At 47.2% G+C, this 144179-nt stretch overlaps 1 long non-coding RNA gene across 1 annotated transcript; it reads right to left on the reverse strand.

Moving 5' to 3' along the window:
- Positions 1-8411: 8411 nt before the first annotated feature.
- On the reverse strand, positions 8412-86438 carry LOC103878977. Its single transcript, XR_002517779.1, has 2 exons — positions 84768-86438; positions 8412-8543 (listed from the first exon to the last, which is right to left on the reverse strand). It is a non-coding gene; the product is annotated as an uncharacterized LOC103878977 (long non-coding RNA).
- Between the last annotated feature and the right edge of the window lie 57741 nt (positions 86439-144179).

Consider the following 144179-nt stretch of genomic DNA (forward strand, 5'->3'; position numbering starts at 1 on the left):
TTCTAAACATCTTAATTTCCTGCTGCTGGCTGTGTGAGGAATTGTTTACCACCATAAACCACAATACAATTCCATAAATATGTTATTTATCCTTCCTATTATTATTCCCCATTATTTATTTCTGAAACTCTATTATTAAATCTGTAAAGTGTTCGGTGATACACTGGCAATGAAAGACACTATATAAAGGCGAGTTTATTATTATTTTTACTCCGTGATTAAAACAAGGAAGAAAAATGAACCATATTAAATCAAACTGGATTTCCTTTTGCCTGCAGGGGCCCCTGCTTTGAGGTGAAGGACGGGCCCCTGGGGCCTGGGCTGGGTGAACGCTCTCTCCTCCATGCTGGCTGCTCTCCCAGCTTCTTTCTCGGCTGCCGTTGGTGACACTAGGGAGAACTGCAGATTTGAAGGAGGCTCCGTCGCCGGACGGAGTTTGTTCTGGGCAAAGCGAAAACGATTCCGTTTGCAATCTTACTTTTTGCCATCAGTCACTGCCAGTGACATGAAGAGGTAATAGAAATGCCCAGGAATCCTGCATTTTATTTCCATTCAGCAGCATTTCTCTTGCAGGGGAAACATAAATTCAGCCGATTTTTGTGCAGATTTTGCAAAATTAGTCTCTTTCCATCTAGCTCTGTGTATATATATATACACACGCCATCCAGGGGCGGAGGGCTGGTTCTGCCCTGTGATGAGAGAGAATCTCACATAGAAAAACTCATCCAGGGAGAGATGGAAGGAGGGAAGGAACAGGAGGCCCAGAGGAGAGACACCTGGTCAGCGCACAGGTGGGAGGATTAGGGGCAAGGGCGGGGAGACTCTCTGCATCACCTGGCAACGCCCCCGCCTTTAGTGCAGTGGTTCCCTGGACCAGCAGCATCAGCATCACCCGGGAAGCTGTTAGAAATGCAGTTTCTCAGGCTCCACTTCAGGCCTACTGAATCAGAAACTCTAGAGGTACAACCCAGCAATCTGTTTTAACAAGCTTGAGAGGTGATTCTGATGCCAGAGTTGGAGAATTGCTGCTTAACTGCCTTGCAACTCAAAGGGAGAGCAGGCAGCATCACCTGGGAGCTTCTCAGAAACGCAGAATCTTCAGCTTTCTCACGACCTGCTGAATCCGAATCAGCATTTTCACAAGTGTCCCAGGGGCTTCCCTCACCCATTAACGTTTAAGGAGCATGGCTTTGGTGTTTTGGCCGCTGGGTTCAGGTCCAGCAGGGCAGGGGTTACGAAAGAGCTTTTGAGGGTGGGAGCTTTGGCCTGGAGCTCTGGGGTGATAGAGAAATGGGTGGAACATTTAGGGATAAAGGAGCTGGGGCCATTGGAGCTGAGTACCCGGAGGCTAATGAGAAGGGCCCAAACAATCGAATCCAACTCTAACTTTTCACATGTCAGAGTTAAAGGCAAAAATCATCTCCACGGGCTGAACCGGAGATGTCTGAGTCCTTAGGAGCCAAACTGACATCCTGTCACTGTTGTCAAATCTTTATGACATGCTCACCAAGAGGGAGCACAGTTGAGCACGCGAGGCAACGACTGTGTGACGGCCTTCAGATACTTTTATATACTGTGGGGTGTCACAAAACCAAGCGTACTCACTGCCAAGTTGGGATTTGTTGCTATGGAAACCATTGGACTGAGCATGGAGAGACTGAAGTTTCAGACCTCAGTCCCCACGCTGACCCACCGTGTGGCTCGAGCCAAGTTACCCCACATTTCCACAGCTGGCTCCCACTTTTTAAATGTCTGTTCTGTCCCAGGCACATTCTTTTTTTGTGGCAAGAATATTGAAGATCTACTCTCTTAGCAATTTTCAACAACTTTCAAGTATGGCACACGCTATTACTAACTCTAGCCACCACACTGCATGCTAGGTCCCCAGAACTCATTCATCCTAATGAAAATTTTGAACTCCCCCGGCCCCTGGCAATCACCATGCTACTCTCCACCTCTACGAGGAGGCCTGGGACGTTTTATAACTCACTGTTATCTCTGACAGTGCATTGCATCGTCATTAACAATGCATCGCTTAATCATTACTCTGTTCTGCCTCAGTTTGCGCAGAAAGAATAATGTCCCCCTTGGTTTTTCTTCCCATGTGATCCACAGTTTGTTTTTTATTTTATTTATTTATTTTTTTTTAGATGGAGTCTTGCTCTATCACCCAGCCTGGAGAACAGCGGTGTGATAGCTCACTGCAACCTCTGCCTCCCAGGTTCAAGCGATTCTCCTGCCTCAGTCTCTTGAGTAGCTGGGATTACAGGTGTGCGCCACCACACCCAGCTAATTTTTGTATTTTTAGTAGAGGCAGGGTTTCATCATGTTGGCCAGGCTGGTCTTGAACTCTTGACTTCAGGCGATCCGCCCGCCTCAGCCTCCCAAAGTGCTGTGATGACAGGTGTGAGCCAGTGCGTCCGGCCTCATTTGTTTATCTTAAAAGAAGAACTGATCTTTGCACCTGTACCCTTGCTCATAAACTCCAAACACTTCGCAGTTCAGGCCAGCCTGGACTCAGCCCCCTACAGATGTGACTTTTCGTCACTCAGGACAGCCCTCTACCTTCCGCCCAGCTCGCTCCCCTCTGCTGGTGGCCACCCACGCATGGCGTGTTCACCTGCCTCTTCCACAGAACCATGTCCACCTTGGAGTATGGTCGGCCTGAAACCACAAGGGCCATGCTCAGGGGAGGCCACCCCTGAGCAGTTTGGGGGAGACTCTGGACTTCGGGACCCCTTGAGCAGCTTCCTGGGAGGAGGCTGAGTGGATCCTCCTTCTGTCTGTGAGCTGGAGTCAAAGGGGACCAGGAAAGAGCAGATCTGAGCAAACTACTTCCAGAAGCCTGATCTGAGAACAGACGGACATTTCTTGGAAAGGCCCACAACTCCCCAGTGAGTGGCAGCTGCTTCTGTACCCTCCACCCCGAGGAAGGAAAACAGCAGCTGCTGTTCCTGGGGACCAGCCTCAGGCCAGAACATGCACAGCGCTTTAGAGGCATCCCTCACCCCACTCAGTACTGAGTGTGCACACCTCCCTGAAGCCTCTCCTTGCCTATCCTGATCTCTGCTGGAGTCGCAGGATCTAATGGATGGAAGGCCTCTTACAGACCACGTGGTCTCATTTCACAAAGGAGCAGCTCAACTTGCTGGTACTCAGAGCTGGCTCATGCCACACCTGGGATTAAAACTCAGGCCGTGGGACTTGCTGTTGAGAGATTGTGTCCAAACCAACCACAGGGAGAGGAAGGAGTCACATGCCCCCAGGGAGGCCCTGCTGAGGCACCAGCCACCTGGAGAACTAGCACTTGATGGGGAGATGCAAGCATTCCTTTGTGCACTCACTGATTTGTTTATTCGTCCACCCGTTTGCTCGCTCATTCATTTATTCACCAGCTATTTGTGTCCTGCCACGTGCCAACCACCACTAGGCATGGGAGATACAGTTTGCATGCTAGAAGGGCTAACAGGTGAAATGGCTGCCCTATGCTCAGCCTGACTGACTGCAAGCAAAGCCCAAGGAAGTCAGGATTGCCTGGGGAAAGACCTGATAGGTCCCCGAATGTTTGCCGAATGAATGCATGACAAAAGAGAAGCCACTGCAAGCATAGGGATCTGTAAATTCTGGGAGGGGGTTTGCTTGATGGGTGAATAGGTGCCCTGAGGTTTGTGCTCTAAATGACCAGCAGTGTGGTCAATCTCTTTAGATGTCAACCCTTTTCAGAAATGAACTTTAATTTCCAAGCATTTGGGCCTCTTGACACCTGAGAGCCAAGTCCCTTCCCATGAACTCATCCCCCCAGGGAACCTGGTTGGATCTGTCACCCACCTTACCCTGCAACTCCTCTGCACAACTCTGGGTTCATGCCGGGGGTCATCTATGTCTTCCCTGGAAACATCTCAGTCATCAGCGTTAGTGATGAGTTATGAGGCTGGAGAGCCCTCGGTTTCTCTTGGGACGTATTTCAACCTGGGCAGCTCCTGCACAGGTTTCCCTGCAGCTCCTCTGGTATTTCTCTGTCCCAATTTGCCCCCTCTGCTCCGCCAGGAGGTACAGGGGTGCTGGGAATGAAACCTTAGGAAAGAGAGTTCTTCCTTGAGTCAAGTCCAACGAGCCTGTCTTTGCACAGGCACCTGATAAATGAAGTGGTCGGCCTTGTAATTAATGTTTCTGGCCTCTGACAAACCCTCTCCTCTTGGAACTGGGGCCTTGCTGGTAACCAGAGAGGTCCTGGGCCTACCCTTCTCTGCTGTTCTGGGAGGGAACTGTTTCTCCCACCTGGGCCTCTTTGGGAAAGGAGCAAGGGAAAAGGGCAAATCTCAACCCCAAAGACTTTATGGAGGAGGTTCCCTTTGCCTCTGAGTCTGCTGTCTTCCATCCACCTCTAAACCATTGCTGTCTCCTTCGTCCCCACCTACTTCTTCTCCACCCTCTTCATACCCTGTCACTTATTAACTCCAACCTGCAAAAATAGCCAAATGATTTCCAAGCCCTGCAAGAGGCAGATAGATAATGACAGAGCGACTTGGTGCGGCGGTAACAAATTGTCCGTATTATAGCACTTTACATCTTGATATCCATTCTCCTCAACGGGCTTATCTGTAAACCGACTGAATTCACACTGGGATGCTAAGAAAATAGCTGTCATATAATAGATGGGGTCTCCCAGAAAATGAACATTTACAAATGGCTGTAGCATTTACTTAAAATGTCATGCCAATTGCTTGCTGTTGTCTTTATGCAATGAGATTGATTTTACTGGTCCTTGGAGTCCTCAGCCTTGATGGGTAGTTTTTAATGCAGCAGGGAGATGCTTTTGCATTTAATTTATAAATATAGCATGCCAAGCCATGGGCTCTTTAAGGTGCAGCCTCAAGAACGGTCCAACCCTCTTTTGCCCAGATCCTCCTCTCCTCTCCTCTCCTTTCCTCCTCTTCCTCCCTAGAGGATAAGTTGGACCTGGGCAGGGTCTGAGTTGATCCTATTCATGTATTCAAATGTATGCAGATGTATGCATTTTGTTTAATAAGTTAATTCATTTGCCAGGCCAGGCAGTTAGGGGTTTTCACAGTGTAATTCCCACACTCCATTCTCCCTTTCATACCCGATTATGCCCTGGGGTTTTACTTGCAGAGTTTCTGGAGTTGGAGCCTAATATGAGCTGGGGAGAGGGGCTGCTTGCCTCTTGGAGAAGATGGCTTCGGGGTCTCCCCAGGATAAGACCAAGGGCTCTGCCCAGCCTCCCGGGTATCTAGAAGCCCTGGGAAGTCCAGTGCACCTGGAGAAGTGTGCCTCCTTGAGACCACAAAACAGGACCACTCATTTCTCCCTTATCTGCTGAAAAACTACTTACAACTATCCTTTGACTGGCAGCCCCAGATGGGGAAACAGAACTCCCTCCCACCCCCAGACCCAATGCCCCGTGTTCCCTGCAGCGTTTTGCATCCTCTTCCTTGAGGAGGTGAAAAGAAAGAGCCGAGGGAGGAAGAGACGGATGAGCTGCCAAGGCTAGACGGAATGGCCTGTTGCTTCTCCCTCCTATCTGCCCTGGGAAGATTTCCCACTGCACCTAGGAGTCTTGATAGAGCCCTTTCCGTCTCTAGAAGCCTGGCCGTGACTGTGAGGGAACGGCATTTTCATCCAAGGCATTCTCGGTGTGCAGACCTGGATAGGAGGTGGATTTCCTTTGGATGCAGGTGTGTCCTTCAGCCGAGGAGCGGCATCGGCTGCTTGTCATCATTATTGATACTAATAATGCCTCACCTGGGTCCCCCTCTGCAGGACGGCTCGCACATCCATCACGCCACCAGATCCTAGGAAGCAGAGGCGTTGGCATTCTCTCTATCAATCATTTCTTCAGCAACTATTTATTGAGCACCTACTACGAGCCTGAGGCTGTGTGAGGACCTGGGAACAGATCGGGGGACACAACAGATTTGGTGGCTTCTCTTGAAAGCAGCTCTATTCTGGCAGGGAATGGAGACACATCCATTGGAGCTATGATGGGCCGTGTGCCTGCTGCACCTGAGCCTGCAGCAGCAAGGAAGGGTTGAGGGTGGCCTTCCTGGAGGAAGTGTTATGGAAGCCAAGGCCTGTGGGATGCGTAGAAGCTGACAGGCTGGGACTGAGGGAGGAGTGAGGTACAAAGGCAGAGTGTTTTCCAGCAGAAGGGACAATATTTTCCAAGGAACTGAAGCTCAGAAAAGATGAGCTATTCTAAGTTACATGACTAGGAAATGAGTGGGAGACCAGTTTCTATACCTTTGGGGTCCCCTGGTGGGAAACTTCACAGGTGAGGAAACTGAGGCAATGGTCAACCCAAGTCTCCTGACTTTAGGGATCACCCCTCCCCTTAGGAGGATAAACACCAATGAACCAGCCCCTTTCATGGAAAATTATCACTTCTCAGATAGATTAGAGACAGCTGTGGTTATCAATGCCGGTCTAAAAAAGTGATTAGACAGAATCTAAATAATGATTTAGATTAATCATCTGCAAATGACCCTCAGTGGGGACAAGGAAATAACAAAGAAAGCCAATGTGTTCAGAGTGTTATTAATTACTTACATCCAAGGCCTAGCACGTTGTTAATGTTCAATAAATTGCTGAAGGAGAGACCCCCCACCAACTTCCTCTGTGGAGTCTCAGGCCTCTCCCTCCTCTTTGCACCAGGTAGTGAAACCCCCAAGATCAGATGCAGATCCCTCATGCAAAGCCGAGTCAAGATGTCAATTGATAGGGGCCGAGCTCAGTGGCTCATGCCTGTAATCCCAGGCTGAGGCGGATGGATCACTTGAGCCCAGAAGTTCAATATCAACTAGAACAACATAGTGAGATCTCATTTCTACAAAAATATAAAAATTAGCCAGGTGTGGTGGCGCATGCCTATAGTCCCAGCTACTCGGGAGGCTGAGAAGTGAGATAATGACTTGAGCCCAGGAGATCAAGGCATCAGTGAGCTGTAGTCGCACCACTGCACTCCAGCCTAAGTGACAGAGTGAGGCCCTGTCTCAACAAAAAAAAAAAAAAAAAAAAAAAGAAAGAAAAAGAAAAGAAAGAAAAACCAATAAGAAAAGAAGAGAAACCAACTGATAGAAGCCTGGAGCTGAGAGGGGCCTACGTTCACCTTGTCCAACCTGCTCCTTATGTAGAGAGGGAAATTGAAAGCTGCAGACAGATGAGGCTGTGTCTAAAGTCCCGAGAGAATTGGTGTCAGAGTACGAACTAGAAGGAAGAGCTTTAGATTCTTCTGCACTGGCCAGGCCTTGAAAATGCAAGTATTCTCTTCTAAGGAAAGCAGCCCCAGGCGCTTCCTTGAAAAGTCTGCTCCCACCCCTTGTGCCAGGGGACCTGGTTACCCTGGCAACCATGCTGGGCAGGGGAGACTGCACTCCAGCCAAAGGTAGTTTTGGGTAAGCCAGACACAAGGGACGCCAGCCAGGGTGTTCCATGTGGATGCTGACTGTATCGGTTATCTATTACTGGGTAACAGGTCATCCCAAAACTTAGCGGATTAAAACAATAATCACTTTATTATCTCTCATGATTTCTGTGGGTCAGGAATTTGAACAGGCTACAGTGGAAACTTATCTCTGTTCTCTGATGTCTGGGACCTTGGCTGGGAAGTTGAGAAGCTGGGAACAACTCAACAGTTTGAGGATGAAATCATCCGGAGGCATCTTCACTCATAAGTCAGGTGGTTGATGCCCATTACTGGCTGGGACCTCAGCTGGACTTTCAACCAGAACACCTCCACAGAGTCTCTCTAAGTGGGCTAGTTTGGGCTTCCCACCGTCATGGCCGCTGGGTTCCAAGAATGAGAGTCTCCAGGAGAGCTAGGTGGGATTGCGTGGCGTTTTTATAATCTAGCCTTAGAAGTCACTTCATGTCACTTCCATATATTCTATCGGTCAAGGCAATCACAGAGCTCCTTCCAGGACTGAGGCAGAATAATGTCAAGGTCAGATGTACATTGATATGGTTTGGCTGTGTCCCCAACCAAATCTCGTCTTGAACTGTAGCTTCCCTAATCCCCACATGTTGTGAGAGGGACCCCATGACACGTGGTCATTGAATCGTGGGGGCAGGTTTTTCCCGTGCTGCTCTTGTGACAGTGAGTAAGTCTCACAGGAGCTGACGGTTTTATAAAGGGCAGTTCCCCTGCACATCCTCTCTTGCCTGTGCCATGTAACACATGCCTTTGCTCCTCCTTCACCTTCCGCTGTGATTGTGAGGCCTCCCCAGCCATGTGGAACTGTGAGTCCATTAAACCTCCTTTTCTTTAGAAATTACCCAGTCTCAGGTATGTTTTTATTAGCAGCATGAGAATGGCCTAATACAGATATGGAACAGGAGATATTACTGGGGCCATCTTTGCTCCAGTAATCTGCGCCTAAGCAGGGCCTTGGCAATCTACTCAAATTCATTTATTTTAAGAAGAATATTTTTGAGTGCCTGTTATGTGCCAGACACTGCACTAGGGGATCTCCTGTGTCCTCTCTTGGGGAGTTTGAAGAAAAGTACACAGCAGCTGCTGAGTCACCCTAGGGAGAAGCAGACAAAAACAAGTTGATGGGTTGATGCGTGGCTGGGGAGTCCCTGCCTGCAGGCCTTTCCCTCAGCATCAGTCACCTCTGTACAAACACAGGTGTCCATCTCCACCCTGACCCCAGCAAGGTCGGTGCAAGGGCCACATCAGTGTGGGTGTGACAACCTGGGGTCTGGCTGACCCTGGGGTCTTGCTGTATCATGTGTGCAGCATCCGCTGCCCCTAAGTCCACAGGAGGGCAGGAGAGAAATTCTGTGTTTATAGCCTGCCATGGAGCAGAGTCATGGTTTCCCATTTGCTCCTCCTGCTGAGCATGACCCAAAGCCTGCCATCATCTTCCCTTTCCACATCCCCACCTGGGCTCCTGCCTCCCAGGCACAGAAGCCTTCTCAAGGTCCCTTCTGGTCCCAGCCTCCTTTCAACCAACTGAGTCTCACAGAAGCATGTGGGTTTGCTTTTCCCCTGTTCCAAAGATTTTCAATCTGCATTGCCATTTTTATTTTCAATGTACCCCCATTAACTCGTAAGGGTTCTCAGAGGCCACCTGATTCTTGCATACACCCAGGCATGGGCAGCTCACTCCAACTCATGTTGTTTGCAGACAGCTGAACCCCTTAGGAGGTTCTGCAATCTCATTGAAACAACACTAAACTCATCTCTAGATCCCACTGTGCCTCTCTCGCCCCACTGAAATAATTGTGGATTAAAGGAATCTCCCCAGGCAGAACTGGCATTTGTGCTTATCTATAAATAGGGAACCTTCTGAAAAGTTCATTGTGGTGGTGGATTATGGTGGTGACTTCCCAGAGAGAGACCAGGATTGCTTTAATGAAATGAATGTGTGCAGTGCAAGGGTTGAGTCTAGCTGAGGGGTTTGACAAGGGGCAGGGAGGAAGGGTGGTCTGATCCAGGAGGAGCTATTTAGGAAATGATGATTTCAGAGAGGAAGGAGGTCAGGGGAAGCTGAATAATTTGTGGCAGAGCAGATCTGATGAGGAGAAAGGCCAGAAGGAAGGGCAAGAGAAAGTAAAGATGAAGCCATTAGCATTCCTAGGGGCGGATGAAGGCCAGAGGGCTCTGGACGGTTAATGGGAAAGGTGGCTGCTGGGCAGCTGCTTCAGGCAGATGCCAAACTGGGGAGATCTGGGCTCAAAGCAGAAGAAGACCTGCTTCTCCAGTAGCCTTGAGGCAAACAAGTACAACTCTGAGTTGGACTGGAGGGTGGGAAGTAAGGGTGGAGCAGCAACAAAAGCTGTAACGTTCATTCATTCATTCATTCATTCATTCGTTTTTTCAACAGTGACTTACTTGGTTTCTACTGTGTGCAAAGCACTGAATTACGCAACCCCCTATCTGAGGGAATCCCCAGAGTCAACTGAGGAAGTGACCTTCTGCACAAAGGTCATCCTCAGCAGAGTGGACTAAAGGGTCCAGGGAGCCCCCAAGAATGCCACAAAATGAGAGGAAGGGTCTCATTTTGAGGTGCTTGGGACCTGAGGAGGACAGGTGGCTCTTATAGGGGGAAGGACCCTTTCTGTCTCACCTGCAACTTAGAAAAGCTGCATCCCTGCTTCCCTCTCCTGTGGCTCCCCAGTGCCATCCGCATCCTGTGCTCCTCCTCACTCTGGGTTTCCAAGTCCTCTGTGCATGCCTTCCTTCATCTGATGGTCATCTCATTGGTCTTCTGTCCCCTCTGTCATCGGAGCCTCTCTTGACCCACCCTCCTAAACCCCAAACCCCGGGCTAGACCTCTATCCGTTCAAGGAAGTTACCCCAAGGACTTTCCAACCTGTGCCTTGCCCACAAATGGTGGTGTAGGTGGGGAGTCACCATCCCCCTCCTCTTAGAACTCCATGACTCAGTGGCTGTCAGTTGGGGCAATACTGCCCATCTACCGGGCATTTGGAAATGGGGCAGGGGCAGTTGTTGCAATGGTCAGGGGGTGCTGCTGGCATTTGGAGCGTGGACACCAAGCATGACCAGCCCTGTGCAGTGCACTGCACAGACCCACAGGGTGACCATTCGCCACCCCCCAACCCCCAAGGTGCCCTACTGATAAATATGAAGTGGGGGGCCTCCTAGCCCCCCTCCTACCCCCATTCACTCCAGGCTATCAGGGAGCATGACCTAATCACACATATCCGGCTCAGCCCTTCTGGCCTCTTGCACTCTTTCTGAACTGTGGAAAGATTTCCATCCTTGTAGATGTCTTGCCCTGCCAGGAGCTGGCTGCCATTCTGGGGAATATTTTCAATTCGGCAGGGAGGATGCAGCAGCCCCGTGGCCCCACAGCTGTGCCAATCCAGCTTTTATGGTAATAAGGCTGCAATCTTTGAACTCCTGGGTCCAAAGGAGTTTGACACCTGAGTCCATCTCTCATCTGGCTCCAAACTCAGAGAAAGGACCACCATTGTGACTGATCACCAGTGCTCAAAGCCTAACAGACCCTGCTGGGGAGGGTAGAAGGGTCTGGGCCCAGAGCCTGCAAACCCAACCAGCCAAACCCATCCAGGGCATTTCCAGGAAACGGGCATTCCCGCCCCTGTCTCCAACATGAGCACTGGAAACACTTTTGTGTATCTTCATTACAACCTTCTCTGCCCTGCTGCTTCCCTTGTGCATTGGAGGTCAGGTTTCTGTAGAGGCCCAGGGAATCTTGGGTGCAGCCGTGAAGCCCCAGCACCTGAACTGGAAAAAGATTCCTTTTCCTTTGGTCTAAGGACAATGGGGGAAGGGAAGGCTAAAAACAGGCCTTTGATACACCTGATCGATGTGAGAAAATTGTTCTTTCGTTTTAAAACTGCTCTTGGCCATGAGGACATCTGCACCCCATGCACCTTTTTCAGTTGTTCTGTGTTTGGCTCCAAACCATTGGAGGACAGATTTGTTGGCAGTTCCCAGATGTCCAGGCCAGAACTGCCTCTTCTGACCTTAGTCAAGGTCAAGGGAAGAACTAGCCTGCCTTGCTCTCCCTTGCAGCTCTTTCTGCTTCTTCCTGGGCAACAGCAAGGCGCTGTAGTGTTTGGGAACTCACCTGGGAAGAGGTGACACCTGCCAGGGAGCTGTTGGTGGAGAGTGAGGCCTCACTGCTCCAGAGAGAGCGAGAAACCAGCCACTTCCAACTGCTCGGCCCTGGTGAGCTTGCCTGAGATTGGAGTGAGACATCCCTGCCCCCCTCCATGGCTGTTTGAAAGAGGACCTCACTTCGTAAAGAAGGCAAGTGACCTCTTCCTCGAACCTCCCACCCACAGAGGAATCCTGGCTATAGTTGGAGCAAGGCTGGGTCAGCTTCCAGAGCCTCCAGCTCCGACTCCAGCTCTGGACGTTGACCCAGCCTTGCTCCAACTGTAGCTTCCAATATACAAGTGTCCACCACGCATCCCAAGCAGGATCCGTACCATCTTCTAGCCACTACACCCCCACTGACTCTCACTCTCCCTGTGTACCTCACTCCAGCCCGGCCCATTCTCCCCGAGTGGGTGCTATCCCCAGACAGGAAGGAAGCCCCTCAAGGTGCCAGGTGAGTTCAGGTTCAGATCCCAGGCTGAGCTGCCCAGGCTATGTTGGGGAAACCCTTGGGGCACTGACCAGGAGCCCATTGCCCCCACAAGCCGCTCCCAGGGCTCCAGGTGGAAGAACAGACTTCTCCCCCTGGTCATGCTTTGTCTCCATGCTCTAAATGCCAGCAGCACCCCCTCCGCACCGCGACAACTCACCCCTGCCCCATTTCCAAATGCCTGGCACATGGGCAGTATTGCCCTAATTCCTCCCAATGCCTTGCTCTCAGTAGGTCCTCCGACCCTGTGCCCCAGGGGAGGAGAGGGCCGGCCAGGGGTGAAGGGCAGAGGGACAGACTGACCTCCAGAGCAACTCCTGAGTCCACAGGAACAATTCACCCATCCCGGGGGCTGGAGCCGCCCCCACACCCAGCAGGCCCTCTCCTGGCTCAGCACCACAAGGGGCTGCTCCAGGCACCTCCTCTCTCTCAGCCGGGGAGGCCCACAGCCTACAGCCGCCTGGGTCTTCAGGGGGTGTGTAGACACCAGACCACTCAGGCTACCCTGGAAGTGTTTTCAGCACCTGGACCAGCCCTGAATTTTTCTTTTTTCTTTTTTTTTTTAAATCACTGACGGCATCCTGTCCTCCCACAGCTCTGCGGAACAGGCAGGGCCAGTGTCACAGTCCCATTTTGCACATGGAGAAAACTGGAGACAGCCCCTTTACAATTTCCCTTTGTAAGGCCCACAGGAGCTGGCACAGACGGGAGCTCCTTTTCCACATGGTTCCTCCCAAAGCTGCGTTCTTCCGCCTCTGGCTGCCTCCCCTCGCAGTTGTGGCTGGGCTGGGAGGTGGTTGTGGGGCTGGCACTCCCAGAGAGCTCTAGGACTGTAGTCTCCTCATCTCTCTTCCCACCTGGCTCCAATCCCCACCATCTACGCCAGCACCAGAAAGGCCTGGACCAAAGGAGGTGGGTAAATACAAAGGAAGCAAGGCACATAAGCCGCTGAGGTGTGAAAACCTTCGGGATCCTGATGATATTCAAACCCGGAAAGGTCTCCAAGGAGGAAATGCAAGCCGTATGTTCCCTGAACCATTCTCCATCTTTGCCTGTGGCATTTGGCAAAAATCAGGTCAGACCGGACATCCCCGAGATGGAGAAAAAGAGGGGGAGGATTGGGTTTGGGTTCACTGGTTTTTTGGCAAAATCATAGGGCCAGGACAGCCTGTCTCCAGGTCACAGAGAGGAGGCACCCAGGCCCCGTGACAGAGGGTGGGAACTGAGGGTCACAGAATGCCCTTTCCTGAAGAGTCTGCCACGGCCTTCAGCCAGTCTTTGGGGGCTGCAAGACTCCGAGTCTCAAGGTGCCCAGCGGAGCCTACCACACCTGCCCTGCACGAGGAACTCTGGAGTCCAGGCCATGGACCAGGATCCCTGGCGCCCTGTGGTCTGTCCAACCCCTGGTTGGAAGGCGAGGCGACGTCACCTTGGGCATCAGGGAGGAGAATGATGCACGAGCCGACACAATAAATGGAGACAGATCTAGTTTGAGAGTCTCCAAAGATGATATTACTCAGCAGCCTCACGCTTTTCATCTGGAACTTATTGGAAAAGCTCGCTAAGGGGATCAGCTGCCTCCCAGGCTCCAACTCCCAGCTCCCATCCAATTGGCATTAAGGCCCTTTAAAGTATTACTTCTCAACACCATGAGCATTGTATGTTCCTGACAGGATAAGCCTGCCACAAATTAATACCTGGGGCAGATCCTAAAACACAATTCTTCCCGGCTGCAATAATTCCAGCCAACCCCTCTATCTGCGCTGACAGATGCAGTAAATCTTTCATCATTGCAATTCATACGTTGTTTTTTTCCTCTGGTACCCAAAATAGCCAAGACAATAAATGTTACCTCCTTTTATGATTATCGATGTGCTTATAGGGCGTCCCTGCTGCCTGCACCACCACTGACCCACCCGGGGTCTCATTGCGCTTGTAGGGAAGCGGCTCCCTTTATCCTGCAGGCTTACAAGCCCCAAGTAGAGGCTGGAAGAGTTGGTGGGCTGGTGTCTGGGAGAGACAGAAGTGAGAGGCTCCTGTCTCTGAGAAGCTGAGGGTGGTGGTCAAGGAGAAGGAAGGGGGACTCAGCCCTGAGGCTGCAGGGAGAGACCAGGGCCAGTGAGGACAGCAGGGAGAGCCTCAGGACACAGAGGTCCTCTGCCTGCCCTTGTGCCGGCCAAGGTGCACGAGGGACAAACTCTGCTAAGGTCCTCTGTGCAGGGGACTCTGAGAATTGCCATGTGACCTGCCTCATTCCACATTCTCCTTATTGACAAGCACATCACAGAGAGCCAGATCTGGGTACTAGCCCCATAGACCTTGATTTCTCCATCTGCAAAATGGGATTTGTGACACAAGCCCTGCCTGTTCCACAAAGCTGCAGGAGCACAGGATGCAGGCTGTACATGGTAAAAAGCCAAAACATGATGTCCAGGACTGGGCCCAGGTGCCCAGAATGCCTCCAGGGTAGCCTGCACAAAGGAAGTCTGCACATTGGCAGGTCAGCCCTGTAGGGCTTGGGGGCATGGAGGCTGCATCCAATTCCTAGGACTGCCACAATAAATCATCCCAAAGCAGGAAGCTGAAAACAACAGAAATGTGTTTTCTCCCAGTTCAGGAGGCCAGAAGTCCGAAATCAAAGTGTTGGCAGCATTGGTTCCCCGTGGAGGCCCCAGAGGAGAATCCATTCCGTGCCTCTCTCCTAGTGCCTCTCGCCTAGCTTTCGGAGGTTGCCAGCAATCCTTGTTATTTCCTGGCTTGCAGATGCATCACTCCCATCTCTGCCTCTGTCATCACATGATGTCTGTGAGTGGCCCTGTGTGTCTCTTTTTTCCTTTTCTGAGACAGGGTCTGGCTCTGTGGCCCAGGCTGGAGTGCAGTGGCACGATCATAGCTCACGGCAGTCTCTACCTCCTGGGCTCAAGTGATCCTCGCACCTCAGCCTACTGAGTAGCTGGGACTACAGGCGTGCACCACCATGTCTGGCTAAATTTTAATTGTTTTGTAAAAAGCAGGGTCTTGATATGTTGCCCAGGCTGTTCTTAAACTCCTGGGTTCAAGTGATCCTCCTGCTTCGGCCTCCCAAAGTGCTGGGATTACACCTGTGAGCCACCACGCCCGGCCTCTTCTCCTTGTCTTATAAGGACACTGGTCATTGGATTTAGGGCTCACTCTAACCCTGTTTGGCCTCATCCTAACTAATCATATCTGTGGAGCTCTTATTTCCAAACTAAGGTCATATTCTGAGGTTCTGGATGGTCATGAACTTTGGGGGATACCATTCAACCCTCCATAGGAGCTGGGGGATGACTCTGCCTGAGGGGCTCCTAACAGGGCCCACCCCCAGGCACCTTCAGGTCCCCTGCAGTCAGCACTCCCTCTAAGGACACTTCTCTATCTGTCTCATACCAAGAACTGCTCAGAGGCAAGACCATCACCTTGCCCAACTACTCCCTGAAGACTTGGGATTCCCTACGGAGTCCAGGGAAGCTCAGCTTAGCCCTGAAAATATGCCAGGTCCTCATTTGGCTGAGATGCAGCTGATCCCTATCCACACCTGGGTCACCTATTCTTAATGAACTAGCACCTGCTACCTGTAATCCCAGCAATTTCAGAGGCTGAGGCGGGCGGATCACTTGAGGTTAGGAGTTAGAGACCAGCCTGGCCAACATGGTGAAACGCCATCTCTACTAAGAATACAAAAATTAGACGGGTGTAGGGGTGTGCGCCTGTAGTCCTAGCTACTCATGAGGCTGAGGCATGAGAATCGCTTGAACCCGGGAGGCAGAGGTTGCAGTGAGCCGAGATCACACCACTGCACTCCAGCCTGGGCAACAGAGCGAGACTCTGTCTCAAAACAAAACAAAACAAAACAAAACAAAATAAACTAGCACCTGCTTTAACTTTACCCACCCACACCCCCTCTCACCCCTGACCCCCGCCATGTGGCTCATCCTCATCTTCCCTAGTCAATTCTAGAAGGATGACTCCTCTCCGACTGCCTTTTTGCCAAAGGTGGAGAGTCTTAGCTGTCACCCTATAGAAGTGCATTCCCAAATTGCAGTTAAATTATACATTCGCCTTTTAAGTAGCACTTTAAGCTGGCAGGGAAACAGATTTTTATCAGTGGTGAATGCCCACCTCGGGCTGCTAGATTTCATGCAGGGTTCATGTGACGGGTGATAACTCTCACCTCCCTCCCTTTATGAAGAGACATGGCTCTTGTCTTTCTGCACAGAGGGAACAATAACACAGACATCTTGCCCCGAGGTATCAGAGGCTGTGGGTCCCTCACCTCCTGGGTCTGGAGCCCACCCACCAGTGCCTTTTCTGCCATGGCAACTGCCCGTGGGGCCTGAAAAGATCCCATCATGTCTCCGGTCCGTGGTGCCTGTGCCAAAGCAGCTGACACTGTTGTTGTGCCCGAGAACACGAGGTTATTTGCTTTCCAGTAACTGTCCTCCTGTTTAATCGCTGGAGAGAGGTGCTTTTGTCAGCTGCTCTATAAGTAAATGGTCTTGACATTTTTGGCAACAGGCTCTTCTCAAAGGGGCAGATGCTTCCCCCTGGGCAGGGCTTCTCGAGAGAGGAGGCCAAGCTGGTTTGCAGAATTCTCCTGAGCATTTGTCCTTCCCGAGCTCCTCCCACACTTCCTCAATGGGAGGTGTCTGCTTTCCTAACCCCTATCCGGATCTCTGAACCTTGACAGTCCTGGATGACTTCCTTTCCCTCCCTAGCCAGGGCTGAACCCTCCTTCCATGCCATCTCCACTGTGCCCTGTCCTGGGACCCTGCTGAGGCTGGAGGCTCTGCCACCAGCCTGGGTGCTTAGGAGATGAAGTCTGTGGTTCTGCTCTCAAAAGCATGAGCACCCCAGGCTGTCTACCACGTGAAAAGCCTTCCCAGAGACTTCTCTGTCCTAGATAAGTTGTGAAAAGCCAAGATCAATTTGCTTCTGAAAATTAGGTAGATCAATATGAATAGCACCATCTGCTGAGGAGCGCGTGTGTCCGTGAGCAGTGTGTGTGTGCAGTGTGTGTGTCCGTGCTCACGCACCCTCGAGGGTGCCCACAGTCCTGCTCCCTTCCTCACTCTCCCACCCCCCGCATCCCCCACCCTCCCCATCTTATTTGTATCTGCTCACTATTTCCTGACTTACCTCTTGTTTTTTCATTTCAGAGGAGACAGGACAGAAAACCTAAATCCCAGGGAAGTGGGTGTGTGTTCACTCTGGTACAGGGGACATTGGGATGTGCCGTTTCTGGGAGGAGGGTCCCCTGCCCCGTGCACCCCCATCTCCAGCCCCACTCTTCTGCCTCCCAAGCCTCAGGCAAAATCATCAGCCTGTGACTAACTTTGGGGGACTAACATAGCAGCCACCAGGAGGCCAGAGGTCCCAATGGCTGGGCAGGTGTCACTGAAGTCCCACTGCCCATCTTAAATCACATCTCTGCCCTCAAGAAGGTATGTGACCTTGGATGTGGGTGATGAACCCCACCAAGCTTCAAGGTCTTCGTCTGTTCACCAGGGATGATGGGATCCTCCACGGGTTCCTGCTTGACACAGAGCAAGCACCCAGCTAATAACAACAACAGCCAGCGCATAGGCTGAGCATCCCTAATCCCCAAATCTGAACTCCGAATGATCCAAAATCCGAAACGCTCCAAAATCTGAAACTTTTTGAGCACCATCTTGATGCTCAAAGGAAATGCTCGTTGGAGCATTTCAGATTTTGGATTTTCAGATTAGGGATGCTGAACATAATGCAAATATTCCAAAAGCCAACATCCAAAAAAATTCAAAAGCCGAAACACTTTTGGTCCCCAGATTTTCAGATCATGGATACTCAACTGGTATTTGCCAGATGCTTGTCTAAGCACGTTATGCATATTAACTCATTGATTTCTTGCAATGGGCCCATGATTACCTGCCATTTTTATCTCTCTCATTTTAGAAATGAGGAAAGAGAGGCCCAGAGAGGTCAATAACATACCCAACGTTGCAGAGCTAGTAAGTATGGTGTCAGGATTTGAACCCGGGCAGTCTGGGTCTTGCACCTACAGGCTTTGTCCTGCCATTGGTACTATTTTTTTTTTTTTTTTTTGTGCTGGGTCAGGCTAGGAGCAGAGATGCAAGCCCAAAGCGCACTGGGCCAGCCCTTGTCCTCAAGAATCTTCCCCTTCCTCTAGGGCACCTCCAAGGTGAAAAGGGAAGACCCCGGGCTCCCTAAGGCTTTGTGCAGACAGAAGCTCCAGCCACTAACCACATCGAGCCTGTCTTTCCCGCTATGCTCAGCAGCTTTGCTTGGAAAACGATGACAGAGTAAGATTTAAAAGCCTGGAGAACGGACTATTATTCTTATCACTGCTAATAAAGGTGAAAGCGTTTTATTTCCTGGTGTGAGTGTGGCTCAGACGACAGAACGCCTTGCTCCCTCCTCCCCATGAACTCCCGGCCTCTTTGCCTCTGGCATCTTCTGAGACCCTCCCAGAGCCTGTGCTCCTGAGAGCCTCACCCCATCAGGAACCCCAGCTCTCTGCAGAATAATCTCCTAAAAGGCTAGCAGGGCAGGGTGATGGCAAAGTGGGGTGCATTGCTCCCCTTGGGGGTTCATTCAGCAAACATTCGTCACGTGCACATTTTGTCCTGGGCACCAAGGGTATTTCAGTGAGGCACTGCCTCACTCTGCCTTTATTTCAGTAGGGGAGACAGACTATAAAATAAACCAGGAAATAGATAATACAATGTAAGGTAATGAGCCATGCTTCAAAGCAAAATAAAGCAGGGAAGGGGGGCTACAGACTAAGGGGAGGAGAGTATATTAGTTAGCAACAAGGAGGGAAGCAGTCCCCTCCTCAACCGGTATGATGGGGACAATTAATAAAGGGACAAAGAGGTGGACAGAGTCAGAGGACCCACTCAGGGATGGCCAGTCATCCTGGACCCAGCATCATGGGAAGCTGCCTGGTGCCACTTCTAGACCTAGGAGCAAGGAAAGAGAGCAGTTGCCAGAGCTGGGAGTGGGCTGTCACTGTGAAAGTGACCCTGTGGCCCACTAATGAGAGAGCTGAGAGGTCAGTTCCCCAATCTGATTCTCCTCCCACCTTCTGGTCTCCTGTGGCTGTCTTGCATTGGCCAAACCCAACTGGAAGGCAGAGGGCAAGGGGGCTTGGTTGATGCAGCCCACTCAGTCAGCCTCCTGTGACACAGAGCAGGGTGGGAAGGATGGGGTGCTGGCCTGGAGGGTCAGGCAGAGACCGGGTAGCTACCGGTCACTGCTATTCCATATAGGATGGCCAGAGAAGACCCAGTAATGAGGGGCCTTTGGGCAGAAGCCTGAGATCTCCGTTCCCCATCTCCATCGACACGCTCTAGACACCTTCCTCTGCTTTATTTTTCTCTCCCTTTGTGACCAGCCACAGATCCATCCTTGACCCTTCAAAGGAACTAGAATGATTTCCCCCCAAGATCCAGCTACAGTGGGGACTGAACATAGCAGCCACCAGGAGGACAGAGGTCCCAATGGCTGGGCAGGTGACACTGAAGTCCCACTGCCCATCTTAAATCATGTCTCTGCCCACAAAAGGGTATGTGGCCTTGGATGTGGGTGATTAACCCCCCAAGCTTCAAGGTCTTTGCTTGAAGATGTGGGGGTCTGGCTTTTTAGGGCATCATGATGGCAAGACGATGCCACGTCTTGCAGTGGCAACTGCCAGTGGCCCAGTGTAGGGGCCACTCTCTACACTCTAGGCGAGTGGCAGTTTTTCTGAGGTGTGAGGGTCACCCTGGGCCAGTGGCAGTTTCTCTGGGTCAGTGGCAGTTTCTGTGAGGTGTGAGGGTCACCTTCACCCTCCCCCCCAACCCCGCTGCCACTATGCAGTCTTCACTAATTCATGAGAGAGGAGGAGAAGCCACTGAGGCAAGTGAACAAAGCTCAGATCACTCTGGTCCCTTCCTCCTCTGGCACATTCATGGAGAATGACAGGTGCAGAGGCTCCCAAAGGAAGGCTCCTCCCTGCTCTTTTGCACCCAGGAGAGGGCTCTCTGGCCACTCTGGGCCCTCCGTGCACCTCTCGAGCACCCGCCTTCACCTCTCCTCTCCTGCATGGGAATATGAAGGCGTTGGCTCACACACTCTACTGCATGAAGCCACGCGGTCCTCACCCACGCACAGCTTTTGCCATCACAGCCTCCATTTGTTTAAGACTTTTTAAGGTTCATCTTAAAAAGTTGAGTCAATGAGGCCACAAAATTAGACACAGGCGCACACACACACACACACACACACACACACACACACACACACATATGCATGCTGATTTCCACCACAGGCTTCCAATCTTATGTGGAGCAAAGTCAATGCTGTTGAGATTCCTGAGGCTAAGGGAAGGTCCTGGGAGATTCACACCCATTCTGCTCCTCCATTGCTCCATCTCAGGCCACACAGCAGCTGCCAGCAGGTCCTCTTTAAGACTCACATAACACACAGAGTGTACTCCAGGTCTGCAGAGAGAGTCTTAGATTCTTTTTCTTGCCTTTGTGACAGTCTCTCTGTTCTTCATCTATCCCTTTGACCCCAGAGTGCCTTCTTTTCTCTAAGAGGCCCTGTCCCCAGGGTGCACCCCTGCATGATAACTGGTTTTGTATAGGTTGGCTTTTAGACGCTCTGTGTGCTTCACGCTCATCACCTTTTCCCGTAGAGTTAGAATCAAATGCAATCAGTTGGCTGGATTTCCATTGTTCTTGGAATAAATTTCAAATTCCCTACTGTGACCTACAAAGCTATGCATGATGTGTCTGTCCAGCTCCATTGCATGACCCCTCCTTCTGGCTCACTATTTCCATTCATACCTGTTTCCTTTCTGCTCCTTGAACACACCAAGCCCCCTTCTCCTTTTTACTATGTACTTGCCATTCTATCTGCCTGGAATGATTTTACTCCAGCTCTTGTCATGCATGATGGTTCATTGTCATTTCTTCAGGTCTTAACTCCAAAGTTCCCTCTTCAGAGACGTCTTCCTTCCCTACCCTATCAATGAAGTCTCTCTCTGCGCTTCTAGGTCAGTGTCCTGCGACACCTCTGACTCTTTATTTCACAGCATTCATGACCATTTGTAGTTACATTGTTGGTTGAGTGTTGGTGGCAGTAGTAATGGTGGTGGCGGTGGTGTGTGTGTGTTGGGGTGGTGGGTGTGATCTGTCTTCCCCACTAGGAGCCATATTCTTTGAAGTCAGGAACCAAGTCTGTATTTGTGCAGTAAAGGATCAACTTTGCCCAAAGAAAGGTTTGGGTCTTTGGCCCTGGCTCCTGGGAGGGAACCTCTATGTCCTTGGAATGCTCTGATAAGGGCATCTTTGTTTACCTGGGGTCTTGGGCCACCCTAAATTGTCTATGCTAACAATGTGATATGTGGTGGGTTGGGTGGGGGGGTCTTGGACCACTTGGTATAAGTTTGACTTCTGGAGGGTCTAAAGGCTAAGGTCAACCTGGCAGGCAGTCAATCATGACTAAGTTACTGAGCCCCAGTAGAATCTCTGGACACCAAGGTTTGGGTGAGCATTTCTGGTTGGCCTGTGTGTGTTATCGCACATCACTGCTGGAAAAAGCAGGTGCTGTCCACAGTTCCACCCGGAAAGGACCAGATAAGTTCATGCCTGGTCTCTCCTGGACCTTTCCCCATGCACCACTTCCCTTGACTAATTTCCCTCTGTATCCTTTCACCGTAATAAATCGCAACCATGAGTATAATGACTTTGCTGAGTTCTGAGTCCTTCTAGTGAATTATTGAACCTGAGCCTGGTCTTGGATACCCCCGTAGACTTTTCCGTTGGTGTCAGAAGGGAAGTGGTCTCGGGAACCCCTGACCTTTTTCAGTGTTGTTTACTGCTATCTTCCCAGTGCCTAGAACCACAAGTGGTACACAGGAAGTGCTCATGAAGTATGTATTGATAGTGAATGTTCCTCTTGACACAAAGACTTTCCAAATGCAGCCAGTAGTGCTGGGACATTTTCTCAACCACCTGCAGCTTCCTCATCCCACCTCATTGAGTTTAGCACCCCCAGGCGCCTTCTAGTTCCCAGAAAGGGCTGAGCTCCCTCAAGCCTCTGGATTTTTCTAGAGGTTGTGTGTGTTGTCTGGGGATTCCTTCATCCACCACCTCCCTGATTCCTCATTGTCCTTCTAGATCCAGCTAATCTTGTCACCTCCCCCGGGGAAAATTCCATAGGCCCCACGTTTCCAAGCCTACCTGAGCTTACCCATGGCATCCTGTTATAACCTCTGCCATAACACATGGCATCTGGGTTGTAATGGAAAGGATTCTGAGCCTTCTTGTCCTGGAGCTATGTTGCATTTGCAAAGGATCTTCTGCTTAGATACCTCTTCTCTGTGGCAGGTGGACTCTAGGATTGTCTAAGCTGATCCCCACCTCGTGGCACTCACACGTTTGTGTCATCTTCTCTCTTTGAATGTGGGCCAGCCTGGCAACTTGTTCTAACCAAAGGAATATGGCTAAAATAATAAATGTCACTTGAGCTCTTTTAAATCCAGGAACTGTGCATTTTATCTGTAGGTCTTTACTAGCAGGTGCTGTGCCAATTGCATAGCAGTAAATATCTGCATTAACAAACGGATCAACCCCTCAATAAGGAGAGGTGGAAGGAAGGTTAGGAACATGGTGGAAAATTGTTTTTAAATGATGGTTGTATAGCAGATCTCAGCATCATTTTCAGAAACAAGATTCCATCTACTCATTCTGATATCTACAGAAAAGGATAGGAGATAAAACTATCAGGAGGTCATCCTCTCAACAAGCCTCTTTGGAGTAGAAGTGAACTGCTCTGCCCATAGGTAGGAAATCCATGCCTCTAAGCTTTGCAGAATGATCACCTAATCTTAGACTTGGGTCATGGGCACCGGAGCTGGCTACCCTCTTCTTCTCCGTGGCAGGCTGACTCTAAGGTGGTCTAAGATGATCCCTACTTCCTGGTATTCACATTCTTGTGTAATCTCCTTTCCTTGAACATAGTCTTGCCTGGTGACTTGTTCTAATCACAGGAATATGGCAAAAATAGTGATGGTCACTTCTGAGATCAGTTTTAAAAGATTGCAACTTCTCTCTTGCTAGTGGACTTTCTCTCTTGCTGACTTCTTTGTGTGACAAGAAACTGAGAGAAGCCTCCAGCCTACAGCCAGCTGGGAACTAAAGCCCTGAGCCCAACAACTGTCAAGGAACTGAATTTTGCCAACAGCCACAAAAGTGAACTTGGAAGTGAAGACTTTTCCAGTCAAGCCTTCACAAATGGCACAGGGTCTGCTCTCCAGCCCTGGCTAACACCTCGATTGCAGCCTGAGAGACAGTCCAAAGCAGTGGGCCCAGCCAGGCCATACCCAGAGGTCCCACCCACAAAGACTGAGATCACAGATGTGATCCCCTTAAGCTGTGAAGTTTTGGAGTGATTTGGGGTGATTTGCTAAATGCGGTAGATAACTACCATGCTCTCCCAAGCGCTGATCAACACCAGACCATACCTGACTCTGCTGTTAGCAGCACAGTAAGATAGTCAAGCCATAGATGCCAGAGCCATATGGCCTGGATTCAAATCTCAAGGCCTCTACTTTGTGCCTTTGTGACCTTAGACAAGTTACTTAGCATCAGCTCTCTCATCAGGGACATAGGAATATTACCTACCACTTAGGACTGTCATGAGGATTAGATTATACATGTACAATGCTTAGAACAGTGATAATATTTGTAACATTCATCCTGTCCATTATATCATATAAATGTTGATGGTATTTATTCTTCATGGCGTAAGTTTCTACTTACATTAGCACATGCAACTGACCACATGCCACCCATACAACCCAGCCCTACCACAAGCCAGTAGAAGGAAGACCTTGGGGCAGAGAGCAGCCTTCTGTAACCACAGCCTGGAAGGTCAAGGCCTGGTCCTGGAAACTCGAAGCCCACCTCCTCCTCTCTGCTCAGCATCCTGACCACCCCCACTTTTGGCATACCAAGAAAGAAGTTGCACACACAGGTCTAGTCTAATCATTCCACTATTTGCAAACACATTTAGAAACAGTCAGGATCCATTTCCCTTGAAAGTTAAGGGGAATTCAATACCAAATCATTACAATTCAATCCCATTATGGACAGTTGGAGCCTAAAACAGTTCTCTGCAAGAAAACAGCAACATAGCACAAGCAACAGCTCCACAGCCCCCAGGGCTCACAGCTGAGTGGTGCTTCCAGCCTGGAGGACTCCAGACTTGTACCTAGCAGCAGAGCCACTTGTGTCCAGGAAGAGGGTCTGTTAGGGGTGTGGTGGTCTAGGACAGGCTCAGTGCAAGAGTTTGCTCTGTAGTCAGAATGGTTCCTCCTCTAGCTCTCACCATAGAACCAGGACCACTTTGGCAAATCTCAAGGTGTGTGTTTGCTACAGCACATAGGCCTCTGTGGGTGGTGATAAATTGTGGAGGGGAGGGAGCTGGGGAGGGAAACCAGGAAGATTTCCATCCCTCCTCTGCAAGGGCCTGAGCACCTCTACCTGGGCTTCTGTAGCTTGGAGATTTTCCCAGTTTGCACTGGGAAGCTTGCTCTAGCCTACAGTCAAGCTACCTACAAAGTCAACGCAACATACGAGATTGTCTGCAGGCCAGCTGTTTGTATTAGAGAGAAGATGGAAATACTCTATGGCAGGATAAGACGAGAAGAAACATTCTAGAAGTGGGAGTCTGAGCACACTTTATGTCCTGGGCTATGGAGAGCCTGTCACTCACTTCCCCTGATAGGGTTTGACCCCCATTTACTTTGCAAAATTGCTTATGGGCATGCAGACACCTCTGAGGATTGGTATCACCAGTGTTCCCACCTGGGCCTCTCCTGGGATATGAAGCCTTGTGTCTTTGTTCTCTCATTCCCTCAAGGTGATGGTTGCAGAGACATTAGAAAATGCATGAAGCTGCAAGGGCCTGTTGCCTGCATGAGACCTGGTGTGTGCGTGAGTGCATATGAATGAATGTGCGTGTTATGGCTAATGAGCATCCACAGAGATTCTCAGGAAGACAGGATCAAATAATTGCCGTCAGAGCTATGCTTCTGATTAGCTTTCTCTTCCAAAAGCTAATTGTCCAATTTCATAGGCATCTGCTATTTTTCATAAATGTGTTTGAACTTCACAAGCCAAGTGATTTTTTAGCAGACAGTCAACAACTCAGAAAATAATACATCTTGTATCCTATCTTGTCCCTCTCAACTAAACAATGAAGTTATAGAAAGAAAGCTGAACAGAGGTTTGATGCACAAACTTGCCAATTAGCCCTCTCACACCAGAGTCAGGGACTGTTTTTCACTGGATGAATGTGTTGAACCCAGTGGGGGCAAAGAACAGCAGGATGTGCACAGGTACAGAATTTCTCTCCCTAACAGCCAGGGCATGCTCAAGGAGAGCCAGCATGCAGCAGCTGAGACTTCACACCTGTGTGGGGCTCCATTCAGATCTGCAGTGTGCATGCCATCTTCAGGCAGTCATGTTCTTTGAGGTGAGGATCTCGGTAGGTTTCATGCCATGTTCAGTGGGAAATGGGATTATACAGGTTTGCAGCTTGTTACCTCTGGCTTCCCACAGCCTTCATGCTGTGCATCTGTGTAAAGTAACTCTTGATGGAGCAAACATCTGTAGCCTTGCAAGTAAACATCCAATTTCCCTAGAATTTACCTATCTTCCCCTTCCCTCAATGGCAGAGCTACTAAAGAGTGGGAATAGGCCCATGCATGGTGGCTCATGCCTGTAATCCCAGCACTATGGGAGGCTGAGGTGAGTGGATCACCTGAGATCAAGCGTTCGAGACCAGCTTGGCCAACATGGTGAAACCTGGTCTCTACTAAAAATACAAAAGTTAGCCAGGTGTGGTGGTGGGTGCCTGTATTCCCTGCTACTCAGGGGGCTGAGGCAAGAGAATCACTTGAACCTGGGAGGTGGAGGTTGCAGTGAGTCAAGATCGTGCCACTGCACTCTAGCCTGGGTGATAGAGTGAGATTCAGTCTCAGAAAAAAAAAAAGAGTGAGAATGAGGAGAGTGTATCAGTCAGGATAGGATAGGAAGAGTTAGGCTCCAGTAACAAACAACACCAAAGTCTCAGCTGAAGAAACGTGAAAAGTCCCTTTCTAATTCCTGCTATGTTTCCATGGGGCTCTTCTCCTGCATAGTCATCATCCTTGCTCTGGAATCTAAGCTGATGGAGCAGCCACCACCAGGAAATTTGCTGATCACAACATTGAGGGAAAAGACAGCCATAGTAGGTCTTACCATCAGCACTTAAATGCCCAGCCCAAAGTGACACAATTCATTGGTCAGAAGTGGCCACATGATTCCATCCAACCAGTTACAGGGGGCCAGTTAGTGTAATTCTACCATATGCATGGAGTATGGAAGAGGCAGAGTATTTGGCAAAAGATGGCACTTATGACCATCACAAAGGTAGTTAAAGTGGCCCAGGGGCTCATTGGAGAAAGCAACAAGGAAGCAGATTTGATACCCTTAAGGGATAAACTTTCAAACTTCCAGAGACTTCTTTGAGTAAAATGAATTACCAGTGGAGGTGGCACAGACATTTGTAGAGGTGGTTCCAACAGTCATTAGGGGTGAAATTAAATATTTAAGATCACTTCCAAATGAATGAAATTAGCCTCCATCACTCATCTGGTCTTAAATAATCCTTGTGCTGTGATTTGAATGTGTTCCCTTCAAAATTTATGTAAAATGTAATCCCCATTGCAATAGTATTGCATGAATGGGATCAGTGACCTTCTAAAAGGGTTAGAGGGAAATAGCTGGACCCTTTGTGCTCTTTTTCATCCCTTCAGCAAGGTGAGGCCACAGCATTTGTCCTCTCAGGAGGACGTAGCAATAAGGTACCATCTTGGAGGCAGAGACCAAACCCTCACTAGACACTGAATCTGCTGGTACCTTGGTCTTGGACTTCCCATCCTCCAGAACTGTGAGAAATAAATTTCTGTTTTTTATAAATTATCTAGTCTCAGATATTTTGTTATAGTAGCACAAATGGTCTAGGACACTCTGTCACAAAGATTTGGTCATTCAGATTTGTGAAGGACTAGCAGTCTGAAAGAAAAACTGAAATCAAGAGACAGGGTTGAGGTTGGAGATTCAGGTGAGGCAGGTGAATACATGAACTCCTGCTGTGGGCTTAGTTCTCCCTTTGTTAGCTCTGTGTTTATATAAATGGTGCTCCTGAGGCTGATTATGGTTTTAGTTCCCAATCTGTGGTCACGTGAGCTTAGATGTGGATCTTCCCCCATTTGAGCCATCACATGAGACCTCAGCCCTGGGCAACATCTTTATTTTAGCTTGCAAGAGACTCTGAAACAGAGGACCTAGGTAAGCCACACCTAATTTCTTGACCCACAGATACTGTGAGATAATAAACATGTATTGTTTTAAACCACTATGTTTCATGGTAATTTGTCATGCAGCAATGGGTAACTAACGCAAGGAGGTCAATTGGAGGGGAGGGTGGCACAGGCATTAGCGTTTGAGATTTGTGGCTGGATCTAAGTCAGAGAGGAAAACCAGTAGGATCTGACCCAAGAAGCTTAGATAGAGAGTGGCAAGTGGGGTCTTAGGCAAAGGGGTTGGCTAGAACATTTGCTGAGCCTGGTGGGGGACCCCTAATACCTGCTGAAGATGTTGGTAAGGTGGAGAGGTCTGGAGCCAGATGGAGTAGTAGCTTAACCTTCAAAGAGCCCAGGCCAGCTGAGAGCCTCACCCTGTCCTACTCATAGACGATCAGTTGAATCATCCTCAAATATACATTCAGAACTGTATGAAAGGGGCTAATAATTGCTACCACTTATTACCCACCTGCTATAGCTCAGGCTCAGTTATTTTGCCAACATGATCTCTATTTATTCTCATGACTCTGAGAAGCAGGTGTCATTATTCCTATTTGAGGATTAGAAAGTGAAATTCAGACAGACCAATAACTTGCTGAAGGTCATTCAGCTTGTAAGTGCTGGGTTCAAACCCACATTGAGCCCCAAAGCCAGTCTTCCTTCTTAGAATTCATTCTCCCACCCACCCTCCAGGCAATCAGACGGGCCCCAGGAAAGCCCCACACCTAGCTGACTCTTTCCACCACCTTATCACGACCCACTTGCATAATCTCTCAGCCATTATTATTCCTCTCATAAAACCTCATCCCTATTAAAAAGTGTTTCCTCAACCATCAGCACCCTGATTGTAAAATATAACAAAAGAAACCTGTCTTTTGCTTAATTTCAAGATATTTATGTCACACTTTGAAATGTCAAACGTTTTCATTAAATCCTCTCACACTTGGGCTGACAAAGGGACACTGGGATCTTTGGGAGACACTTTAATCTCAATCAATTAGGAATAAAGTAGTCCTAGCAGTATGGTGATAAAAGCACACTTTAATTTTAGAGCTAATTAAATATCAACAATTGGAATGCAGCAACAGACACTTAACCTGCAGTAACCCATTATTTATTAGGAATATAATGCGTTGACTCTGGGTATGAAGTGAGTTGTAGTATTTTAATATCAGCTGTCACAGTCCAGCGGGTCCCTTTTGTTTCCCTCCAGCACAGTCATTTCCCAGGCTCTGCTGGGATCACTCCAGCACCCTCACTCAACACAAGATTAATTAAGCTGGAGATGCACACACACACACACACACACGATGGCCATGAGGGTGCCTTGCCCTAAGCAGCACAACCCTGAGCTGGCAGTGTGGCAGCCTAGGCAAGTAACAGTTGATCCAGGCCTGTCACAAGCCTGAGTCTTGGAATGGACCAATTAGGATGCTTTGGGCTGCAAGTAACAGAAAGAAAAAGACCCTGCCTAAAAGAATATTAACAATAAGGGTTTATTATCTTACATAAAGAAAAGCCTGGGAACAGATAGGGTTACAAAATTGGATAATTCTGAGGCTTGACGATATTGTCAGCTACTCAGCAGCTCTCTTCTGTCCACTCTGCCATCCTTCACAAGTGAGTGATGTCACTTGGTGGCAGCTGCAGTTCTCTCCCACATGCAGGGTGGGGTCTTGCAAACAGGAGGGCGCTTCTTTCTATGCATCTTTTATCCCTCATTCCTTTTTGTTACATTTTTTAGTTTGTAATACATTTAGATTTAATTAAAAGCTGCAAAGATAGCACACAGAGTTCCTGTATACTCCCCATTTAGTTTCTTCTCTTACTAACTAAAAGACAGGTTTTATTCCGATCTCACTAATTTTTCCACTTTCTTCCCTTTTTCTGATCCAGGGTCCCATCCAGGTTACTGCATTGCATTTAGTGGTCCTGTGTCCTCGGTCTCCTCTGGTCTATGAGAATTTCTCAGTCTTTTCTTAGTTTTGACAATGTTGACACTTTTGAGAAGTGCCAGTCAGGGATTTAGTAGAATATACTGTCATGTGGCTTTGTCTGATGTTTTTCTCACAGTTAACTGAGGTTATGAGCTGTTGGGGAAGGGACCACAGAGGAGAGGTGGTGCCTCCTCATCACACCCTATCGGGGGTACATGATATCCACATGACATTGCTGATGATGTTGGCCTTGGCCAACTGATCAAGTAGGGTTCACCAGATTTCTCCACTGTAGAGTTGCACTCCCTTCCTCTCTCTCTGCACCTCTTTATTAGTGACAAAAACCTTCCTCGAAGCCACCTAACTCTTGTCCCCTTGAACCCATGTCCACGCCTAGCCAAATACCAGCAAACAGAATCAAATAGGTTTTAACCCCCCATAATTCACACCCTGGAGCTGTGGGTGAGTGGGTGGGGTCATCATCACTGAACACACTTGCTCAAAACAGGTTCGACTAACGAGAAAGAAAGAGGGGTGGAGAGGGGAGTCAAACAGCAGGCGAGCATCCTACAGTGCCGGCCCCTGAAAGTCATCTGTGTGCACATCACTAACTGTCCCAGCAGCTTGCCTAATGCAGTACCAAAACGAATGAAGGGGCAGCTACAGGCACCAACAGACATAAGCAAGTCACCGAGGAATAGCTTCAGGATAACACTGCACTGCATCCCAGTGACAGGGCCGGCTCCAGAGCCGGACTGTTTGACTGATTCAAATCCTGCTTCTATCCCCTGCCAGTGGTGTGACCTTGGGTGAGTTCATTATGTTTCCCATATCTCAATGTCTTCATCTTAAAAATGGGGATGATTATCACACCTCCCTCATAAAGTACACATGAAGTTAAATAAACATATATAAGCCTGTGTCAGCGTTAGCTATGATTCCATTTATATTGAGCTCAATAATGTGTAAAACTAAACAACCTATTGTTAGGAACACAATTGGGCATGTTAAGACTATATCAAGGAGTGAGAATGTTATACCCAAAAATCAGCACAGGGCTTCTCTCTTAGGGGAGAACTGAAAGGAAGACAGATACCAGGGGTCCTCCCAGCTCCTGTAATCACCTGTTTCATAAGCAGGGCTCATGGGAACTCGCTTTATTAATTTTTATAACTTACACACACACGGCTCATTCTTTCTGCATGTGAGAATTATTTCATAATAAAAGTAACCTGTCAGGCTCCTCTGTTCCCTGTCTTCAGAGGTGAAGTGGAGCTCCCTGGAGCCAGAGCCAAGCTGGACTGCTGGTTGGTAGTTGCAGGATAAAACCTTCCACTGACGATCCACAGAGATAACCTGCCCTCTGGGTGCTGGAGTTGGAGTCAGGCCCACCTAGGTCCAACTCAGTCATTTTTCAGCAGTGTGACCTTGATCAAGTTACTTCTCCTGGTCTCACTGTTTTCAGCAATAACATGGAAATACAAAGGTTTTAACCCTCCAACTAATCAGGGTTTGGAGGAGGATCTAGAAGCAAGGTCAATGAAGATGCTACTTCTTGAGTTATTGTGTTTAAAGCCTCCAGCAATAGACTTGTGGGCTGGCTACTCCAGACCTCCCCTGTATCCCTATTTCACCATGCAAAGGTCTGATTTCCTCCCCTCCCCTAACAGCCATAGGTTTGCCCTTGGATCTATGGCTCTGACATTTGGTCTCCGTCAGCATTTGCAGTTCCCATTTCTTGGTCTTTGCTCCTGGTGTCACTTCCCCTAACCTACCCTGATGGCTGGTCAGGATGCTAGACGATCATTCATTTCTAGCATGGTCTGCTAGACCCTAGACCCTAGACCCTTGTTCATGTCTGGAAATGCTAAAGCACTGAAGGAGTAGAAAGAATTGAAACATATGGCTCACTTCTTACTAGATGTAAGATTTTGGACACATCCCCATCTGTTCAACGAAGATGACAGTCACTATCTTGCAAGAAGTTTTGTGAAGACTGCATGAAATAATGGATGTGGAGTATTTAAAGAACCTGGAGCAGCATGATACATTACATACCTGGTGGATATTAGGTAGGCAATAAACCGGAGTAATAATTACTACAGTACCCAGCAAATATAGTTTACACTTAAAAAGAATTGGCTGCATTTTTCTTTCACTTTTTTCCATTGATTTTTACAAGTAAATGTAACCAAGGTCATAGGTTGATATCACAGTTTGCATCGCTAATTTGCTGGAAGCCTTCTGACCATGTACCTAGACCTTGATCTGTGATTTACCGCTGTAGAAATAGTAACAGAGAGAAAGAAAGAGGGAAGAGGTGACAATCTACTTTAAAAATTTCAGGATAAAGAAAATAGCTGGTCTGGCGTCAAAATGAAGGTTGTCATGACGGCTGATTCTCACAGCAAAATACGTGCCTTCTTAAGGGGAGAGAGAAACGTGTTTAACCCAATCCTGTTCTCTGCTCTCATCAAAGAGAACAGGGCACTGGCTCGGGAATGGATAGTATGAGCAAATACAGATAGAAGGCATGAAATAAATGTTAGGATAGCACCTTTAGAGACTATTTACTCCATCGCCCTACTTAGAAAAACTTTGCCTAAATTAAGTATGGCCAGGAGGTTCCTTTTCAAGACCAGCTTTCATTTGGAGAGTGATTGACAGGAACACTGTGTTAAGAAGGACTCTGCAGCACATTACTGGCTGAGCTGGAAAGATGCCATGATGGGTGGTTATATCTACTCTGGGTGCAGGAGGAGAGTCATGGCTGCACTTATGGGTCTATGATCAGTTTGCCACGTCCTTGAACCTTTCCTAGTTCTCTAAGTTAGAATTTGGAAACATGGTCGAGCCACATGGTCACCAGTCAGCTGGGTAAGATGCAATAGCTGCAGGCATCAGACAAGACAGGTTAACGCTGAAAACCAGGCAGCCCTGGAAGAGCTCCAAACCCACATTAACCTCTTTATAACCAAATTATTTGTCCTACGGCCCTTGCCGAAAAAAAGCAGAAGGGCCTCATGCCATGTGTGATTTTTTTTCTTTTTTTTTTTTTTTGAGACTGAATCTTGCTCTGTCGCCCAGGCTGGAGTGCAGTGGTGTGATCTTGGGTCAATGCAACCTCCGCCTCCTAGGTTCAAGCGATTCTCCTGCCTCAGCCTCCCGAGTAGCTGGGATTACAGGCATGTGCCACCAAGGCCGGCTAATTTTTGTATTTTTAGTAGAGACGCAGTTTCACCAACTTGGTCAGGCTGGTCTCAAACTCCTGACCTCAAGTGATCCACCTGCCTTGGCCTCCCAAAGTTCTGAATTACAGGCATGGGCCAACGCACCCGGCCACCATGTGTGATTTTAAGGGGAGATTCTATTACCCCTACCCCATGCTCAGCTATTGCCTAACCCTTTCATGTGCCTAGAGGGATTCATTTCTGCTTCTTTTGTCTGCTGTTGTGCTCAGAACCACATTTCCACCCACGGGGATTCAGGGTAAAGGACTTGGAATTGCAGGCCTTGTTTTATTTACTAGCTCTCCAATCATGGGCCTCTTACTTTACCTCTCTAAGCCTCAGTGTTCTCATCTGTAAAATGGGGATAAAAATAGTACCTGCAGGCCGGGCATAGTGACTCACGCCTGTAATCCCAACACTTTGAGAGGCCGAGGCAGGTGAACTGCTTGAGCTCAGGAGTTCAAGACCAGCCTGGGCAACATGGTAAAATCCCGTCACTATCAAAAATACAAAAAATTAGCCAGGTGTGGTGGTGCACGCCTGTAGTCCCAGCTACTCAGGAGGCTGAGGCAGGAGGATCAAGTAAGGCTGGGAGACAGAGGTTGCAGTGAGTTGAGATTGTATCACTGCACTCCAGCCTGGACAACAGAGAGAGACCCTGTCTCAAAAAAAAACAAAAAACAAAAAAAAAAAACCCAAAAAACTACCTACCTCATAGATAGAATGACCACCTAATTTATTGCCCAAACTGGGACACTTAAGAAAATTCTTCATAATTACATCAGGAAAAAGGCATCTTTGGGAATCATCCCACAAAAACCTCAGTGCGTGGTCACCCTCCAAAAGGGGACATTGTACAGATGCAAGCAGGAAACGTAGATAGGTTCCTGGAACAGGCGGCAGGAGCACGTGGGCTGTTTCTGGCTCTTCTTGTCTACACAGAGCTTTCTACTATAATTGTCCCCCTCTCTTTGGCGTCATTGTTGTCTTCCTCTCTCCTGGGCCATTTCCCCAACCCATAAACATGCATTAATAGCTCCCTCTTTTTTCTTTTTCTTTTTTTTTTTTTAAGATGGAGTCTTGCTCTGTCACCCAGGCTGGAGTGCAGTGGTGTGATCCCGGCTCACTGCAACCTCCACTCCTAGGTTCAAGTGATTCTCCTGCCTCAGTCTCCTAAGTAGCTGGGGCTACATAGAGCCCACCACCACACCCGGCTAATTTTTGTATTTTTAGTAGAGATGGGGTTTCACCATGTTGGTCAGGTTGGTCTTGAACTCCTGACCTCGTGATCCACCTGCCTCGGCCTCCCAAAATGCTAGGATTACAGGCATGAGCCACCACGCCTGGCCCAGCTCCCTCTTTAAAAATAAAAACAAAGTTAAAAAAATAAAAAACAATTTCTTCCCAGCCCTCTCCCCTCTCTGGCCAGTACCGCATCTTTCTGCTCCTCTATAGAAAAACTCCTCCAAAACTGCTTATGTGCTCAAGCTCCATTTCCCTCCTCCAAGGGCTTCTTCCTGACTCAATGACAGCTGAAGACCTTCCATAGCCTCTACACTCTGTGTGACCTGTCCCCTGCTGATTTCTGTACCTCCTCTCCCATTGCCCCCAGACGGCCCACTCTGTTCCCATGTTCCTCAGACACACCAAGCTCTTCCCAAACTCATGGCCTTCACATTGACCGTTCCCTCTGCCTGGAACACTTTTCCCTATGTTTTTGCATGATTACTCCTTTGCTTTCCTCAGGTCTTGGCTCTAGCCCCTTCCCTGCCTGGTTCTTCCTAATACTTCTGCATCCTGCAATTAGATCATAAGTTATTTGGATGCAGTGGGATGTTTGGTCTCCCTTTCTGGAAGGTAATTTTCAGAGTCAAGGACTTGTTTGCTCACGACTGTGTCCTCCAAGACCAGAATGGTGCCTGGCATGTGGTAGGTGTCCAGACAGCACTTCCTGAATGAATGAAATGATATGTAATTTTATAGTTTATGATGATTCACAGTATACACTAACATCATTAGCAATAGCATATGGAGTTAACTGGCCAGGATAACCAAGCACATTGGAGGTTTTTTTTTGAGTTGACTCTCACTCCCTGCAACCTATCCCTTTTGCCAGGCTGCATGTTTTGGGAGGGCAGTTGTTTCCCACCTGGGAGGTGCTTCAGCCCCCCAGTTTTCCAGATGGACTCATTGCATTTCCTGGGTTCCAAGCTCCTCGGATGTGATTACCACCAGCAGGAGTGCCAACACAGCCCGCGAGCCCTGCCTGTCCGTCAGGAATGGGAGGCAGGCAGTCCCTGTTGTCCTTGCTCTCACCCTCTGCCCTCTCAGGCTTCCACTGAGCATTAATCACACAGCCTGAAGGAATGCCTGAAGCAAATTCCAGTTCAGAGGAGGCCCGCTGGCCTGAAAGAGGAGTGGACGAGAATACAGGGAAACCTGCCAGCCTCCACCCACAGGCCTGCTTTGGCTGGCTCTAGGTTCATGGAGCCCCACTCCAGCCTCCAGGAGTGGGTGCTGCAAGAGCTGAGATCTTAGTCTGTCATTCTCCAGCCAAAAAAGGCTGAGTCCTGGCAGTAGGGCTGCTGCTGAACAGTTAAGATAACCATGCTTCCCGTACATCACCCCACAGGGCCTGGGTCCTAGGCACCTGCCCCTCTCACCATCCAGCATTGAGGTGCACCAGGCCAGCTGGTTGACTGCTTCCCTCCCCCTAGTACACTGTGCTCCCTGTCCTGACCCGTTTGGGGCCTTTTAAGGCTCCCCATTGTTGCAGAACTTCAGGGGAAAAAAAGCTGGATCGGGCACCCGGTCTGTCTCTTTCTGCTTCCGTAATTGAACAGGCTGTTTAATCCAGGGATCGGCAAACATATTCTGCCAAGAGCTGGATAGTAAATATTTTAAGCTTTATGGACCACATAGTCTCAGTCGTAGCTACTCAACTCTGCCCTTGTAACTCAAACACAGCCATAGACTATCTATAAAGGAGTGGGTGTGGCTGTATGCCAATAAAACTTTATTGACACACACAGGAGGTGGGCCACATTTAGCCCATGGACCATAGGTTGCTGACCCTGATTTACCCGTCTGACTCAGTTTCACCTATAATATAGGAACACTAATGCCTTAAGATGACCACTGGGAGTTGATACGAACAAAAGTACTTAAAACTACGCAGTCATGTTGGGGTTTTTTTGTTTGTTTTACAGCAACCCCTCACCTTGCATCCTTGCCCAGAGGAGCCCCCCGGCTCGGGGCAGGTCCCAGCCGTGCCTCGCTGGGTGCTGTGGCCAAGCACATCACTTTGACTTCGTGGCTGGGAGCCTGTGAACCTCGGACTGCCTGCGTTGTAATTTATTTCAGCGTGACTATTACACATCTTGGTTCTGCAGCAAGTGGCAGGGATGAGGAGGGCCTTTCAAGGGAGGCGGGATTGCATTCGCTCCTGATTAGGCTGCACCGACACAATAGAGGCGCCCGGACCCGCAGCCCTGCCTTCGCCCCCTTCGCTGGGGTGTTTGTGCTTCGTTTCCTTCTCGCGGCCCCATGGCGCGCTTTCTCCTTTCTTTATTTCGCTGGTTCTCCCCACTCCTAACCTGCTTAACAACTTGCCTCGCTCCCCCGCTTGCTCCCCTCCGCCCCCCATCTCCACTGGTTCCCGAGCTTCTCTTCATGTCCCTAATAGCGTGACTGCGCCAGCATTTAATAAGAGCTGCTGACCGGGAAATCCGAGCTAACTGAATTACTTCCTCATTAAAGAGGCGGACAGATTCCTGGGCCCCGCGTGCAGCCGCCCTCGCTGCCTCCCTCCCCGCCTCGCTCCGCCTTGCTGGGCCCGCCCGCCGTCTGCAATTAGGCGGCAGATGCTTGCCGCCCGGTGTTGGCCTGGGTTCTGCAGGGGCTGGGGTGGGGGCTCGTTGGCTTCTCTCCAGGGTGGATCCCAGCTCTGCTTCCTTTTCCTTCCTTCCCAGACCGTCAGTTTCTTAGCCAGGGAGCTCCAAGCCAGCTGGAGATCAGAAGGGAGGTGGCCTGCTCAAGGTCACCCGAGCAGCCTCCTACCTGAGTTCCAACGGAGGCCGCTGGCTTTGGCTTGGGCAGGGGAGCTGGTGGTTCCTAAGATCTTCCTTTGGCTTCAGAGAAGTTGGCTTCTTGGCAAGGCTTCCAGGAGATTACCACAAGCCAACTGGAGTCCCCCGAGAAAAAGGAAAGAGGGGTTGGACTCCAAGGATCCATCCGGCGCCTCCTTCCCACCTCCTGGCTCCGTGTCTGTCATCTGACCAGGGCCTCTGATTCCCTGTGTCCCCCCACTGGGTCTTCCGGGTCTGTGCCAGGGGCCTCCTATCTGGCCAGTACCCTAGGGCGCCACCTCCCCAGGCCGGCCTGCCGGCCTCTCCCTTCGGAGCTCCCACGTGCTTCTCTTACCGAGAGCTCCCGGCGTGGAGGGCTGGCTCAGTGCCAGGCAGCTGGTAAGTGCTTTACAGGTGTTGTTGCGGAGAAAACCAGAAACCGTTATTTTAAAAGCTGGCTATATTCTGAGCCTTTTACTCGCAGGCAATGGAAGATTTACTTGTTCTTTTGTTTAAGAAAACACCTTAATGGGCCTGTTGGCCTCTGGGTACGTCTAGATGGGAGAAGATTGAGACAAAGAAACATTGGCCAGTTCTGCATCATAAAGTAAAGGGAAATTTAGGTTCCCTAAGCTGGGGAGGAGTGGAAAGGGGGCGGGGACTGGGAAAGGAGCCTTGCCAGGCGGATAAAGAGGAAAGAAAACAGGCTGGTTACAGCTTAGGGAGCCTGGAAGCTGCGGACAAACACAGCCTGGAAGAAACACCTTAGACCCTGAAACTGCCACCACCCCTACAGAGTCATGGGAAACGCTGGCCAAAGCTGGATACCCTACATCATTGTAACCCAAGTTTCTTGTCTTGGAATAAAGTTCCTGCAAGAAGAAGCCCTTTCCCGGGGCTAGGAATCCTAAACCAGTGCCACTTGGTAACTCTTCATTCTGTCTTTGTTCTCCAGACCTCCTGGTGAAGTGGTTCCGGCCTGTGGGCCTTGGAGATCCTGCTGGTGCTGCTGTTTGATTATAATGCAGTAGTTTGAATTCATGGATGAATGTCCTCTGCATTGTCTCATGTGAAAGGTTTCTAGTAATCTTGTTTAGGAAGGACTGATGGATGAATTTTGCTTGGAGGACCCCAGGCTTGGGATGTGGTAGGTTCTGCCGCAGCCCCTGCCCTTCTGGCTACCCAGTAGGCCTTCGCAGGAGGGTGCTGTGTGTCTCTGGGACACCTGTCGACCTAAGTGCTGTCCCTCCTATGGCTGGTTGAGAAAAGACCCAGCTTTCTGGGGGTCTCTCTGTCAGCACAAGGCCTGGCTCTTCATCCCCGCTGCTACACCCTCTTCCCCGGCGCTGAGACCTGCTGGGAGTTTGGGAAATTGTGGTCTTAGCTGTTTACCCAGGGACATTCTCTCTTTCTCAGTGGGTTGCAGGAGAACAGAAAGGGAGATCAAAGCCTGCTTGCTTGTGTCTGCAGGGGAAGACTCATTCATTCAGAGGAGAAAAGCCTACTCTAGTGCCAACTCTGGGACTTGAGAAAAATCACCATTTTATCAGAGTTTATACCAAGGCACTATGAAATTCACAGATGGCTGTGCACTCCTGCATTAGTGTGGTTCTCTCCAAAGGAGACCCTGAGACAAGAACTTGGGTGCAGGTAGCTTATTTGGAGAGGGATGCCAAGAAGCTGCGGACCCACTCAGGAATCATGGAGAACGTGCTTTGAGATTGTCCCCCTCTAAAAGATGGGGGAGCTGAAGCCTTTATCCTCAGACTTGCCTTGCCTTGGCGGAGGGTTATTAAATTCTCAGTATTGAATTCCCAGCACTTTAGTGTGCCCTGTGCACAGGTTGCTTAGGCTATGCAAGCTCTTAAGGCACTGGGGAATGATCAGAAGCAAAACATCAGAGAGCCCCAGGTGCTTGAGGTAGAAGGCTGCCAGCACAGACAGGTACAGGTGGGAAGATTGCTTGAACCCAGGAGGTTAAGGCTACAGGTACAGGTGGACAGAGAGGTTATGAAAAGTGTTTGCTGTAACCCCCAACCCTAAAATCCCTAAAGTGAATTTCAGAGAACTTCAAGTCCTCTAGGGCTGCTGGTAGGGGTGCAAATGAGTTGGGAGAGTGAGTTCCTCATGCCTTCCTTATCCACATAGTTCCAAGGTTTCCACCATCCAACTACAGTGTTTCAACAAAGAGACATGCTGGGCATGGTGGCTCACACCTGCAATCCCAGCACTTTGGGAGGCTGAGGTGGGCAGATTACCTGAGGTCAGGAGTTCAAGACCAGCCTGGCCAACATGGTGAAACCCCGTCTCTACTAAAAGTACAAAAATTAGCCAGGTGTGGTAGGTGGGCTCCTGTAATCCCAGCTACTCGGGAGGCTGGAGCGGGTGAATTGCTGGAACCCGGGAGGTGGAGGTTTCAGTGAGCCAAGATCACACCATTACACTCCAGCCTGGGCAATAGAGCGAGACTCCGTCTCAAAATAAATAAATAAATAAAAATAAAGTAAATAAACAAAGAGACAGTAAATGCCTGGAGAATGAATTAAGACCCATAGTTCTGGATTTTTAACGGGATTGTCGAAGAGCTAGACCAATGATGAATTTAGGAAAATTTGGGATGACAAAGAGTTTATAGCCATAATATATAAAGCCCTGCCATATTCAGTAAGAAAGCAATCACAAGCCAACAGATAAAATCGTCAAATTATACCAACAGGCAGTTCACCAAAAAACATGCATATTGCCAATAAATACCTAAAACTATTTCTATCTCATTTGTAATAAAACATAATTTCAGACAAGGTATTATTCTCTCCCCATCAGATTGGCAAAAAGTTTACAAGATTGATACCAGCCAGGGTTGGTGAGGGCATGGGGAGAGAGACATTCTCAGGCTGTCCATTCTTTTCGGAGAGGAGTTTGGCAATATGCGTTAAACATGAAGGGTGGGCATGACACTTGACCAGTTCCACTGCTAGGCATGTACCCCACAGAAATATCAGTATCGCCATACATGCACAAAGATGTTATATACAAAGAAGCTCCTTTCAGTTATACTAACAAAATTCGAGCTAGTCTAAATGTCTATGAGGGATGTAGTTAGAATACAGCACATCCAGGCCAGGCATGGTGGCTCACACCTGTAATCCCAGCACTTTGAGAGGCCAAGGCAAGAGGATCACTTTAAGCCCAGGAGTTTGAGATCAGCCTGGACAATGTAGTGAGACCCTTTCTCCATCAAAAATTAAAAACATCAGCCAGGTGTGGTGGTGCACACTTGTAGGCTCAGCTACTTGGAAGGCTGAGGTGGGAGGATTGCTTGAACCCAGGAGGTTGAGGCTGCAGTGAACTGTGATCATGCTACTGCACACCAGCCTGGATGACAGAGTAAGACCCTATCTCAAAAATAAATAAATAAATAGCATGTCCATACCCTAGAATACTATACAGCTATTAAAAAGAATGAGATAGACTTGCCAGAGGTCCTTTAAGTAACAGAGGAAGATCTCTGAACAATATTTATTATTCTGTTTTTGTAAAATGAAGAACTATATCTACATTTGTATGTGTGTGCATTGAAATCGATCTGGCAGGTTCCACAGTAAATTGTTAATGATGGTGACCTCTAGGGAATGAAATCAGAGTGGGACAAGCAGGGGAAGTGGTAGGAGGCAGTGATGCAGTGAAGTGGAATGTTTTTCTATATTCTTACTTTGTTATCTTTATGATGAGCAATTTAATGAAAACCAATCACATTTGAAACACGGGGAACAGGTAGAATTGACAAGGATTTTAGCAACTCTCAGTTCCTGCATTTGCTTTCCTGGGTCTTCACAGGACAACTCCAGGCTCATTTCATAAATGGAAAGTTGGGCATCAGAGTCATAGTGTGAACCCACGCCCGCCTCTAGTTACACAGATTCTAGGGTCCAGGCTGGCTGCTTTCACGCTGATCTCTGGAATGGCTTTTAACGTATAAGTAAGGGAGATGTATCAGTTAGCTATTGCTGTATGCCACACATCCCAAGTCTCAGTGGCTTAAAACAATACGCATTTATGATTTATTATGCATCTATAGGTCAACTGGACTGGGTTGGACTGATCCCAGTTGGATTACTAAGGCATTTGTGATAAGCTAGTGAGTTGGTCCATGGCGGCGGGCCCAGGACCTGGGCTTTGACGCCTTGGCTCCCCTTCAGGTGACTCTCGCATCTCTCTAGCAAGCTCGCCTAGGCATGTTCTCGTGGTGGGAGCACAGGTGTGTGGTGGAAATGCACAAGCACTTTTTCAAGTTCTGCTTGAGTCAAAGTTATGACCATGGACCAAAGCAACCTCTTGGGGAGTGTGGAAGATCATGACTAAAGGGCCTGGATACAGGGAAGCCATTTGCCAGGCCACTAACGCAATCAGTCTCCTACAAAGACCAGCTCAGGACCTGCAGCAGTCAGAAGGGATTGGAGGTGTCCCCTCCCCAAAGCCTTGGAAGCCTTGCTGCCGGAGTCCAAGTTCTGAGTCAGCGCTGGTCACTGCAGCCTGGGGATAAAGAGGCCCAGTCTTTCTTCTGCAGGAATGGCCCCCACAGGAAGGCAAGCCATCTCCAGCTGTGATTAGTTGGAGCTTAGCAGTAACCAGGAGTATCCAGCCAGCCTCCCAACCTCACCTGGGGCCCTGGGGAAGGGGGCCCTGAGGGTGAAAGGATGGTGGGTAGTGGGCAAGGGAGGAGGGAGGAGTTAAATAAAACACCAGAGCAAGCCCCAGAGGTGAGTCTGAATTTGCCCTTGGTGTTTATCTAACAGGGCCGTCTGCCTCCCCTCCTTTTGTCTCCCATGTCCCCCATCCACACCTGCCTCTGAGTGTGGTGAGCCAGCAACTGATTGCACAGAAACTTCTCATTTTTAGCTTTACCTCAGGTGGCTGCAAATCTCCTTCCTCCTCAGGGATGGGGACTGAGCCTGCCCCTTGGCATCCTGGTCCTGCTGCCTGCCCCCTTCCCTGGCCCCAGCCCCGGCCCCCAGCCTGGACCCCACGCTCCTCCTCAGCACTCTGTCACTGACAGCGCCTTCGCAGGCTACAGGGACTCTGGCGTGGAGTGATAGATTCTGCCTTTTCCTGCTTTCAGGAAATATTGCCATTCGCTTCGCATTTATCCTGCCCCTCATCACCACACGGAGGCCGAGGCTGAGGCGGGCTCATAGTCATCTATTATCTGCCTCTGTTGGAGGAGGACAGGCTCGCACCGGGAGTGCCAGGAGGTGGGCTGGGGCTGGGGAGATGGAGCTCTCATTCAATAAGCCACAAATATTTATTGGGAGTCGGCTGTGCACATAGAAGTGCAGGTACTGAAAGGAGGGAGAGAAATGGTGCCACAGCGCCAGGGGACATGCCCTCCCACTGGCCTCGCAATGGGGCAAGAGAGGTGGGACATTAGCTTTTAGAGGCTGAAACCTCAAATACCCCTGTGGAAGAGACAGTCAGTACAAGAGTGCTAGAGGGTGATTTGAAATCAGGGATAAAAAGCGTTCCATATGCATGCCCTTGGATCCAGCAGTTCCACATCTAGAAATTCTTCTAAATGTGTACAGAGATGTGTGTACAAGGTTGATCAGAGCATTATTTATAGCAGAGAAAAGCAACTGGGAAACAAGTTCGGCAACTTATGGTACATCCATATAATGAAAGCACCATGCCAACATTCAAATGCATGTGGTAGAGAAATATTTATTTTCAAGACAAGGTCTCACTCTGTCACCAAGGTTGAAGTGCAGTGGCGTGATCATAGCTCACTGCAGCTTCAGCCTCCCTGGGCTCAGGTGATCCTCCCACTTAAGAAAAATAATTATTGGTATACAGAAAAAGCTTGTGAACCATCATCAAGAGATAACTTCCATAATGTTGGTGTGTATAACTCTGGCCATTTTAATACATACATTTATTTATTCACAAATGAGATAGCAGTAACTATTCTATTGCCTTCCTCATACCCTCTTCCTAAAAGGTCTAGGAAAGTTTACAAAAAAACTAAATGGGATCATTGAGAGTAGGGGCTGAGAGAGCTGTGGACCCTGCTGGTCTCAAAACCATCCACGTTGTCACATAGACCTCTAACAAATGATGTTTGTCACAAGCACCTTGGAGCTAAGCATCTCTTAGGAAGGCAGCCAAATGTGTGAGTAATTTAGAAAGATTTCCAAAGGACCCCACAAAAGTCGTGACAGTAAGGGAATGGAGACAGGTGTTACTGCAACTTTAAATGGTTGGAAAAACAAGGGCATGTCCTGAGGCTGCCGGATGAATATCTGTGCACCTGAGTATAGTCAGCATCTCTCACCTTCTTATGAGAATCGATTTTGTTCACCCCTATCCCTGGCTGCAGATACCAAAGGCAAAATCCCCAAATACTTTCTGCCTGTCAGGAATCTCAAACCCTTTGAAGGGAAAGCATGATAGTGTTAGGAACGTAGAGGTTTCCCAGAGAAGGGTCTGTTTTGGCAATGGTAGGGTCAGTGCTGAACAGTGAGTCCAAGATGGCTGAATGAGAGCAGGTGTTCTGAGTTCAGGTGTGGGCTGCAATGATAACTAAGGATTTTCTGGAAGATCCGTCTGGACCTTGAAGGTTGAGAGGTTTCAGCAGGCAGGTAGGGAAACATCAGCAGGACAAACAACTGAGGCTTAGAGAGGTGGCCTGACTAATGCCACACCACCCAGCTTAAGAGGGAGCCTTGGCCGGGTGCGGTGGCTCACGCCTCTAATCCCAGCACTTTGGGAGGCCAAGGCGGGCGGATCACGAGGCCAGGAGATCGAGACCATCCTGGCTAACACAGTGAAACCCCATCTCTACTAAAAAATACAAAAGAATTAGCCGGGCATGGTGGCGGGAGCCCGTAGTCCCAGCTACTCGAGAGGCTGAGGCAGGAGAATGGCGTGAACCTGGGAGGTGGAGCTTGCAGTGAGCCAAGATTGCGCCACTGCACTCTAGCCTGGGCGACAGAGCAAGAATCCGTCCAAAAAAAAAAAAGAGGGAGCCTTGAACTTGGGCAGTGCTCTGGCTTCTGCAGGGCCAGGTGTACCTCGAAAGGACCGAGCCTGAGGAGGGGAGGCGGGAGACGGCCTCTCAGCTCCACTTTGATGAATTGTCTTGAACGTAGCTATCCTGTGCAGAGTGTGATGGAGGGAAGTCCTGCACTCCTTGCTGCTCATTTGCATGTGTAAATGCACGTGTATATATATTGCTTATTAGTGTCAGTGGAATTTGCATTTTAAGTGGATTGGCTTGTTGGGCATGTTCTTTAGAGCCCTGGACTTGAGTAGAATTTTCCAACTTGAAAGTTGCTGTTCCCTATGCAGTAATTGGCTCTTTCGGAGGGGCCAAGAAAAGGGGGATAGATGGTTGTGGTGTAGAAGAAGGAAAGGGGCAGTCAATGGGGTGTCCAGACAACAGTGACCAGTGACTCTGGGCAGGCAGCAGCTTCTCTGTGCCTCAGTCTCCTCATCTGCACCGTCTCCCCTGCTTACCTCACCAGGTTGACTTAGAATCCTGGGAAGATCATTGTCACAGTGGGTAGAAAAGTAGAAGACTGCAGCTATCGGGGTAATTATCATTCCCACAGCCCACATACCAGCCATTGCTGCATTATCTGCTGCCAGTGTTCATATGTGCTATCTGTCTCCGCACCTCCACCTGGACACAGAACCTGGCACATCTTCGAGTCTTTCCTGCTCCCCAGACAACTTTAATCATCAGCCTGAACTTCTCTAGAGAGGAGAGAATAGGGTTGTGTTGAAGACCCCACAAGAACTAAAACATCCACACTGGACATTTCTGTTCTCCAAATCCCACCTGTCAGGCCCCTCTCTCCACTCAGCAGCTGTCCCAGTGGTCTCTGCTCTGGAAATGTCAATTGCCTCAACTCCTTATGTGTTGAATAATTCGACTCTGCTTCAGCTTTTATGCCCACATTTGCAACCCATCAGGATGTTGGGCAAACAAAAGGGCCTCCAGTTCATCAGACACCCCATCCAGGGAAGGGAGTTGGGACCACGGACCTCAACTTGCCCATTATTTCAACACCGTGGAACTTCACTTCAGCAGTGGAACGTTGCCTTGTTTCCCAACCTGTCCACTTAGCTCATCCCCTCGTTGTCCCCTGTTGGTTTGATGACAAGAATCTGGCTTCCTGAACATCTGAGGACATGTCATGGCTGTCATCACAGAAGTGACAGTGACAATGGGGTTGAGTCAACCATGCTTGTCTGGGCCCAGCTGCAGCCCCAGAGAACAAGGAACACCGGTGCTAAGGGTAACCAGGAGGTGGGAGAGGGCAGAGAGACGGGGGACAGTTAGCTTTGCTGCTGATAGGGTATAAATAAGTGGAGACAAGACAAATCTCGCATACTGAAAAATTTCAAATCATTGACTTGGTTACTCCACCCTTAGGGGTAGAGAATAGCTCTCCACTCCTTGAGTGTGGGCTGTGCATAGTGACCTTCTTTCGAGAGTATAGTATGGAAAGAGAGAAAGAAAAGAGACGTTTTCCAGGGTAGAAACCCAGCATGACTACCTGTATGCACCCTTGATAGGATGTGATGAGAAGATTATGATCCTGTGATTAAATTGTGTGATATGTTTTGGAGGGGAAGATCACTTTACGTCTTTGGTCTTCCCCTCCAAAACATATCCAATCTAATTATAGGAAAAACATCAGACAAACCCCAATTGAGGAACATTCTACAAAATAACTGACCAGCATGCCCCAAAACTGTCAAGGTCATCAACCCCCCGCCAAAAAAGCCTGACTCGTAGGCAGGAGGAGCCCAGGGAGACGTGACTTCCAAGTGCAATGTGGTTTCCTGGATGGGATCCTGGAACAGAAAATTTAAAAAAAAAAAAAAAAAACTACGGAAATCAGAATAAAGTATAGACTTTGGTAATAATAACGTATTAATATTGGTTCATTATTTGTGACAAATGTACCGTACTCATTTAAGGTGTTAATAATAGGGAAATAATAGAGGAACCAGAGTGAGGAAAAAGGAACTCTCTGTACAATCCTTGGGATAATTCTGCAAACCTAAAACTGTTCTAAAATGAAACATCTGTGGAAAAAAAAAAAACTTGGCAAACAATCAGGATTTGTTACTATATTCAAACCTCTTCAACCAAACAAAGTGGCTGTTTTGTTTTAGGTTTTATGCACCGTCGTTACTCACTGATGTTGGCATCACCAGACTGTCAAAGGCTAAACAGCACCTTTAAGATGCCTGGCAGCAGGTCCATCCAGCCCAGGAGAAAATGGTCCAGGCCAGTGACATGCTATTTGTCAGAGAAAATTACTTGGATTGCTCCCCACTCCCCACCCCAGGGTGTGCCCCACATTCTGATGCTGAAAAGACTCATCTGGGGTATCTGCACTCTGCAATTATTGTGTGGTCCTAGGCAGTGTGCTTATCTCCACCAGGATTCAGTATCTCCAGCTATCAGACAAGCTTGGAAGGGCATAGTCCTCATAGGAGAGTGCAGCAAGCATTAAACACATCAATCTTACTATACTCACAAACGGATTGCCTAATTCAGGGGCCACAGACATGGAAGCTCCCATTATCCCCAACTGTGGATCTTGTTTGTCTCAAAACCCCACTATATCCTCAGGAGCCAGAAGAATATCTAATGCATAGTAGATGCTTAATAAATCAATGGTTTTTCTGTGCTGGGTCCTGTGCTTGCCATCATTCACTCTAGATGTCTTCAATAGCCCCTGACACATGCCACCTTCCTCCATGCCACATCAAAAGTCACATGTAATATGCAAACGTTAAATGGTGATGATTGAAACACCCTCATCCCATAAACAGTCCTGCCCCACACCTCACCTCTTACATAACAGATGAGAGTGGACCCCTCCCATCAAGCTGCTGCTCTGTGACTATGCTGTTATGCTCAGGACTGGGATGAGGGAGATGAATAATGGGTGACGTCAACACATCATGCCACACACCGGGAAATACTAACGCATAGGCTTCCATTCCAGCAGTATGGTGAGTTAGATACTTTAACATTCCTTTTGAAACAACGAAAATTACTGGGGGAAATATTTTTAAATAACACTTTCGAAATGCCCATGTGGCACAGGAGGAAGGGCTCCACAGAGCCCCCAAAGTGGAACAGAAAGTAGCAAAGCCAACTTTTACTCTGAGAATTTCTACTGAAACTTGGAGAACTTGGCTTTAATTCCTTCCTCCCTCCCTCCCTCCCTCTTTCCTTCTTCCCTCCTTCCCTCCTTCCTCCTCCCTCTTTCCTTCCTCCCTTCCTTCCTTCTCCTTCCTTCCTTTCTTCTTTCCTTCCTTCCTTTTCTTTCTTTTTCTTTCTTCTTTCTCTTTTCTCTTTCTCTTTTCCTTGAGCAATGACGACGGCCATCATCGCATTTATCATCATCATTGCTCATCATCATCATCATCATCGTGCATTTTATCACCGTCATCATCAACCGTTCATCATCATAAATTTCATCATTGTTTTATGTTCCATTTCGATATTTCGGCCCATTTCATTTCATTTAATGACGAAAGCAGTGAACGGCAATGGCAATGGTATAATGGCCATCATCATCATTTGTCATCATCATCATCATCATCATCATTCATTGCATCATTTTCATCATCATCATGTTCATCATTGTTCGTGTTATTACCGTTCATTCGAGCGAGCGACGACCGACAATGGTATGTGACGACGAGGCAATGTTGAGCCATCATGTTCGTTGTCATCATCATCATCATCATCATCATCATCATCATCATCATCATCATCATCATTCCCTTCCTTCCTTCCTTCCTTCCTTCCTTCCTTCGCCTTCCTTCCTTCCTTCCTTCCTTCCTTCCTTCCTTCCTTCCTTCCTGTCTTTCTGCAGGGTCTCACTCTATTGCCTGGGCTGGAATGCAGTGGTATGATTTTGGCTCATTGCAACCTCTACCTCCCAGGCTTAAGTGATCCTCCCACCTCAGCCTCCTAAGTAGCTGGGACAGAAGCTGGCTGCATGCCAGTATGCTCAGCTAATTTTTCTATTTTTTGTAGAGATAGGGTTTTGCTATGTTTTCCTGGATGATCTTGAACTCCTGGGCTCAAGCAATCCACCCATCTTGGCCTCCCAAAGTGCTAGGATTACAGGTACACACTACCATGCCTGGCTAATTTTGTATTTTTTTGTAGAGATGGGGTTTCACTATGTTGCCCAGGTTGATCATGAACTCCTGGGCTCAAGCAATCCACCCTCCTCAGCCTCTCAAAGGGCTAGGATTACAGACATGAGCCACTGTGCCTGGCCTCAGACTTCTGTTTTGATGGTTTTCTAAAACAGGGCAACAAAAGAAAAATCCTCAATCTAATAGAACCCTACATCAATCTGGGACCACAAAGAATGCTCATCAGGTAAGGATGTGCATGCATACACCTGCCATGTAGAAAAAGGTGAAGAGGATACTTGCTTGACTTGTTCAACCTTGGCATTGGAGAAGGGAGGAAAATAAATTCACTTGAGACTTTATAATCATGAGCCAATCTTCACAAGGGTCTATGGTCATCATTTTAGCTGCCTATAGTCCAAAAAACCTCAAGGGGGAAATTGAACAAGTTGTCCTAGTTTGATAGACTATGGCAGAAGCCAATGCAAATACCCTCTGGGAAACTCTGCTTCCACATGTCTTACAGAATACCTATAAAATTCTAAGAAATATGGTGGCCCAAAGACAAAGGTCCCCAGAAATTATCCTGTTAGGACTCCAGGAAGACAGAATTTAAAAAAAGGAAAAAGAGAATGAGAAGGTCTAGCATATGTTTAATCAAAATTCCAGAAGGAGATGATACAAAAAAAATGAGAAAAAGATAGTATTCAAAAAGATAATAGCTGAGAACTTTCAAAATATTTTTGTAAGACACACATTTTTATATCCAGGAAGCTCTGGTGGTATCTGATGCTATTCCTGGATGGGAGGATTGGTGCCTTGAAAAAATGTTTGGCACTTCTACTTCTACTTTCTACTTCTTCCTAGTTTGTAGAAAGTTGCCAAAAAAAAAAAAAAAAAAAAAGTTGCTCTCCTCTTAACAAGAAAGAGCTGGATAAATTACAGAATACCAACTTTTCCTGAACCCATCAGAGAGATGAGGTCACAAGGTAACTAAGTAGCCTGGAATGCACAAAGGAACAAGCCCCTCCAAGGAGAGAAGAGATGCATGAATGACCTACATCCCTTGTGGCAGAGTAAAGGAGGAAGAGGTCCTGCAGCCCGAGTGACAAGGAGAGTCAGCTACAATTTTAAAGAACCACTGAAGGCCAAGTGTGGGCTAGTGTATCAGTCTGAAATAGATGGGAGCATCTGCTCAAACAGGAGTTCCTGTTTACTCACAGGCTATTTCCCACCAGCCTCTGACAGGTGCTCCTGAGAAAGATTTGGGCTGGTAGGACACCTGAGAGAGCCACCATTTGCAGCACAGACCAGCAGAATGTGATCAGCTGCCACTGTGAAGGAGACAGAAAACTCTGCCATTTCCCTAGATCTTCCTCTCCTATGAAGCAAAAGCCTTAAACCACTAGAGGAGGAAGTGCAAACCCTTTTGCCTGTTGGGCACAAAGGTAGTGATCAGTGGCTGTAGGGGAGGAGAGAGCAGGTGCAACACCCTGTCCAGACCCTTCTCTCCTACAAAGCAAAAGCCATAAATCACTTGAAGAGGGAGAGCAAAGCCTCTTGCACCCAGAAATAGACACAATGAGGTTAAGGAAAAGATGTAACAAAAACTCTCCAATGCTGGGTGGTGAGCAGGTTAACTGTCTTGGGCTCAAGGGCCCATGTAGATATCAAGTAGATGTCTCTTACCACTGGAGAAGGAGTAGGAAATGCCTGTCTAAGACCTACCAAAGCAGTTTGACTACTGAAGGAAGAGACCAAATGGGGCAACAGTGCTGAAAAGGCTTTACCCCAAAACTCAGGTACACAGAGCCTCCCTAAGACTAAAGCTGGACAAGGCAACAGAGAACCTTCCTGCCCCCTCCACAAGCCTGTCAGGGAGTACCAGGAAATAGCAGTCTACTGCTGGGGAAGGACACAGCATGGAGAGATACCTACTTTGTGACACAGGCATTGAAAGACGGGTGAATTGAGGGTGGACCACTCACACTGTGAAAACCCTCCTGCACCCCAGCATTGACCCTAAATATAGGCAACAGCAGCGCACCAATAGAAAACCTGGAAGCCTGTGGTCCATTGATGGTAACCATAGCAACAGCAAAACCCAAACCCAGCTCAACCTGTAGCTAGCATGACTCACCCTTCCACCTAATGACCCAAAACAAGAAGCATGCCCACTTCCAGGCATGACTATTATGTATCTTTTGCTAACCAGTTTTAGTGTGACATTTGACATTCAATCAAAAATTATGAGACATACAAAAAGGGCAAGAAAACACAAATTATTTAAAAGAGACAAAACGACAACAAAAAATAAGACTCAGATATGACCTAGATGTTAGAACTATCAGACAGGTACTTTAAAATAAATATGATTAAAATGCTAAAGGAGCTAGTGAAAAGGTGGACGGCATGCATGAATGGATGTAGAATTTCAGCAAAGAGAAAGAAACTGTAAGAAAGAGTAAACTGGGAATGCAAGAAACAAGAAAAAAAGACAATATCAGAGATAAAAATTTCCCTTGATGGGCTCATTAGTACACCCAAAACAGCAAAATATGTCAATAGAAATTACACAGACTGAAACAAAAAGAAAAAGGAAAGGGGAGAGAACTGGATTAGAATATACATGAGCTAAAGGCATATAAAATGGCCTAATGTATATATAATTGGAGTCCCAGTGAAAACAATTTTCAAAAACCAAGAAAACCTGAAGACTTTTACAGACAAAGGCCAAAAGAATTTATTACTAACAGGTCTGTACTGTTAAAGGAAGTTCTTGAGGCCATGAGAATATGACACCAGACAGAAACTTTATACCAAAAAAAAAAAAACCAAAAAACAAAAAACTTCAAAAATGGTAAAAATAAAGGTAAATACAAAAATATTATTTTCTCATTTTTAGTTACTCTAAAAATAGTTGTCTTGTTAAGCAAAAAAAGTAATATTTTGGAAATATTTTGTGGTTTATAATGTGTAAAATAAAACGTGTGTCATCGATAGCACAAGCACGGAAGGAAGAAACTGAAAGTATAATGTAAAGTTCTTATACAATATAGTGACTTAGTATAAAACTATTTGAAGGTAGACTGTGATATATTAAATATGCATGTTAAAAACTCTGCAACAACCACTGATAGTTTTATTTATTTTTATTTTTTGTAGATATGGGGTCTCAATATGTTGCATAGGCTGGTCTCAAGCTCCTGGCTTTAAGTGATCCTCCTCCCTCAGTCTCCCAAAGCACTAGGATTACAGGCATGAGCCACCATATCTGGCTCAGACTTTTCTTTAAAAAGTATAACTAATAAGCCAATAATGGAGATGAAATTGAATCATAAATATTAGTCACAAATCAGGCAGAAAAAGAGAAAAAAAGAAGAGATGAGACTAAATAGAAACTATTTAGCGGTATGGGAAAATTAAATAAAACCATATCAGTTAAAAGATTAAATTTAAATAATTAACATGCCCCAATTAAAAGGCAAAGATTGTCAGACTGCATAAAAAAGCAAGAGCCAGCTATATGCTATATCCAAGAAACAGAATTTTAATATAAAGACATAACTGGTTAAAAGTAGAATGATGGAAAATGATACACTTATGCAAACCATGCAAATATTAATTGAAATAACTAGAGTAGCTACATTAAAAGTAGTAAAGGTAGACTTCAGATCAGGAAATATTACCAAAGATAAAGAGGGGCATTGCATAATGATTAAGGATGGATTCATCAAGAGGTAATAATCTTAAAGGTATATGCACCTAACAACAGTGCTTCACAACACGTAAAGCAATTACTGTCAGAGCTGAAAATAAATACATCCACAAATACAGTTAGAATGTCAACACTCCTGTCTTATTAATTGATTGAATTAGTAAACAGAAAATCCATAAGGACATAGAAGACCTAAACGACATTATCAACCAACTTACTCTGACATTTTATAGAACAACCCAATCAACAACAGCCCATGACATTCTTTTCAAGTGCATGTGGATCATTCCATATAATAGACCATATTCTGGCCACAAAACACATTTTGAAAAACCAAAACTATACAAAGTATGTTTTCTAACCACAACTAAAGTAGAAATCAGTAAGAGACAGATATCTGAACACTCAACAAATATTTGAAATGAAATAATACACTTCTAGTGAGCTGAAGAGGAAGACACAAGGGAAATTTTAAAATATTTTTGAACTGAGTAAAAATAAAAGCAACATATTAGAATTTGTGTAATGCAGCTAGTAGAGTGTTTGGGGAAAATGTATAACATTATATACCTGTATTAGAAAAAAATAAATGTCTCTGATCAATTATCTAAGTTTTGACTTTAAAAACCTATAAAAGGAAGATCAATTTAAATCCAAAGAAAGCTCAAGGAAAGAAATAATAAAGAGCAGAAACCAATAAAATTGAAAGAAAAAATAGATAAAAATTAACAAAATGAAATACTGGCTTTCTGTAAAGGTCAATCAAATTGATAAACCTCTAGTCAGACTGATAAGAAATCAAAAGGGAAAGACAGAAATTACCAATGATAGGAAAAAAGAGGAGAGCTATCACTCCAGATCCTATAAATACCGAACAGATACAAAGAAAATACTATAGAAAACTATATGCCAATACATTTAGTGACTTAGATTAAATGGACACATTTCCTCAAATATAGAAACTATCAAAGCTTATTCAAAAAGCAATAGATAAGTTGAATAGTCCTACATATATTAAAGACATTAAATTTATAATTAAAAACTACATACTGTATGTAGTCAAAAACCTTCCCACAAAGAAAACTGTATGCCCAGATGGCTTCATGCACTCCATGGCAAGTTTTTCCAACATTTAATGAAGAAATAATGTAAACACTACATCAACACTTCCAGAAAACAGAAGGGAAGTGAACACCTCCCAACTTAAGATGAGACAAGTTATCACACTGATACTAAAACCAAACACATTACCAAAAAAAAAAAAAAAAAAAATACGCAGAAAACTATAAACACAGACCAATACCCTTAATGAAAAAAGGTGCAAAAAGTCCTTTAAAAATATTTAAAAAAATAAATTCAGCAGTATATGAAATGACAGTACATCATGACCAAGTTAGGAGTTTATCTTGGGAATGCAAGGTTCGTCCAGCCTGGGTGACAGCAGGTGACCCTGTCTCAAAAATAAAAATTAAAAAAAGAGAAAAGGAAAAAAATGAAATTTTGAAAGTTTTTTAAAGTACCACTTACAGTATTACTAAAACCAATAAAATACATGTATAAGATTTATATGCTGAAAACTACAAAGCACAGATGGGAGAATCAAAGACCTAAATAAATACATGATGATATATAGGATGTGTCAAGATGTAAATATCCCCAAAATTTATCTATAAATTTGCCACAATCAAAATAAAAACTCAGCAGACTTCTTTATGAAAATCAACAAGCTTATTTTAAAAATTCATTTAAAAAAGTAAAGGAACTAGAATTGCCTAAACAATTCTGAAAAAGAACAAATTTGGAGGCTCATATTATTTGATTTCAAAACATACTATACAGCTACAATAAAGAGAGTATGGTAATAATGAAAACATATCCAGAAACAGGGCCATAAAAATATGATTAAGTGATTTTCAACAAAAGTGCCTAGGTAATTCAATGGAGTATGGATTATTTTTCCCCAAATAGTACCAGAATAATTTGACATCTATTTGCAAAAAAGTCTTTGGCACATACCTCACACAATATACAAAAAAAGAATTTGAAATGGATCATAGACAATGTAAGCTCTAAAACGATAAACTTCTAGAAGAACACATAGGAGAAAATCTTTGTGAACTTGGTTTTATTTTGGAAAGAAAACAAAAAGTACAAACCACAAAGAAAAAAATTAACAAATTAGATTTCATCAAAATCTCAAAATTCTGCTTTTTGGAAAGGCATGTTTAAAACATAAAAGGAACAAGCCATATAGGAAGAGAAAATATTTGAAAAATACATATCTGATAAAAGACTGTAACCAGAATATCTTTTGATCTCTCAGAACTCAATTATAAGAAAATAACCTAATTTTTAAAATGTTTTAAACTTGTTAAAAGATTTGAACATATACTTCATGAAAAAAGATATACTGATATGGTTTGCCTATGTCCTCGCCCAAATCTCATCTTGAATTCCCTTGTGTTGGGAGAGGGACCTGGTGAGAGGTAACTGAATCATGGGGGCAGGTCTTTCTTGTGCTAGTGAATAAGTCTCATGAGATCTGATGGTTTTAAAAAGCAGAGTTTCCCTGAACAAGCTCTCTCTGCCTGCTGCTATCCATGTAAGACATTTTTTGCTCCTCCTTGCCTTCTGCCATGATTGTGAGGCTTCCCCAGCCATGTGGAGCTATAAGCCCATTAAAATTTCTTTTCTTCCCAGTCTCAAGTACGTCTTTATCAGCAGCATGAAAATGGACTAATACTTACATACATACGGCAAATAAGCACATAAAAATATGCTCAAAATCATTAATTACTAGAGAAATGCAAATTAAAAGCCAATTAGATATCCATGCATACCTATTAGAATGGCTAAAAAACAAAACAAAAATAAAACTTTGACAATACCAAATGCTGGCAGGGATGTGGAGCCACTGAAATCCTTATACACTGCTAGTGGGAATGAAAAATGGTACAGCCACTTTGGAAAACAGTTTGGCATTTTCTTATGAAGTTAAACATATGCAGACTATATGTGGTAGGCTGAAAACTGGCCCCCTAAAAGGATATGTCCACATACTAATCCCCAGAACCTGTGAATATGACCTTATATGGCAAATGGGTGAATATGACCTTATATGGCAAGAGATGTGACTAAGTAAAGGACCTTGAAAAGAGTTAATTCTGGATTATCCCAGTGGGCCCTAAGTGCAATCACATGTATCGTCGTAAGAGAGAGGTAGAGGGCCCAGGTATGGTGGCTTATGTCTGTAATCCCAGCACTTTGGGAGGACAAAGTGGGTGGATCACTTGAGCCCAGGAGTTTGAGACTAGCCTAGCCAACATAGTGGGGCCCCATCTCTACAAAAAAATACAAAAATTAGCCCAGTGTGGTGGACTGTGCCTGTAGTCCCAGCTACTCAGGAGGCTAAGACAGGAGGATCACTTGAGCCCAGGAGGTCAAGGCTGCAGTGAGTCATGATTGTACCACTGCATTCCAGTCTCAGCAACAGAGTGAGACCCTGTCTCACAAAAAAAAAAAAAAAAAAAAAAAAGGAGGGGGGGAGAGGGAGAGAGAGGCGCAGAGGGAGTTGGGGGCAGATGCACAGGGAGAAGGCCATGTGGAAATAGAGGCAGAGATTGGAAATTATGCAGCTACAAGCCAAGGAACATCAAAGTTTCACCACAGCCACCCACAGCAGAGAGAAAGTCATGGAACAGATTCTCCTCTTAGAGCCTCTGAGGTACTGCAGCCAAGCTGATGCCTTGATTTTGAACGTCTGACTTCCCAGAACTGTGAGATAATACATTTCGGTCATTTGTAGCACCAAGTTTGTGGTCATTTGTTATGGCAGCTTTTGGAAATGAACGCACCAGATAACCAGGAAATCTCCTTCATACATATTTACCCAAGAGAAATCAATTCATATATCCAAACAAAACCCCTACATGAATGTTTAGAATAACCTTATTCATAATTGTCCCAAACTGGAAACAAGCAACATGTCCATCAACTGGTGAGTAAACAAATTATGATTCACCTATCCAAAGGAACACTACGCATCGATTAAAACAAAACAAAAAACAATGATACATGCAGCAACATGGACTCTCAAAAGCACCACATTAAGTAAAATAAATTAGAATCAAAAAGCTCCGTGCCACATGGTCTCATTTATGTGACATTATGGAAAAGGCAAAAATGTAGAAACAGGAGACAGGTCAGTGGTCACCGGAAGCAAGGGATGTGGGGAAGGAACTGATTATCAAGGAGCATGAGGAAACTTTTTAGGGTGAGGCAATGGTCTATGTTTTGATGGTGATGGTTAAATCACTGTATGGGTTTATTAAAATTAATAGAACTGTATACCTACAAGGAGTACATTTTACTGTATAAAAATTATGCCTCAATTAGCTTGAAAAAAAATGTGTGAAAAGCCAAAGCAAAAGAAATTATCCTAAAAGCCTCAAGAGTGAGAAGACAGAAAACTCACAAAGAAACAGTCATTAAGACGGTGGCTCACTTTCCCACAACAACACTGGAAGCCAGAAGACCATACAGTAATTTAGCTTCAATATCCTGAAATAAAATTACTGCCAACCTAGCATTCAATATTCCATGTAATCAGTCAGAGTCTGTCAGCAAAACAAAAAGAAGTCTAAATATTTTAAGCACAAAAAAAAAAAAAAGAAAGAAAGAAAGAAAGAATTAACATAGGAAATTAGGTGCTTGCAAAATTGTTGGAAGCACTGGAGGAGTGAGACTCAGATGTTGCAGGTAATAAACTCAGAAATCGGAAGCAAGAAGCTGCAGGGGAGGCCCCAAAGCTGGAGGCAGAGTGGACCGTGAAGTCTGTGCATGCTCTTGGAAACTGCCATTACTGCTGAGGCATCCACTGGCACTGCCAGAGGAAGGTTTACTGCCAACTCCTTCATGCCTTCCAAATCTTAAGCAACTGGAGTGCTGATGGCAGGGAATTCTGAAATTAGAGGGGTGAAACTACAGCAGTAGTTAGAAAAGATTATAGCAAATAACTTGGAGATGCGGTCGGAATAGCCTTATGTGATTCAAAAGAAATGGAAAGGTATTGGTTAACTTTAAGCCTTATTAAACCAAGTATGCATACAAAATAACTAGAATAACTCTGAATTTAGATAGGCATAGAGTACCTAATCCCGAAATAGGTGGGAAAAATTGAATCATAATTAAAAAAAAAAAAGAAATTAAAAAGCCATTCTAAAAGAAAGAAATACAAAAATCCAGATGAAAAGCATTTTAAAGGCAATAGAAATTAATCTAAATGCAGGTTGGGCATCTGCAATCTGAAAATTCAAAATCTGCAACGTTCCAAAATCCAAAACTTTTTGAACACTGATATGATGCCATAAACTCTACACTCAACCTCATGTAATGGGTCACAGTCAAAACTTTGGTTTCATGCACAAAATTCTTTGAAATATTGTTAAAAAATACCTTCACGCTATGGGTATAAGATGTACATAAAACAAATGAATTTCATGTTTGGAATTGGGTCCCATCCTCAACATATTTCATTATGTATATGCAAATATTCCAAAATCACTTCTGGTTTCCAGTATTTTGGGTAAGGGATATTGAACCTATATGCAGTATTCATAATAAATAAGAATGAATTTGACTTTTGAATTAAAAGCCCAAGATTATCAGACTATTTTCTGTAACCTAGCTAAATGTGGCTTAGACAAGACAGAAAAAAACATGAAGTCTGAAAGTCAAACATAAAAGTTAAGTTTAAAAAAGGAGGAAGATTTAACAAGAAAATACTAAACAGAAGAATTCTGGTGAAGTTATATCGATATAAGATAAAATGGACTTTTAGACGAAAAGTATTACGGAAAACATTGGGACTTCCTACATAATGAGAAAATGTTTAATCAAAAAAAAAAAAAAATTCTAAACTTTCATGCACCAAAACCAAAACACAAAATATATAAAGTAAAAATGGACAATGCTACAAGAAGACATAGAAAAATTCACAATCATAGTGAGCGATTTTTATTTATTTATTTATTTATTTATTTATTTTTGTTTGTTTGTTTGTTTTTTGTTTTTTGAGACAGGGTCACACTCTGTCGCCCTGACTGGAGTGCAATGGCATGATCTCAGCTCACTGCAACTTCCACCTCCCAGGCTCAAGCGATTCTTATGCCTCAGCCTCCCAAGTAGCTGGGATTACAGGCGTGCACCACCACACTCAGCTAAGTTTTTTTTTTTAGTATTTTTAGTAGAGACATGGTTTCAACATGTTGGCCAGGCTGATCTCGAACTCCCCACCTCAGGTGATCTGCCCACCTTGGCCGCCCAAAGTGCAGGGATTACAGGTGTGAGCCACAGTGCCAAGCCAACATAGAGATCCATCTCAGAGATTGATCAAGCAGACAAACAAAATTACTAAGAATACTAAAAATGTGGACAATACAAATGACAAAGATCCTATGGTCATATATAGAATACTGTGCCCAACAATAGAAGGATATACATTTATTTGAAAGCATATATGAAATAGTTACAAAAATTGACTATGTGCTTGACCAGAGTGAGCCTCAACAAACAATTATATCATATTATCTAGCTCTAATGAACTCAAGTAAGAAATTTAATAATAAAAATATACCCATTAAAAATCGATATGTCTGGAAAGTTTATAATATTTAAGTATTCATGGCTTTAGAAAGGAGTTATAAAGAAAATTTGAAAATAAAAATATGAATAACTGAATTATAAAATTATTTCATATGAAAATTTTGGGGGTGCAGCTAAAGCAGTATTTAGAGGAAAATGTATAACTTTAGCTGCTTATATTAGAACTAAAGGCTCAAAATTAATGACTTGAGCAGAATAAACCCAATAAAAACAGAAAGAAGAAAATATTCAAGTTAAGAACAAAACTAAAGGCACAAAACAAAGTGCAATAAAAAGAAATTTCAAACCAAAAATTGATTCTTTGGGGAAAAAAAAAAAAAAAAGCTTTTAAAATGACCATTCCCTATCTAGCAAGATTACTCAGAAGAAAATAAACAGGATGGGGAGTGGAGAAATAATGAAAAAATAAACAATATTAAGAATTAAAAAGGGTTTATTACTGCAAAAGCTGCAATTATTAAACAGATGAGAAAAGGTTAAGAAAAACTTTATGATAAAGTTTAAAACTTAGATAAAAGTGGATAAATTCTAAAAAAATACAATTTATCAAAGAAGCAGTAGAAAACCTGGAGAGTCTAATGACCTTTAAATAAATTGAATTATTAGATAAAAATCTTCCAAAAAAAAAAAAAAAAAACTAGGTCCAAATGATTTGTCAGCAATTTCTACAAAATGTTTTAGGAACTACTCTTCCAGATCATAGAAAAAGAAGAAACCTGCCCCCATCATTTTGAAAGATTAGCATAATCTTAATTCCAAAACTTGACAAGGATGATATGGGCAAGAAAAACCAGTCTAATCTCATGCAAAAACTGCTTAGTTAGGATAGAATTGATCATTTTGCAGTGACAAATTTCAAAATGTCAGTGGTCTTGCACTATGGAGGTCTAGTTCTCTTCCATGTCACAGCCTGTTGCAGGACAGGCAGCTCTGCTCCAGGCAGTAACACAGGAATCCAGGCTGCTTCTCTCTTATGGCTACACCACCTAGAACATGTGGCTTCCAGAGTTTCCACAAAAGGGGAAGTACAGACTGGAAAATCATGTGGGATGATTTTAAGGTCCATGCAGAGAAGTGACTACACCATTGTTGAGGATTGACTTGTGTCCTCCAAAATTCAATTATTGAAGTTCTAACCCCAGTACCTCAGAATGTGACTGAATTTCAAGATAGGGTCTCAAGATGTTTTAAATTATTTAATTACCACTTTTAACAGCATCTCACTATGTTTCCCAGACTGGTCTCAAACTACTGGGCTCGAGCAATCCTCCTACCTCAGTCTCCTGAAGTTCCGGGATTACAGGCATGAGCCACCCCACCCAGCCCATAAAATATTTTTTATTTATGACTTTTACATCTCTGTTCATGTGGCAGAAACCACACAATGTGCTTAGCCCACCATTTCCTTTTCCTGAACATAAAGAAGTGGTAATTAAAGTAAGTTCATAGGGGTGGGTGCTAATCCAATATGGCAGGTGTCCTTATAAGAAGAGATTAGGACACAGCTGTGCATGCATAGAGGAAAGACCATATGAAGACACAGCAAGAGGTCAGTCATCTGACAGCCGAGGAGAGGAGCCTCAGAAGAAACCAAACCTGCAGACCCTGTGATCCTGGACTTCCAGCTTCTGGAACTGTGAGAAAATAAGCTCCTATTGTTTAAGCTACTCTGTCTGTGGTATTCTGTTAGGGAAGCTCTGGCAAACTAATCCAACTATCATTCCCTTAGTAGGAACTCAGTCAACATGGTCCCAATCTAACTGCAAAGGAGGCTGGGATATTTGCTCTTCTTTATGTCCAGGACAAGGAAATGGTGGGCTAAACACATTGTGCGGTTTCTGCCACATGATCAGAGATGTAAAAGTCATAAAGAAAAAATATTTTATGGGTTGGGTGGAGTGGCTGATGCCTGTAATCCCAGCACTTCAGGAGGCTAAGGTGGGAGGATTGCTTGAGTCCAGTAGTTCGAGACCAGTCTGGGAAACATAGTGAGACCCTGTTTTACAAAAAATAAAAAAATTAGCCAGGCTTTGTGGCACATGCCTGTAGTCCCAGCTACTTAGGAGGCTGAGGAGGGAGGATTGCTTGACCCCAGGATGTCAAGGCTGCAGTGAGCAGTGATCACATCACTGTACTCCAGCCTGGGTGACATAGCGAGACCCTGTCTCAAAAAAAAAAAAAAAAAAAAAATGAACCCATTAGGAATAAACCCAATAGAAAAATGAGCAAAAACATAAATAGGCATTTGCTAGGAGGGAAAACAAAATGGCCCTTCACCATATGAAAAGCTGCGGCTTCCAGCTGCTACTCCAAGTGTGGCCTGCTTAGACCACAGTGGCATCCTTTGGGACATGTTTGTAATAAGGAAAATGAAAAGGAAAATCCTACAGAGATACCATCTCATACTTACCAGGTTGGTAAAATGTAACAGTTTGTCAATACCAAGAGATGATGAAATGTGGGCCAACAGAAACTCTTGTCCTTTACTGGGGAAGAGTGGGAATCAGCATAACCATTTTGGAAAACAGTGTGCCTGTTCATTGTAAGATTTAACACATGGTTACCTTAGGATTCAACAATTCTACTTCTCAGTGTAAACCTAGGTACACAGAGCAGTGCTTATCAAACTCTAGCATGCATACAATTTTGCTAATATGCAAATTCTAATTCAGTAGATCTGGGATAGGACCCTGAAAACCTGCATTTGACTTCAAAGCCACTGTTCTGAGGGTTACACTTGGAGTAGCAAACCTGGAGTTTCATAAATCCATATTCACAGCAATATTCATAATAGCCCAAACCCCAAATTTCCACCAGCAGTAGGCTGGGCAAATAAATTGCAGCATATTCGTACACTGGAATATTATTTAGAAGTGAGAATGAATGAACCACAACCACTCAAATTAAAAATAGATGAATCCAGCAAATATATTATTGAGCAAAAGAAGCAAGGAACAGAAGAAAATATACAGTATGACTCCATTATATAAAGTTCAAAACTCAGGCAGAGCTAAATAATGCCCAGGCGCACCTAATTTTAGTGTGCTTCACAAATATTGCATTTTTAAAAAACAAATTAAAGGTTTCTGGCAACGCTGTGTCAAGCAAGCCTATAAGCATCATTTTTCCAACAGCATGTGCTCACTCAGCCTGTGTCTTGCTGCTGTATTCTGATAATTCTCACAATATTTCAAACCTTTTCATCATTATATCTGTTATGGTGATCTGTGATCAATAATCTTCAGTGTCACCATTGTCATTGTTTTGTGGTGCCACAAACTGTGCCCATATAACATGGCAAACCTCATCAATAAATGTTGTGTGTATTCTGCCTCCTCCACCGAGTATTTTGTCCCTCATCTCTTTCCTTCTCCTTGGGTTCCCTTATTCCCCGAGACACAAAAATATTGAAATTAGGTCAATTAGTAACCCTAGGTGTTAGGGCAATTAATAATCTAGGTGTTCAAGTGAAAGGAAGAGCTGTACATCTCCCATTTTAAGTCAAAAGCTAGAAATGATTAAGCTTAGTGAGGAAGGCATATCGAAAGCTGAGACAGGTCACAAGCCAGGCCTCTTGCATCAAACAGCTAAGCTGTGAATACAAAGGAAAAATTCTTGAAGGAAATTAAAAGGGCTACTCCAGTGAACATACTAGTGATAAGAAAGTGAAATGCAGCACTATTTACAATAGCAAAGACATAGAATCAACCTAGGCGTCCATCAATGGTGGATTGGATAAAGAAAATGTGGTTCATATATTCCATGGAATACCATGTGGTCATAAAAAAAGGAACAAAGTCATGTCCTTCGCAGCAGCATGAATGTAGCTGGAGGCCATTATCCCAAGTGAACAGAAAGAGAAAATCAAATACTGCATGTTCTCACTTTTAAGAGGGGGATGAACATTTCATATGCAGGGACATATAGACGGAAACAACGGACACTGGGGACTCCAAGAGGAAGGAGAGAGGGACGGGGGTAAGGCTGAAAAACTCCCTCTCAAGTACTATGCTCACTAACTGGGTGGCGGGTTCAGTTGTACCCCAAACCTCAGCATCATGCAATATAGCCTTGTGACAAAACCTGTACATTTAACCTTTGAGTCTAAAATAAAAGTTGAGAAAAAATAAAAAGGAAAACAGACTTATTGCTGGTATGGAGAAAGCTTGACTGGTCTGGATAGATGATCAAACCAGCTACAACATTCCTTTAAGCCAAAGCCTAATCCAGAGCAAAGCCCTAGCCCTCTTCAATTCTATAATGGCTGAGGGAGGTCGGAAGGCTGCAGAAGAAAAGAGGTGGTTCTTTTTTTCTGCAGAGGTAGGTTCATGATGTTTAAGGAAAGAAGCCATCTCCATAACCTAAAAGTGCAAGGTGAAGCAGCTGATGGAGAAGATGCAGCAAGTTACCCAAAAGATCTAGCTTCATAATTGACAAAGGTGGCTCCACTAAACAACAGATTTTCAATGTACAGGAAACAGCCTCCTATTGGAAGAAGATGCCATCTAGGCCTTTCCTAGCTAGAGAAGAGAAGTCAATAGCTGGCTTCAAAATATTAAAGGACAGGCTACTCTCTTGTTAGAGGCTAAGTAGCTGGTGACTCTAAGTTGAAGCTAATGCTCACTGACCATTCTGAAAACCTAAGGGTTCATAAGAATTATGCAGAATCTACTCTGCCTTTGCTCTATAAGTAAAACCAGAAAGCTTTATGATAGCACCTCTGTTTACAGCATGGTTTACTGAATATTTTAAGCATACTGTTGAGACCTACTGCTCAGGAAAAAAAAAAAAAGATTATTTCAAAATATTATTGCTCGTTGACAATGCACCTGGTCACCCAAGAGCTTTGATGAACATGCACAAAATTCATGTTGTCTTCATGCCTGCTAACACAACATCTATTCTGCAGCCCAAGGATCTAAAAGTAATTTTGATGTTCAAGTCTTACTATATAAGAAATACATTTCATAAAGTTATAGCTGCTATAGTAGTGATGAGCAAAGTGAATTGAAAACTTTCTGGAAAGGATTCACCATTCCAGATGCCATTTGAACATTTGAGATTTACGGTACGAGGTCAAAATATCAACACTAACAGGAGCTTGGAATAAGTGGAGTCCAATCTGATGCTGAGGGGTCTAAGATCTCAGTGGAGAAAGTAATGGCAGATGCAGTAGAAATAGCAAGAGAGCTAGAATTAGAAGTAGAGCCTGAAGATATGACTGAATTGCTGCAATTCATGATAAAACTTGAACAGATGACGAGATCCTTCTTACAGATGCACAAGGAAAATGGTTTCTTGAGATGGGATCTACTCCTGATGAAGATGCTGTGAACATTGTTGAATTAACAACAAAAGATGTAAAATATTACATAAACTTAATTGATAAAGCAGAGGCAGGGTTTGAGAGAACTGACTGCAGTTTTAAAAGAAGGTCCACTGTGGGTAAAAACCTATCAGATAGCATCATATGCTGCAGGGAAATCTTTCATGAATGGAAGAGTCATTTGATGCAGTATACTTGATTGCTGTCATAGTATAAGAAATTCCTGCTGGGCATGGTAGCTCACACCTGTAATCCCAGTGCTTTGGGTGAACAACATGGGAGGAATGCTTGAGCCCAGGAGTTTGAGACCAGCCTGGGAAACATAGCAAGACCCCATCTGTACAATTTTTTTTTTAAGTTAGCTGAGCATGGTGGCATGTGCCTGTAGTCCTAGATACTCAGAGGCTCAGGTGGGGGAATCACTTGAGCCTGGGAGTTCAAAGCTGTAATGAGCTACGATTGTGCCACTGCACTCCAGCCTGGGTGACAGAGTGAGACTCTGTCTTCAAAAAAATAAAAAAGAAATTGCTACAGCCACCCCAACCCTTGGAAACCACCACCCTTGGATGAGGATGTTAGCAGACATCAACATCAAAGCAAGACCCTCTACCAGAAAAATGATTGACTTGCTAATAATCAGATGATTGTTAGCATTTGTTAACAAGAGAGTATTTTTAAATTAAGGTATGTACATTGTTTTTTTAGACATAATGCTATTGCACATTCAACAGATTCCAATATCGTGTAAACATAACTTTTATATGCAATGGGAAACCAAAAGTTTTGTGTGATTCACTTTAATGTGATATTCACTTTATTGTGGTAGTCTGGAACAAAACCCATAATACCTCTGAGGTAGGCCTATATTGTTTAGGCATATTTATATACCTTATAAAACTTCACGAAAAACAGAGAGAGAGAGAGAGAAGTAAGAAAATGCTTCATATGAAGCTCAAGATAGAAGTTGCCTCTGGTGGACAGAAAGAGGAAGGTGATAGGGAATAAATACCTAGGGGCCTTCTCAGGTGCTGGTAATGCTCTATTTCTCAAGCTGAATGGTGAATGTGTGGGTGTTTTATTATTACTCTTTAAGCAGTATATATATATATATACACACACATATATATACACACACACACATACATATATATACTGTGTGTGTGTGTATATATATACTGTGTATATATGTGTGTGTGTGTATATATATACACACACACATTGCACTCTTTTGAATAAAAAAGTAACAGGAAGCCTTTTTGTATTTAAGTCCCAAGTGACTAGTAAAATAAATCTAGTGGGTTATGAAAAGTCTAAATTTTGAGAATCAAGAAGTACTTGCACCTCTGAAATAAAGCATGCAGACATCTCAGTTTGCAAGTCATGCCATATTGGACACCCAGAAAATAAGATCTGGGACATGCTCCCTCTTCCCATCTAAGACTCCTAGCGAGAGACAAGGACACAGGAGGGGGCAGGACTGCAGAGTAAGTGCAGAAAGCTAACTGCCCCATACAGCAGCCCCATCCATGTGTTGACATGGGGCAGAGTGGGCCAGCGCGGAGGGTGGGGGTGGGTAACTTCCTGGAACAGCAAGAGAGAAGAGAAAAGGAACAGGGGGAAGGGGCTGGAGACCCATCATCTCCCATGTCATCAGTTTGGGAAGCTCTCTGGAAAAGCCCACCTTTTCTTTCTGAAACCTCATCAAACCTTTCTTCTACTACCTTTAAAAGAGTACCCCACCTACTGACTGTGGGAGCCACAGCCAGGCAGCTTTAACTCATGAGACACTCATGATTCTGCAGTCTGGGGCACAGATCCCCTGATTCCAAAGCCTGTCCCTCCCAGACCGGTGTGGTACCTGGGCCAGACTTCTCCCCATTCCATGCTGGGAGCTCCTTTTTGGCAGGAGCTCTGCTTGCAACTTCCACCCCATCCAAGAGTGATGATGAGATTGGATTTTAACCGAGAGAGAAGCAAGTTATAAATACATCCTGGTATACTATTAATGTCAATAATATTAGTGCAATTATTTCCAGACTAGTCAGATTCAATAAAAGCAACAGTAAACAAGCCTGGGGCAGTCACCAGGTGAGCGCTGTGGGGGCCACACAGCTGGCTGGCTGCTGAGGATGACGTTTTGCCTTCCTGGCTGTCTCTTGAGCATGGGAAGCCGTGGTGTTTGGCTGCAACTCTGCCAGCACCTGCTCCCGCACCCCCAGGTCCTGATGCCTTTAAGTAACTGAGCAAGGCGGCCATCTCCGTTCATAGCAACAACTGTGCCATATGTGAAAGAGGGAGAGAGCTTGAGCACTATATGCTACTCACAGGTGAGATGTCTGCAAACCCAGAGCCAAGACAGTAGAGTCCAGCTTTGCAGACTCACCTTCCTGAAGTCCTTGGAATGCTGGCATTCCCTCTAGCACTTCTCCCTGCTTTGTAATTCTCCATTTACATGTACATCATCCCACTTGATTCTGAATTCTCTGAGGACAGGGACCAGGAATCCCTACTGCCCAGGACAGTGTGCAGTGCAGAACAAGGCTCAGCAAATGTTGAATTGTGAAATCTGGGAGGCTCTCTCCTGGTTGTTTGGGAAGTCAGGTAGTTTAAAGGCTAAGAATACAGGCCTGGAGTCAGCTGGGCATGGAATTAAAGGCCTTTTCTTCCACTTATTGACTGTCCAACTTTGGGTAAGTTACTTCATATGGTTTGGCTGTGTGTCCACCCAAAATCTCATCTTGTAGTTCCCATAATCCCCACGTGTCATGGGAGGGATCCAGTGGGAAGTAATTGAATCATGGGGGCAGTTACCTCCGTGCTGTTCTTGTGATAGTGAGTTCTCATGAGATCTGATTGTTTTATAAGAGGCTTTCCCCCTGCTTTGCTCTGCACTTCTCCTTGCTGCCATCATGTGAAGAAGGACATGTTTGTTTCCCCTTCTGCCATGATTGTAAGTTTCCTGAGGCCTCCCCAGCCATGTAGAACTGTGAGTCAATTAAACCTCTTTCTTTATAAATTATCCAGTCTCGGGAATGTCTTTATTAGCAGAGAGCAGACTAATACATTACTCAACCATTCTGTGTCTTGCTTTCCTCATCTGTAAAGTGGAGATAATATCATCTTTGCTTTATAGGGTTGTTGTGAGATTACCAGAAGGGATAAATGTCAGTGAAAGTAGCATGGTGCCAGGCACATATAGGTGCTTAATAAGCATATTGCTATCATTGTTATTATTTTAATAAGCACATTATTATCTGTGATTATTAGAGAGGCAGTAAGGTAGAGTTCATAAGAGCCAGACTCCCTGGGTTAAATTCCTAGTTCTGCCCCTTTCCAGCTGTGTGGCCTAGAGTGACTTGGATGACTGAGCTAGAATAGGGTGAGGCAAGTGAGGCACCTAGGATGTAAAATTTAAGGTGGCTCCTCACCTGCTGCCCTCTCATCCTGTCCCTATTGAACAAGCCCTTTGCCTGTCTATGCTACATCGTAAGTGATAAATGAATGTTAGCTTCTTCTATGGACAAAATGAGTTTCCCTAGAACAACTGTCTATGTAGCGGTCTGTTCAGCTGTTGTATAAGAAGAATAAAGCTGAGCCCATGAGCAAACACAGTGGGAGTAAGCAGTTAAGGGCATCCAGCGATGGAGAAACAGGGGTGACCCAAATGTCTTTCTCAGAGTGCCCCTGCCCATTTCCAATCAACTGCATTTTCCTAGAGTTTGCGAGTGGGTTTCTGTACTTTGCAAACTAAAACACTCTCTAAGCAGTAATAGAAAGCACCAGAAAGAAAGCTGGGAATCACATCCAGGAGGCCTTGCAGGCCATGCTAAGGATGTTTGGTCTTGGCTCTTGCTGGCTACTCCATTTCTGATGTGGTTCTTACTTGGGAAATCACGTGCAGAATGACTCCCTTGAACACACACTGCCCGGGCAACTTGCTCCCCCGTCTGCTCACCCAGGTTCCTCTTTCCTCCTGGCTACAGAAGCCAACAAGAGAAGAGGGTCACCGAGGGTGCTCCCATGCAGAGAACGTAAAACATTCAGCGCTGGCTTCTCTCCAATCAGAAAGAGATGGTGTTCACTTTATTCTTAAAAAGGATAAAGCGTTCTTCCCCGCAGCTACCGACCTGGGACTTTAAACACATTTGCATGGAACATTCCCTCTGGCACCGTCCTGGCGAATGTCTCTGGCTCTCCTGCTCTCTACAAAGGCCTGTATATCTTTTCCCTGGGTCTTTCCAGCTGAATTTTAAAGAGGATTTTAGGGAGCGCGTCATGACAAGGGTTCTTCAGAGTCTTCTAAATCATAATGCACAGAACCGAAAGAGGGCTATTTCTTTTCCTAAGAATGATTTGCCCACTCTGATTCAGTGATTCGCCCACCCCAGCCACAGGCTAAGAAACTTTACAAAAAAAAAAATAATAATAAGAAACTTCCCATCCTCAATTTTTCCTCCCCAAGAAATCCCTCTCAATCTCCTCTCTTTTGCTCTCCCCTCCCTCTTCCCTCTCCCCCATCTCTCCATCATAAAATAATAAAACAGACCCAAGTGCATGTAAATCCCTCGCAGTTGCTGGAGAGGGGGACAACCAGATGTATTTACTACTAAGTGGATGCAAATTCACTTACTGCTGATTTTCAAAGAAATGAGCCGCCCCTGCCACAATATTGCTTTTCTCATCACCAAATAGGGCCTTTGCTTTGTAATTTGGTGAGGCTGTCAAAACAATCAGATCTGGGAGGCAGGATGGTGTCTGCGTTTCGGCATCCCAAGAGATTGATCTCAGTGGTAGCTCCAGGCAGCTCCACTCAGAAATGTGCTCCGTGGGGGAGGCCGTCAAGGGAGTGTCATGGAAAGAGATGGGTCAGCTGGGCGTGGAGCACAGGGCAGAGCCAAGGTCAGGATGGGCTAGACCTCCAGGTTCCTCAGCTGCAAGAGCAGCCCCAGGGAGATGTAGTTCTGGACCATCCAAAGGGCTGAAGAAAGAAAGGTATCGACAGACATTCTTGTTCAAACCTGTGCTCTTTTCTAGGACTTCACAGGTCTACTGGGCCACAGCAGCCATTCCATGGACTCCAGATCTAGAACCCATGCTGGGTAAAAACCCCTTCAACTACTCAGGCAAGTCATTGGATCTATCTGAGCCTGGCTGGATTTTTCATTTGCAGGAGAAAGTTGACAAATCTGCCCCCATGCGCCTCTCAAGCTCTAGTTATAGGACTTCTGAGGTAAAGGACAAGTTGGGAGAGTATCATAGCTGGGCTCTTCTGGAAAGGGATGCCAGTCCTCCTGGAGCTGGTTACTAGTGCAGGATTCTTGGGGTTACAAATGATAGAAAATCAAGTCTAACTCAAGATAATTTGCTTCAAGCCACCAGAAAGCTGAGAGTATTGGTTTTCTAATTGCTGTTGTAACAAATTACCACAAAGTGAGTGGATTAAAACAACATAAATATGTTATTTTACAGCTCTGCAGGCCAGAAATCCAGAAATGGGTTTATGTGGCTAAAACCAAGATGGCGGCAAGGCTGCATTCCTTCTGGAAGATGTAGGGAAGAAATCATTCCTTGCCTTTTGGCTTCTGAGAATGCCTGAAATTCCTTGGCTCACAGCCCCTTCCAGCAATGGCAAACTTTGACCTTTATTTCCTGCCACATCTCCCTTCCTGACTCTAACTATTCTGCTTCCCCTTGTGATAACACTGAGCCAACTCAGATAATCCCGGGTAACCTCCCCATCTCAAAATTCTTAATCATATGTGCAATACCCCTTTTGTCATGTAAGGTAGCATATTCACAGATTCTAGAGGTGAGGATGTGGATGTCTTTTGGGGCCATTATTCTTTCTACCAACTTTGGGGAGCAGATTTCAGGTACTCCTGAAGATCCAGCACAAGGAAGAGGGTGCTAGAGGCTCAAACAGTATCATCAGGGTCTTTCTTTCATCTCTGTCTCTGCAGTCTGCTTCCTTTGTGTTAGTCATATTCTCAAGGCCATTTCAAATCGCCTTCCCCCTGCTAGCCGAAAAAAATGCTGCCTGTAGCCCTCAATTATGGCATTTCAGATTACTAGATATCAATAGTTTGGGAAAAAATAATCTTTGTCCCTCTCCTATCTTCCTCTCTGCCCTGGTCCAAACACCAGTCTCTATGTAGATCCCTTGAATTAACTAAGAGGTGCTTGGGAAGAAGGGCACTGGGGAGAAATGCAAATCCTTGAGACAGCTAGGTTGGGGGTTCATCAACCTAATTTATAAGTTAATCAGCATGTACCCATTTAGTAATCCAAGCTGGTCATGCCGGATACATCAGCTACAAAGTGCTCTAGCAGCAAGCCTGGTCATTATTTAGTCTCTTATAGGTCAGGCCAACCACACAGAGCATGTGCAGGAATCCCAGCCCTGCTCAGCCCAGAGCATTGACATTTGTGGTTAAGCAGGGCCCCACGGAAGCCACACATCCATCCCCCTTGGTTTCACCATGTGTCTCTGTAACCTTGAGGGAAAAGGCCCCTCCCTCCTGGGGTGGCATGATAATTAAGAGTAATTTCAGTCCTGCTGGGCTCCAGTTACAATTACAGGGTTCTGGATCAATTAGTATTCACATTTGCATGGAGAAGATGGTGAAATTTAGAATGTAGACCCCCCATTTAGGAGCTATAGCTAGGGTGACCCTACAGCCACGTGTGCTAGGGACAGTCCTGGTTTGCACCTGGATTATTCATAGTTCTGTTCTTCACTCTCATAGCGGTCCCTGTTTAAATGATCAGTGTTTTGGTTACCCTAATGTTAGCAGAAGTAGAAAAGAGTTTATTTTCCCCTTCTACTGTTTCACTTACCCCTGAGCCAGGTGGGGGACTCCAAGGCAGCAGCTGGAGAAGACGCCCAAATCACACAGGTGCCCCTCTTCCTTGTGCCAGCTGTAAAGCCAAGGAATAAACCAACCCTTGCAGGGAGTTGGGGAGCCTGTGATGCGGCTTCCTAGTAGCTGTGCCCAGCCTCTAGACTGCACCTTCTGGGTCTGCAGAGGCCTGTTCACTATCATGCCTTCATGCAGATCTCTGGGGTAAGTGCTCTGTTGCTGTAGGAAAATAACTTACAACTTTTCTTTGAATGTATGTATATGAATGCCTGTACCTTTATATAAATGCATAAATTGTTGTCATTACATGATTTTTTTTGTGTGTGTGTGTGTGTGTGTGTGTGTAGACTCTTAGTTGTTTTCTTGTTAGTTTGACTTTCCTTGACACCTCTCCTCTGTCCTCCACCCATAACCACTAGAAATTCATGCTAATATCCCTGGAGGGATCCTTCTACATTCTTCTTCACGATCATATTATCCTGTATAAATATATGCATACACACACTACATGTAGTATACATGTATGTATGTAACTTTTTATACACACCCACGTGCATTCACTTATACCCATAATGCACTTAAACATGTATAGCCAGCCTTTTGTCATTATTTGTTTTGCGGAATTATATGATACTCAGTTTCTTGCATCTTGTTTTCCTCACTCAACAATACCTTGGGGAACTCTATGTTCTCCAGTATTGCTCTAATTGTTTTCAATAGGGCATAATATCGCATGGTATAAATGTACCATAATTTATGCACCCAGACCTCGAGTGTGACTACTCACTTTGTTTTCAAGGGAGAAATTTCCCACATTCACCAAATACAAATGTGTTACATTTTTGCCTTAATGCTCCTGACTCACATCTGATTCAAAAATCTTTAAAAACACGTGTCAATGTGAAGAATATAATCAGCTGCTATTTTTTTCCAAGATGTCACACTGACCCACCATCAAACTGTCAGCACAGCTTGGTACCCTTGTTCCCTACACAGAGTCACAATCAGCCTTTTGTATTCTCTGATGTTTGTTGTCTGATTGCAATTCTGAATTGGGGTGACCACCAAAGACTGGGTGCCTACACAGGAGGCATCTCAATGATTAGAAAGGGTCCAGTCTTTGGAACAGGCAGACCTGGGTTCAAATTCTGGTACCATCACTTATCAGTTGGAAGATTTGGATAAATACTCGCTTTCCCCCAGCCCCAGTTTTCTTTGCCTTTCAGATAGAAATCATGATCCCAACCACGTAGAGGATTAAATGAGATTATGGGTGCACAGGCCCTGGTCTCAGGGGGCCCACTGCCCAGGTGGCTTTTCCCAACCGCAAATTATGAATCATGTTGGACTTGAAGGGGAAAACTTCAAATTGATCAATAGCAATGTCAGGGGCAAACAGTCCAAGTCAGATAAGCAAACAGAAACGGCTTGTTTTTGGAATAATTGGATGCCCTGTCTTTGTTTGCAGAGCAGCGTGTGCACCACGGATGTTTAAGGCAGCTTATTTTGCCAGCAATGTCCAGATCACTGGTGAGCCACAGCAGGAGAGGGGCCTGGCTGCGGGAGGGATCCAGAAAACAGGGAACTGATGGAGGTTTAGGATTAGAACCTGAGGAAGGGATGCTAGGGCAAGGATGCAGGAGGTAGCAGTGGACTGAACCCACCTACACTGTGGCTACAGACTTGATGTGGCAGGAGAGGTGGGTGGGCATTTTTCCACCTGGCAGCAGAGGTCACTTTCTGTCCTCTCCACACACCATACATCACACTTTCCAACTCCGCCCCACTCAACCCCCCAGGAAGAAGAAAGAGGAAACGAGTTCCACAGCACAGGTCTGTTATGGACTGAACATGTGTGTTCCCCCAAAATTCATATATTGAAGCCCTAACACCCCAGTGAGATGGTATTTAGATGTGAGGACTTTGGGAAGTGATTAGGGTTAGATGAGGTCACAGGGTAAGGCCCCTATGATGGAATGAACGGCCTTATAAGAAGAGGAAGAAAAAGACTAGAGAGCATGCACGCGCTCTCATTCTCTCTCCCTCCCTTCTTGCCACAGGAGGACACAGCAAGAAGGCGGCCATGTGCAAGCCAGGAAGAGAGGCCTCACCAGGACCCACATCAGCTGGCACCTTGATCTTGGACGTCCAGCTTCCAAAACTGTGAGAAATAAATGTCTATGGCATTCTGTTATGGAAGCCCAAGCTGACTGAGACTGCAGCCCTGCCTTTCCTTTTAGGGTACCCAAAATGGAGTCCTGTGGCCAACACAAGCTGCATGCCTCATCTCTTGCCACATTCTGGTAGGGGGATATAGATGTGGCCAAGACAAGTGGGGAGGTATCTGGGGTGCTCACAGGCAGGGCCTGGAGAGGAGCCCTCTTGTGGACAACTTACCCAGGACTCTGAGATATTCCTCAGCATCCCCTGCTCCTTGGTGCCAGGCATGGTGTCTTGCACACAGTGGGAGCTTTATATGTGTTTGGTGAGACATTGATTAAAAATAATAGATGGCGAATACACGCAGATGTGGAGAGAGACTGGGAACCAGCAGTTGCCAGATTGGAGGAAAGGGTGAATTCCCGCCTCAGCCCTGCCCTGTCCACAGCTATGAATTACTCTGCAGTGGGGAGGGGGATTCCTTCATTAAAATCTACAAAAAGGGAGTCATATTAATAGCCAGGCACACTGTTCTTTTCCCTCAAGGTAAGAAGATTTATGACTCAAACTTACATTTTATCGCGCACAACCGAATAAAAATGATCGATTTCCCTGCCCGCCTTACAGCATCCTTCCACAGTTATTAAAGTCTCTAAAAATGTTTTCTTTAAAAAAAAAAAAAGGTTAAAAGAAAGAGAGGTGGAGAGAGTGCAAACCAAGAAGAAGCTGGGAAATGCTGCCTAGCTGAGGGCTATCCATCTTGTCAGCTGCGGACTACATAACCTTGATGTCACTATATTTTCTGCTCGTATCCAAATTTACAATTTGCCAGCCAAGGAGATGGAAATGCCAAACCTCCCCCTTGGAGGTGGATGCTGGAAGGTTCTTAAAGAGCCTGAGAGAGAGGAGCATCCTAGCTCTGAAAACTCCAGAAAGACACTGAGCCTGCTGCTGGGCTCTTAGCAATTTCCCCTGAGTTGGGAAAAACCAGTCTCCAAGGTCAAGGAGATGGATTTCAACTCCAGGGCCACAACGCATTCAGCAAGAGCCCCTTTGTTCACTGAAGAACAAGGAGGTTTCCACTTTGGAGGGCCCGAAATGTACCTGTGCAAGTTAGGAAATGGGAGGGTTCAGCCATGCAACAAACAAGGTGTAAACCAGAGTGAAAGAGAAGTGTTTAACCTACAGGGAAGAGCAAACCGAATGCCAGCCCTGCAGAGCTCCGCCTTGCATGCAAACTCACAAATGGGTAATTATACATCATTCATCTGTTCTTTCTAGTGGTTCCCCAAGAACCTGTGGTTTGCCATTTTGGTAATTAAATTTTGCTAAGTGCCAAGTAATACAATTGTGTATCACCCCATTTGTGAATTCCTTCAGGACAAGAATAGGATTCTCTCTCCTCTCCCTCTGTCCCCTATACACACACACGCACGCACGCACACACACACACACAGAGACACATTAGGTGCTTTCTATAGGGGTCTATTTAGTTGAGAATGGCAAAACTATGCTTTAAAATTCCATAGTTCAGTCGGGCATGGTGGTTCACACCTGTAATCCCAGCACTTTGGGAGGCCAAGGCAGGCAGATCACCTGAGGTCAGGAGTTTGAGAACAGCCTGACCAACATGGTGAAACCCTGTCTCTACCAAAAATACAAAATTAGCCAGACGTGGTGGCTCATGCCTGTAATCCCAGCTACTTGGGAGGCTGAGGCAGGAGAATCACTTGAACCCAGGAGGCGGAGGTCGCAGTGAGCACCACTGCATTACAGCCTAGGCAACAAGAGCAAAACTCCGTCTCAAAAAAAAAAAAAAAAAAAATCCATAATTCACAATTTGTTACCAGGTCAGTCTGGTCTCTTTCCAAATTAGTGCTCATTAGTTAGGTCTTCCTGGACTTGTTTCTGAGTGAATCTGGGCATCTGTCCTTTGCTCACACTTTGTTACTACTCAGCACTTCCATTCTGACTTCTGGAGGGTTCCCCACATTGCAGATAGGGCTCTGGGGCCCTGCAGCATAGTTGGAAGGTTGCAGCCTCCCAGGAAGGCCCCCTCCATCGCTCTAAGTTTCTCCAGCTTCTGAGAGCCTTGTATCCTTCTGGGAGTGTTTTCCTGGCGTGGCTGGAAGACAGCCATGAATCTGTCTCGGGCCATTTGACTTCGGCTCCCAATGCCAACCCTAACAGACACTTCCATCAGGCCTGACGCGTCAACGATCTATAAGCCATTAACCAGCGCTATCAGACCTCCCAGATTCAGCCTCCTCTGTGAGAACAAATACAGAGAAGAAGGGGGAAGGAGGGAGTAGAGAAGAGGTACAGAGAGAGAGAAGAGGAGAGAATGCCAGGTCCTCCATTTCCTGTATGGATAAATGATTGATGATGGTGATGATGATGATGATGATGATGATAGGAGAGCAGCTAACAATGACAAAGCTCACTGTGTTTCAAGTACTCTTCTAAACGCATTGCATATGGTAGCTCATCTAATCCTCACAACCACCCAAAAAGATATGCTGTTATTAGACTCACTTTGCAGGTGGGGAAACTGAAGCAGGGAGCTCTTCAGAGACTTTGTGAGGTCCCAGCACTGGTGGGTGGCAAAGTTGGGGGTTTAACCCAGTTGCTGGGCTCCAATATTTGTGCTCTCAGCCACTCTATGCATTGCCTCCCACAGTGGTCAGGAAGTCAAAGTCAAAAGAGATGGAGAGAGTTCAGCTGAAAGCAGGCAAGAGTCCTAGTTCCCTGTGGGCGGTTGCTGCACTGTGAGAACTGGCCCCCAGCTCACCAGGCAGAGGAGAACAGCTTTCCCAGAGATTCCCTGCTTGGGCCACAGAGACAAAAATTGTCTATTCCTTCTAGAAATAATAGTGTCTAAGCAGCTTTCTCAGTCAGAGCCCCTCAAACCATCTGTCACTTCAGGTCCACAACCTCAGAGGTGGTTCTTAGTGGCCACAGCCTCAGCTGCAGCTCTCCGCACTCTGGCCAAACAAAGAAGACAAGTTTCCAAAGTCTCCTCATATGCCAATATTCCCTTCTCACGCAGGAGAGATGGGATGGGACGGGACGGGGACGGGACGGGGACGGGGACGGGACGGGACGGGACGGGATGGGATGGGATGGGATGGGATGGGATGGGATGCTGCAGGACGAGATGGAATGGGAGCTAGGGGAGGAGATAGAAGGGAGGGGATAGAGTGACATGGGACAGGGTGGGATGACAGGAAAGGGAAGGAAAGGCAGGCAATGGAATGAGATAGGAGGGTACAACAGGAAGAGGTAGAAAGGGACAGAAAGGGAATGATATGTGATGAGTTGAGAAGGGAAAAAGGTGGACACTCTCTTTTTTTTTTTTTTTTTTTTTTTTGACAGAGTTTTGCTCTTGTTGCCCAGGCTGGAGTGTGCAATGGCACGATCTCAGCTCACTGCAACCTCTACCTCCCAGGTTCAAGCCATTGTCCTGCCCAAGCCTCCCAAGGTGCCCGCCACAACACCCAGCTAATTTTTGTATTTTTAGTAGAGATGAGGTTTCATTATGTTGGCCAGGTTGGTCTCGAACTCCTAATCTCAGGCGATCCACCTGCCTTGGCCTCCCAAAGTGCTGGGATTACAGGCGTGAGCCACTGCACCTGGCCAACACTCTCTTTTTAAACTATCCATATGCTCCCATCACCCCCTTTTCCTAAAAAATTACATAGTCATTAAAACAGAAACATCCCTGCAGCCCCAACACCTCCCGTGTGGCACAACACATGGCAGCTGGTGACCCACTGCCATTGGCCAGGATTGAAAAGATTCCATGATAGGTGTAGGAGCTCCCACACCCTTGCAGGCTGACTCCAGAGGCCTCTTCCCAAGCTCTACGTCCAAGCCTTGGGCCCCAACCTACCTCCTTTAAGGCCAACTCAATCCTCACCTCTTCCAAGAAGCCTTCTTCAACTACATCCTTCCTTTCTCTCACTCCCAGCTCTGTTTAGCATTTGTCACCCAATTTAACACTTGCTTCTGTACAATGCTGTATTGATCTTTAATCTTGTAATCCAGATCTATAGCATATAGCCTGTGCTTCTGCCCGGTGGCAACCCTGAATGAATTTAATTCTTCCAGCGTTTAAGAAGCAGACTCACAGAACTGTGGAGCAGTAACCCTCATGTTGCAAATGCAGAAACAGGCTCTGAGAAGTCAAGGGATATACCTGGCATCTCATGGCTGGTGAGCCAGAGAGCTGGGGCATCCAGAGCTCAGCATTCTGGCTCCCTCCACTACAGTGTGGGGAGCTTCCTGCCTTAGTTGGGGTTCTCCTAAAAACAGGCCCTCCAACAAGGATGGGAGTACTGGTGATTTATCTGGGAGGTGGTTGCAGGAAGCACTGTGAGGGAGGGGAGAAGTAAGAAGAGGAAAGAGGAAAGCCAATTAAAGAGGTACCAAGGAGCAAGTTTCCCTTCTGCGACATGGGGGCCCAACCCCTTCAGGCCTCCAAGAGGCTGTAGAACTCACCAGGAAAGCAGGGCATTTCTCCAGGAGCCCTTGTCCCTCAGGGCTGAGAGACCCACTTAGGGAGTTAACTCCCAGCACTTCTAGCCTGCCCTACAGGGCTGAGCCTCCTTCCATGGCCAAAGAACCCCGAAAAGCAAAGAACAGTGGTGATTGGGGTACACAGCCTTTGCATGTGCATGAACTGTCCACTGCAGCTGGGGTGTCCTCTGGGTGGGTCAAGGAAGGAAGGGCAGGCCACCGACAGGGTATGCCACATTTGGGAAACACTTGCCAATCCATGGGATGAGACCTGGGTGCCCCAACTTTCTTTCACATCTGTGTCCAGTTCTCTTTTTGGTAGGAACAAATCCCTGCTCCAAGGTGTCAGATGAAAGAATGGTGCCCCCCACCCTCTCCCCACCCCAGGGATATATATTGTCATGGGGACTTTGATGGCGCATAAGGAAAAGCGCACTGTCTGATGACATGTGGCAGGTGATATTTGGGGTGCCGCACATTCCAGCCATCCCTCCCACACGTGCGAGAAAAGGCCTCCTGACATAGTAGCCTGGCTTCTCCTGTGGGCCCCTTCCTGCTGGGCACCTCCTGTTTGCAGAGCTCCTAGTGAGGGACCGTGTGGGTGCCAGGACAGACAGGAGGATGAAACAGACCCCTCCCAGCCCCCAACATTCCTCATGGAGGGCAGATGGGGCCCGGGAGCTGGCCAGCCCAGCAGGTATGATGGGTCTGTGCATGGGGATCTACTAGGGGACCTAGGAGTGCCCAGAGCAGGTGGCCATAAAGAGGAAATATGAGCAGGAGTTATCTGGTGTTTGACACAATTCCTGACACGCTTTCCCCAGGCAGGGCATGCCCTGAGTTTACAAGGCAAATGCACTTATCACTTCTGCCTCCTGTCCCAGGAGCCAAGCTTACCCCTCAGCCTGGAAATCTGGGCCTCCCCATGTGGCCTGCTTCCCCAAAAGGCGCCCTGTCCATAGCCCCTGCCCCTCTCTGCACACACATGCATGCGTGAGCATGCACAAATGCATCTGTGCACAAACATACACATATATGGAGGCACACATGGAAAGCACCTGAATAAAAGACAGCCAGCCCAAATTCCAGCCACCCCTCTGCCTGAACCTAGCTCCGACCCCTGGGATGCATCATGTCCTTCATTGGGCCTTATTTTTCTCCTCTGTGTCATGATGATTCTAAAGAACCCCCAGGGATGCTCAGCTCCCTGTCCAGAGAAGTTACAGCCCCATGGATGGACAGCAGAGGCATCTGTTGGCCCTCTCCTCCAAGGAGGCATAGTCTACCCTTGGGCACCACCTGCCATGGTGATAGCTCAGGCCTGCCAAGAGAAAGAAGCAGGTGTATGGGTGGTCGGTGGCATCCTGCTTTGCCCTTTTTGCAGCAGATATCAAGACCTTAGATTAGGTTGATCTGGTCCAGCATGGGAAGAATGTCAAACACCCCCTCACTGAAGTGACACACAAGCCAGCAAGCCAGCCCTTTCTCCCACCTTCAATTCTGCTTGTATCAGCAGAGAGGGTCGTGTTGCCACTGGCTTTGGGATGGTGCCTGGGAAGCTGGGAGGGGCAGTTCCCCAGCTCCCCCTCTGCCTACGATACTGTGCGGAACAGTCTCAGGACCTGGGAGGCAAGTTCTTTGCAGAAAGGGTTTTTAGCAGGGCTCTGTTTCCCATAGTCCCCAGATGATAGGCCTAAACCAAAGGGTTTCTAGGAAACAGACCCTCATAGCTGGCCACTGGCCTATGAAGACAGGGCTCAGATGTCCCAGTAAGTGGAATACTCTTCCAGGGGGACAGCAGTGAACTGAGCCCCCAAGAGCCCACCAGCACGGACCAGGACAGCCCACTATGGGACACACCCTCCCACAAGGGGCCACTGCTTTACATTTGCAGGATCTGATTTTTGTTTGCTGAGATTATGGAGCCTGCATATAGTTCCTGATTTTTGCAAAGCACATCTCAAACTTCTCACCTGTTAGCACTCCCCAGCATCATGGCTAAGTGGATGATTATCACCACACCCCAAGTGGGAAAACTGAGGCTTCAGGAGTAGGAGAGCCTGAGTTAAGGGCATGCAGTGAGTCATCAGCTGCCCTCTGCTTCCTCACCAAGCTTTCTGAGGCCACACTGCTTCCTGGAGTCCTGGGGCATATCCATTGATTTTGCCAAGGTGGGTTGTGGCAAGTAGGTCACCGGGAATAGGAGACATGGGTTTTCAAAGAGTATATAAAGGAAAGAAAAGAATAAAGGGGTGGGAGGGGCACATGATCCAAAATCCCCTCTGCAGCAAGCTCTTGTAACTGCATGTACAGCGGCCCCCCTTCCTCGCACCTTCCCTTTTTACATCAACATTCAATCATCTTTTCCCATTCACTTCGTCTCTTCCATTTTTATCTTACGCTGCCCGTGAAAATTGGTGTGAAATAAAAAGGCAACTCTGCCTACAGATGTAATCAATTGATTTGGCAGGTAGCCCACAGACACCTAGGAAGAGGACAACCAATTTTCAGTGGACATGCTCTCCCGCTTACTTTTCTTCCTCTACTTCCTCCCTTCCGGGCTCTCTGTCCCCCTCCTTTTATTTTTCTGTCTCCTTCCTTTTGGCCTTGCTTTGATCTTCTTGTTATTTTCTGCTTTGTATTTAATGGAATTAGACCAGCCTATGAATTTTCCCCCAATTCTTTCTTTCTTCTTATTTTATATAACAGACAGCAGAGGGGAAAGTGTCTGTCTTGCTCGGCTCTCTATCTCTGCACCATGCTGGGAGAGCACCGTATTCCCAGGGGCCTTGTCAATCTTCCTGGGGAGGTGGGACCACAATCAACATCTTGAAGGATCCCAAACTCCTGCCCCAGATAAGACATGGGTCTATAAAACAAATCCTAGAGTGGAACAGCTCTCCATCACCCAGGAGAGGAGAAAATGTTCTGTGCAGGAGAACTGTTTATTTTCATCCACTCATTCACTTATTAAGTATCACTATTGGCCAGGCACTAAGGGTACAGAAGTGAACAAAGCCGTCATTGATCCTGCCCAAGTACAGTGCCTGGCGTACAGTAGGTGCTCAGTAAGCGGTGGCCACTGTTGATTATCATTCTTCTGGAAGTATCTATGATAGTGCAAGATATTTACTCATGTTCAACAAATGTTAGTTTCCTCCCTTCTAAAGACACTATCTTGGTACGATATCTGTTTATTGGTCTTTGTTATTGTTTTAATACAAAAAGAATAGAGGGATGAAATTAAAATGTTCACTCTGGCCTAGTCTGGATTAGAAGATAGTCATTAGATACAAAAAGACGTGTAATTAAAAATTGTGATAACCGGGATAAAGAAAAAGCACAGGGTGATACGGGAGGATTTCATTTAGAAAGGGGTGGGAGAGGAATCTGGAGCCTGCGTCTTAAAGAAGCATCGCAAGAACAGGAAACCAAACACCGCATGTTCTCACTCATAGGTGGGAACTGAACAATGAGAACACTTGGACACAGGAAGGGGCACATCACATACCGGGGCCTGTTGTGGGGTGGGGGAGGGGGGAGGAATAGCATTAGGAGATATACCTAATGTAAATGAGGAGTTAATGGGTGCAGCACACCAACATGGCACATGGATACATACGTAACAAACCTGGACGTTGTGCACATGTACCCTAGAACTTAAAGTATATATATGAAAAAAGAAGCGTCACATAACCCAGTGGCTCTCAAAGTGGGGTTCTCTCAGCCATAGAAGCAGCAGCATCAGGAACTTACTAGAAATCTACATTTTCAGGCTACCCCAGAACTACTGAATCAGAAACTTTGGGCACCAGCCCTTCCAGGTAACTCCAATATTCTCACAAGTGTGACAACTGCTTATGTAAGCTGAGACCGGAAGGAGGAGTTGGAGTTGGCCAAGTGGTGGGGAGAAAGAAGGCTTTCTAGGTGGAGAAGATAGCATGGACTGGGGCCCCGAGGCAGGAAAGACCACCAGGGCTAGGGTGTAGGGAGGGAGTGTGAGAATCAGACCTTTCAGTGTCTTAGAACAACTGGAAAGAGTGTGAATTTTCTCCTAAGTCCACCAGGATCCCCTAGGGCAGGGGTCCCAGTCTGTGGCCTGTTAGGAACCGGGCCATACAGCTGAGTTGAGTGGTGAGTGAGTGAGTGTTACTGCCTGAGCTCTATCTCCTGTTAGCTCAGCAATGGCATTAGATTCTCATAGGAGGCTGGGTGCGGTGGCTCACGCCTGTAATCCCAGCACTTTGGGAGGCCAAGGCAGGTGGATCACTTGAAGTTAGGAGTTTGAGACCAGCCAGGTCAACATGGAGAAACTCTGTCTCCACTAAAAATACAAAAATTAGCCAGGCATGGTGGCAGGTGCCTGTAATCCCAGCTACTTGGGAGGCTGAGGCACAAGAATCGCTTGAACCTGGGAGGTGGGGGTTGCAGTAAGGCAAGACTGCACCACTGCATTCCAGCCTGGGTGACAGTGCAAGACTCTGTCTCAAAAAAAAAAAAAAAAACACCACCACCAACAAAATTCTCACAGGAACTGTGCATGCAAAGGATCTAGGTTGTGCACCACTTGTAAGAATCTAATGCCTGATGATCTGAGACGGAACGGTTTCATCCTGAGACCATCCCCACCCCACCCATGGAAAAACTGTCTTCCACGAAACCAGTCCCTGGTTCCAAAATGGTTGGGGACCACTGCTCTAAGGAGTTCTAAGCAGAGAAATGAAGCCACAGGGTGTCGATGTCATAGAGTCCTATCACTGCCCACAGCTGGCTCCCAGCTGCTCCTGGTACTTCCCTGGCCTCACCTGCCCTGTTGGAGGGGCCCTTCTCAGTGCCTGAGAAAAATGACACTCTTGGGTGATACAGGAGGTCCTGGTAGAAGGCTCTTTCTTTTCATTCCATGCCTTTTGATACATGATGGGATTTTCTGTCTTCATATTTTATTTTTACCTCTTTTCAAATATCAATAAGTGGCATCAAAACAGTGGGATTATCCGTTATTTTTGTTTCTGCTCCACAAGTTCTTGAATTTTATGATATAAAAGCAAACAAAATTTTATAAAGTCAATATTTATCAAATATTACATGTCAGTTTTTTTTTTGAGACTTCTCTCTTCATTCATTCAACAAATATTTTGTGAGACCCTGCTGTGCACTGGGCATTGTGCAGGCATGGGGATAGAAACGGAGACCAGCATTCTGCCTCCACGGAGCATCTGTGCTCATGGCAGGAGTCAGACCAACAAAGTCCAAGAGCAAAATGTATCTCAGAGTCTGCCTGGGAAGGGGAGTGAGGCATCCCAGGTGGGGCTGGTCAGGGAAAGCCTGAGAAGGTGGTGGCTGCGCACAGCCTTGGGGAGAGGAGGCAGCAGCGTGGGGGGGATGAGCAGGTGGATAAGGATGGGAGGCTCATGAGCAGGTGGGTAGGGATGGGAGGCGGGAACAGCAAGCACTGAGGTGCTGAGCAAGAGCAGGAAAGGATGCAGGGCTTAGTGGGAGGAGGAGGAGAGGACAGGGAGAAGTGGGGAAGAGCCTCACTCAGGATTTTGGCTTTTATACAGAGTGACACAGGAGCCCATGGGCAGAGCACTGGGTATTCTGACATTCTGAAAGGGCCACTGGGCTGCTTGCTGAGAACAGCTGGTGAGAGGGGCAGGGCAAGAAGGAGAGAAGGGAGCTGGCAGGAGAACCTGATACAAACCAGGTGGGAGCAGATGGGAGCCTGGGCTAGAGCAGCAGAGGGTAGGATACAGTCAGATGCTGGATGGCCTCTGAACTGAGTGTCAGCGGGATCTGCTGCTGGGCCAGAAAAGGGATGAGAGAGGAGGCTTGACGACGACCTGAGTGATGAAAAGACAGCACTGCCACTTATGAGGCCGGGGAAGGCTAGGGGAGAAGCCAGCGTTTCTAGGGGAAGGAGTTGCTGGTTAATTCAGTGTTGGGCATGTGAAATTTGAGATGCCATTGTGTTGCTTTGGATGTCCCAAGGGGCAGATGCCAAGACAGGATTGGACATGGGAGAGACTTACTGGGGGCAAAGGCTGTGAAGGACAAAGGGGAGGCAGCAGGCGCTGGCAGACTGCCATGCAGGCCTGGCACCCATGAAGGAGAGGGGGATGGAAGGAGGCCTGGGAGGAAGAGCTTCCAACCACAGCACAGCTCCAAGAGCGTTCACTCAGGCCGATGGAAGGTCCTTGAGCCAAAACCTCCCATGGGGTATCCAACATCCCACAGGTGCGGACCTGCCCTGGCACCACCCCCTCTAACCCCATCCCATCTGCTCAGCTATTGGCTGGGAGAAGCCCACATCATGTGTGACTTCAGCACGCCATAGGGGTGGGCCCATTGGGGCAGCAGTGGGGTGTCGGTCACCGTGGTCCCCTCAACAGCAATTTTACAGCCGCCACAGGCTATTAGACACGTAAGTGGAGATATGTAGTAGGCAGTTTAGATATACGAGTGTGGAGTTCAATGCAAGGTTCAAGGAAGAGATAAAAATTTAAGTGTCTTCAGCTTATAAATGGTATTTAAAGGCATGAGAATGGATGAGTGCGTGCACAGCTGGCGGGGACAAACGCTCCAAGGACTGAGTCCTGAGGCACGTTTGCATTTAGAAGAGTCAGCAACAGTGGCCAGGGAGGTAGGAGGGAAACCAGGAGTCTGTGAGGTCCCAGAAGTCAAGTCAAGAAAATGCTTCATGGAGGAGGGAGCACTACCTTTCAGAAAATCGCCCGTCACACTAGTGAGCATCCTCACAGGCCAGGCAATGTGCTAAGGACTCTGCGTGCAACACCACACTCCACGGTTCTTCTCCCCTGTTGTGGGTGGTGTGCTGTGCTGCCCGGATGCCCTGTCAGGGCCAACACAGCCATTCCTCAGTTGCTGGGAGTGTTGGCTGCTGATGCTAAAGGTCACACCCCCTCCCTGGGGACAGCCTATACCCAGAGACAGTTGACACAGCCTCCTTGCCACATTTGGGACACCTCAAGTGGACCATCTGACTTACAAGCTCCTAGTGGGACCAGCTGAAGCCTCCGTTGTAGCTACAGAGTCAGGCAGATTCCTCCATCAGAGTAAAGAACCGCTGACTACATGGGCTGGGGGGATGGGGTGCTACTTGCTACGTCTTATCTTAAAGAGTCTTTTGGATGCTTCGGTGAGAAACAGGAAACTCGTAGACTTTCTAGCCAGTCCATTGTAAATTGTGACCCACTTCACCCCCTCCTGACACTCCCACCTTTCCCACCACTTTTCCTCTTTTCTATAGCACTTACCACCTGCCAACCTGTGATTTAATTTCCTTATTTATTTATCTACTGTTTATTATCCATCTTCCTTCTTTCCCACAATGTCAGCTCTAGGAGGGCAGGGATATTCATCTGTTTTGTCCACTGATGTATCCCAAGTGCCTAGAACAGTGTCTACTGCATAGCAAGTGCCAGCGTACATGCACAAAATGAGTTCCCAGATGGGCTGACCTTCAAGAGTTTGCAGCCCAACTCTCCGTTTTTGCTGAATCCCACCATCCCATGTGAAGAGAATGAACCAAACTTCCAGACCCACAGAGGCAGCATGGGGTGCTGGGACTTACCACAGTTAGGAGGCAGTCTCCTCACCCACAAAGTGGGATGCCAGGGATGGTCCGATCGCCACATGGTCACAGGGAGCTGCCTCGAAGCCTTCCTGTAATGCTGTCAGTGAGGCCAACTCTACGGATGGAACCCATAGTCCAAGTCGAGTCTGAGGCCGTTTCAGGGGCATCCTCAGCACCTCAGTGGTGCTGGGAGGGAGGTTCTTTGAGATCCGCACACACTGAACTCCTACAGGAGGAGAAGACAGACCCATGTTAGACTGACGGCTGCTCTGAAATGGGAGACTTATTGTGAGATTCCTGTACTAGAGAAAAGAGACTCAGTTATTCCTTGTGGTAAGCGGGCATGGCTTTCAATGGGAAGTCCTGCCTTTGCTATTTCCCAGCCATGTGACCTTGGCCAAGTCAAAAAAATATCCTGGAACCTCATTAGCTGTCACTAACTGTCAAATGGGAAATGAGTGAGATTATGTGCCTGAAAATGTTTTGTAAATTCCAGGGCAGTGGTTCCCAGACTTTGAGATTTCATAGACAAGGGAAGTTTCCAGTAATCTGGAGCTCACATAAGGATTCCAGCCTTCTATTTTGCCACCTAAGGACATTGAAACACAAGCAAGCAACGAAGCAGTGGCTTGCCCATCGTCACTATTCTGTCCTCAAAGGCGGAACACACTTTACGCTAAAAATGGAAGAAGGCCAAAAATCTGAACAAAAGATAGTCTTTGCAGCTTGGGGGAAAAAAAAAAAAAGTGAACTTAAAGGAAAAACTCACTGACTTGTCCTTGATTTTCTCATGTTGCCAAAGACAAGGGAAGTTTTTCTCTGGGAACATTGTGAAATGATGAAATGAGAGCGCTGGGATGGCGCACCCAGGCAAACAAGAGAAGCTGCCGACCATGGAGGCGGAGACCCAGAGCTTCAGGCTCTCAGGGGCTGAGGGGGTCAAAGCCTCCACCCACCTGACACCCATTTGAAGCATGCTGGTGCACAAAGGAACTGCAGGTGGGAAGCTTTCTGTAGGGTTCTCTGTGGAGGACAGAGTAAAGAGCTTCTCTTCACAGGAGGAGTGAACTGGGAGTCAGGACCTGGTTAGCAGGAACACAACGTCCGTGCGGTCAATCCGGAGCACTGAGCACTGTGCGAAAGGCTTGTTGAAAGTTATAGGAAGGAACTATTATTCGTTTTGCAGCTTGGGAAACTGAGACACACAGAGGTTTCCGTTGCTTCCCCAAATCTCACAGTTAGTCAGTAACAGAGCTGGGGCCCTCATTCAGCCAGCCTGGTTGCAGAGAAAGTGTGTTTAACCACTCACTCCAAAGCATGACCTCCAGAGTGAGGAACGGGCTGCTCTGCTGATGCAAAGAGGCAGATTTCTAGCAGAATCGGCCTGATCCTGATGCTCACAGGCTGGCATGTTGGGTCCAAGGCAGCAAAGCTACTTTTCTGTATGAGTTTCCCACTGTAATGGGTTGAACAGTGACCTCCATAAAGGTGTGTCCAAGTCCCAAATCCCTGGAATCTGTAAAGGGGCCTTTATTGACCTTATTTGGGGAAAGGGCTTTTGCAGAAGTAATTAAAGATCTTGAGATGAGGGATGGGTGCAACGGCTCAGGCCTGTTATCCCAGCACGTTGGGAGGCCAAGGCTGGCAGATTACTTGAGTCTACAAGTCCAAGACCAGCCTGGGAAACATAGTGAAACCCCATCTCGACAAAGAATACAACAACGAGCTGTGATGGTGTGTGCCTGTGCTCCCAGCTACTTGGGAGGCTGAAGTGGGAGGATCACTTGAACCAGGGAGGCAGAGGCTGCAGTGAGCTGAGATCACACCACTGCACTCCAGCCTGGGCAACAGAGCCAGACCCTGTCTCCAGGAAAAAAAAAAAAAAAAGAAATCTTGAGACAAGATCATCATTAACTCAGGGTAGCCCCTAAATCCACAGAAGGGTGTTCTTATACCAGACAGAAAAGGAACAGACACAGAAATATGGAGGAGAAAGCCACAAAAGGACAGAGGCAGGGACTGGAGGGATGCGAGTCTGGGAGCCCCAAGGACTGTGCAGCCCCCAAGCTGGGAGAGAGCCTTGGAAGGGATCCTTAGAAAGCAACTCTGCTGACAACTTGAATTTCGACTCTGGCCTCCCGAATTGTGGAGAAATACATTTCTGTTGTTTTAAGCCACCAGTTTGTGGTAGTTTTTAAAAGCAGTCCCAGGAAACTCACACATCCCCTTTCCTACTTCCTCCGCGCCAGCTTGCAAACCTCTCCCCCAGGAGAGGATCAGAGAATTACGCCCAGCCCTCCAGCAGTGAGCTGCTCCCCCACTCCATTCATCTCCCTGTTCCTCACATTCATCCCCCACCGAACCCACGGACAAAATGCTGAATCGGCGGGTGAGATCCCCATAGCAACGGCTCCGATGCCAGAACCCAGGATTACGACACCCGGATCAGCCAGAGACACACTGGAGGGGCCCAGGAGGGGCTGCTGCGAAAACGCCGGGCAGAGGGGCGGCAGCGCGCGGCAAATCCCCCGGGGCTTATGGGAGCAGCTCTTCAGGAGACAGCGCTGGACGAATCGGGCGGGGTGGAGGGGGCGATCATCTGCAAGCGCCAACGCAAAACCGCCGCAAGACGTGCCAGGCCGGGAGGCTCCTGCGTCCGGCCCGCGCTATGGCCCTTGCGCGGGGACAAAGACGAGGCCATCGCCCTCGCGTGTTCCCAAAGACACCCACATCAGGAGGCTGCTCCCTCCGCCGCCTGGGAGGGTCCCACTCGCCCTGGCCCCTGAGGACGTCCCCTCGGGGATGTGCCTGACGGGGCGCTCCTCGCCCTCTGACCTCCAGCCTCCAGCCTCCTTGCTCTGCCCGCGTGGATGCAGCCCCCGGTTCAGACACTAGCGGGTGCGCGGGACCGCCCAAGGCGGGCGGGGGGGACATGACCCTCCCTCCCCTCTAGTCCCCCAAAGCCCCCGGACGCCGGACGCCGCTGCCGCGCCCCCTGCTGGCTCCTTCCGGCAGGCTCCCGCGTCCCGCTGGGGCTCCTCTCCCGCAGCAGCAGCGCGGTCAGCGCTTCCCCGCCCAGCGACCTCCACAACTCCCCACCGTTCCCGTTCCTGCTGCCGCAGCCCTCTCCACCCAGGCTCCTGTCACCCACCACGGGCGTTCACACCCTCCCGTCCATCGGCCTCCCCCGGCCCGACGGTCCTGGCTCAGGCAAATCTCAGCCTGCATTTCCCCAAGGAAGTCCGCCTCCACGCACACACCCTACACTCACGCACACATTTACACACACACGCCCTCACACACGCACAGTCAAATGCAGACACCCCCACACTCACACGTACTCCCCACACACCTCACTTGTCACACATTTTACACCCTGATCTGTTTCCATTCCATTCCATTCCATTCCATATTCCTTCCATTCTAAGTTTCCCTGAATCCCTGTTCCCTGTCCATTCCCCTAAGAATCCACTGGGGCTCCCATTCAGAACCTAGAGATCCACCCTGGAATCCACCACTAAATTCTATACTCCTAGACCACCACCCCATATACCTGAGGAACCTGGAATCCACCATACCACCTGAACCACCTGAATCCACACATATCCCTGGAATCCTATGTCACCTGATCTTATGCCGGACACCTGATCGTAATAATACGCACGGGACGCTGATCACGTAATGCGCACTGTACGGATCACGTTTACGTGACACAAGGACAATTTGCACGGGCACGCGCATCGTTCGCACCGGACCTTGTTCACGGACGCACGTACGCAGATCCGTATGCGCACCGGGACGATCACGTATACGCAGGACCTGATCCGCATATGCACGCACCGGTTTGCCTGATCACGTATGCTGGGACGCACGGTGTCGCGTATGCCGCATACGCACGGGACCACGGGCATGCGATTTCTGCGCACGTTGGGCCACCGGATCGTCCGCGGACGCCCTCACGCGGGATCACGCACCACATGCGCGCTCGTTCACGCAATGGACACCATACCCACAGAGCTCGTTCACGGACTCACCTGGCCACCGCACGGACGGATCCGCAAAAACTCACGGACCGTATGGCGCACGTTCACCTCATGCAAGATACATACCAAAATACAGGAACACCGCCAGACACACAAACACACATACAGACCACTCACAGATACACACACACCAATGCACACAGGTACACTCATTTGCACACCACACACCCTTACACACCAATATACATGCTGGCACACACATACACAGACCTATAAACACACAGACCCACCCACACTCAGACATACTCATTTGCATACCCACTCAGCAATACACACAGACTCACATTTACATGACACAGAGACAAACTCACACAGGCACACACACCCTATTATGCACATTCTCACAACAGACATGCTTACACACATTCACACACTCACACAGGCACACACACACACATCTCCTACTGAAGCCCAGGCAGTGTCTACCACCTACCCAGACACTGTGGACAGTGGAGTGGTGAGAGGCACAGGTGTGTTCAGGTCAGGCAGGAGGGATCTGAGCAGAGGCATCATGAGCCCAAGGGTGCCTTGGTGGCAAGGACATCACCTACTGTTTCTCTGCATCTTCCCCCCCACCCCAAGTCATGCAGCACAGTGCAGGGCACACAGGTTTGTCATAAGTGTTTCTTCAATGAGCAGACAGGAGCTACCCAAGCTTCAATGTAGGTAAGAATGCATAGTGGCCGCCATTTTACATGTTGAACTTGGAGCTTCAAAGCAGCCTTGGATAAAACCACTGGGCCATTCTCCAAAAAAGAAGAATGGGAATGTCAATATCCTTAATTGTCTGCCTGTATTCTATGTACTTCCTGACTCAGAGCCTTGATTGACAAAATCCCCGTTCCAAGAAAATCTCCCTGCATCACTGTAGGCACTGTGTATTTGGCAAGTAGACTTTCGACTTTGGGTTGTGGCATGAATAAATAAATGACTAAATCAGCAAGCAGCTTTCCCTGCACCTTAGCACAGGTCTGAGTACAATGAAGGCATCCGTCAAGATGGGAGGGTGGTGGGTGGGAGTGGCCTTTAAAAGATGGGAGTTCTGCCTCAGCTCACTACTTGGTCGGGCACAGTGGCTCATGCCTGTAATCCGAGCACTTGGGGAGGCTGAGGTGGGAGGATCATTGGGACCCTCGGGTGGAGGTTGCAGTGAGCCATGATAGAACGAGATGTTGTCAAAAAAAAAAAAAAAAAGAAAGACAAAAAGAAAGAAAAAAAAAAAAGAAAGAAAGAAAGGAAGGAAGAAAGTAAAACCCAAAAAGCAAAAACCAAAAACCTCACTTCTAAGGCACTTTCTGGAATCGTTCCACTCCACTCGGATCTCCCTCTTTAGTGGGCATCATTTTGGTAAGTAATGAATTCACCCTGAGCTCCATTCCTGTGTGGGATTAACCATTTCACTATCCTGGATGTGTGAGTATGTGTGAACCTATCGCCATCACCTCTTCTCCCATTAGTCTGTAATTCCACCTGAGCAGATCGGGCTGTTTCCATCAAGATTTCTTTGGCAACGATGACACAACTCTGCCAGCAGCAAGTGTCCAGCCAGACACCTGGGTCACCCCCTAGTTGGAGGGTGCTGGGGGAAGCTCTGGCATGGGCAGCTCCACTTCGGATGCTTCCTAGAGTAGATGTTCTGGCTGGTGTCCATGGGGATGGAAAGGGAGAGGGACTTCCTTAGTCACTGCCACGCATGTCTTCCCCTTTATGGGAAAATGTCTGAGTGCTGGTCATTTTCAGACCCTAGGGAAGTATCTAATTGCCTCCTGGAGAACCCCCACTTATAGAGAAGAAGACAAGGCTGTCAGAGAATCCAATGCCACATTTCCCAAAAAAGGAGGCAAGGCAGGCCCCAGGCGGGCCCTCAGCAAGTACAGAATTGGAACTGCCAGACAGACACACCTTTTCCCATGCTACAACCTTGGCTGCCATGCCCCGACTCCCCTTACTGCTGCTTCTAGAAGAAAAGGAAGGGAGGAAAATGCAGGAATTTTCCAGAAAGATCCAGAAACTCCCCCAAATTGCCAGAAGTCTCCAGGTTTGTATATTAATGCAGTGGCGCAGTGTAGTAATTTGCTCTAACTACCTGGGTGTGCCCTTGATTCTGGTTAGATTAGACTGAATCAACAAAGAAGCCGCACAGAGTCCTCCAGTGCTGGAGCTGAAAAACCCCAGAGAGTGCAATGCTTTCATTTCGTGATTTTCTCATCTGTACAATGGGGTGGTAATAGCACCCACATCATAGATTGCTGTGAGGACTCAAAGACTCAGACCATATAAAATGCTTGACATGGTGCCTTCCACCTAGCAAGTGCTGCATAATGGCTGATGGTAATGAGGCCGATGATGAAGGCAAAGAAGAAACCACTCCTTGTCCAAGGTCACCTGGGCGACTCAGTGACAGAGCTGCAGTTAGAACAGGGGTCTCTCCAAGTTAGGCCAGGCTGGATTGCCTTGCTGCCAGTTCCTGGTGCTTTTGTATCTTCATGCCTCCACCCAGGCCCAGCTGAGCACCATCAGGGCCTCATCAGAACCAACAGTGCCCCCTGCAGGCCTTGGCCTCCTGGGACTGTTCAATTCAGGGCTGACGGCTTCTGGGAGCAGTGGGAATGTTTGCCTACAAAACAGGTTCCACGGAGTACTGCTGGGACGCTAGGGTTTTGCCTCCGAAGATGGTTCCCCCAGAAGGAACAGTTGCCTTTTTCCCACCTCTCTCCTCTTGCCAATCTTCTTAGCATCCAGGATTAAGCACAAACATGGGAGTAGGGAACACGAGACCTGGGTTCCAGGGCGGTTCAGCCACTGGCTGCCTCTGTGGCTTCAGACAATTCCCCTGAGAGTCCTAGGTCTCTTTCTTAGAGGCCTTCCAATGTCCCAGACAACCGCCAAGTCCAAGGATACCCTGAGCTCCTCTAAGCTCTAGCCAGCAGGAGTTCAGGACATACCTTGCTGCAGTGTGGGGTGATTTGGGCACCCCGGCAGCTTATTCAGAGGGTCCAACATCAAGTTCATTTCCTGCTCTCTCGTTCCTGCCAGCCCAGCTCAGTGCTGGGCCCTCCACCTCTGCTTTCCCTCCACCACCTGTCTAGGGTGGTGTGGTCCAGGGTAGCCGCAGGCCCATGTACCAGCACACACTGCCGCCTGTCTGGGCTCTCCCGCTGTGTGTGCTGCTTGGGGGAAGAGTGGGATCCACCCATCCATTTTTATCCAGCACTTTGCAGGGTCACCTTATGTGTGGAGTGTGTGATGAAGCCTTCCAATGATGCCTCCTGACGGAGCCAAATCTGACTTCCATAATGGCCTGAGAAAAGGTCGTAGCCTGGGACTCTGTATTACTCTGTCACAGAAATTAAAGGAGCAGTTTGCCACAATAAAGGACCGTCTGCTCGGTGGCCTGCTCACCCTTGTCGGCTTCCTCCTGCTATCTTTTCTGATAATGTGGATAAGAATCTGCTTGCAACAGCAGGCAGGATTAATTCCCTCTCCAGCACTACAGAGAAGCCGTTGAATACAGCTGCCTCCACCACCTCCCTGGGGACACACCTCAGGATTAAAAGCACAGCTGGGGGTGCAGGAAGGGAGCTGTACTGAAGAGTTTATGTTGACCAACTTCTTTCCTAGGGTTTATCTCTTTATTTGCCCCACTCTGATCCAAAACGTACGCAAGAAGAAAAAAACCCAGGTGCTAATGATGCGCTAGTTTTTTTTTTTTTTTTTCAGTGGTTATTTGTGGGAGAGGGCATGAGAGAAGAGTTGAGTGGGGTTAGGGATGTGGATTTTCAATTATTAATTTGTATGTATAAAGTTTTGAATAATTTTTAAAGTTTTTGTATTTTTCAAATGAACAAAACCACGTACCTTCCCCGGGAGATGGTAAATGCATGTGTTGAAATGCCTGCATTGCATCTCGATGCAAGCTCAGGTGAAGGTGGGTAAGCAAGGATGCAGCTAAGCCCCTGACAGGCATGGGGTTTGCTGGGGGCAGGAGTCGGGGATGGAGAGGAAGGACAAACGCCTGGAAGCTCCCAGCATCACTTAAGACTTGATATTAGATAACTTGGTGGGATTAAATAGAAAACATTTCTTTTTTTTTTTTTTTTTTTTTCAGACGGAGTCTCGCTCTGTCATCCGGGCTAGAGTGCAGTGGCCGGATCTCAGCTCACTGCAAGCTCCGCCTCCCGGGTTTACGCCATTCTTCTGCCTCAGCCTCCCGAGTAGCTGGGACTACAGGCGCCCGCCACCTCGCCCAGCTAGTTTTTTGTATTTTTTTAGTAGAGACGGGGTTTCACCATGTTAGCCAGGAATAGAAAACATTTCTTACCAGCATCCTAAATCTTAGTTTTCATGTTTACTTATGATGCTTGTTTTTTGTTTGTTTGTTTGTTTGTTTCTTGAAAGGGTTTACAGCCTCCACAATCCCAGTCTCTGTGCATGGCTTTGAATTTCACAAATGGAGGCCGTAGCCTGGGGAAGGCAGTGCTGCTTCCATTGCGAGCTGCGCTGTGGCTGTCTCCTTCCCTTCTGCAGGAATTGAGGAATTCCTATGATGACTTGGGGGCTGCTCTGCTGCTGAGGGTGGGGAAAGAAAACTTTCTGACAGTGGCTCTTGTGAGTGAACCAAAATTGCCATGGATAACAAATGATGCAAGACTCCGTCCTGAGCAAGGAAAAGGCATAACCCCAGAATTGGAGAAAGCTGCTTCTAACATAACTGACTCCTCTCGGCTCTTGAGAGTGAGAACCACAGAGCAGAGAAAGTGCTGGGTGTCTCAGCTCTGCAGCCTGGTCCAGGCGACCAGCTCCCACCCCTGCTCCTGACAGAGATGAGGAAGAAAAGATCCAGCTCTGCTGAAGATAGGTCACCTTGAGAAAGTGTCGGTTCAAAACTTTGTCAGAAGAAGCCTGCAAAACTGTCAAAGAATCTCACATCCCTAACACCAGTGAATCTTGACTCCTCACATGACAGCAAAGCCCAGGAGTGAGGCATTTTCAGACAATTCTTGGCAAGATGCCTCCGGATATTACAGTCCTTGCAGGTGTATACAAACGGCCAGGAGGGTCAGAAGACACCAATGCTGGCAGCTTCCGGCTTCACTCGAAGGACATTTCCCTGATCATTTCCAACAAGGCCCTGAGCCAAAGTATGTGAAATCCCCCACATTTTTTCTTTCACTTTTTTAAGAAAGGACAAATATGTACAAATAAACAGAAGAGTGTGATGAATCCCCAGGAACTCATCACGAAGCTTCAACAATTACCAACATTGTTTTGTCACTCTGGTTTCATCTATTCCTCCTACTCGCCACCTCGCCACTAGATTATTGGGTTTTGTTTTGCAGTTTTTAAGATAAGATTTATATGCATTGAAATGCACAAAAATCTTCCCTCTACAATTTTGACAAATGGATATGGTCATGTAACCCAACCCCCCACTACGATATGGGACATTGATGGGGTTTGGGTGTTTGTCCCCTCCAAATCTCATGTTGAAATGTGATTTCCAATGTTGGACGTGGGGCCTTGTGGTAGGTATTGGATCATAGGGTAGATCCCTCACGAATGGCTTAGCACCATCCCCTTGGTGATAAGTGAGCTTTTACTTTGAGTTCACAAGAGATCTGGTTGTTTAAAAGTGTGTGGTACCTCCCCCCATTGCTCTCTCTTGTTCCCGTTCTCACCATGTGGTACACTGGCTCTACCTTCACCTTCTACCATAATTGAAATCTTCCTGAAGTCTTGCAAGAAGCAGATGCTGGTGCAATGCTTTGTATGCAGCCTGCAGAACCATGAGCCAATGAAACTTCTTTCTTTATAAATTACTCAGTCTCAGATATTTCTTTATAGCAATGCGAAAGCAGGCTAATACAGAAAATTGGTGCCTAGGAGTGGAGTGTTGCTATCCAGATACCTGAAAATGTGGACACAGCTTTGCAACTGGGTAACAGGCAAGGCTGGAAAAGTTTGGAGGGCCCAGAAGAAGACAGAAAGACGAGGGAAAGCTTGGAACTTCTTAAGAGACTGGTTAAGTGACTATGACCAAAATACTGATGGGAATATGGACAGTGAAGACCAGGCTGACAAAGTCTCAGATGGAAATGAGGAACATATTGGGAACTGGAGTGAGGGTCACCTGTGTTAAGTCCTAGCAAAGAGCTTGGCTGCATGGTATCCAGGATCCAAGTCATGGGGATCTGTGAAAGGTTGAACTTAAGAGTGATGATTTAGGGTATCTGGTGGAAGAAATTTCTAAGCAGCAAAGCTTATCAGATTCAGGACAAAGGAATGACTTAAAGTTGGAACTTTAAGTTCCAACTTAAAAGGGAAGCAGAGTGTAAAAGATTGGAAAACTTGTGGCCTGGCCATGTGATGGGGGAGAGGGGAAGGTTTTTCAGGAGACAAAACAAGAGCTGCAGAGCAACCACTTGCTAGAGAGATTCTCATGAATAAAAGGGAACCAAGTGCTAATATCCAAGACAATGAGGAAAAGGCCTTGAAGGCATTCCAGAGATCCTCTAGGCACCCCCTGCCATCACAGGCCCAGAGGCCTAAGAGGAAACAATGTTTGCAGGAGCAAGGCCGGGGCACCATTGCACTGCTCAGACTCAGAACACTGCTCCCTGCATCACAGCTGCTCCAGCCTCAGCTCAAAGGGCCCCAGGTACAGCTCTGGCCACCACTCTAGAGGGTGCAAGCCATAAGCTTTGGTAGGTTCCACATGGTGTTGAGCCTGCAGGTGCTCAGAATGCAAGCATAAAGAAGGCTTGGTGGCTTCTACTTAGATTTCAGAGCATGTATGGAAAAGCCTGGGTGCCTAGCAGAAGCCTGCCACAGGAGCAAAGCCCCCACAGAGAAACTCTACTAGGGAAATGCAAAGGGGAAATGTGGGGTTAGAACTCCCACACAGTTCACTACCTAATGAAGCTGTGGGAAGGGGGCCACCACCCTCTAGATCCCAGAATGGTAGAGCCACTAGAAGCTTGCACCCTCAGCTTAGAAAAGCCACAGCTCAACTCCAATCCATGACAGCAGCCATGGGGACTGCACCCTGGAAAGCCCCAGGGCCAGAGATGCCCAAGGTCTTGGGAGCCCACCCTTTGCACCACTGTGCCCTGAATGTGGAACATCAAGTCAAGAATTATTTTAGAGCTTTAATGACTGCCCTACTGGGTTTCAGACTGATATGGGGCCTGTTGCCCCTTTCTTTTGGCAGATTTATCCCTTTTGGAATGGGAATGTATGCCCAATGCCTATATCACCATTGTGTCTTGGGAGTAAATAACTTGTTTTTGATCTCATATTTCATAGGCAGAAAGATGAGACTTTGGACTTTAGACTTTTGACTTGGGACTGTTGAGTTAATGCTGGAATGAGTTAAGATTTTGAAGAATTTTTGCAAAGGCATGACTGTATTTTGAAATGTGAGAAGAACATGAGATTTGGGGGTTCAGAGGCAGAATAATAAGGTTTGGGTGTTTGTCCCCTCCAAATCTCATGTTGAAACGTGATTCCCAATATTGGATGTGGGGCCTATTGGGAGGTGATGGGATCATGGTGGTAGATCCCTCATGAATGGCTTAGCACCATCCCTTTGGTGATAAGTGAGTTCTCACTCTGAGTTTGCAAGAGATCTGGTTGTTTAAAAGCATATAGTACCTTCCCTCTTGCTCCCTGTTACTCTCTCTCACACCATATGATATGCCAGCTCTACCTTTACCTTCTACCATGATTGTAAACTTCCTGAAGCCCTCACCAGAAGCAGAAGCTGGGGCCATGCTTCATGTACAGCCTGCAGAACTGTGAACCAATTAAACCTCTTTTCTTTATAAATTACCCAGTCTCAGGTATTTCTTTATGGCAATGCAAAAATGGCCTAATATATACATTTTCATCTTATTAGAATACTCCATAGTGTCTCTTCCCTGTCAATACCCCCCACCTTTGTCAGGCAACCACTACTCTAATTTTTTTTCACCATAGATTTGTTGTACTGGTTCCAGAAATTTATATAAATAAAACCACATGGCATATACGGCTTTATGTCTGGATTAATTATATCCACATAACTACAGCGAGATTATTCCATGTTGTTGCATGCACCACTAGTCCCTTTTTTGTTGCTCAGCGGTTTTCCCTTGTAGGTTTATTCCACACTTGTGTATCTACTCCTCTGTTGAAGCCACATTTGCATTCTTCCCAATTCAGGTTAATAGGATCATAATGAATAATCATATGTAGGACTTTTTGGATGTATGTTTTCATTGCTCTTGGATAAACACCTAGAAGTTGATTTACTGGGTCAAAAGATAGGTACATGATTAACTTTATGAAAAATTGCCAAAACTTTCTTGAAAGTGGCTATAACATTTTGCACTCCCACAGACCACATAAGACTTCTAGTTGCTTCACATCTTTGTCAACATTTCTTGTTGCAAGTCTTTCCACTTTAGCCTTTCTAGTAGGTGTGACTATCTAGCATATCTTTTTATGGCTTTAATTTGCATGTACTTGATAATGAATACAATGTTGAGCTCTTTTATATGTGCTTATTGTCCATTCATAAATCTTCTTTGGTAAGGTATCTCTTAAAATCCTTTGACCATTTTCTAGCAAGTTGATTTTCTTTTCATTATAGACTTTTAGATGTTGATTATGTATTCTAAATACAAATCCTTTATCAGATACATATTTTGTGAATGTTTTCTTCCAGTTTGTGGCTTGCTATTTTATTTTCTTAATTGTGTCTTTTGATGAGAAGGTTTTTTTTTTGAGACAGAGTCTCACTGTGTCGCCCAGGCCAGAGTGCAGTGGCCGGATCTCAGCTCACTGCAAGCTCCGCCTCCCAGGCTTATGCCATTCTCCTGCCTCAGCCTCTCAAGTAGCTGGGACTACAGGTGCCCGCCACCTCGCCCGGCTAGTTTTTTGTATTTTTTTAGTAGAGACGGGGTTTCACCAGGTTAGCCAGGATGGTCTCGATCTCCTGACCTCGTGATCCGCCCATCTCGGCCTCCCAAAGTGCTGGGATTACAGGCTTGAGCCACCACACCCGGCCTGATGAGAAGTTTTTTTTTTTTTTTTTAATTATACTTTAAGTTCTAGGGTACATGTGCATAATGTGCAGGTTTGTTACCTATGCTAAAAACGCTCAATAAATTCGGTATTGATGGAACATATCTCAAAATAATAAGAGCTATTTATGACAAACCCACAGCCAATATCATACTGAATGGGCAAAAACTGGAAAAATTCCCTTTGAAAACTGGCACAAGACAGGGATGCCCTCTCTCACCACTCCTATTCAACATAGTGTTGGAAGTTCTGGCTAGGGCCATCAGGCAAGAGAAAGAAATCAAGGGTATTCAGTTAGGAAAAGAAGAAGCCAAATTGTCCCTGTTTGCAGATGACATGATTGTATATTTAGAAAACCCCATCGTCTCAGCCCAAAATCTCCTTAAGCTGATAAGAAACTTCAGCAAAGTCTCAGGATACAAAATTAATGTGCAAAAATCACAAGCATTCTTATACACCAGTAACAGACAAACAGAGAGCCAAATCATGAATGAACTTCCATTCACAATTGCTTCAAAGAGAATGAAATACCTAGGAATCCAACTTACAAGGGATGTAAAGGACCTCTTCAAGGAGAACTACAAACCACTGCTCAGTGAAATAAAAGAGGACACAAACAAATGGAAGAACATACCATGCTCATGGATAGGAAGAATCAATATTGTGAAAATGGCCATACTGTCCAAAGTAATTTATAGATTCAATGCCATCCCCATCAAGCTACCAATGAGTTTCTTCACAGAATTGGAAAAAACTGCTTTAAAGTTCATATGGAACCAAAAAAGAGCCCGCATTGCCAAGACAATCCTAAGTCAAAGGAACAAAGCTGGAGGCATCACGCTACCTGACTTCAAATTATACTACAAGGCTACAGTAACCAAAACAGCATGGTACTGGTACTAAAACAGAGATATAGACCAATGGAACAGAACAGAGTCCTCAGAAATAATACCACACATCTACAGCCATCTGATCTTTGACAAACCTCAGAAAAACAAGAAATGGGGAAAGGATTCCCTATTTAATAAATGGTGCTGGGAAAATTGGCTAGCCATAAGTAGAAAGCTGAAACTGGATCCTTTCCTTACTCCTTATACAAAAATTAATTCAAGATGGATTAGAGACTTAAATGTTAGACCTAATACCATAAAAACCCTAGAAGAAAACCTAGGTAATACCCTTCAGGACATAGGCATGGGCAAGGACTTCATGTCTAAAACACCAAAAGCAACGGCAACAAAAGCCAAAATTGACAAATGGGATCTAATTAAACTAAAGAGCTTCTGCACAGCAAAAGAAACTACCATCAGAGTGAACAGGCAACCTACAGAATGGGAGAACATTTTTGCAATCTACTCATCTGACAAAGGGATAATATCCAAAACCTACGAAGAACTCAAACAAATTTACAAGAAAAAAACAACCCCATCAAAAAGTGGGCAAAGTATATGAACAGACAGTTCTCAAAAGAAGACATTCATACAGCCAACAGACACATGAAAAAATGCTCATCATCACTGGCCATCAGAGAAATGCAAATCAAAACCACAATGAGATACCATCTCACACCAGTTAGAATGGCAATCATTAAAAAGTCAGGAAACAACAGGTGCTGGAGAGGATGTGGAGAAATAGGAACACTTTTACACTGTTGGTGGGATTGTAAACTAGTTCAACCATTATGGAAAACAGTATGGCGATTCCTCAAGGATCTAGAACTAGAAGTACCATATGACCCAGCCATCCCATTACTGGGTATATACCCAAAGGATTATAAATCATGCTGCTATAAAGACACATGCACACATATGTTTATTGCAGCACTATTCACAATACAGAAGTTTTTAAGAATTGATGAATTGATCAATCTTTTTCTCTTACAGTTATTATTTTCTGTGTCCTGTAAAAAAAAAAAAAAAGAAAAGAAAAGAAAAGAAAGAAAGGAAAAAAAACTTTTCTTACCCTAGATTACAGAGATACTATTTTTTTCCTAAAAGCTTGTAAATGTTAGCTTTTATGTTTGGGTCTATCATTCATCTCATATTAATTATTGTATGTTGTGTGAGATAAAAGTTAAAATTCTCTTTCATTCTCCCATGTAGACACCAAGTTGTTCTAACAGTGCTTGTTAAAAAGGTTTTTCTTTATCCACGTAAATGTTTTAGTCCCACTGTCAAAAATCAATTGATCATGTAAATCTCTTTCTGGGCTCACTATTCTTTTTTATTGACCAGTTTGTCTATTATTACACTGTTTTAATTACTTTATAGTGAGTCTTAAGTTTAGAAAGTATAAGTTTTCTAGCTTTGATCTTCTTTTTCAAGACTGGTTGGTTATTCTAGGTCTTCTGTTTTTCCTTATGAATTTTAGAAGCATATTATCAATTTCTATTTTATAAAAGTCTGGAGGAGATTTGATTGGGATTGAATTGAAATACAATTAGGGGAGAATTTACATCTTAACAATATTGAGTCATCTAATTCTTGAACATGGTATGTCTCTCATTACAGAAATTATTACAGAAATACAAAAATACATTATGGAAATTATTACAGATCCTGTCATTTCTCTCAATAGTATTTTGTAGTTTTATGTATAGACCTTGCAGATCTTTTGATAAATTCATTCCTGCTATGAGGCTAAGAGCGGTGGCTCATGCCTGTAATCTCAGCACTTTGGGAGACTGAGGCAGGCAGATCATCTGAGGTCAAGAGTTTGAGACCAGTCTGGCCAACATGATGAAACTGCATCTCTACTAAAAATACAAAAGTTAGCCAGGCATGGTGATGCACATCTGTAGTCCCAGCTACTTGGGAGGCTGAGGTGGGAGGATCACTTTATCCTGGGAGGCAGAGGTTCCAGTGAGCCAAGATTATGCCACTGCACTTCAATCTGAGCAACAGAGTGAGACTCCAGCTAAAAAAAAAAAAAAAACAATGTATTTCTGCTATGGACTGAATTGTGTTCCCTCAAGCTTCTCATGTTGAAACCTTAACTCCCAGTGTGATTGTATTTTGACATAGGGCTGAGATATAGAAGGTAGTTAAGGTTAAATGAGGTCATAAGAGTAGGGTCCTAATCTGATAGGATTTGTGGCTTAAAAGAAGAGGAAGAGAGTTCATTCTCTCTCTCATGAGCACCAACCTAGACAAGGCCACATGAGGACACAATGAGAAGATGGCCACCTGAAAGCCAGGAGGAGAGCCCTCACCAGAATCCCACTATGCTGGCACCCTAACCTCAGACTTCTACCCTCCAGAACTGTGAGAAAATAAATTTCTGTTAAGTTACCCAGTCTGTAGCATTTTGTTATGGCAGCCTGAGCAGATTATTTTGTTTTAAATTTTTTGAGAGATAATTTAGCTGGGTATAGAATTCTGGGTAGAAGTTTCTTTTCTTTTCCTTTCAGCACTTTAAAGTTATTGTTCCCCTATCTTCAACCTCCTTTGTCTCTGATGAGATGTCAGGCAACACTAGTATCTTGTAACAGAATGTGGTGGTGTTTCTCTCTGACTATTTTCAAGAGTTGTTCCTTTGTCTTTGGATTTTAGCTATTTGATTATGAGGGGTCTAGGTGTGGTCCACTTTGTATTTATGCTACTTGGGATTCATTGAGCTTTTTGGATCTATAAATTCACCACTAGATTTTGGGGACTTTCAGTCATTATTTCTACAAATATTTTTCTGCCTGATTTTCTGTCCCCTCTCCTTCTAGTACTCCAATTACACATATTTTAGCTTGATATTTTCCACATATTTATGAGGTTCTCTTCGTTTCTATTACTTTCTTTCTCTGTATTTTTTCCACTGGATACTTTCTATTGATCTATCTTTAAGGTCACTGACTCTTTGTTCTTCCATTTCCAATCTACTACTGAATGATTAAAGGGATTCTTTCATTTCAGTTATATACATTTTAAGTGTAGAACTGCACTGCCCAATAATGTAATCACTGTGTGCCTGTTAAAATTCTAATGAATTTGTGGTTTGTTTACAGCAGCTACATTTCAGGTGCCCAAGAGTCACATGTGGCTAGTGACTACTGTGTTAGACAGTGCTGATATAGAACATTTTCATTGCTGGAAAAGTTCTTTGAACAGCATTACTCTAGAATTTCCATTTGGCTCTCTATAATAATTTCTATTTCTTTACTGTGATTTCTCATTTTGTATGTATTTTCCATATGTATATATTTTAAGTCTTTGAGCATATTTATAATAGCTACTTTAAATTCCTTATCTACTAACTGCAATATCTGGATCATCTAGGGTTGATTTCTACTGATGGGAATTTTTTTTTTTTGGTAGAAGCAACATTTTCCTATTTCTTTACGTGTCTAGTGGTTTCTGATTGGATATTAAACATTTTTTAAAAAATACATTGCAAAAACTCTGAAGTCTGTTTTGTTTTTCTATCAATTTATTCAATCATGCAAGCCAATTGACTATCTCAGTCTCCAAATGTCATCTCCCGCTTGACCAGTTGCAACTAAAATCTCCACCAGTTTCTTCCACTTCCAGTTGCTGGTCTTTTTCCCTGGGTCATTATCACTATTATTAGACCAATATCATTATCAAATCCACCCAAAAAATTGTAGTCTCTTCTCAATGTACATATCTTAGATGTGCCAAGAATTTGGAGTTTGGGCAAATCTCATACGTGTTTTAGGGCTCTCCTCCTTTGAGGCACACTTCCTTCAAGTATTTCTTTTTTTTTTTTTTTTTTTTTTTTTTGAGACAGAGTCTTGCTCTGTCACCCAGGCTGGAGTGCAGCGGCATGATCTCGGCTCACTGCAACCTTCTGCCTCCCAGGTTCAAGCGATTCTGTGTCTCATCCTCCCAAGTAGCTGGAATTACAGGTGCCTGCCACCATGCCTGGCTAATTTTTGTATTTTTAGTAGAGATAGGGTTTCACCATGTTGGCCAGGCTGGTCTTGAACTCCTGACCTCAGGTGATCCACCCACCTCGGTCTTCTAAAGTGCTAGGATTACAGGCGTAAGCCACTGTGCCCGGCTAACTTTCTTTCTTCCAGCCCTGAATGTTGTCCTCTGACATCTCAAGTCAGTACAGCTGTAGCTTTCTATCACCTCAATTTATGCACAGATTTGGGAGTTCCAGGCAAAACACTTCAAACTCACAAATATTCATGCAGTCTCACAAGGGCAGACTCACCTCCAGTTTCTGCCTGCCTTTGGTATTCCTCTGTGCTCTTTCGTGTTTTGCTCAGAGTTTATAATTGTCATCTGTGGAAGACTCACTGTGACCAAATTACTACACTGCTACCAGAAGCCAGTAGCTCCCACCTTATGTTTTTATTTTGTTTTATTTTTATAGTAAACTGAGATAGTCACTCAGTTTGTGTTGCTGAAGACTGTTAACATTAGGGCATACGACCTTAGGGGGAGAAGCTTCTATTCTTGATTGCATAGAGGAAACACAAAGCCTGGCCTCATACCATTAGCCGTCAGAGTCCAAAGTCATCGGTACCTCTGGGTTATAGTTATCAGTGATTAGTAAGGAACATAGACTATGTAAGAGGAAAATACCACAGCCCTAACTTGACCTAAACTTTCCTTCAATTCCCTTCAATCCCTAGAAACAGCTTTTGTTTTCTCCTCCAAGGAAAGAAATGTTAGAGCTTGAGCATCTAATCAGCATTGTTATCATACCCACCCCCGCAAAAATTCTCCTTAAACCACCTCATTAAACCACATATGTATAGATCACACTCATAGAGAAGCCTAACAGTTCAGTAATAATTGGATGATAGATGTGCATGCGGGTGCTCAGAAGTCATATTGCATATGGCAGGGGGTGGGAAATCCAGTCTTGCCATTTTTTTAGCTGTGTGGCCTTCGGACTTTTTTTAACCACTCTAAGCCACAGTTTTCTCATCTGTAAGTTTGGGATAATAGTATCTATTTTGTAGGGTTGTTAAGAAAGTTAAATTTTTAAAGTATAGAAAGTACCTATCATACTGTTGATAACAGAAGACTCTCAAGAATTCTGTGTCCTGCCCTGCTTCCTTAAGATCTGTATACAATGCACTTGAGGTCTCTACCATTAACCACTTGAAATTCCAGTTGGAGGAAAAGTCTTACCAGCAAGAAGAAATTCCCCAAGTGTATCCACATGGGTAATAGTTGTCTAGATACTTGTCACTCATCCAGAGTGACCCTGAACATGGCATCTTCAGAATTTCTGAGGACTGCTTCAATTTCCTACAGTTTCATGGAAACTATACTGCGTATGATTCCTGGTGTAAGACCACTTTTCAACGAAGTCCTCCAATTTACAGGATCATCCAAGAAATAAGTCCCTTTGAATCATCTCGTATCCAGATGAGAAAGGAAACCTGTGATGTCATAACTTCCATCGTCACCTTCTTAGGCTTATTGAATTAATGCTGTTTGCATTCACCTGTCCTAAGATGAAATTCATGCAAACCTGATTGCATTGCCCTCAAAACTGGACAAAAGCTTCCAGCCTGCCCAGGGCTTTTCGTTCATTTTAAGTATATCTTCCATAAAAGGCAACCATTGTTGAACCACTTTAGTGCCCACTGAGAAAAGACCTTCCAAGGTGTTGGATCTACCAGTGAACATCTGCTTCTCAGAATGTCAAGCAGTTATTGACTTTTTGGTTTGTGCGAGCACATTGCAATGTTCTGTTTCTTATCACGGGCACTTCGCCTAAAGTGTTGGAGCTGTGCTTATCCACAAAACAAGAGATGACCCTGAGGCTCTAATTACTTACCACTCAAGAACAATGTCATCTCAGGAGAAACAACCCACAAACTGTCCGCACAGGAGTCCAGCTGCTCCACAACTATCTGTGCAAGCCTGTCCCTACAAACTACCTGCACAAGACGAAGGGGGATTTACTTCTAATGATGAACCAGTCCCCGCGACCCACGAAGGAGACTTGCATTTAGTGCTTTGAACTAAAAATCAAATGTTTGCCAGTGAGTGTAGACAGGCAGTACTGAATCTTGCCCTGAAATGCCTCCCTGCTCATTGCAGATTAGGTTGAGCCACCCTCATATTAAGTTATCACTTGGATTCATTTACTCATTCAATGCTTATTGAGGGTCTACCTCTAGGAAGACAGCAGTGAACAAAATAGCCACTGGCCCTGCCTGGAGTAGCTTATATTACAGTGCAGTGAGACAGATAATAAACAAATGGATAAATATAATATCATGTAGTGATAAGTGCTAAGGAAGAAAATTACAGAGAAGCCGAAGACAGGTGCAGTGCCTCAGGCCTATAGTCCTCGCTACTCCGGAGGCTGAGGCAGGAAGTAATCCCTTGAGCCCAGGAGCTCAAGGCTGCAGGTGAGCTAGGATTGCACCACTGCACTCCAGCCTGGGCAACAGAGTGAGACCCTGCCTCTAAAAATAAAAAGAGAAAGTAAAGAAAATAATAGAGTAGGATGAGAGGCTAGAAAGTGAGGAAGTCAAGGAGTTATTTATTGCAGAGTGCTTAAGAAACGCTTCCCAGTAAAATAGTGTTTGAGCAGAGACCTGAAGGCCATGCACATACCTTAGGGAAGTGTGTCTTGTAGAGGCCGCGGTAATGGCAAATGTCTGTAGCAGGAGCATCCTTGTTGAATTTGAGGAATGACAAGGGGAATATGAGGCAGGAGCAAAGAGAGCAGGAGGTAGGGAGGCAGGAAGTGAGCCCAAGAAGTTGAATGAGGCCAGATCCTGTAGGGTCCCTCCTGTGGCTGATGCTGAGGCAATAGCAGCAACTTCCTAACAGGCATCCTGGCTTTCAGTCTTGCTTGCCTCCAACCCATTTTCCACACAGGTACTGGAATGAGCTCCCTGATGTCACCAGGTTGCCTTCCTATGTAACACCCTCAAAGGCTTCATTCCACTGAATGCAGGATCAAGCTCAAGCTCCTTAAGGTGCACCACAAGAGCTTCCTTGAAACTGGCGCCCCTCTCTAGCCTCCCTTCTTTGTAATTTATGCCCCAGCACATCCAAGCTGCTTGAACTTGCCCTGCTGCATGGAGCTCCTTCCTTTTCCAGCCATCACTCAGGGGCCTCCTCTGTCTGGAAGGCACACACCAAATTGATTCAGCCAGTGACTCAAGAGTCAGGACCAGCTGGGCACAGTGGCTCACGCCTGTAATCCCAGCACTTTGGGAGGCTGAGGCAGGCAGATCGCGAGGTCAGGAGATTGAGACCATCCTGGTTAACACGGTGAAACCCTGTCTCTACTAAAAATACAAAAAAAAATTAGCCAGGCATGGTGGCGGGCGCCTATAGTCCCAGCTACTCGGGAGGCTGAGGCAGGAGAATGGGGTGAACCTGGGAGGCGGAGCTTGCAGTGAGCCGAGATCACACCACTGTACTTCAGCCTGGGCGACAGAGCAAGACTCCGTCTCAAAAAAAAAAAAAAAGTCAGGACCATAGTGGCCATTCAAGGTCAGTTACTGGGTGAACAAGGAGAAATCTATCCCATGCCCTGATAATAGACATAACCAAGAATTGGCTCTGAGGATGCTGTCAGGATCCAAAACCAAGGTAAGAAGAGGCAGATGCTCACACTGAAGGAACTGGTTAATTCCATCAGGGGACATTTCTTAGGACAGGAACAACAAGTGTTGACTGAGTGAAGGCTTCTCATAGAAGACCCACTACACATCACAAGACATACAAAACACTCTATGTATGTGTTTTCTCTAATCCTCACAACACAAATTATACAGATGAGATAACTAAAGTTGCCCAAATCCTAAGAAGCGGAGCTGGGACCCAAACCCCAGCAAATACGATTCCACAGTCCATACTCTCATGCCTTCCAGAGCCGGGTAAGGAGGTGACTGCAGCATAAAAGAATGAAGGGTCCAGTGGCCGTTCCCTCCATGGAATTGGAGCCACCCACACACATGCCTGCACTTGAAGAGGCAGTTACAGGGAAAGGACTGAGAACAAGCCTTGGTACCACCTGCCTGTGCTCATTTCCTGGGTCTACATGGGTTAGCTCATGGCCTCTCTGTGCCTCAGTTGACTCACCTGTAAAAAAGAGGCAATTATTACAGGCACAGAGGATTAGAAGAGTTAATTCCTGTAGAGCACTTACACAGTGTCTGGTGCATCTTAAGTGCTCAATTAATATTAGCTACACTAGCAAGACATGGCAAAGTCACACAAAAGTCCTCTTCCAGTCCACCTTGCTGGTCCGAGATCACTAGCACAGCGGTGGCGAGAAGCGGCCTGAATTTCAGAGAGCACGGGGTCAATATTTACCAGAATTTGCCTTTATTCTGCATTGGCCTGAAGAGGTGTTTTCTGGGGAGTCAGCCCACCACTTCGTGCAACCCTAAAGTGTGTCTTTGTGAAAAGGCTTATCCCTGCCCCACTCCTTTCCTGCTGCCCATTTTCATGTTCAGAGATGGCCACAGCGGTCACTGCTAGTTTAGTTTACTTCCTCTTCACTGCAAACTCCAAGTCTCAAACCTAAGAGCCCTTGCTCTCTCGAGCCGTTCGGCAGCCCAGCTGATTTCATCACAGCCATAACTCTCTTGAATAGCTGCCATTACACTACAGCTCCTAGCGCAAAACTGGTACGACTGTGTCTACTGCAATGTATTCATCAATTTCCACAGGCATTTATTTAGTGCCTACTGTGTGGGTCATATAGATGCCTACTGAGCAGTCTGCCTCCACCATGCACCCCCAGCATCACTGCAGACTCGCTTCATTGTCATCCCTGAGTGGGAGCTATCTCTTCAGAGCGGGTGTGAGATGTTTCGCCCGAGTATGAGATAGTCCTCTCCTAGTACCCCTCTGTTCCGTCCTCTCATCCCACGTCACCTGCTTGGGCTCCTCTCTGGCTCCAGCTCCTGTAGGGTGTCTCTTTTGCCTGGGTGGGAGACGTCCTCTCCCTCCTGATGCAGCCTCTTCTGTCTCTCCAGCAGTCTGCGCTCATGCACTCAGCCTGGAGATCACCCCCAAAGAGGTCTGCTCCCTCGTCTCATGCCTACTTTAGCTGATCTGCCTCGAGCCATCACCCTCTTGGGTCTTCATGTCCCTGATGCCCTTCAGCTACCATCAACATGTCCTGCTTCATAATCTCCTTTTGTTTTTTAAGCATTCCCTGTCACCACTCCCACCCCCATCTGTTGGATATTTCTGTAACTCCAAGCTTCCTTTTTTTTGGGGGGGGGGGTGGAGATGGAGTCTCACTCTGGTGCCTAGGTTGGAGTGCAGTAGCATAATCTCGGCTCACTGCAACTTCCACCTCCCAGCTTCAAGTGATTCTTCTGCCTCAGCCTACTGAGTAACTGGGACTACAGGCATGCCACCAGTCCCGGCTACTTTTTGTATTTTTAGTAGAGATGGGGTTTCACCATGTTGGCCAGGCTGGTCTCAAACTCCTGACCTCAAGTGATCTGCCTGCTTCAGCCTCCCACAGTGCTGGGACTACAGGTATGAGCCACTGCGCCCGGCTTTCCTTCTCTCTTGAACACTCAGTTCTCAGCCATCTGTCCATTCATAAATCTTGCTACCCTCCTCGCCACTGCCCATCCAAAAGTCTACCAAACAATTCTAAGAACAAGTATTTTCACACCCAAGTCCACATTTCCTTCCATGGCAGCCCCAGACTCTCAGACAGGTGGTCTTTGAACCCCAGATTCATGGGTATTTACAGACAGGTAACTCCACCATGAATCTAGGGTCTTGCAAATGAAAAAGAAGTTTCAAATTGTGCTTCTGCTTTCAATTAGTATCACATTTCCGCTTTGCAAGAAACAGCAGGTGCAGCCTGGGTGACCAGATAGTGGCCTGTCATTCCCCACTCCTCCTGCAATGTCCATCAAGCTGGCTTCAAGTGAGTCTGCATATCGTCTTTGCTATTGCGAAGATACCACAGAGCTCTCAAGAGTACACCATAGGCATTCAGCCATGTTCCAGCACACGTGGGTGCCTGTGACCTCCCCATCCTTGTCTCAGGCTTATTTTTCTGTGGTATTAAAGGAACACAAAGAATTTATAAGCCAGTGGAGTTCTTTGTTATTATTAGTTGTAGTGCAAGGAAGGGGTAAACAATGCAACTTTTTCTTTTGCCTCTCCAGTTCCAGAAATTTATTAGAATTTTTTTTTTTTTTTTGGCCAGTGAGTTAAAAGAAATCAAGAAAGACTAATTACTTTCTTTTTTAGCTAAACCTAAAGCTGGATACAAGGTGTAAACCTGGGCGATCTACATCTGGGTGGCAGTTTTATGTGTTAGCCTGGAGGTGATAGCTGAACCCACTGTGCCTTTGCATTTGTTTTTGGAAAACTGTGAGCATCACCCCCAGCATGGATGCCTGAGTGGCAACCAAGACCCTAATCTATAGCATGGGGTCCCCGTCTGGACAATGATGCACCGATGAGTGCCGAGAAGTGGATGCTGTCCTTCTGTGCTCCTCAGGACAGGCCACCCTGTGCTGTGAAAACAGACCACAGGAAACTCCAAAAGCTAAGTAAATGCCATGATTATCTTGCTCACGGATACTCTATTCATTGTAGTGACTTCAATGGCTATGAGAGACCTGTCTCAGCCAGGGTAAGGGGATGCAGTGACTCACATTGGCTCACAGAGTAGACACAGCCACATCTACTTCCAGGGCTGGGGGGTGTGCCCTGCCACATGCCCACAGTGGGGGCCACTGCGCTGATGATCACTGCATCTTACACTCTTCTGAAGCTCTGGGGCTGCTCCTACATCTGTGACAGTCGGCATAGCCCCTGACCACACCCTTTCTGCTCTTTGGGTTCATGGGTTCCATTTCATTCCCCAACAGCAGTTCAGAAAACTTCTTATATATTTCTCCAGGTCACACCAACATAGGGGTGAAAATGGAGTTTCATCTGTTGAGAAGGGAAGAGGAGGGGAAGGAAGGGCAGGACAGGGGAGGGGAAGAGAGGGGAGACCTCAAGCTCATGCAGGTACAAGGGAGGTGTCCGCTGTACACTAGTCTCACATCACTCGCCTGTGGCTCCTGCTCTGGCTGCAGCTGCTCTATGTTGCCATCCAGGTGCTCTGCCTGCTCTGGAACTTTGCCCTGTGGTCCTCAGACATCAGCTGTACCTCATCACCCTTGCATTACATGCTGGTACGTGGGCCACAGAGCCCTATGAGCTTTTGTATTTATATCCTTGCCTGACAGAAGTTCCCAGAGCAGCTGGTGTGTTCCTGTGTCTGCCACTACCTTCCCCACACCCCAGGACAGAGAGATGGCAACAATGTAAAAACCACTCCCCACCATACTAAGTGACCCCCTTCCCTTGGGCCCTGCACCTGTGCCCAAGACCCAACTCTACACTCTGACTCCTTTTCTCAGGATGGGTCGGTCTGTTTATTTTGCCCATGAGGCTCCTGTGGTCCTCCTGCAAGTCTCCTCCTGGCTGGACCTGTCCTGAATCCCAGGGCAGACAGAGGTTAGGGTCTTAAACAGCCCCCAGCATGCCCACGAGCAATGTCAGAGAAGCTACAAGGTGTCTGCTGCAGTGACAAGGAAGACATTGCTCACTGCTGCAATCACTGGAGAAGACACCTTCCCCACACAGTAGAGCCTTTCTGTGCACAGTGGGCTGAAACAGACACTTCTCCCCTCCAGAGGGCTGCAGAGGGGCCTCCTGCATTAGGAGAAAAGCTGGGCCAACTTCCAGCCCTGAGATTCAGCCACGTTCCTCCCAGCAGGGACTGACTGTACTTGCTTCCCCCTTGGGAGCCAGTAGGGTTTGGAGCACAGAGAGATGAGTGCACACACCCAGCGCCCTGGCTCCAGTTACCCCAGCTCTGTCCCCGACACAGCCTCCCCGGCTTTGGGGGAAGTCCTTGGGATGAGACAGGGCCCGGACTAGGGTGAAGCAAGTCAGGCACTCAGCCCAAGCAGAAAATTTAGGGGGACCCCAGAAACTCACTAAACAACATTTATTGCGGCATTCTTAGGAAACCAACATGAAATAAAAACTATCCACAATGAACAAAATATCCAAATGTGGAATAAAGACAGGCCTTGTCCCTGTACTCGTACAACCCACACCCTAATCCCAGCCCGGCCAGATCCTGTCTTTATTTCACATGTGGACAGCTGACAGTTTGTTCATCACAGACTTTCTCTGCTTTGACTACGTGTGATGGTCTTGACTCCTGAGTACTTGGCTGCTCCTCTTAAATGTGGCTGCAGGCGAGTGCCTTGCTCTCCCCACCCTGGCCTGGGCCCTGCCCCCCCAGGCCTCTGGGGCTGCCCTGCGCTATTTGCTCTTCCTCTCCTCTCGACTTGGGCCGCCTTCATCTCTCACGGAGTTCCGGGCAGGGGACCACCCCTGTAGTAGACACTGTCGGTGTCCCGGCCACTCTGTCTTGGCGCTGACGGCTCCAATGCCCATGGCTTTGGACTGCAAACACACACGACTCAGTCTGGGAGCTTTCACAGGAGCCAGGAGCATGTTTACAGTCCACTTCTGGGGAAGCCGGATCTGCCAGAGAATTAACCCCCATGGATGTTAAAACATCCCAGCTCCTCAGCCCTCAGGAGGGACGATTTGGAATGATGTGGTGCACCTGGCCCTGAGGCCCGCGAAGGGATCCAGGTGCAGGGTGTGGGCCTGAAACATGTCCAGAACCAGCTGATCCCATTCCAGGCCCATTTCCCAGTCTCTTATCAGTGCTTCCTGGGATCACCTCCCCAGACGACTGCTTCTGGGGCCACCTGGCTGAGACAAACCAGCTGCCACCGCCACTGCCACCTAGGGCCACCCGTACCCCTGTCTCACACTGCCGATGCCACCTGGCTGAAGCCCCTTTGCTAATGGGGTCAGGTGGGACAAGGGGGCAATCCCCTTTCCCATCCATCCCACGTCCCTTTGGCCCACAGACGGTTCTGGTGAGTGCAGGAAGCATCCCATTGCATCCCCAGCACCAGGCGGGAGGTCTTGTGCGACAAACACTCTTCCTCTCTGCTCTAGTCCCTCTGTTGCAGGCAGATCTCACGGAGGCAGGCTTCCATAACAGCTGTCTCAGTACTGACTGAGTGGCTAAGCTAAATATTAAAAGCCAGCACCTTATACAAAGGCTGGAATGTAACAAAGGCCCACCAGAAGTTTTGCCTAGGCCTAAGGAGTTTTTCCTGGGCTTTAAAGCATGACAAAACAACAAAGGAATTCTTAACAGGACACATTTAGGATGAAACAAGTTTTATCGGGGGTCTGAAGAAACTCGCCAAACCTCTGTGATTTAGCCCGAAACAAGATAAGGGTAATCACCCCAGCACCTGGACCCATTTAGATTAAGTAAATTTACTGAGACTTCAGAAGAAGGTCTTCAGGACTCAAGCCTTAGTTATAGATTAAAATAAGTGAATCGCTTATGTCTTTTGTTTGTTTGTTTGTTTCCTAAGACGAAGTTTTGCTCTTGTCACCCAGGCTGGAGTGCAATGGCGTGATCTCGGCTCATTGCAACCTCCGCTTCCCGGGTTCAAGCGATTCTCCTGCCTCAGCCTCCCAAGTAGCTGAGATTACAAGTGCCCACTATCGTGCCTGGCTAATTTTTGTATTTTTAGTAGATACCGGGTTTCACCAGGTTGGCCAGGCTGGTCTTGAACTCATGGCCTCAGGTGATCTGCCTGCCTCGACCTCCCAAAATGCTGGGATTGCAGGCGTGAGCCACTGCCCCCACCCAACTTATGTCTTTAGATGAATGTACACTTATATTTAGATATATAGCTTCAAAGGTATGTAAGCTCTGGAAAACTTTGTAATTTTGAGTTGGCCTGGCAATAATTTCCAGGCCTTTTCCCCGTCACGCGTTGCAGAAATAAAAACTCTCTTCCTCCCCAGTTCATCTGCATCTCGTTATTGGGCCATGAGAAATAGCAGCCCGACCCTCAGTTTGGTCCAGGAACACCTCTGCCCAGGACTGAGGTATGATACCAGCGGGCAGCAGCCTGGGAGAGCAGCCTTCCAATCCTCCGCCAAACTCTCCTCTGTCCCTGTCCTTCCCAAGAGGTCTTCTGTGAACCAACCCAACGAAGTGATGGTTTCACTCCCACCCTGAGGTCAGCTGTCTCACAAAGCACAAGCATAGATCACCAAGCATTCACAGAAGCCCAGGCCCTTTGCTTGCACATACCCAAGCCCCGCCCAGGATCCCCATGGAAGAATTTCTTAGCAGGATGAATCCTTAAAGGTCAAGTCTGGAAAGGAAAATTCTCAGTTGAAATCTCCGAGAATTCTTAGAGCCCCGACAGTACTAACAATTTCAAAAGAGTTGGTCTTATCAGAGGCCTAGAGCATGCAACAGGGAGGGAGGGTGCTGCCCACCCCTCCTGGCGCCTCCAGCCAGGCGTTGAGCTGCCTGGAGCTAATCAGGAGTCAAAGAGTGGTGGTGACCTGGGAGTCAGAAGCCTTAGCCTCTGAGAAAACTGTGCAAATTTGGGCCTCTGACTCATCACCTCTCTGAGCCTCAGTTTTTTCATCTGTAAAAGGAGGGGGTTACACCAGATAATCCCCGGGGGCTCTTCTAGCTGTACAATTTTATAAAGAAAAAAAAAAAGTTCTTCTCTTTGAAGAGTCCTGAGACCTGACAAAAAAGCATTTCTAAGAAATACAGTGGAGTCTCCTCTAGGAATTTTTCAGGATTAGGGAAAGCATCAGTCAGTATCGAAAGGAGCCTATAGACTGTATCCTAGGGAGATGGGGCGGGAACAACAGGACCTGGGGTTGGGGGTGGAACTTGTATCTCACTCAAATACTACCCACTGAATCTTTGAACTAAGATCAGTCATCTTCTACAAAACAGACCCCTGGCCGGCATCCAGGACTCTGAGAAACTGGGTCGCTGCTTTTACTAATGTCCCACGATGGGGACACCAGGACAGCTTCCCAATGGATGCTTCACTGCCCTTGCAGTGGGAGGAGTCCCATCCACCCATCCCTGGAAGCTGAGATAACCACGGGCTGAAGGGAAGAGGCGGCAGAACAAGAGATGGAACTCCCGGCTAATATGAAAAGAATGAATAGATTAAAAACCGCAAGCTACTTCATCAGGACCCACATGGCAAGTTAAGCCCGCAAATATCGACAATGAAATGTGTTGAGAAGTCTGTCCAGGAAGGCCAGGAAATCAGGATGCTCGCAAAGACCTGCTCAGAGCCACAGCCGCGGCGGCCACCTCCGTTGATGCGGCTTCTGCTAATGAATGCGGCCTTCAAATCTCTCTCTCCAGGGCCCTGGGAGGACTGTTAACACCATTTACCAGTTAAAGAGCTCAGGAAGATCCTTCAGTTTTAAAAGCACCCCTTCCATGACTTTCCTGCCCTGGAGGACCTGAGTAATGGGAGATGAGGAGGAAAGTCAGCCGGCACAGCCCCTTCTCCTCTCCCCTTGAGCTCCCGTGAGAGGGGTCACCAGGCAGGGACCCAAGGAAGGCTTTAGAGTGGGAAAGAAACCGCCACCTGCCTGCCTCCTGCCAGCACTGATATGGGAGCCAGGAAGCAGCTGGGCTGGTCAGAGTCCTGGCTGGAGACTAGGTGCTGGTGACTTTCTCTGTCTGAGCTCATTCCACCTTGGCCATCTTGGGGATTAAAAGCTGGGAAAGGTCTTAGAGATCAATCCAACTCATTTATTTTATGGTGGGCAAATAGCGAGGTCCAAAAATGCAAAGAGAGTTGCCCAAAGGTACATCGTGGGGATGAGAACAGGAAAGAGAAGTGGAGATCTGGCATAGGCTAAAACCCACACCAAGCTACATAGACTAAGTGGACCTCATGAGCACCAAAGTGATGCATGTCAGACATGCCTATGTAAGACACCAGACACAGTGGGAATTCTTGTGCCCAACCTCTAGGTATTCACGTGCTAAGGGAAGGGCGCTAGCTGAAAAGTAGTGGGAGGAAAGGGGGATCCCAGCCAAGGGGGAGAGGAGGAAGGAGCCTGAATGAGTGGGCATGGCCACAAAGAGAGAGCTGATTACAAAGGGGCAGTGGGCTTCATCTCTGTGGCACTGCATATGCTGACATGAGGGTTGAGGTCCCTCAGTGCTTCCAGCTAAGTGATGTGGCCCCAGGAGGGTCTTTTATCTCCCTTTTCAGGAGTCCTCCTCTCAGAGGTGTTCGAACCAGAGCAACTCCATCTTGAATGGGAGCTGGGTAAAATGAGGCTGAGACCTCCTGGGCTGCATTCCCAGGAGGTTAAGGCATTCGAAGTCACAGGATGAGACACGAGGTTGGCACAAGATACACGTCATAAAGACCTTGCTGATAAAACAGGTTACAGCAAAGAAGCCAGTCAAAATCCACCAAAACGGCGATGAGAGTGACCTCTGGTCATCCTCTGTGCTACACTCCCTCCAGCACCATGACACTTTACCAATGCCCTGGCAACATCAAGAAGTTACCCTATATGGTCTAAAAATGGGAGGCATAAATAATCCATCCCCCCCTTTTTTTTTTAGCATATCCTCAAGAAATAACCATAAAAATGGGAAACCAGCAGCCCTCGGGGCTGCTCTATGGAGTAGCCAATCTTCTATTCCTCTACTTTCTTAATAAACTTGCCTTTACTTTACTCTATGGGACTCTCCCTGAATTCTTTCTTGCATGAGATCAAGAATCCTCTCTTGGGGTCTGGATCTGGACTCCATTCCTGTAACACCCCCTTGATACTATCAGATCACTTACATCCACAGGCCCACAGGAAAAGCTGGAGTAGAAGGCGAAAAACACTAGATTTGGGGAAAGTTGTAACCGGGTTGTAAACACAGACTGGGAAAACCAGCTGTGTCCCATCTGCCTCCAGGCTGTGGGCATGATGTAGCTTGAAGATAAGAGTCAGGAAACTTAATTTATTACCAAGAATTAGGGTCAGCCACATGCAACACGCAATCCAAACTAACAGTGGCTTAACCAAGATGGCAACTTCTTTCTTCTCTTATATAAAACAAGTGCAGAGGTAAGTGGTCTCAGGCCAGTAAGGCAATTATGGGGTTATCAGAACTCAGTCTCCCTCTGTCTTTCTGCTTCTGCCATCCTGGGACTGAGCTTCCATTTCCAAGGCCCTGACTTGGTCCAAAATGTCTGCGGGAGCTCCAACCATCACCTTCCAGGCAGCAGGGAGGGAGGGAGTGGGAAGAGCATCTGAGGGGTGTTCCCTCCTAGCTAAGCCGCCTGCCCCAAAGCCCCTTTCTCATCCCAAGCCTGGAATTTATTCCCACAGCCATGCTTCGTTACTTAGAAAGCCAGAAAATATGGTCTTTTATAGCTGGTTCCATCACCTCCCCAAATATAACAGGGATTCTCTCACGAAGGAGGAAAAGGTTGAGAGTTCTTGGGTGGAATGAGCATTTCTGCCCCTCCTTGGATGCTGTTTCTCTGTGCTTCTGGCTGCGCAACTCTCACCTCAGTTTTCTACATCAGTGAAATGAGGAAAATCAACCCAGGCTCCTCCCCTCCGTCAAAGAAAAGGCATGATAACAAAAACGTTAATTAAAACAAAAAGACAATTCTTTAACTCACAGGAGGGAAAATAAGCTGGTAAGACCTGGGAAACGCAGCGGGTGCAATGTGGCCTGGCTGTCCCCACGGATGTCCATACTCCGGGGTGTGGGCGATTACAGGCTCCCTGCCACGAAGCCCTTTGATACATAAGAATTCTTCTGAAATATGACTAATTACCCCCCACCTGACTTTAAGACTAGTTTCTTTAATGGATGAGGCTTTTTCAAAATGAGGCTCACCTGTGCTGCTGCCTTTCCCAAGCAGGCTAATGATAGAGAACAGCTGGCAGGAAGGGGGGCGGAGACGGGGGACAATGGGCAGATGAGAAACAGAAAATCCACCCACCTTGCCATGCCCAGTAGGACCAGCTTCCTCTTCTCCAAATCTTTGGCCTGAATTCCTCCTAACGAGGACTCCAGTGAATCCCATCCCTCTTCCTTCCCCATCCAGCTCTGGTGCAGCTACTAATGAGTGCTGGAGGGACCCAGGGCTGGGAGCAGCCACGCGGTACCGATGTGGACCGTGACGGCAGTTCTGTAGCTACAGGTTGATGCTCCTTCTCCCAGACACGAGAGTCTGCAGGCCATGGAGATGAGAAGGCAATGCCTCTGCCCCTGGGGAGAAGGAGGAAGAGGATGAGGTCAAGGAATACGAAGCAGCAGAGGGGAAAGGACCGTAGGAGGCTCTGGTTTAGAAAAGCAAACCCAGCCTCCAAGAGCAGCACCCTAGTGAGGGCTTCATTCTCCTCAAAGGAAAGTTGGAATAAACAATAGAAGACGGGGGGAATCAGCCTGGCAAACATGGCGAAACCATGTCTCTACTAAAAGTACAAAAATTAGCCAGGTGTGGTGGCATGCACCTGTAATCCCAGCTTCCCAGGAGACTGAGGTAGGAGAATCACTGGAACCCGGCAAGCAGAGGCTGCAGTGAGCCAAGATCGCGCCACTGCACTCCAGCTCTGGGCAACAGAGCAAGACTCCATCTCAAAAGACAGGAGGGAAGGACAATGAGGAGAAAGAAGGAGAATGAAGACACTGATCTGACTTTGGGCAGCTACAACTCTAGCTATGTCTGCAAAGCCTGGAAGAATGATGTACCCTCGTAACTGCCCCTCAGAATGCAAAAGACCCAGGGAACATTTCTCCTGAGCTCACATTTCTATAGAGCTGTAGTGTAGACATCTGTGAGATCTAGGGGAAATGAGATGGTGACATGCAGGGATTCCATTAAGCATCAAGGAGAACCTCTCAGCTGCAATAGCGTCTCAGAGAGGGATACGTTTGAGGAAGTTTTGCAGGATGAAGAGGAGTTCACTGAATGGACCAGGAGGAAAGAGCCTTCCAGTCAGAGGCAGCACTGTGTACAAAGCACAAGAGTGTGAAACGTCAAGGGATGCGCAGCTGATTGGGTCTGGATGAATAAAGGTTTGTAGGGAGGGAGAGCAACTGGGGAGAAGGTAGGAGAAACCAGTGGGTCCCTCTCCCAAGTGGCCCAGGGGATGTGGGCTTTGGCCAAAGTTAACTGGGAGCCACCGAGAGGTATTAGCAAGGGCGAAGCACATTTTAGAACAAGCACTCTACTGCAGAAAAGGGATTTTCAGCAGAAAGACAAACTGAGGGACTGTTGCAATGCACTGGGAAGAGGTAGCAAGGTCTGGAGTTACTGCAGGAATAGTGGGGAGAGAGGACAACAGGGCCTATCCCAGGGGTGCTGACATGACTTGGAGGCATGTGGAGGGACCTAGGATGACTCCCAGATTTGACTTGGGGACAGGGTTGAGGGTGACACTATGAGCTGAGCTGGGTAAGAAACACAGAAGGGGGAAGGAATTGAACAGGGAGTGATGGGTTTGCTTTTTTTTTTTGAGATGAAGTCTCACTCTGTCACCCAGGTTGGAGTGCAGCGGCACAATCTTGGCTCACTGAAACCTCTGCCTTTTGGGTTCAAGAGATTCTCCTGTCTCAGCCTCCCAAGTAGCTGAGACTATAGGCATGAACCACCACGCCCTGCTAATTTTTTGTACTTTTAGTAGAGACAGGGTTTTGCCATCTTGGCCAGGCTGCTCTTGAACTCCTAACCTCAGGTGATCCACCTGCCTCAGCCTCCCAAAGTGCTGGAATTATAGGTGTGACCCACTGAGCCCAACCTGAGTTTGTTTTTCAACATGTCGATTTTGGAGTGGCAGGGGCCTTCAGGTGGAATCAGGTAGGAGGCATTGGATACATGGTACAGGAGTGTAGGCTTATGTAGGTCATCCATGCATGCCTGGCTCTGGGATCTTCGCTTTAGTTATTTAAATCGCAGGCCTGCTGTCTTTTCTTAGGCCTCCAGGAACCTGGTCACATCTAGAGCAGAGTAAGTGAGCCACTTGGGGAGGGCACAGGCTGCTGGGATGGCAAGGGATGTTGAGTGGGAATTCCCGGGGAGGAAACCTCCCTCCCGGCAGCCCCCGCTGTCCCACTTGTGAGATGGAGTTCTGGGACCAAGCAGCACATGCAAGCACAAGACAAAAACTTCATCAGAGCTGCTCACATAGGCAGCAAAATGCTGATCAGAAGCAAACTGTCTCCCTAGGAGGCCTCCAGTTGAGAAGCCTAGAGCCCTTCTTTGCTATAACTCTAGAAGCACAGACCCGCAAATGAAGGATGAGATGGAGGAGACAAAGTAGGGATAGAGAGAGGCAAGCAATGGTGAGGATTAAGGAGAAGAGAGGGAGAAAGGGGAGGGCAGAGAGGAGTCACCCTAGAGGAGTCACCCTGGGGCCCAGAGACAGGTGAGACCAGTCAGCAAAGGATCAAACCCGTGACTTGAGTCCTTCAGAAGCAACCCTCCGATTTCCTCCAGTGACCTGGGGAACAGATGGTGTCAGCAGCTCACTCTGTCTGGGACAGGTACCTACTCCCAGATACAATCTCCTCTGAGGGTCTGGTCTACTGCTACCTCTCAAAAAAGCCCATCTTTGCTGTTCCTGAGACAAAGACACTGCTCACAGGTAATCCTGGCTGGACAGATCACGCCTGCCTCTCCAGTGGTCAGTGGAAATTGGATTCGCCTCATCAGACTTGATACCTGGGACTGCTAGGAAATTGCAAGGCTATTTACTCCCCTCTCCAGCCTGAACCCTGGATGCAGAGAAATCAGCCCACTTTAAGGGACATCGCCAAAGTGAAGAGGCCTCCTCTGTGACCCTGGTCTCCTGGCTTCCAAGAGGGGAGGTGGCTGAGTGTCAGTCTGGAATCACCCACTCAGAACAGACGATGCTTTCCAGAGAAGACCAGGCACCGAGCGTTGGTCCCTTAGACTCTTCTGAAATGAGGGTGTGGAGGGGATGGGGAGGCAGAAACAAAAGATGTGTGAGATGAGAAGGGAAAGACCACTTCCCATGCATGGCAGCTTCCCTCTCACCATTGCAAAGATCATGAGCCAATTATTCCATCAAGTTAGATATTAGCGAATCCAACTTTATTAGAGCTTCAAGGCGCATGAAACGTTAATCACGGAAACCTTGATATTCTGCAGGAGAAAGACTTACTCTGGGAAGAGGAAAAAAAAAACACTTTCATTTTCCTTTGAGGTTAATACAAGGCTAATTTGAAAGCACTCGGTTAATGAGAAAGCTAAAAATACCTCTAGTACGATCACATGCCTGAGTCCCAGCTTCGGTGGCTCCAGCCTCTCTGGAACACGAAGCCGGCTTCGGGAGGGAGAAATGGCTCTGGACTCAGAGGACCGGCGCCTACATCCCCAAGTGGTTACAAAGGTGCACCTGTCCTGAGGCTGCCAGATTGACAGAGAGAAGAAAACAGGAGGCAGAGAAAGTGGGGCAAGTCCACTGCTCTTTACATCCCTCCATTATGGGAACATAAAGATTTTACTTTGAGTAAAATCTCAAGTGCAACCAGGCACGGGGATGGGTTTTCCCTGAGCCACACATGCTCCCTCGCCCAGCCCTGCCCCCAAGGGCAGCCGTGGGACAGTCAGCGAGCAGGGTGCTCAGTGTGGTGGAGGAGACAGTTTTCCTCCAGGGGAAGCAAATTGGACAGTAACTACCCCCTCGTCCCACCCCCGCCCCCCGCGCCCCGCCCCGCCCCAGGTGATTGCAGCAGCTCACCAAGTGACCAGAAGCCATCACAGCAAGAAAGGGATGAATTGGGGAAATTGAGAAGGCGTGGTCCGCTTCAGCCTCGTGGGCTCCTGAGCACGTGCACGCACGTGTGTATTAAACCCAGAGAGGAATTTGATTTAAAAGAAGAAAAGTCCTCAGGGCTGGCAGCTGTGGGAGCTATTAAGGAGGAGAGCGGAAGGTTCTACATGTCTGAAAAAATGATCTGGGGAGGTCAGCGACACAGCCACCGGGAGCCGTCTCCTCCAGGATCTCCAGTTGCCAGGAACCAGGACGTGGGTTTGAAGCTGCCACGGACAGGGCTCTCTCCCGGCTGTGGCCTCAGACCCTGGACTCCCAAACAAGCTGGCTGTTGGCCTCTGGGCTTATGAGATGCAGAGATCCCCTTCTTTACAGTCCAGGCTTTGCAGGAAAATGAAGAAAGTAGAAGTGGGGGGAAAGTGTCATGTGCTCTGTCCCCCACCCAGAGACATACATGGCATGTTCTATCCAGAGCTGGCTCCTCGCAGGGCCCTGGATCTACATGGGGCTGGAGCCAGTGCCCTTCCTCCAGTGCAGCCAGTGATCCCCCTCCATGTCCCCTGCAGTGCAGCTCCCATCGGGCAGAAAGAGGTGGATGCATCTCACTCTGTCTTGCCATTGTTAATGGCATGCTTATTTCTCCTGTTTAAAGAACACCAGGGCCGGGCGCGGTGGCTCAAGCTTGTAATCCCAGCACTTTGGGAGGCCGAGACGGGCGGATCACGAGGTCAGGCGATCGAGACCATCCTGGCTAACACGATGAAACCCCGTCTCTACTAAAAGATACAAAAAAAAAAAACTAGCCGGGCGTGGTGGCGGGCGCCTGTAGTCCCAGCTACTCCGGAGGCTGAGGCAGGAGAATGGCGTGAACCCGGGAGGCGGAGCTTGCAGTGAGCCGAGATCGGGCCACTGCAATCCAGCCTGGGCGACAGAGCGAGACTCCGTCTCAAAAAAAAAAACAAACAAACAAAAAGAACACCAGGAGGCCGGGAGTTGTGGCTCGCACCTGTAATCCCAGCACTTAGGGAGGCTGAGGCAGATGGATCACTTGAGGTCAGGAGTTCGAGACCAGCCTGGCCAATATGGTGAACCCTTGTGTCTACTAAAAATACAAAAATTAGCCAGGCATGGTGGTGGGCACCTATAATCCTAGCTACTCAGAAGGCTAATGCAAGAGAATCACTCGAACCCAGGAGGTGGAGGTTGCGGTCAGCCAAGATCACACTACTGCACTCCAGCCTGGGCAACAGAGCAAAACCCTGTCTCAAAAATAAATAAGTAATAAAGAACACCCGGAGCAGATATCTGAGTGTCAGAGACACATGCCAGGATTCTCTTCCACCTCTCACCCTCCTCACCCTCTGCTCCAACCTGGAACCAGGAATGAAACACAGGGCCAGGTTTAGCCATGGGCAGATGGGAGGCAGAGAGAACCGCTCTCAGGGTGACTGGCAATTGCAAAGAATTCCTCTTCCCTGGGCTCCACCGTTAGAAAAGCAAAGCCCACCCACTCCCAATCCATCCACCTCACATTTATTAAAGGCCTACTGTGTGCCCAATGGGATGTGAGCACCTCCACCAGGGAAAGCCCAGATTGACTCACATAGGAAGACAGGGATATTAGACAAATAAATCCATTGAACCCATGCACTGAGTAGTTCTGGCTTGTTAGAGCAAATAGGAAGTGGTTTTACATGTCCCTGTAACTCCCCCTAACTACATTCCGTCAAACCTCCCCTGCCTTCTCCCTTAAAGACAGCTGGTCAAATTATATACATTTCAGCTGTGCCCAGCTATTAGCGCCATCTCACCCCTGTATTTGGTTCGGTTTGTTTTAAAACTTCTGTCTTTGCAGAGTTCAAAACTCCACTCCTCCCTTCCCATCACCATCCTCAGCAGGCCAGTCCTGGCCATGGCTGTTCAGGGTTTGGGAGTGGGGTGGGGGTCTTGCTCTTTGTACTCTCCAGCCACTGCCTCCCCGCCTGTCTGGCTCCCCCAGCCATGAGGGGCTGGGGAGACCTCAGGAGGCTCTGGCTGGTGGCCTTTCTAAGTCTGAACGACTATCCCTGGCCCCACTGTGAGGATGGGGGTCACATGGACCCTGCAGGGGCCCCCACAGCGCCATTCCTTGATCTGGGAGGTCCAGCTCCTGCCAACTTCATCCCTGCCCCCACCACTTCCAGCCCCTTGCCCCTCACCCAGCCAGGGACCTTCCTGGTTGGGGCACCTGCACAACGGCTGCATCTCAGCTCCCTCCTGTGGGGTTCACTCCATGCAAGGCAGGGGTGCACAACTCTGCCCGCCAGGTGGGAGAGCAGGCAACATCCTCGCCACCCTTCACTGGACCCAGCAGACCTAGTTATCCCCATCTTCAGCCTGCATGGCGAGGCAGTCTGTTGGCTACACTGCTGGCCTAGCGGGGAGCTGCCATAATATGTGAGAGAAAGTCCCCCTTTCCTTCTTCCATAGGAAAGGAGAGAACAGCCTTCTTTCAGAAACCACACTTCAGCAACGCCAGCTTCCTCCAGCCTTTGGTTGACTTGCGGCAAGGGAGATATAATAATAATAATAATAATAATGGGTTCCGTATCCATTTTCCAGGCTCGCTCACTGACTCATTTATCCTCACCACAACCTCTGATACCAGTACTATTGATCTCTTCAATTTATTTTATTTTATTTTGAGACAGGGTCTCACTGTCACCCAGACTGGAGGGTAGTGGGCGTGATCTCAGCTCACTGCAACCTCCACCTCCCGGGTTCAAGCAATTCTCCTGCCTTAGCCTCCCAAATAGCTGGGACTACAGGTGTCTGCCACCACACCCAGCTAATTTTTTTTTTTTTTTAAGATAGAGATGGGGTTTTACCATGTTGTCCAGGCTGGTCTCCAACTCCTGAGCTCAAAGTACAAAGAGCAGGACCCCCACCCCACCCCAAAACCCTGAACAGCCATGGCCACCTCTGCCCACCTAGGCCTCCCAAAGTGCTGGGATTACAGATGTGAGCCACCGTACCCGGCCCAATATCTTCATTTTAGAGATGAGTAAACTGAGGCAAAAGGAGGTGATGCAGCCTGCTCAAGATCACACAGGAAGTGCCAGGAGCTGGCTCCGCAGCTCACGCCCTTGCCTGGCTCTGAAGCAGCTCGCTGAGCCCTGTGGGGTGGAAGTAGGTGGCAGTTCTCCAAATGTAAGATGGGTGTGCTGAGCCCTTTCCCTCTCCTTCTGGGACAGGTATCTGCAGCCTTGCTGTCAGGGCCGGAATGCAGAGCGGGGCAGCAGGAGCGTGTGACAGGGACACTCACCTCTTCCAGAAATGGGGCTGATGGCACCTCGTGGAAAAGACCAGGCAGGGCCTGTCGCAGGAGGCACTTGGGTTGCTGGAGGAAGGGAGGAACGGATGGAACCTGGAGTGGGAGGAGAGAGGGGTGGAGTCCTGGGCAGGTGACAGCTTGTGCATAGCTTAGAGGCTGTGCTGAAGACGTGAGGTTTGTCCTAGAAGCAATGGAAAGCTGGAGGGATTTAAGCAGAGCTAGGTCAGATCCCAAAGACTGGACCCAAGAGGAAAAGTAGTTAGCACAGGGCCCTCGGCTGCTGGAAAGCAAACAGGACTGTCTTTGAGCCCTGGCCTGGTTTCCTGCACACCATCCGACCTAACAGAAGCGGGGAGACTTAGGGGAGGACTGAGGTGGGTGGGTCTTACCCAGTGCTTTGGGGACCCTCCCTAAGGTGACTCAGAACATCTGTGCAGCAGCCTAAGGCCCAGCAAAGGAAGGGACTGCTGAGGCTTCGTGCCCTGCTCCTTCCCTCGGGGGCTTGCACGCAGCTCTCCGGAATCCCACCCATCTGGGGACTATATCGAGCTATGGATCATAACCCTGTAATGTGCAACTAATGTTCTGTGGACAGTTACACAGCAGCGCCACGGCAGACTCAGCACCAGAGGATGGAAGGCCACCCCTCCTGCAGACGGGGCCTGCCCTGCCACCCAGTTGCTCTGTGTTGGGGCCTCCCAGGAAATGAGAAAGGAACCGGGGCACCAGCCCTGGGGCAGCCTGGAGGAGCCTGTCCTGGCCTGAACACAAGGACAGAGGCCAGAAAACCCTATGGCGCTCAGATGGGGACCCTCAGAGGCCACAAACCCAGCTAGATGACTATAGTAGCTGGTGCACCTGTGTTAAAACCTGACTCTTCCCCGGCTAACAGCTTCCACTTGCCGAGCGCTTTGCCAACTTCGCCCAGTTAAACCTTTGGAACAGCCCCGTGGGGAAGGTGTTTTCCCCACTCTGTGATTGAGGAAACAGAGGCCCACCACGGTGGTCACACATCAGGACTGGGAATTCAAACTCTGCTCTGATTAATTCAAAGCTCTCAGCTCCTCGGCCAGGACGGAAAGCAAACCACTCATGCTCTCTGAGCTCCTGTTACTCATTCGTAAAAGACCGACGACAGCTCCCACTTTCCAGAGCTTGCGAGGAGTCCGTGCTGGCAGAAGGCCTGGCACAGGGCTGCAACGTGGCTACATTCAATTGGGGTTCTCCAGGGAAACAGAGCCAACGGGATGTGCATTTCTAGGTCTAGAGAGAGATTTAGTTCAAGGGATTGGCTCACTTGATTGATAAGGGCAGCAAGTCCAAACTCTGCAGGGTGGGCTGGCAGGAAGGAAGCGGGAGGAAGAGATGCAGTTGAGTCCAAAGGCCGTTGCTGGCAGAACTCCCTCTTTCTCGGGGGGAGGTCAGGCTTCGTTCTATGCAGACCTTCCACTGATTGGGCGAGGCCCACCACACCATGGAGGTCCATCTGCTTTACTCAGAGTCCACTACTGTCAAGGTCATCTCATCCAAAAAACACCTGCACAGCAACATCCAGGGTAACGTTTGACCAACTTTTGGGCACCGTGGCCCGGCCAAGTTGACAGCAAATTAGCCATCACAACGGTGAACATACCCCTGAGGCGGCCGTTCTGGGCAGAGATGCTGCCACTGCCAACAGCACCCACAGCTAGTGTTTATGTGTTCCTGGTTCATCCCTGGGGATGTGGGAACTCATGAGTGAAAATGTGGCATGCACACAGCTCTAAAGGGGACCAATGAAACTGGATATCCCCAGTGGGTGAGCCAAGCTGTGCCCAGATCCTGGGGCCAGAAGGGCTACTTCACTGACCCAGTGTTGGGGGTGGGGACTGTAGAAGAAGGTAGACAGAACTGGGTTTAAATCCTGGCTCTTGGCCATGACCGTGGAGAGAGCAGCGAACCTCCCTGAGACTCAGTCCTGCCTCCATGAAATGAGTATAGTGACCGCAGCTGCACGGAGCCACTGAAAGGATGCAATGCGTCAGCGGATATAGAGCACCTAGCTGGACCCAGCCCAGTGCACAGACGCCTTCCCTTCCCAATCTTACCGAAGAGAGGAGTACGTCCAAAGCAGAGGAGAAACTTAATTAGGATTGGAAAAATGTGAATTCCAAGGCTTATTAAATTCATGATATTTTTACTTACCATGTACCCAGAAATATATTTAGCAAAGCAATTTACACCATCACTGGCTGATGGATTGTGGTTTTCTAAGTTGGGTTTTAAGATGTAAATGGGCTCCAATCAGAGCACTGCTGGGAGGGAGAAAACCTTCCTCTCCACCGTCCTGGTCCTTGGGCTCCAGCCTCACCTGCGCAGCCTCCCAGGACAGACAGATGGCCCCGCGCTCCCACCCTCCACGGAGGCTCTGCTGGGGTCGAGCAGGGAGTAGAGACGATAGAATATCAATGATAACAACCATTTATCTAGCACTCACTGTGTGCCAGATGTGGGAGCTTTACCTCTGCTATTCACTTGACTCACGCAGCACCCTTGTAAGATAAAGGGCCTTCGGGCACCTTACCAGCTGTGTGATCTTAGGCAAACCACTTAGTGCTTGCTCTCTCTCTCTCCCTCTCTCTCTGTCTCTCTGTGTCTCTCTGTCTCTCTCTCCCTCTCTGTGTGTGTGTCTGTCTCTCCCTTGCTCGATTTTTCTCCCTACCTCAGTTTTCCTCATCTGCAAAGTGGAAATACTAATACCTTACACTGGAGAAGCCCAGTGGCTGAAAGTTAATAAATGCTCAGAATTAGAAAGGGGTGAAAAGGAAAATTTCCTGCCCGAGGTCAACCAGCTAGTAAGTAGTGGAGTCGGGATTCCAAAGCAGGTGTAGACGTAAAGCTCTTGACTGCAAGTGGGGATGGACAGGCACACAAACACGCAGACGGGGCCTCTCTCATGTCCACGTGTAAGCGTGGGAGGGGGTCAGTGAGGTGTGGCTTAGCCTACCCCAGCAACCCACACACACTCCCAGGAAGCCCAGGCAGGGATCCTGCTTCTGGGACCCGCTGACACTTTCCAGATGAGGCAAGGTTTGCTCCATAAGGTCCCAGCTTCCCCAGGGCAGGCCAGCTGCAAGAAGACGCCCAGCCCAGCACCTTCCTTCTTGTCAGTCACTGTCCTCCCTCTGGAGTGCCCTTGCCTGAATCAAGGGCTTGCTGGAGCAGGACAAGCAGCTAGCCTTGGAATTTTATTTACTGAAATAATTTGCTTATAAGCCAGATTTTTAATGCAAAGCCAAACATCGTCCTCGCTCAGATGAAATCATCACAATTTCCAAATTAATGGAGTTGACTGTACATGGAACACCTGACTGGGGAAGGCTGGTGAGCTCAGGGTCAGGAACCGTTTCCCAGGAGGGGAGCGAAATGGGAATGCTGCGGATAGGGCTGGGATATCTGGGTGGGAGGGACACTGGCTATGGGGCCCCAAGCCCGCTGGGAGGAGCTGGGACCAACCCAAGAGAATCCTCTGAGCACTCCCCTTCCAGCGCCGTGGGTGAACAGGCTGAGCTTCCATGCTGCCGGGATTGTGCATGGAATGCAACCACCCCTCCCTTCACTTGCTTCCAGGACTATGAAAACCTTACTTGTGCTTTGAGATGACACTTCCATCAGGAAGCCCTTCTGGATTTTCCCAGTTGAGTTGCTCCCTCTTCATCTGGACACTTGTGTGGCTCCTTAAGCCTGAAAACCGGAAGCTCCTAGAGGCCAGAGACCTTTGTCTTCTGCTGTCTCAGACCTTCCCCATATTCCCACCCAGTGCTCAGCATGTTTATAGTAGGTGGTGGCTTCTCCAGAAATGTTTGTTGATTTGAACTGAGACATATTCTGGATAGGTATTTTTTCAGTTATTTTAAGAAAAAAAAAAAATATATATATATATATATAAACAATCTAAGTAGAATTAGAAAATATGTGAGCAGCAAGAATGCTTGTTAGGGGATACAGCACGGAGGGCACAGAGCCCCTGGCTGGGCCTCCTCCTGACATCCCCACCTGCCCCCTGGGCACCTCCTATAGCCTGGTCACCACCACGTGTGCTTCAGAATTAGCCACCAGCAGGATGGCAAGGCCCCAGGAACCATCCCTTGAGGGAGGTCAACCTGCTGCTCTGGAAGGTTCTCAGAGACCCTAGAAGAGGCTGCCCAAGGCCTGGGAAGGACCCCAAATTACACAGATCTAAAGTTAGTGGCCTAAGCAGGGTATGAAGATACAGACTCTATTCTGGTATCTCTTAATAGTAATAGTTTCCAGTGGGGGCCCTGGGACCAGGGGGGAAATGGGTGGGAGGTGGGAGCCCACCCCATCCCACATCTGACTCATTGAGATGTTGCATAGTGATCAAGGAACAACGTTCTGACCTTATTCCCCCCACAGGTGGGCCCAGTGCCAACCACAAGGGACTTGGGTGGACAAGTGCCCAAGTCTCTTCGCTGACCCCTCTGAAACCACCTGGCAGTGATCTTCTTCCAACACTCCTTGCAGGAAGTAAGGGACTCACTTTAGAACCCAAAGGACTCAGAGGTGCCCTAGGAATCTGACTTGCAAATCAACTGTGGAGTGTTTACCAGGCCACGCCCTGCCGTCAGGACTGCATTTTCCACAGTGAAATTGGGCTATTACCCTCCCTTGATCTTGCGCTATTTGTCTGTAATGGGTGTGGGGCTCCTCCTCCCAGCAGCTGGGTCTCTCCGCTGCAGCTGGTCACAGGAGTGGCAGAGACCCTGGTGGAGTGACCGCAGCTTTGCAGGGGGCTAACTTTACTCCAGCCCCTGGGCACTGAGCTCTGGGCTTCCAGATGCCCCCAAAGATGAGCAGAGGCTATGGACACACATCAGACATCACCCAAGACATGTAACCTCTCATTTCTGTGGGGTCGCAGGAACAGGAACCCCAAACAATGTGCCTTGCCTTTGCCTCACCCCATCCCAAGGTCAGCTGTCTTAGTGTCATTATTCCCTTCCAGAAAAGAGAGAAAAGTGCCTCTGCAGGCACTAAATAATAATAATAGTAATAATGATAATGATAACACAAAATAAAGAGCATTTAGGCTGGGCGTGGTGGCTCATGCCTATTATCCCAGCACTTTGGAAGGCTGAGGTGGGGGTACTGCTTGAGCCCAGGAGGTTAAGGCTGCAATGGACGATGACTGAACCACTACATTCCAGTCCAGCCTGGTCCACAAAGCAAGACCCTATCTCTCACACACACACACAAAGAACATTTAATATGGTTTTTATTTTCAAGCTATATAATTAATACATAGTGATTGTAGAATACCTGAAGCATGCAGAATAGTATAAGGAACCATACTAAAATAGTCTTATCCACTGCTAGAGGTAAATACTGGTAACATTTTGGTGCATTCTCCATGAGACTTTTTGTGTGCGTGTGTGTGTATGTGCGCTCGCGTGTGTGTGCACGTGTGTGTGTGCGTGTGTGTGCGCTCGCGTGTGTGTGTGCGTGTGTATGTGCGCTCGCGTGTGTGTGTGCACGTGCGCGTGTGTGTGCGCGCACACGTCTGTGTGTGCACGTGTGTGTGTGTGCACGCGCGCGAACGTCTATGTGTCTGCATTATAAAGCACAGTAAGGGTTATACTATATACACTTTTGAGTCCTTCTCTTTTTAATTAACATGATATTGTGAGCCTTTTCTCACCCAACAGAACAGCCTGTAAGGGCCGCCTTACCTTTTCCACTTGCGTTTTGGCCCTTCAGAGGGCAAGGTTCCGGCTGTCCACACCCCTGGCCAGGAGAGAGCCAACCCAGGAAGGAAAGAAAGACAACGGCATGCATTAACCCGGAGTCAACAATTTATAAAGTCAAACATTTAAAAGGCAAAGAGATTCACAGTTAATCAAATAGTCGATTTGTCAGAGGGTCGAAGGAGATAAAGCCGTGGCTTCAATTTTAAGTTCTAACAAGTGCCGCCACCTCCTGTGTCCTATTCAGTCATCCCACCTCTCTCAGAACTAGGACATCCTACAGTTTTGGCCGTCACAGCCCCCAGCCAGCCTGCTCGCCCCTCCACGACAGGCCCCTTCACCCTTCACACTTCACCCTGTTGATTCCCTCATCAGCATTCCCCACCGCACTTTCTGAAGCTTATGCCAAGAGAGCTTTCCTTTGGGAGTTTTGTGAAACGGGGACATGAAGCCTGCCTGGGGTGGGGTGTGTATGTGTGTAGGGTGTAGGTGGGCAGGGCTAAAAGACTGATGTAAAATGGAAGAGCCCAAGGTCGAGGGCTGGGGGCCAGCAGGAAGCTTCTGTGGCACAGTCATTAATTCTAAATAAATGAAGCCCTCTAAGCGTTTTTGTTCTTCTTTTCATCAGTTCTCAACCAGGGGTGATCTTGTCCCCCAGATGACATTTGGCAACGTCTGGAGACATTTTTGGTTATCACAACTGGGGGGTGGATGCTACTGGTATCTGGTGGGTAGAGGCCAGGGATGCTGCTCTGGGATGCAGATCCACAGTCAGATCCACAGATGCAGACTGTCATGAATCCGAAAGACTAGTGTGGGGTGACTCAGTCTACCCCACTGGGGTCAAGAAAAATAAGTGGATGGAAACCGGGAGGGATGGGAACACAGGGTGTGGGTGCAGCTGTGAAAATTTCATGCTCATGATTCCACACACTCTCTTAAAGTTCTTAAAAGCCTTTGGGGAGTAACCTTGGGAACTGCAAACACTTTGCCCCCTTCTCAGGTTCAGCAAGGCAGGGTCTGCCTGCAAAGTAGTAGGACAGGGTCTGGGGAGCAAGTTGCACTTTGACAATTGTGTGGGCTGAAAAGAGGAGGAGACAGAGACATCCCAGAGACAGAGGTGGCAGGGTACCGTCTTTGAATGTTAAGGAGATGTTTTCTCTTTGGGGCTCTGTCCACCACCCCAGACTCTTGAGACAAGTCATAGTTACAAAATGGCCACTTTGCATTTGTGGTCACCTCTTGGATGGATGTTGGGTTGACTTGAGAGTATTCTGAGATGCTGTCCTGGTGGACCTACAAATATGAAGCCCACCTCTCTGCATGGAGTGCCAAGGCCACCCATTGTCAATTGTCCAAAGTGGCAGTGTGACCTCAGACTGGATGTTGGAACACGGAGATGAGCCTCTGGCCTTCACCTCTTGGACATTCCCTGGTTTGGACACCTGATGGCAGGTTTGGACTCCTGATGGCAGATGCCAAGGTGATATCACTACCTGGATCATGCTGGGAGGAAGATGGAAGAGGGCCCAAGAGCTTCAGAGAGCAAGTCGTCACTTGCAAGCTGGGTCACCTGACTCTGGCAGCCATTTTTCTTTCCTTTGGGTTCCCCTGACACTGAGTACTGTTTTGACAAAATGTTCAGCGTCCAAGTGTCCATGCATGACCTAGAGGGTTCAGGAGGGACAGCCAGCCTGGAGACTTTAACAATAGACCCAGCACGGAAGGAGGCTCTCCGAGGCTGGAGGGGAAGGAAACCTGACTTCTCTCTGGACACACCATGCCTCTATTGCCAACGCATGAAGGGAAATGGTGGGTCCTCTCCTAGTAATACTTGAAGTCTTTGTTATTTGGGATCATTCGATTTTTGACTCTTAAAAATAAGAGTCCATGGGCCAGGCACGGTGGCTCATATCTGTAATCCCAGCACTTTGGGAGGCCGAGGTGGGTGTATCACGAGGTCAGGAGATAGAAACCATCCTGGCTAACATGGTGAAACCCCATCTCTACTAAAAATACAGCAAATTAGCCAGGCGTGGCAGCGGGCGCCTGTAGTCCCAGCTACTCGGGAGGCTGAAGCAGGAGAATGGCATGAACCCAGGAGGCGGAGCTTGCAGTGAGCCGAGATGGCACCACTGCACTCCAGCCTGGGTGACAGAGCGAGATTCTGACTCAAATAATAATAATAATAATAATAATAATAATAATAATAATAATAGAAGAGTCCATGAGGACTGAAAATGGTAATGAGGTTACAGTGAAAGCGAGATTCCAGGACAGGCTAAAAGATCAAGAAAAAGGGACTGGAGGAGAAACCTCACCTCTTTGTGGCTTTTCAGAACTGGCCTTTGGAAGAAGCAGCAACTCTGAGAATGAACCTGCTGGCCCCACCCAGCGATGGAGAGAACATCCCTTTCAGAGCAGAGATGCAGGATGGAATCGGTGAAGGGAGAAATACAGATTCCCTGAATATCTGTGTCCTCCCTCTTTTTTCAAGGACTCCAGTATCTCCTGGAAACTCCTAGAAAAAGTCTGGCATTGGTGTGAACTTAATCAGCAGAGACTCATTTACATAATAAGCATTCTGTGAACACTTACTGTATACAAAGCACGTGTCCCACAGCTAGCATAAGTTCTGGCATACAGTAAGTATTTAGTATTTGTCTGTTTAGGAGATTTGTTTTTGAGATGGAGTCTCGCTCTGTAACCCAGACTGGAGTGCAGTGGCGCGATCTCAGCTCACTGAAACCTCTGCCTCCTAGGTTCAAGCGATTATCCTGCCTCAGCCTCCCTAATACCTGGGATTATAGGCATGTGCCACCACGCCCGGCTAATTTTTGTATTTTTAGTAGAGACGGGGTTTCGTCATTTTGGCCAGGCTGGTCTCGAACTCCTGACCTCAGGTGATCTGCCTGCCACAGCCTCCCAAAGTGCTAGGATTATAGGCGTGAGCCACCACACCTGGCATGTTTGGGAGATCTAAGGGTGACTGAGAGACTATCCCTGCAGCCAAGGATTTTGTAATCCAGCAAGGAAGTCAGACGTGCCAGGGAGTAATTCAAGGCGGAATGAAATAAGTACATTTCCTGGTGTTTCTTTGGTCTCAGCTGCTAATCTGAAAGTGAAGCAGAGCTCCCTGGGGACCTAAGTATAGAAAATTTCTTTCTTCAGTGAACCCTAAGAATTAATGGGGAGATTTCCCCAAAATAAACCAGCTCACCCTTCCTTTTTCCTTTCCGCAGAGCTGAGTCTAGGGAACAACAGCAGCGCCATCTTTCTTTCTCTGAGGCAGAAGCTGCGCGCTCTATCGGCAGTGGGACAGGCTTGGGCTTTGGACCCAACAGATCTGGAGACCACCCACTAGATGAGGGAAGCTTGGGTACTGAGCCTTGGTTACCTCTTCTGTAAAGGGAGCTAATTTTGTCTTCCTGCAGGGGGTGGGTGTGAGAATCGTGAACGCAAAGTGGTGGGCACACCGCAATGGGTGTTCAGCCGTCTGAGTCTTCGTCCTGTGACGAGTGTGCACATAATAGCATCATGCGTGTTAAAGCTTTCCGAGCACAGGGCCCTTGTATTACTGATTTCCCTGCATCGCCTTAGTGTATAGTACAGTGTTTGCCCATGGTAGGTTTTTGTTGTTGTTGTTTTTGAGACGGAGTCTCGCTCTGTCGCCCAGGCTGGAGTGCAGTGGCACGATCTCGGTTTACTGCAACCTCCGCCTCTCGGGTTCAAGCAATTCTCCTGCATCAGCCTCCCAAGTAGCTGGGGCTACAGGCACCCACCACCATGCTCACCTAATTTTTGGTATTTTTAGTAGAGATGAGGTTTCACCATGTTGGCCAGGCTGGTTTTGAACCCCTGACCTCGTGATCCAACCGCCTCAGCCTCCCAAGTAGCTGGGATTACAGGCACCCACCACCACACCCGGCTAATTTTTGTATTTTTAGTAGAGATGAGGTTTCACCATGTTGGCCAGGCTGGTCTTGAACTCCTGACCTCGTGATCCACCCACCTCCGCCTCCCAAAGTGCTGAGATTTCAGGCATGAGCCACCACGCCCAGTCATAAATGTCTTTTAATGGGATATTTAAAAGCACACACATGTTGTTATGATATATATCTTCAGAAACAAAAATCGAGACATGTCTGACTAGGACAAGGACACCCAAGGCAGGCACAGATGAAGCACTTTAAGTAAGGCCAGTCCTCAGAGGTCTGGCTCCAAGATGAACACTGACAAGGCTATGCGTCTGGCTGCCCCCTCACTCCCGGCAGCCCTATTTTTCAGGGGGAGAAGGATGAGGCCTAGAGAGAAATTAAGATGACTTGAGCCAGTTCACAAGAAATATGATATTCCAAGAATTACTAGTTCCCAGCTTCATCCTTCAATATCGCTCTTTCTCTTTATTTTGAAAAATCCACCCAAGAGGCAAGAAAATTTCCCATGATGCTCAGCTTGTTCAGGTGACACATCGGGAGACGGGGTGAGGGCAGAGGGATGACTTGGTCTCCAAAGCAGGGGTCAGCAAATGTTTTCTGTAAAGGACCAGATGGTAAATTGTACAGGCTCTGCAGGCCCACCATCTTTGTCACAGCTTCTCAGCTGTGCTGTGGTAGTGCCAAAGCAGCCCTCAACAATATGTACATGAATGAGCGTGGCAGTGTTCCAATAAAACTTTATTTATGGACACTGAAATATGAATTTGATATCATTTTCGCATGTCATAGAATAATATCTTTTGATGGCTTCTCAACCATTTGAAAAAGTAAAAAAAAAAAAAAAATTATTCTTATCATGCAGGCTATAAAAACAAGATGGCAGGCTGGCTTTGGCTGGTGGGCTGTGTTTGCTGACCCTGGCTCCAAGCACTTGTGAGATGATCACCAGATGGCATGCATCCTCTTACTCCATATTCTCATCTTCCTCTTGGAAAAAGAAACTTCTGGCCATGGGGAGGTGCCTGTTCCCTCAGACAAAAGACTTAGAGGTACAAACAAGGCACTGCTCTCTCTACGAGGCTTCTAGATCCGCTTGCCACCCGAGAATGTGAATACCAACATTTTTAGCTCCTAATGGGGGTGGACAGCCAGAAATCAAACTAGAAATGTGTGTTCTAAGCCATCTAACCCCCAGATGCCAGCACTTGGCTCCTCCAGCTTGAGCTAAGAAGTTGCATGAAAGCAGCCAGGCACAGTGGCCACGCCTGTAATCCCAGCACTTTGGGAGGCTGAGGCGGGTGGATCACCTGAGCTCAGAAGTTCGAGACCAGCCTGGTCAACATGGCAAAACCCCATCTCTACTAAAAATACAAAAATTAGCCAAGTGTGGTGACGGTCACCTGTAATCCCATTTACTCAGGAGACTGAGACAGAGGAATCACTTGAACCTGGGAAGCAAAGGTTGCAGTGAGCTGAGATCAAGCCACCGAACTCCAGCCTGGGTGATAGAGCAAGACTCAGTCTCAAAAGAAAAAAAAAAAAAAAAAGTGTGAAAACAAATAATCCATGCCTCGACTCTCTTTGCAGAGAGTCCAGGACACTGGATGTTGGAGGCCTCACTGCTAGACATAGTCACAGAGTGCCTGGTGCACTGCTTAGAATTTGTCCTTTGTAAATTTAACTCGGAGGAGCACAGAAAGTTTGCCTTTCATATTGTGGCATAAATGATTGGGGAGCAGGTACCCCAGGAATGAAGACAGAGGAGTTCTCAGTCCGTGGTGGAGTGCACAAGAATGATAGGGAAACCCAAGGTTTGTGAAAACCGTACATATCGCAATGGTATGCAAGGGCAGCCTGGAGAGCATCATTATCTGATCCCCTGTTTTAATATGCTGGGTAGAGAAGCCTGAGAAACCACCGGAGGCTGTAGGGCTTGGCGAAGATTTGTCTGGAGCTAAAAGAAGGCAGCCCATGGGGAGGACAACTTTAGAATAACGTGAAAATACACAGACACGTGCTTGCAGACACTTCCATTCATTCATCCAATATTTATTTCCTGTTTATGTTGTTCCCAGCACTGGACTGGATGCAGAGAGAATCAAGTTGAAGAAGACTCAGCCCCTAACCACACGGAGCCTGGGAGCAGGGGAACGCTGGAAGATACCGACTGGAAAGGTAGCTCAGGAGCATGAATTATTGCCAGGGCAGGGGTGATCCAGGGGTGCACCCCACAGAGCACCTGCCCTCTTGTGGAAGCCCAGCTACCTGCAGCCTGAGCGCCGACAGCCTGATCAGCACCTGCAGAGACTGCGGAATGATCCTCCCCGGGTCCTCCTGAGTCGTCCTACCTCCGCCTCAAGCTCCCAGCAGAGAGGATCCCGGCCAGCCCTGAGCCAGTACAATGAAGGAGACAGCTGAACTTAATCTGCCGAGGCTCCACTCCTCTTTCTGGTTGGAAAATCTCCATCCAGCCTGCTCAGCAGAGGGAGCTGCCCCAGGAAGAGAACAGTGGCGGGCCTGGGGGCCGAGTGGAGAGAGTACAGAGGGAGGAAGCTAAGTACACACACAGCCTCTGTGCTCCCGCGTGCTCCCTCCGCCTGGTCAGCACCCTGTCGCTGGCATTGATGGTTTCATTTTTCTAGGGAGAAAAAGAACAAACGCGGAAGATAATGGTAGTGGAACGGCCGATAAGTAACGTTTGGTCTCCTTTTTACAACCATTCCCTGGGGCCATATTATGGTAATTTTTCTTCTATAACTGGCAAATTGTATAACGAGTCAGATGATAAACCAGCAAGCAAGGCAGAAATTTGCATTTTAATACAACTGCTGGTATCACTCCCCCCACCCCCCATCCCAGGGAGATCAGGGCCTCTCTGATCCTGGGTCATCTGGCACCCTGCCCTCCTTTTCCCTTCTCTAACTCTGAGTGAGTGAGTCTGGAGCACTCAATAAATGTAGCATTTTCAATGAAAGCATAATATCTGTTTTCTCCAGATATTATGTAGCATAGAGATTAGGATTCAGGGCCCTGGAATCTGCCAGCTGAGCCCTACCCCAGCTCTGACACTGACTGAGTGGCTATTGTTAGGATCCTGAACTGTGCCTCAGTTTCCTTTTCTGCAAAACGAGGATCATTCTACTCTCTACACTATGGGTTTTTCTTTGGATGCCTGGTGTGCAGCAAATGCTCAATAAATATTATTAGTCATCGTGTCATGATGGTCGGTGTGGAAAAAACTCAAGCTGCTTTTCCTCTCTCCTCCTATCACAATCAACACAGAAGACTTCTGTGCCCAAACTTGTGGGTTTTTTCCCCACATGCCAAGCAAGTCATCAGTTCTGCAGGGAACATCAGCTGGGTATCCTCCCACCCCAATTCAATCCCAACACCATCTACCTGGAAATAGTGTCAGATCACAGGTTGGGGGGCTCGGTCCTACAAGAGTGACGCCCACATTTCCAATGCCCATCACAAGCCCCAGTTTGCTTCACCTGGGCTTCTGACCTGCTGGATGTAAACTTGGGTTCCCATACCTCTCTTCTAGGGTTCAATTATCTGCTAGAGCAGCTCACAGAACTCAGGAAAACACTTCCTACATTCACTGCTATATTCTAAAGGATAGACGAAGGATAGAGATGAAGAGATGCACAGGTCGAGGTATGGGGGAAGGAGCGTGGAGCTTCCACGCCCTCTGTGGGTAGACACCGTCCTGAGATCTCCACATGCTCAGCTATCCAGAAGCTCCCAAACTCTGTCCTCTTGGGCTCTCTATGGAGACTTCATTGGATAGACATGATTGACAACCATGTAGAAATGTGACTAAACAAAAAGTGACTAAACAATTAGTATTGATCTCAATACTAATAGGCTGAGCAGGGAAACCCAGCCAGGCCTGTCTGTTCAGATTCTTCTTGGCCTCTCTCTGTAGCCTTCCTTCCTCCAGGGTACAGGGCAGGACCTCTTCTGAAATGGGGGCCTCTACTGACTTATAATCAGACAAGGAAGGTCAGAGAATTTCTTTATGGCCAGCTCCAAGACGGAAAGCTGGGGAAGACTGGAGTCCTGCCTTGGCCAGGTAAAAGGAGGGCAGGAAAAGTTCAGAGAGAGAGATTCTGTTTTTTGAAGCCTGCTTTTGAGGCCTAAAGCCCCCCAACAGTATAATAAGGGCTATAGGAGTCATGAGCGAGGAACCATGGACAAAAGCCAACATAGCATAGATGATGCTCTAATATCACAGGTGGTGATGACGATGATGGGTCCAGGTCCACAGGGCAGTGGTTCCCAGTCAAGGCCGTGTTATCAAGCCAGCCTCTCCCTCCCCTGTGCTCTTGCACACACCCCCACCACCACCTTCAGGGCCTTAGCACTGCCTTTATATTCAGAGCCTGGGAGTCCTGGAAAGTTCAGAGCACACAAGGTTAAGGGCACACAAAAAGTCAAGTCATGGGTTATGGAAGATCACATAGATATGTACACATCACCACCAGCCCGCAGGGCCCAGAACTGTTCTGCTCATCCCCCGTGCAAGTCCAGTTTTAGAAATTACAGAATCTTCCAGCCAAAGGAAGTGGTAGAAAGAGCACTGGCCTTGGAGTCACAGGCTTGACCTCGAAGCTCTGCGCCATCACTTCTGTCTGCTCATCTTTGGAAAATGAGTCCATTTCCTATCTATACAAGGAGTAACAACATCTGTGCTTCTGAGGACTGAAAGGGTTAACAGAAGCCCACGCCTGGCACACAACACCAGTTAAATCCACCAATTAGCTGACTCGGAAAGAAAGGCGCTAACAACCTTGGCCAACTTCTCGGTGTGGTGGTTACATTTGGCAGGGACTGCCCATCCTTTCATGCCCAAGAGAAGCTAAGTGGTGTCCAGAAAATCCTGCCAAAAACAAGAGATTATTATTTTAGCTCCAGGAGTGAAGCCTTTGGGGACTTGGCATGCCCTATTGTTTGAATTTATAGACAGGGGCCCCTCCAGTCACCAGTCAGAGGGAGGAAAAGGTTTGCTATCACAGTGGATTTTTTGGAGGGTTGTTTTTAGAATTTCCTACAACCCCTTGAGACCATTGGAAGTTCCAAACCAGGGCCGGGAATTGAGTTTGTTTCTGCAGTGTGATGAGGCTTCTGTCCACCTCACTAGGGTATAGGGGGTAGGAGCTGCTTTTTCTACACAAAATGAACCACAGACCATGATGAGGACCTTGGTCGTGGTACCACAACTAGGATCATTCATTCGTTCAACAAATATGTATTGACTTCAGTTTATGTTCCAAGCCTGATCTAAGTGCTTAGGATACATCAGAAAACAAAACAGACAATACTTCCCACCTTCATGGGGCTTACTATGTTCTAGTGTGGAGACACACACACACACACACACACACACACACACACACAAGCACAAGAACAAGAAGTAGGTGAATTGCATGTTGGAAGGTGGGAGTACTAGGATAAAATAGAGCAGAAAGAGGGAGAACACTGAATATTCTTTTTCTTTTTTGTTATTTTTAAGAAATGGGATCTTTCTCTGTTGCCCAGGCTGGCATGCAGTGGCATGATCACAGCTCACTGCAGCCTTGTTCTCCTGGGCTCAAGCAGCCCTCCCACCTCAGCCTGCTGGGTAGCTGGAACCACAGGCACAGGCATGAGGAACCAAACCTGGCTTGAATTTTCAGGAGGGAGTGTGGATAGAGTGGATTGTTGTCCCCAGTTTTCCACACCCTCCTGGTAACAGAATCTGATATCCTGGCTCTTGGTGGGTGACTTAGCAGTGCCCTTCCCACCCAGAGCAGGTGTAATACCTTTCCCACTCCATGATGCTGGGCTTTGCCATGTGACTTGCTTGGGCCAATGGGATGTCAGCTGCTGTGATGCATCAGAGGCCTCACGTGTGCTTGTGAGCCTTGGTTTGGCCTCCTGTGCCTCTGTCATTGCTATGTGAAGAGCACACCCAGGTGCATGAAGCCTGCAGTCAGCCTGGCTCAGCCACACCCAGCCCACTCAGCCCAATCGCAGCCAACTTGTCAACCACTCACATGAAATACAATATGACTTAAGACTTCTGTACTGGTTTTCTATTGATACCATAATAAATTACCACAAACATAGCCACTTAAAACAACACAAATCTGTGATTCCAATAGCTCTGTGAATCAGAAGTCCAGTTTGGCTCCAGGCTTCAGAAGGACAAAATCAAGGTGTCTGCTGGTTGGGCTTTTATTGGGAGGCTGTGGGAAGAATTTTCTTCCAAGCTCATTCAGGTCATTGGTTAAATTCAGTTCCTTGTGGATGCAAAGCTAAGATTCCAATTTTTTTTTTTTTTTACTTGCTGTTGGTTGGGAGCTGTTCTCAGCATCCAGAGACCTCTCTCTCTAGTTCTGATATCTCAGAGGCAGCAATGGCACACTGAAGCCTTCTCATACTTGGAATCTCTCGTTTCTTCTGCTTTTCCATCTGCTATCAAGGGCTTGTTTGATTACACAGGGTCTACCTAGATAACCCAAGTGTATTAGTCCATTCTCATCTGCTATTAGAACATACCTGAGACTGAGTAATTTATAAAGGAAAGAGGTTTAATGGACTCACAGTTCCACATGGCTAGGGAGGCCTCACAATCATGGCAGAAGGTGAAGGAGGAGCAAAGATTTGTCTTACATGGTGGCAGGCAAGAGAGCATGTGTAGGGGAACTGTCCTTTATAAAACCATCAGATCTCATGAGACTCATTCAGCATCACAAGAACAGCATGGGAAAAACCCATCCCAATGATTCAATTACCCGCCACCAGGTCCCTCCCACGACATGTGGGGGTTATGGAAGCTACAATTAGAGATGAGATTTGGGTGGGGACACAGCCAAACCATATAATTCTGCCCCTGCCCCCTCCCAAATTTCGTGTCCTTACATTTCAACAAATCATGTGTTCCCAATGGTCCCTCAAAGTCTTAACTAATTTCAGCATTAACTCAAAAGTCCACAGTCCAAAGTCTCATCTCAGACAAGGCAAATCCCTTCCACCTATGAGCCTGTAAAATCAAAAGCAAGTTAGTTACTCCTTAGATACAATGGGAGTACAGGCATTGGGTAAATACACTCATTCCAAATGGGAGAAATTGGCCAAAACAAAGGGGTTAGAGGCCTGATCAAGTCCAAAATCCAATAGGGGAGTCATTAAACCTTAAAGTTCAAAAATGATCTCCTTTGACTCCATGTCTCGCATCCAGATTATGCTGATGCAAGAGGTAGGCTCCCATGGCCTTGAGCAGCTCCATCCCTGTGACTTTGCAGGGTACAGACCCCTCCTGGCTGCTTTCACAGGCTGGCATTGAGTGTCTGTGGCTTTTCCAGGTGCACAGTACAAACCGTTAGTGGATCTACCATTATGGGGTCTGAAGGACAGTGGCCTCTTCCCACAGCTCCACTAGGCAGTACCCCAGTGGGGACTCTGTGTGGGGGCTCCAGCCCCACATTTCCCTTCCCCACTGTCCTAGCAGAGGTTCTCCATGAGGGCTCCATCCCTGGAGCACACCTCTGCCTCGACATCCAGGTGTTTCCATACATCCTCTGAAATCTAGGTGGAGATTCCCAAACCTCAATTCTTGACTTCTGTGCACCTGCAGTGCCAACACCATGTGGAAGTTGCCAAGGCTTGGGGCTGGTACCCTCTGAAGCAATAGCCTGAGTTGTACCTTGGCCCCTTTTAGTCATGGCTGGAGCTGAAGGCAGCTGGAATGCAGGGCACCATCTTCCAAGGCTGCACAGAGCAGGGGTCCCTGGACCCAGTCCACAAAGCATTTTTCCCTTCTAGGCCCCCAGGCCTGTGATGGGAGGGGGCTGCCTCAAAGGTCTGTGACATGCCCTGGAGACATATTCCCCATTGTCTTGTCAATTAACATGTGGCTTCTCATTAGTTATGCAAATTTCTGCAGCTGGCTTGAATTTCTCCTTAGAAAATGGATATTTCTTTTCCACCACGTTGTCAGGTTGCAAATTTTCCAAACTTTTATGCTGTGTCACTTCTCAAATGCTTTGCTGCTTAGAAATTTCTTCTACCAGATTCCCTAAATCATCTCTCCCAAGTTCAAAGTTCCACAGATCTCTAGGGCAGGGGCAAAATGCTGCCAGTCTTTTTGCTAAAGCACAACAAGAGTCACCTTTGCTCCAGTTTCCAAGAAGCTCCTCATGTCCATCTGAGACCAACTCAGCCTGGACTTTACTGTTCATATCACTATTAGCATTTTGGTAAAGCCATTCAATAAGTCTTTAGGAAGTTCTGAACTTCCCCACATCTTCCTGTCTTCTGAGTCTTCCAAGTCTCATTTTCCTATCTTCTGAGCCCTCCAAACTGTTCCAACTTCTACCCATTACCCAGTTCTAAAGTTACTTCCACATTTTCAGGTATGTTTACAGCAGCACCCCACTCTACCGGTGCCAATTTACTGTATAAGTCTATTCTCCTGCCGCTATAAGGACACACTCAAGACTGGGTAATTTATGAAGGGAAAAGGTTTAATGGACACACAGTTTCACATGGCTAGGGAGGTCTCATAATCATGGGAGAAGGTGAAGGAGGAGTAAAGGCATGTCTTACATGGCAGCAGGCAACAGAGTGTGTGTAGAGGAACTGCCCTTTATAAAACCATCGTATCTCATGAGGCTTATTCACTATCATGAGAACAGCATGTGAAAAACCCACCCCTGGGATTCAATTACCTCCCACCAGGTCCCTCCCACAACACATGGGGACTAGGGGAGCTACAATTCAAGATAAGATTTGGGTGGGGACACAGCCAAACCATATCACCAAGATAATCTATCTTAAGGTCAGCTGATTAGTGACCTTAATTACATCTGCAAAGTCCCTTCACAGCAGGGACTTTAAGCAATTGTTTAAGTAATAGTGCAGTGGTTTAAATAACAGTCTTTCTCTCTCACCCAATACTTGAGGGATGAGTGGTTTGGATTGGTGGGGCCTCTCTGCTCTTCTTGGCTATGGGAGAACAGCTTCCTCTGCTCTATTGCTTTGCCTTCCCCAGGCACTGTTGTCATAGACATGGCTCAAGTGGGGTTGAAGTAGGTTCAAACCAGTAGGAAGAAAAAAGGAAGCTTGGAGAAGGCTCTTGCTCAGATATTAGTGTTTGACTGAATAACAAAGGGATGGGAATCTTGGAGACATTTTTAGGATTCTGTCTACCACAATCTACAATGTGGGGTTCCTGGAACTGTTTTTTACATGGTGCTATCACTACAGAAACCTGGCTCTCACAATGGCCAAGACAGGCCTCACTGAGAAGTAATGCCTCAGGAAAAGGCTTCTCCAAGCTTTCTTTTTCCTTCCTACTGGATCGATCCTACTTCAACCCAGCTTGAGCCACGTCTATGACAACAGTACCTAGGGGAAGACAGAACAACAGAGCAGAGCAAACTGTTCTCCCATGTCCATGAAGAGTAGAGAGGCCCCAGCAATCCAATCCAAACCACTCACCCCTCAAGTATTGGGTAAGAGAGAAAGGCACTTTGTTATTTAAACCACTATGTGTTATTGCTTAAACAATTGTATTATAGTAGCTTAGTCTTTTATCAATACTAACACAATATCTAATACAATAACTATACTACAAGGCAAATAAACCAATGGACGTGGGACACCTTGGGGGAAGCAGCAGCATGTTTTACCAGGTAAATCTCAAAAGGTTGCTTGCGAGGGGTGTATGGCCTTAACCTCTAAAGTTCACAAGTACAACAGACACTCATGTGTGAAACAACGTGCAGAGGACGGACAAACGGAGTGACTAAGAGTGAAAATAAATGATTCTTATTAAAGACATGCAAAACAAAGAAGAAGGGCAGGTCTAAGAGGGTCAAGAGGTAAGGTTAGCGGAGGTACCAGGAGAACCAAGAAGCCTTCACAGTAGGATCCCCATCACTGGCTGTGGCTGGACTAGATGGGGGATCAGCTTAGACTGGGGAGTTGTTAATCCATGAGGGGGAGGCTGGGAGGTAAAGAGTGACATCCAGCTGAGTCCTGTCCATGCCTGTAGCTCCTCAGCACCTAACAACACCACACTGTAAGCGCCCAGGAAACAGCTGTAAATTGACAACTCAGAAGAATGAGTCTCTCTCCTCCACCTCCCCTAGACCAGGAGATGCCCCCAACTTCAACAGCAAAGCAGAGATGAACGACCTCACGATGACACACATACCAGAATGTCATGAGGTTGAGTTTCTGTTCATTCAATCAACATTTGCAGGGCTGGGTGCAGTGCGGCCATAAAGGTGGATGAGCTATGACTCCTGTCGTTAAGAAGCTTGCCAACTCGGAGATGATATAAGATATGCAGGTAGGAAACTAGGATAAAAAGGAGAAATTGATGTGCACCCTGACAAAGTGTAGAGAAAGCGTTCCGAGAATTTCAAGGAGGAGTGCTTCCTGCTTGGGAGGGTGGGAGGGGCAGGAGAGGAGGCCGAAGACATCAAGGCAACACCGAATGAAGGTGTTTGAGCTGAACCTTGAAAGAGATCAAGGCTGGAGGCATCCTGGTGGCATGCCTGCATGAGCAGGCTGGGGAGGAGGAGGGTGCTGGGTGTGGCCGAGATGAAGGCAGGTGTGGGGACTGAGTTAGGCTGGAGCCTGGTCTGGTTCCATAGGTTTACACCACCA

This window comes from Papio anubis, chromosome 17 (assembly GCF_008728515.1).
Source record: "Papio anubis isolate 15944 chromosome 17, Panubis1.0, whole genome shotgun sequence".
NCBI lineage: Eukaryota > Metazoa > Chordata > Mammalia > Primates > Cercopithecidae > Papio > Papio anubis.